Here is a 142,725-nt window from a genome sequence, read left to right on the forward strand (position 1 = left end):
CCAGTTGGTAGTCCGACCAACATCTGATTCTCCGTTGGTGGACATGCTGACATCTGTTCCTGATTCCCCGTCAGCGGTCTGTTAGACCTCTGTTCCTGTTCTCCCTGGGCTTCAGCAGCATACAGTAAGATTCAGCCTTCGCGGACCTTCCCTGCTCAGCCTCCTGAAAGACCCAGCCTCCATTCCTGGCTTCAGCGGCGGCCTCCAGCTCTGCTTCCTGTGTGGTCTCTCATTCGTCATCAGCCTTAAGCTTCGACTTCTAAGGAGGTCCAGTCTCGGCCTATCCGCTCAGCTACCCGGCTGTGCTCCAGATCGCCTTTGCCTGTTTGCTCAGCCACTGGGCCCTCACCCTGGGCACCTCTGCCCTCGGGTTGTGCCCCTGAGCACCCCCCTACAAAGCCCCTGCCCGATCCTTACTGTAAATAATGTATGAGGGTATGCACCACTAAAGCACAGTATCACCTCACACGGTAAGGTAGCTCCTCCTGCAGGATCCTGAAATCTTCTTTGGCTGATATTGTGCATTCACTGTGCATGTCCTCTTGTGTGTACTGCAATCAGATGACCACATAGAAAATTAGAAAGGCACCCAGTAGAGAACATACCTCCAGACCCAGAATTATGGGTGAGCCTCAGGGGGCCAGACAGTTTGTGGATGAAATGTGACGTTTGATAGTGGGGTGACCACAAGTCTTCAGCATACTTTGCCATTATTGTAAATAATAGTCTACATTGTTGGGTCACAATGTGATTATATCATAAATGTTGTCACTGTTGTTTTGCATTATTGCAGCCCTGGAATTAGTTTTTGTTGGTTTCAACCTCTCTATTATGCACAAGTAAATTATATTCAAAGATATAGAAAAAAATATGTATATCGAAGAATTTCTGGTTCTTTCTTCTGACATATACTTAAAGCTACAGTGTGTAATATTTAGAAGATCTTAATCGCAGAAACTGAATATATGGTCCATAACTATGTGTTCATATATGCATAATCACCAATGTTTTTTGTCAACTTTGAATGAGTAAAATATACAGTAGTTACACTAGGTGGACCCGACCTCTGTGTAAGTCTCCATGTTTGCTACGTTGTGTTGAATACAGTTGTTGCACAAAATGCTCCAGAATACGTCTCATCCGCGCTAAATTTTCTGCACTGCCGGAAACCAGAAATGGAATCAGTGGTGCGCCATTTTAAAGTGTCCCCTGTCCGGTGCTCTGTTGGTTGCAATTTGCACCTTTTCCACCAGATGCTGCCAGAAAATTACAAAAATTACACACTAGGGCTTTAATTAGAGTCAATAAAAATGAAAATTGAAAATAGTCAGTGGGTGCAAATTTCTGTCAAAATCGTTCACTAATGATCTTAAATCATTTGCAATACCTCCAACAAAACGTTCCATATCATTAACTGGTACCAAGGATCAACAACTTTCCTTTAGGTAAGCGGCTAATATCGAGCTAAAGGCAGCTCTGTGTACTGGCCAAGTCAAGACAGAAGATTCGATGATCACACCGCTGTAACAAATCATTGGCCGCTGCAGTGCCTTTTCCATCCATTTGTTTATGTATTTGTACTGATGTCAATTCTCTGTCCTTCATCATATCTAGAAAACCAACAAGGCAACACAACCTATTCAACGCGTGAAGTTTTGGGGGAGGGAAAAAAAAAAAAAAAAAAAAAAAAAAAAAAATCCTCCCGCTTTCACATCCGTGTACGGGATTGACGTCACGGATTCTCCCAATGACCAAATAAGGAATAAGTGACATTAAGGTGAAGTCGAGCGCACGGGGTCGTTTCGTGGAGGAGAAGAAGGAGAAGAAGAAGAAGAAGAAGAAGAGAAGAAGAGAAGAAGAACGCTCCAGGTGTGCGCACCGTGGACGCACGGGGGTGATCTCAGAGATCTGTGTGTGTGTGTGTGTGAGAGAGAGAGAGAGAGAGAGAGAGAACTTGCTGAAGTTCCTTGAAGAGGAAGCAGTCCCGCCCTCAGCAGCAGCAGCAGTCTGGAGGCCCAGGACACAAGGAGCCCGACTCAACCTCCGAGCGCGTCTTTGCGTCCCGGCTGTGTTTGTGCGTAAAGGAGCTGCTCGTTGAAGGAGTCTCGCTCCGCCTGGACGGCTCCGGCTCCGGCTCCGGCTCCGTCGGACTCCTCTGCCGTGCGGCTCGGGTGGCCAGTGGCTGGTGGTGGGCGGCGGAGCGCGGACTGAGGCCCAGCCCGAGGCCAGAATGAGCGCAGAAGAGGAGAGGTTCAAACTGGTGGTGGTGGGAGGAGGAGGGGTGGGCAAGAGCGCCCTGACCATCCAGTTCATCCAGGTACGGACTTCGGCACAGATGTGTGTTATAACGGGCTCGATCCAGCGGTTACTAGTGCTTCACAAAGCAGGAAAAGACCTGCCATGTTATTTTTAAAAAGCCCTCTCTGAGGCTGAGGACTGATCGCTCAACTTATTGAGTGAATCTGCTTTCTTATGAGCAAGTGTTATTAAGAATTCTGATGAGAACAATCCAGTCTTTAATTGTACATGTGGATCCATGTTCACTTTGCAGTGGTCATACAGACCGTAGAAGGGATCTACTAATGGCATTTAAGAGTTGAAAAGACAAAGCAAGTGTGGGGAGGACTTTCACAACCTGGCAACCCAAATAGTTGTTCTTATTAATGTTTTATTTTTATTTTTAAAGGATGGATAAACCATTTATCAGTGATTCGTAAGACCATTAGTGACAACATCTGAAGCTCTTAAATCTTTCCTATTCTGCCACATCCTCCCTGTGCACGATCAAAGACGCTCGCAGTGGATGGTCCTTCACAGTGACCGTCCGAGGTTGCGTTGCAGGGCTGTAACTACACAGGAACAGATTTGGCCAAAGGGAGCAGGCAGACACGATGGTCATTGTGGTGGATAACTAAGTCAGTGAGGTTTAAAGGTGACATTATGCAAAAATCTCTTTTTCAGTTGTTTGTGCAGATTAATGTGCGTATCTGTGGAGACTGCCAGCCCACAAACTGTGAAAGAAAAGACCTTTTTGTTTTTTTGTGAGCTTGCTAAACCCTACAGCCTGGCTCTGAACAACTGGTTCAGATTTCTCTTCCACTGTGATGTCACAGTTGGACTCTTTTGGGCTAACCCCAATCTGAGAATCTCCACTTAACTGGTGACAGGGCATGACATTTCCTACACATTTTTTGAAATCGGTTGACCAATCACAACAGACTGGGCCAGCTGGCCAATCAGAGCAGACTGGGGTTTATCGGGAGGTGGGGCTAAAAGAAATCCAGGCGTTTTAGACAGGGGGTGAGCTGCAGGAATGGGCAGTGTGAGAACACTGATGCCTTTTCTGAACATTAAAGCATGTAAACCTTTTTAAGTGGTAACACAAATAAAAAGTATGAATCTGAATATGAGCATAATATGTCACCTTTAACCTCTTGGTGATGACAGACCCGGATTAACAACCTAGGGAGCCCCAGGGTGACTACAGTTGAAGACCCAACCAAAACTTGACAAATGCCACACAAGCCCTCACACTTATGGTTAAATCTGAATGCAACTTACATCCCAATGCAACACGTCATGCCGCCAAATATATATATATATTTTTTTTTTCATTGGCTGGTGCCCAGGGCATTTGGCCGATTCTATATGGATTATGGATATATGGATCATCCGGGGATGGGTGATGACCAAGTTGAGGACTCTTGGTCATCACTCTTGGAGTCCTCAACTCTTGGGCAACAAGTAGTGGCTGTGCTGCATTTACTTCTACAGATGGCCGTTTGAAAAAAATGCTTCCTCTGAGTGCTGTATAACGAAGTCGTCATGTCATCATCTTTCATTGTTTTACTCATTGATCACAAATCTCAAATACTCTCTTTTTTCTGCTGGCCACAGTTTGGAATGTTATTCTTTCTCCCCTCCAGGCAGCCATTGCTTTAGAAAGCCTCTGCCAGGTTATATTTACAGCAGATGCAAGTTAACATTAGTCAAAATGTGTTTTTCATGAAGGAATTAAGAATGAAAGCTGGAAAACCCACTGAGTTGACTCTTGTCAAGCCAGGCCTCAGTTTTGGAAACTGTACTTAGGCTTAAGTTTGGTTACAGGCAGTGCTGGAGTACTCCAGTGATCCATCACCAAAGTAAAAGTAACTAGGTCACACAGTCAGTAACATCTGCAAAGTTACTATAGTAACTGTAGCTGTGTAGTGTATTTTAGTGTATACAAGTATACAAGTACAGTCCCGCATACTTAAGTTCAGTTTGTGAATAAATATACCTATGTTCTACTGGTGACTGGTACATATCTGGAAACAAATCGACGTTAGTGGAGCATTCACATTTGTAGCACTGATGAATGGAAGCACCACACGTTTTTTTTCTTTTCAAGCATTAGAATCGAACGGCCACCCTTCAGTAGACTAGGCCAACTATTTGTTTGAAAGACCTGTGAGACAAAGCACTGGTCCACTGTCGACTGAAGCTTGTCATTTAATGCAAACTTGTGTCCCACAGTCCTACTTTGTGTCCGATTACGATCCCACCATCGAAGACTCCTACACCAAGATCTGCACCGTGGATGGAAAAGAGACCCGGCTGGACAGTAAGGCTCCGTCACACTGGACATGAATTCACACTTCACACAGTTTGAGGGAGTGATTGCAGGGTGCGTGGAGATTCTTTGTTGGAAAGCAGTTGCACTGTGCTGTGATATGACACATGCTGGCTTCTCTCTCTGGAGGCTTCATCGCCTTGTAACGACTTGTACTTGAACAGCATTGCAGCGGCGGGCCAGGCTGCATGGTGTTGCACCACTCTGCCGTTTCACCACACAGTGATATGTGAATCATCAGATAACCCATTCCGAGATTACCTGCACTGTATGTTTGTCTGTGTTGGTTTATAGCTCTGTAGGTCTGATTCGGGTTGTGGGATTTTCTCTTCTCTCTGCTCGACTTCACCAACATTACTGTAGACCAAATGATATAGTTGGGAGAGGTTTAAGCTTCTTTTGTCCACAGAAAATGTAGCTAGTCACTTTCTCCCAAAACCACTTAGATTTGATAAGACTGTGATATTAGGAACTCTTGTTATACAGTATGTTACGCTGTGTGTGTGTGTGTGGGTGTGTGTGTGGGTGTGTGTTGGGCAATGTGTACACAGATGTTGTGTGAGTGCTGTGGGTGGGTTGAAGGAGTGGGACCAGCATATGTCATGACGCACCACAGCTCTCACTGGCTCTGTGGAGTCCTCAACAGGAACTGTTTGCACTTCAACAACCAACAGGAAGTGTTGTTAAACTACTAAACTACCTTTGTTTGCGAAGATATGTTTCTCTCAGATTGGACTCTCCTGTCTTACAATAACACATGGGAGGACCAACTTACTACAGATGATTGTAGATGAACCCCTGTGCTCTGCCCACTCATACAGCACCGTACAGAACTACATGTCAACACTGTTCAGTGTTTCATATATACCTTATTCCTCATTCCTGTATAAAAGATTGTGGTTGAAACGTGATTTGTGAAACTAAACCCTCATGAGCCCTAACCCCCCCCCCCCTCCAAAAACTAGTACAGCTAGGGGAAACACAGCGGTTGTCTTGTTGTTCTTATATCCAGTTATATATTTACACATACTGCCATTAATATAACTTGGAAAAATGACCTTGTCAGGAAAATGCTGTTAGTGTTTTTTTTGACTGCATCAATGTATGTTCAATACAGTACATCTGTTTGTGTGTGTTTGTGTTTGTGTCAGTCTTGGATACAGCAGGTCAGGAGGAGTTTGGGGCAATGAGGGAGCAGTACATGCGCTCAGGAGAAGGCTTCTTACTGGTGTTTGCACTCAACGACAGGGGCAGGTAATGTGTGTGTGTGTGTGTGTGTGTGTGTGCGCGCGCGCGTGTGTGTGTGTGCGTGCGTGTGTTTGAACTAACTTGTACTTCTCTCTTTGTGAGGACCTGTTTGACTATTAGATCTACATTATGGATTGTGGGTTAGTGTTCAAGGGTTTAAGACTTTGTTTTAGGGTTATGGTTATGTGAGGTTATGTAAGATCTTAGTGCTGCATTTGATACCAATGATCACAAGATTCTATTACAGAGACAAGAACACATTATTGGGATTAAAGGAACAGCCCTAGAATGGTCAAAGTCTTTCTTATCAGAGATATTTCAGTTTCTGAACGTGAACAACAAATCTTCCACAAGATTCTGTGCTGGGACCGATTCTTTTCACTTTATATATCCTTCTTTTAGGCAATATTGTAAGAAAACACCACATACATTTCCAGTGCTACGCTTATGATAACCAGTTGTATTTATCTATAAAGCCAGATGAAACTAATCAGGTAGACAAACTTCAGGACTGTTTTAAAGACATAAAGGGCTGGATGACTTATAATTTGTTACTTCTAAATTCAGACAAAACCGAGGTCATTGTATCTGATCATATAGTTACCTTGGATGGTATAACCTTGGCCTCCAGCTCCACTGTAAGAAACCTTTGAGCAGGACATGTCCTTTGACTCGCACATAAAACAAGTCTCTAGGACAGCCTTCTTTCACCTGCGCAATATCAAGAACATTAGAAACATCCTATCTCAAAAGGATGCTGAAAAAATAGTCCATGCATTTATCACTTTGTTCCCCAACAAGTCTGTGAAAAGCCTCCAGTTAATCCAAAATGCCGCAGCACGAGTTCTGACAGGAACTAGAAAAAGAGATCATATTTCTCCAGTGTTGGAATCTCTGCATTGGGTTCCTGTAAAATTCAGAATAGAATTCAAAATACTGCTCCTAACCTACAAAGCCCTTAATAATCAAGCTCCATCATATCTTACAGAGCTCATAGTTCCATATTATCCCAATAGATCACTTGACTACTTGTGGTTCAGAGTCTGTAAAAGTAGAATGGGAGGCGGAGCCTTCAGCCACCAGGCTCCTCTCCTCTGGAACCAGGAGGCAGACCACATCTCTCATTGTGGGAACTGTTGTGTTTCTCTGTAATAGAGTGAGGTCTCGACCTCACTCAGCAAAGTGCCTTGACATGATGTTTGCTGTGATTTGGCGCTATGCTAATGAGATTTAATTGAATTGGTTAGAATCAGGTTTACATTAGGGTTGGTGTTGCGGTTCAGTTTTTACTTGTAATGTTTTAGGTTAGGGGCTAGGTGATGCATTATGTCAATGATGTCCTCACAGCTGTAGAAATACAAGTGTGTGTTTATGTGTGTCAGAGAGAGAGAAATAGTGCGTGCGTGTGTGCGCGTTGACTAATTCCTTCCCTCCGTTTTCCCAACAGCTACCATGAGGTCCAGAAATTCCACACTCAGGTCCTGAGAGTGAAGGACCGAGACGACTTCCCCATTGTGCTGGTTGGAAACAAGGCCGACCTGGAACAGCAGAGAGTGGTGAGTCACACGCTCGTACATCTCTGTGTGTGTCCGTCGGCTGCTCTTGGAACGTAGCGGAGTTCAGGGACAGATGATAGACCACAACCAAGTGATGTACAGGTGGAAGCTCGGAGGATCTTACTGGAGGACAGACCTGGAAATCCTTTGTCGTTTTGTTCTGCAGATCTCCAGGGAGGACGCTCAGGCTTTTGCCAGCGACAACGGCATCCACTATATGGAGTCTTCCGCCAAGAATCGCTACAACGTGGATGAGTCCTTTTTGGAATTGGTTAAAATCATCAGGTACAATCCTTGTAAATATCTACTGTCCTTTAGTCCACTTAAAGCCCCAGTGTGTCATTTTTTTGTAATTTTCTGGCCACACACTGAGAAATGATGATACTTTTTCTATGATACACATTTCAGTTTACTATGTCCCCTCCAGTGGGCAATGCTCAAATTAGTTCATTGTCAGTACCAAGAATCTCTGCATGAATCAATGTTTGGATTCTCAACAGTGGATCAAGTGACGTGCAGAGGGAGGCACCACAGCCCCTGCAGCCAGCGACAAAGGTTGAGAAAGATTCATTCTTCATTCTCACTCTCTGTTTCTCCTCTTCTTCATCTGCAGGAGGTTCCAGGAGATGGAGAGTACTCCTCCTGCAGCGCACCACACGGGAAAACAGAAGAGTGGGGGCTGTCCCTGTGTCCTCCTCTAAGCTCCTCCTCTAAGCCTGTCCCTCTCACGTGTGTGTGTGTGTGTGTGTGTGTGTGTGTGTGTGTGAAAGGAGAGGGGAGATAACAAGGTGCAGCGTTATCTTTCCTCTCATTTGCACCTTTGCCAAAAGCAACTTTTGAATGAGTGTGCTCTATTATTTTTCATGAGAGGATCCTGTGTCATGAGCAGCAGCGTGAGTCTGGTGAGACACAGGAAGTCAGCACCGCGGTCGGCTCTGTACCTGTGACACGCCAGTCATAACGAGTTTACGGCACAGAGTCGGTGCGTACAAAGAGAAACATCAGGGCGTCGGCAGGTGTTGTAGAAATGACCAAACTGCTGTGTCCTGCAGGTACAGATGTCAGCAGGGACATCACGAGCACAAAATCTCACCGCACACACCAAGAGTTTATATCCAATACTCTGTCTCTAGTGTAAAAAAAAAATGTCTTAACATTTCAGCTTGCTCAGGAATTGAATAGAAGAGTCTTTATTGTCATTGTACACGTACAACGAAATCGGACGCAGACCTATCGGTGCAAAAACAGTTCAATAGATATAAAAGAGCCAGTCACTATAAAAAATATATTAAAGGAGACACAACATACCACACATACAAGACAGCCACTGCACGATACATCCATAAATTGCATATTCAAGAAGTGTTGAGTGCAGTCATGGCTTTTGGATAAAAAGTGTTTCTTAACGGTGTTTTTAATAGTCCTGAAGTGCGGGGAGCTGCAGAGAAGCACAGCAGGGCTGCCTTTTCTCAGACCGGACCCTCCCCACTCCATCATTCAATTCAATTCTATTAGTATAGCGCCGAATCACGACATACATTATCTCAAGGCACTTTACATAGTGAGGTCGATGTTACAATATTACAGGGAAAACCCAACAGACCCCACAATGAGCAGCACAAACTCAGTTGTGGGCGGTTATCTGTCTGGACCGGTTGGGGTGAGGAGAGAGATGGGGAAGAGAGGAGAGGTGGGAGGGAAGAGGGGAGGGGAGAGACGGTAGGAGAGAAGAGAGAGAGGGAGGACAGTCGTACAACCGGCGCTTTAATCTCTACCGGACTGATACTTATAATTACAAAAATAATACTGACACTTACAGATGCAATGATGTGGTTGTTATGTCATCCAACTGTTTGCAGTTGGATGGAGCAGCCTTCTTGAAGGTAGAGGGCAGACAGCGACAAGCTTCGTCGTGTACCTCCCTCTCTCCGACAGGAACAGGAACTGTCCCGACGTTCAGTAACAATAACGACTTCAGAATGAAGCCCACTCCCACGCTTTTAGGTGGCGTTTTTCATTTTTTTTAACTCTGATATTGCAACAATCCCAGTCAATACACACACTTGACAACCAAATGAGCATGAAACCATTTCGGACGCATTTGTCCTTTACCGTCTGTTTGTCAATATGACATGTTCATCTGTAGGGGGTGGCCTGCGTCTGCCGTTCGTTGCCTCCTCCCCCATTTGTCCACGCGTCCCCTCAACAACGCAGACTGTTGAGAACATCCTCCTCCAGCTGGATGAGGAGGAAAGAGGGTCCATGTGAGCGCCGCGTTATTTGTTCTGGTGATGGGTTGACATGCGTCCTGGTTCCGACGTCTTTTCTTTTCCCTGTGTTTTTTACTCGTCTCAAAGAGACGTGTGCATTTGCGATGTTTCTTTCGGCGACCACGGAGGCAACGCAGCCTGTACAGTGCTTCACGCTGAAGTTCATCATTGGCCTTGAGTACAGCCGTTTAACAGAATGATAACTGACGTGTCTTTAAAGAGGTCACACAATGACAGCCAAGCCGTCTTCGTCCACCAATGAGGGCGGTCATGTGAGATCCAAAGCTCAGTGTGTCGCGGGTCACACGCCATCGTGACATCTTCTTCTCTGCTCTTTATTTGCACAAATAGATGAAATCAAGAGGATGCACACCGAGAGAAAAGTCTTTATCAAGTGCACTTGAACAAGAAAGCGTGTAGTACTTTCCCATTTGTAATGCTTAGGACAGTTTGATTTCACTTTTACTTTTTTACTTTAATAATAATGCACATGTATACCTTTCAACCTGAAATACATTTCATCAGTTTAATATTTAATAAAAGCCAAATAAATCATTCAAACCTTGGTCTGAATCTTTTTTTTTTTTTCCCTCTTTGCATCTTTAATGTCTTTTTCAAATAGTTGTCGCTGATCCTGAATCCTCCTGTTGTGTCAGAAAATGTCTCTAACAAATTCCCTCTTTTAACAACTAACAGTTGCAGTCAAAACAGTTCATTTCTTGATAACGTCAGGTACATTCACATCATCGGAACAGTCTTTACATCTGTGAAGTTACAACGTCCATCACCACAAACTGCAGCCTCGGAGATGAATAGAGAGTGTTGTAGTGCTCCCAACACACACACACACACACACACACACACACACACACACACACACACACACACACACACCCCGTGAGCAGTGAGTAGGCAGAGAGAGCTTGTTCCTCCCTCCAGCTGGTATGCTGTCCAACAGGTTTGTGACTAGACGTTTCTCTCTGAGAAAGCAGCACAACACTTTTGTGTCCTGACGGTCTCGTCACACACCTCGGTTGTCTGTTGGGAGTCACGGCGGACGCCTTCATGTTTCTGAGCACATAGCCTGTTGACCTCCCGGAAACCGTGGACAGGCCGAGCGGACTGGGGTGCTGGACAGGTGAGTGTCAGGGGGCTCTCCTTCAGGCTGCTGGTTTTACTGCTCACAGGACCCTCGTGTTGCATTCCGTGGTCCTCTGACCCCCTGACCTTTTCTCTCACACCACCGTCCGATGGACAATATTCACTTTTACTCTCCCACAGAGGCTCTTCCTTGTTTTTCTCTTTCCTCGTAGCTGGTTGCTTCGATGACAGCCATGTCGGCCGCCTGGATCCCTGTGCTGTCCCTGCTGCAGCTGGCCCACTGTGCTGTCACCTCCAGGCACGCTCGAGGTACAGTCGACCACACCTCCGCTCTCACAGCTGAACAGAGCTCTCGTCTTTGTGTACGCTTGTATGCCTCTTTTCGTTCACACCTGGCATCACCCCGTGGCGTCAGACGCGTGCCTCACATTCATGAAATCTGATCATAGGACTCGAGAAGGAAAGGTGACCAGCAGGTCCTCTGTTGAAGCTGGAACACAGATGTAGCACGTCCCAAAAAGCCTTTCTCATAGCGACCGTCACAGGACGCAGTTCTTCCACCAACTCTCCATCCTCTGTGTGGTTGTTCGTGTACTCATCTCCTTACTTTCAGGATGAAAAATAGAAATAAGTTGTTCTCCCTCTCTTTGTGTCACACTAAAAGAGTAAAAGACAAAGACAATCTTTGTCTTTGGACTCATTTCAATCAGCGTGGTCCTTTCAAAACAGAAACACCTTTATTCCACCTTTTCTCTACTCTGGAAACAACTTCCAAATCGTACTCGTCCCATAACCCTTGAGATGATATATTTATTATACGTTTACCTCTCAATATTCTCAGTCAGTCCGACTGTAGCACTCAGCCCAAGTCCATCAGTCCCAACTGGGATTTCTTTGAAACGACTGTAGATTCAGTTTTTAATAATCTTTTAACATGTCCTCACACAGCTGGACTCATACGCCGAACAGGCGGAAATAGTGCATTTGTTTGGGAGTATTTTTTAGCTGTGGAGGAAGTTGGGGATTAAGTCAAGTACAGACTTACATCGATTTTATCCTCAAACAACAGTCCTGGGGGTTGTATGAACTCTGCGAGTGTCCCCCAGCAGAGCCCGTGTTGCTGGACGAGCAGTCGGCCGCCTCCTTCCTGTCCCGCTCGCTGCTCTACAACAACTGGGACTTTGAGCTGCTGGTGTCTGGCAACCTGGAGAGGGAGTGTTGGGAAGAGCTGTGCAACAAGGAGGAGGTCCGAGAGGTGTACGAGGACGACGCTCAAACGGTGATGTCTCTCTTCTGCAGGCGCACGTCCGACGTAGAACCCGACGGTCCATTTCACACGGATATCATGTCATATCATAGCACTTTTCTTGTCTTATGGAACACTCAGTGCACGTTACGGTACAAGACACATCCACCCATTTACGACTGTCAGAGCACCTGGGGGTCGAACCGCCGACCCTCTGGTTGGTGGACGACCGCCTCTACCTCCTCGGCCGCAGCCCTAAGGCGCGAGCTTCAGAAGTATTCAAAAACAATGTTTACTCAACGAGAAGGGAGTTATAATTTAAGGGGATTATTTCATTTCAAAACTGCAAAGGTGTGTACGAGTTTTTCTGTTTCTGTCTGTTGTGTGACATTGTGGACCAGCTTGAATGAAGAACTTCACGCATGTCCATAGTGTTCTATGTTTCTTCTTTTCAAAAGAAACTGCATGATTAAATTTTCTTTTCTTTTTCATTTTAGGCAAAGTTCTGGGCAGAATACGTCAACAGTCATGGTAATGCTCAAAGAATTAATATCATCCATGAATGGCTCGTTTAGAACAATATATTCTATATCGTTCATAATCATGTTTTTAGCATCTCAGAAATATTTCAAAACCACGATCTATTTCCGGAGACTTTCCGATATGACACGATCTCATTACATTTGTCTGTTGAAACAGCTTTTGTATCTGCCTCAGCCATATATCTATTGAGCAACTCCAAAGTGTTCTTCTAATAGCCACAACCCAGAGACGTGGTCGCATCACTGCTGTTTCAGCCTCTTCACACTGGCTCCCAATCTGTTTGCGGACTGGTTTTAAGATTTGACTGGTTTACTTTAAGGCTCCTTGTGGCCCGAAAGCTCTGGAATCATCTGAATTTTTGAACTATTCCATTTAATTCTGATGATTTCATGACTCATCTGTTGAATCTGCTTGGTTATCGGTCCACTGACCAATCACTGAGTGAAGTTAGTGTATCTTTGGTCATTTAGAAAATCCCCAAAATGTACTGTACTGTACTAGATGTAGTGATAAGTGACTGGCTGGTAGGAAAACAATTTAAGAAGCGGACTTTTGTTTGTTTTATTGTTTATTGTTGTTTTATGATGTCTGTGTTTGAAGAGCATACTACCGGATTGGACGTGTCGGGCCTGGGGGCCGGGGTCATAGCTGTCTTGGTGTGTGCCGTCATTGCCACTGTGCTGGGAATCTACTGCTACAAAGCCAAGAACAAAGATGGGCGGACGCCGGCCCAGTAAGTTCACCCACAAGTGGAACGTTATTCATCATCGAATGATATATTCGACCTTATTCTACCTTTTACTGTCGAAGTGGTATCGTAAGAAAACAGTCAGTGAACAACGGGACAATCCGCACCAGTTCATACCTCTTACTGTAGACAACTGAAGCCATAGTGTTGTCCCTCCGTTATAAGCCACTTTGGCCATACGTGTCAAATCAGTAAAGTAAAGTAAATTCATAATTTTTACATTTAAGACTTTATTGATTCTGTTGCTGAAATGAGAAGTTGTCATATCCTCAGTTAAGAAACATGCCACATTCTTCTATCCGATGAAATCCTCTATATTCAAAGTGATTCATCCGTTCAATATCACATTTCTTAAATTGCCTGAGAAACAAACATTTCACCTTTACAAAAAGCTTCTGTGCAGCTACTGGTTTTACTGGTTACATGACCATCGTTTTGCATTCCGTGCTCCTCTGAGAGTCTGATGAATCGTGATGTCTGACCCCCTGACCTTTTCTCTCACGCCACCGTCTGATAGACAATATTCACTTTTACACTCCACAATCTGTCCACATCCCCAAACACCCATGTTCACGTTAGACTGGATTTGCTCAACATGAACAACTGTATTGGTTCGTTGAATTCTTCTGCTGTGTGTGCTGCTCCAGAGCTCCAGTGAGGATGGCCGCCGACGGCCGCCCAGTCCCAGAGATGGTGCCACTTGCTGGGATCGCTGTTCCGGCTCTACCCAGCTACAATGAGGCTCTGAACCGCAGTGGTGTGCATGACGCTCCACCGCCACCTTATTCAGGGTAAGTGGAGACCTGAATCCAGGGCAGAAGAAAGATATGAGTGCGGAACTACATATGACGGAAGCGCCTGAATATTTGATTCCTTCCACTTGATCGTCATCTGCACAGCAAACACACATTTTTACACAACATGATATAAATGGCTGTAGCCCCTTCCTTTAGAATAAGCGAATAAACCCAACTCACCAACATTTAACCAACCAGTGATGCGAGGCTGGCTCCTTCTGAACTTATGGATGGTCATTCAGGATACCAACACATAACGAGAATAAATATATTCATATGAAACACAAAATCAGATTCTCAAACTTTCTGTTGTTGAGGTTGATTTTGCATTTCTCAGCTCATGTTTTCTTTTATCAGGTGTGTGTTGGATTCTGTGCATTGTGGTTCATGTGTGTGTCTTTTCTCTCGGCTCTTGTGGTTTGCAGGAGTTCACACTGCCTTCTTTTTAGAATTCACAGCAAACTTTGCAGTAGCTTATCTCATCTTTAGCCGAGCTGTCTCTTTTTGAAGCCTCTTCCCAGGAAAGAAAGCACAGATTGTTGGACGCTCATGCACTAACTAAGAACACTTCCTGTCTTTGACCACAGGGGGGCGCCATCAGAGCAGGCTGATCCCGGAGACGATGAATGAGAGGGGTTGACGGAGGCACAGCCTCTTCTTCTCGGTGATGGGAACTCGTGGTTTAACACGTTTATATATATATATATATATATATATATATATATATATATATATATGTGATGAAGTATTACAGTACAGTAGTGAGATATTACAGGATGAAATATTTGCTGCTCACTAGTCTGTCTCTACAGATGCGAAGAGGGCGGGGCTAGTGTTTGTGCTTTTACCTCACACCCAACTGCGTTACGTTTGCGGGGTATAAGGAAGAAAAAAAAATACAATTCATAGAGAATGATGGTTTCATACAATAAATCACGTTAAAAAAACAACCTGGCTCCAGTTATTTGATTCACCCACTGTAACTTCTCAGACCAGTATAGTGTAAGTGCGTGATGTGTGTAGGATGTGCGCACACACAACACTCCTAACATGCTGCAACCGCTGCATTGCAACGTGCGTGTGTGCGTGTGCGTGCTGTTATCACACTTGCAATAATGCAGCAGTGGCTGAGTTGCCAGGCCACCTCTTTCTTTCTACTGTCTTCCATGCATGACAAATGTGCATGTGTGTGTGTGAGTAAGTGCGTGAGAGAGAAGGAGGGAGAAGGAGGCGAGGACGGAGAGGATAAACGCCAGCCCAGTCATTCCTCTTAAAAAATGGCGTCTTTGCGCAAATGAGCGCAAATAGCGTCAGAGCGGAGGGAGTGCGCAGCGGTGGCGCGGCGGTTGGAGCCCGGGCCCTCTGCGGGTCCCTGTCCGGGTCCCTGTTCCGGTCCCTCTCCAGGTCCCTGTCCGGGTCTGTCGCCGCTGAGGACCGCGCAGCATCTGTTCCACAGCCCCGTCCGCTCCACAACGGAGACAATAGACAGTGAAATATATGTCGAGGAGAGGAGGGAGGAGGAGGTGCTCCTGGCTGCTGTGACCCCCCCCCCCAACACACACACACACACACACACACACACACACACACCCCGTTCCTCCCAGTCTTCAGGCTCGTCAAGGCGGAGGAATAAAACAGAAGCGAGTGAGCGAGAGAAGAAAACACATTCCTCCCTCCCCTCCCCCCTTAGCTACCCGGCCACCTCCAGTCAGCCCTTTCTCTCATGGAGAGGAACTACCCCGCGGCAGGCTTCGGAGACCTGGGGCCCGGGACGGGATGGACGTACGACAGATCGGGCAAGGCGAGGTAAGCTCCTGCGGCCACATCCTCCGGCGGCTGCACCGCGGTGCTGGAGGGGGGCGGCGGGGGGACAGGGGGGGGGGGGGGGGGGGGGGGGGGGGGGGACAGGGTCTCTAACAATGCCGCGTTCAGCCGGGCTGCAGGGTGCTGCCCTCCTGGCCACCGGTGCCAGGTAGAGCCCGCCGTATTGTCAGTGTGGTGGTGAGGGATGGATGGGGGGGGGGGGGGGTCCTCTGAAATGCGTGGAATGCGATGGAAGGTTAACAGTGATACCGAGGCGGAGGACCGGGGGGACACGGAGGGGGATGGGTTGCAAGAATCCGAGTCGGTTATTTCCAAAAATGACAAATGACACCTGGGTGCCCGCGCGTCATCGTCCCCGGAGCCCGCTGCAGATGTGACGGGGGACAGTCGCGGAATGCTCCGGTACTCGCTGTCTGGACGGGGGGGGGGGGGGACCGACCGACCCTGCACGAGACAAACACGAGAAAACACTACGGACCGGCGCAGCTCTCTTTACGCGCAGCTGTTCGGCGCAGCGGGTGAGACGAGGTGAGCGGCCGCAGACCCGCACGAGAGAACCCGCGGCGGGCGCGGGGAGCGAGGGCTGTCACACGCGGGCTTCCCCTGCGCATGACGTGGGCTTTAGGTTTCCTTCTCCCGGGCTCCGCCACAGAAGGAAGCTAACAGGCTACTTCCGGCCCCGAGCTCCCGGCCTGTCCTCCGGTGTGCTCAGGTGGGGGAACCTTTCCCTCAGCGTGCCCGGTGTCGTGCGTCGGGACGGCGAGCGGCCTCGAGCCGCGCCACTGTTAACTAGCTCGTATTAGTTTCTCTACAGGTCAGCGGTCGCCTTGACAACCACGTCAGCCATCTCTGGGAGCTTGGTCCTCCAGTCCGTCCTGGGCTCACCTGTCCATCCACAGCTCACCTGTCTGTCCTGGGTTCACCTGTCAGGTTCACCTGTCCGTCCTGGACTCACCTGTCCGTCCTGGGTTCAGCTGTCCGTCCTGGGCTCACCTGTCCGTCCTGGGCTCACCTGTCCGGTTCACCTGTCCGTCCTGGAATCACCTGTCCGTCCTGGGCTCACCTGTCCGTCCTGGGTTCATTCGTCCGGTTCACCTGTCCGTCCTGGGCTCACCTGTCCGTCCTGGGTTCATTCGTCCGGTTCACCTGTCCGTCCTGGACTCACCTGTCCGTCCTGGGTTCATTCGTCCGGTTCACCTGTCCATCCTGGGTTCAGCTGTCCGTCCTGGGCTCACCTGTCCGTCCTGGGTTCATTCGTCCGGTTCACCTGTCCGTCCTGGGCTCACCGTCCTGGGTTCACCTGTCTGGTTCACCTGTCCGTCCTGGGCTCACCTGTCCGTCCTGGGTTCATTCGTCCGGTTCACCTGTCCGTCCTGGGCTCACCGTCCTGGGTTCACCTGTCTGGTTCACCTGTCCGTTCAGACAGCCGCTCAGAGGCCGAACGCCTTCCCAATGTGCAGCTGGAGTTGGACTGACTTTTGCAGTTTGTCCATTAATGCAGATTATCAGCACGTGGTCACTGTGTGAACCATGTTCTGTTTCCGCTGTCTGGACATGAGGATACTGAATATGGTTCTAGAGCTTGATGAAGACAACCTCGAAGCAGTAAACACAGAAGGCTGGTGCCGACAGAATGATGTTATACTTGACAAAAGTTTCAAGTGGCTTAGGAGGGAACGACAGGAGGAGAGTAAGGATTTTCATGGACGATTCTAGGATCAGAGCTTTAGGGGTAATGTGCACCCAATGTAAAAAAAAGATTTTCAAACAATTTTGGACTATCAAGATACACATACAGACGGTAACACCTTGCGTGTAATATCAGTGTCTCCCATTCAGTTTTGAGAGGCTATGGGGGGTGGACATCAGACCCTTTAGTGGGGTCCGGGGCATGCCCCCCCCCCCCCACACAAGAAAAAAATTTACATTTTAAAGTTAAATCCATCAATCTGGTGAACTTTGATAGCAATTTGGCTTTGGGGCACTTCGTATGTAGCACCCCTAAAAATCAGGCTAAACACGCCCCTGATAAGATTCCTGACCCAACATTAAATCCAAGTTTGTCTTTCTCATTTAATCACATACATGTTTATTCTCCCAAGCTCTCTATATATTGTGTGCCAGTCCTCCCTATTAGTATGCATAAAGTCCCTATACATCTTTGAGCTAGAGGGACTTCTTTATTGGCCTGACCTCAGTATTATATATTATATTATACATCAAAATTGTCATTTTAAAAATACACTGAAAATTTGGAGAAAGACGATTTACAGGTGATAGATGTAACAGAATAATATATATTTTTTTCCCTTGGAAAACTTCAAGATAGAGTGTAACAACCAATGATCAATGACATTAAATTTTTTGGGACAACATGTTGATATTTAATTTCAGTCATGCTGTCAGTGGGAAATGGTACAGTCGATCTGCCACAGTAGCTCCAACATGACATGTACTTGCAGCATGGCAGGATGTCCATACACTTAAATTGCATCCAATGGGCACGTCTTTGCCAAAGGATTGGAATTGGCATATCAACATATAGTTGAGGTGTTCCATAACAACTTGCCAGATGACTCAGTGATTAATAAAGAGAAGAGACTTTATAAAGAAAAACCTTTATTGTTCAAGGGTGAGGTTGTGAACTTTATCATATACCTTGTATCGTCTTGTTCTGCTCGTCGCCTCTCAAAATTTTTACCTAGCTTTTTCTTTAGGAGCAGAATTTTTGGTCTCCAAGTGTTGTAACTTTGACTTTGTAGCCTTATTTGATTGCATTTTACCACACACGTAGGGGGTTGGAGCATTAGCTTCCCCAGTAGTGACGAGTCCTTATTTTGTGTTGAAGGCTGTTTTTGTTTTGGCCATCTTTATGGTCTTCATCTTAGGATGCCTTTTTTTTCAGCAGCTCCAATTTGCACATATTTCAAATCATGATAAATAACATCCAACGGCAGCTATGTGCTTTACTTACACAGAGTATATAGAGTACACATGTACACATGTCAACATCCAAAAATAAACATTTCGGTCTGGTTTTAGTTAATATTTAGCAAATCAATGCGCTCGGGGCACCTGCTGCATCCGGTGCGCCATGTCTCAAAGGGAGGTGACTGTGTCATCCGCATAACAGTGATAGGACACTCTTTTACGCTATGCTTTTTCATAATGTGATAATAAAATACAGCTTAACTCCATTACTTGTGTTACAACATGCAAGACGGGGGTAAGGGATAAACAATGATCCAACAAAAGAAACTGAAAAGCTTCTTCTTTCTAGTAAGGATGTGAACCATTTGATTGCCTAAGTAATGTGGTGGTCTTCTGTATCAAAGGCTGCTGACATCTTTAATGTTACACAGTCTTAAATATCAGCAGACAGCAGTAAGTCATTTGTGACCAGTGTTGAGAAACCAGACTGAAAACATCAGAAATATTGTTATTTATAACTGACAGAATGGGGGGGGGGGACCCATACTCTCAATTACCCCTTCTAGGAACAGGGAAGGATGAGGGTCAGGACAGTAGGAGGACAGTTTTCAAGTTCAGTTTGGTGGTGGGGCAGGAAGATTTTTTGTTTGGGTAGTTGTGTGCTTCGGAGAAGCAACCACTAGGGCACCACTGGTCTGGTTGAAAAGAATCCTTGATTGGTGGCTGTGTTTCGCTATCAGGTCTGCTAAATATCTTTTATCCCCTAGCTATATCAGACTTAACCTCTTGAAAAAAATCCGTCAGGGAATATTTTTAAATCTCATGTGATACTTGAATTTTATCCGTCTTCCACTTTTTTTTTTGCCCTTCTACAGCCTTATACGTATTCTGTTGGTGTCATCAAACCATGACTGAGACTTGACTTGTGGTTGCATATTCTGTGTCGAGGATGGTTTGATAGGAGGAATTAAAGACCTCACCTGATCTTTTGGATCTGGAAGGGGAGAATTCAATTACATTTTTATTTGTGTAGTGCCAAATCACAACATTACATTATCTCAGGGCACTTTACATAAAGTAGAGTAAAGTTTTTGGTTTTATTAACCAAATTATGATTGAAATAACAGCCAGCACACACAGACACACGAGACGCCAGATAAATTAAAGGATACATAACTGCTAGTGCAAAAGATGTAACAGTAAGGAGAGGAGAGTCTTGTATTGGAATGTGTGTATGTCAGTAAAAGTATGATGTGGATGCTCTAAACAGTTGCTTGAACAAACTAAGCTGTATGGCCAACAGGCTGACCTGTCCCGTGTACGACACATGACTGTTGTAAATTAGGGTCTTTACAAAAGTCAAACCTAATAATGTGTGTTCTCAGCCTCGTGTATGGGAGCTCCAGGTCCTCCCACCCGGATTCAGAGCTGTTCCACAGGCAAGCCTATGGCACCCCTCACCCCCTCCAGGGCTATGCAGCGAACCACCACCCAGGAAGCTCCAGACAGGCCGGGGCCTGGGGTCCTGCTGGACGCACACTTGGTAAGGATTCATTGGATGGTATATCTGTAAAAAATGTAACCTTCTATATTTCATACAGTCCATAAGTGATTTTGTCAGACTCTCAAATTTAAGCATATTTATGTTTCAATCAGATGTGTTTATTTCCACAGTGCGGCTTTGAGATTTACAATTTTTACCTGATTAGGGCTAAAGAGACAATCTAAAGCTTATATTGATCAGAAAATTATTACTTATATTAAGTCATGTCTTGAAGAAGCCTCAATAAAGTCAGAAAATTACATCAGGCATAGATTAATGCAGGCCCTGTGATAGGCTGGCGACCTGTCCAGGGTGAACCCCGCCTCTCGCCCAATGTCAGCTGGGATTGGCTCCAGCCCCCCCGCGACCCTTAAATGGATAAAGGGGTAGACGATGGATGGATGGATAAATTAATCCATTTTTTAATTATGTTAATCCTCTAAATAAACTCTAAAGCTTATATAGATAGGAAATAATTTATGTTCATCTGGTATGAAATATTTCATTATTACACCAGTTAAAAGTAAAAAAAAAAGTTGAAATGCATTAACTTTTTCAACAAATAAGATTAGAGACATGATCTATAGCCTACTCAGTTTAATCAATCATTTGTCATTGTGGTATATAAATAATGTCATAATGACATCATTATGAAATGGCATTATTACAAAATATTGAAGTTAGGTTTTGGTCGGGTGAAAGGAAACAAGATTATTGAGGTACATGCACACAGTATGCTTATGTCTTTCTGCCTGGCATCTACCGAGTTTATGCTATATTTTGCTTGCCTGCCGAGGACCGTAAACACCAGTGACAGCAGGGCAAAGAGCGGTGCACACAGCTCTATAATGAAGCAATGGCACAAAAAACGTAAAGATCTTTTAAGTATGATATCCCACCAAAACTGTAAGGATACAATAAGGTTATGAAAACGGATTTGGAAAAATCTCTCCAAACCCAGAGGGCTTATTGAAGAACACATAAAATATGTGTTATGCTGGCTCAGGAGGAGGAGAGGGTCATCCACTAACCAGAAAATGGGGTTTGATGCCTGCTTTCCCTGTCTGCATTCCGATGTGTCCGTGGGCAAGAAACTAAACCCCAAATTCCCTCTGCAAGCTGCGCCGGCAGTGCATGCATGTGACAGAAAAAGCACTGTATGAATATGCGTGTGTAAATGCGTGAATGTGACTTATAAAGTGCTATAAATACAGTTTAACCCATAGTCCTACAATTCACACTGCTTGTCAGGACAAAAACCAGGAACTCTCTATATATCTCTATGTTGACTATGATGAAATTGTTGTGAAGCATAGAGGTATGAAACAAATTTGATTCAATTGATTTGAGCAACAATGACACAGTGAGCACAGCTTGTGCTCTTGCAGTGTTTCCAGGTGGACCTTTTTGCATTTTCTCCAATAAGCCCAACAGTTGGTTGAAGTGGATACAAATGGAGTATAGTTTGATTACTTATATCATATTTTATTTTTATGTCATATTTTTCGAACAGCTATGATAATTACAGTGTTGTATTTTGAAAATGATTTACCCATAATGATGAAGAGAGAAAAGCCCCAGTCCAGATAGGACAATAATAATAATAACTCGTACAGAGAAGCAGGATCAAAATTAATTTACTCAAAAGGAGGATGGTGGTTTCTCTGGGTCTGTATTTATATAGCACTCTTCTAGTGGTATTGAGCTCAAGGTGCTTTACAGCACAATTAATACAGCGCTGCTATTTACCGCACTTTTTTCTTTCACATCCATACACCGCCGGAAGAGTCGCCAAAGGCAATTTAGGATAGTGTCTTGCCCAAGGAGAGATCTGCATGCAGACTGAGGGAAGCTGGGATCGAACCGGCAACCTTCGTGGTTGGTGAACAACTGACTTGACCGGATTTTATTTTACAACACAGTTAAAGTTTCTACTTAGACTTTCTGACTCTGTTATATGCCTCAATAAAAAAAATTACAATAAAAAGAGATAAAACGTTTTAATTGTATAGTTTTACAGAATGCAGCGGCCCGGTTGGTCTTCAACAGACCAAAATTCTCCTACATTACTCCGCGCCTTCTCACCCTGCACTGGCTTCCAGTGGTGGCTTGAATCTGATTCAAGGCACTGGTACAAGCCTACCGTGCTGCGCACGTCTCAGGCCCTTCCTACATCCAGAATGTGGTCAAACCTTACACCCCAGCCCCTCCACTTTGCTCTGCTACTGCCAAACGGCTTGCTACTCCCTGACTCAGCTAAATCTTGTCTGTTTTCTGTCCTCTTTCATCAATGGTGGAATGAGCTCCCCATTTACATTGGGACAGCATAAACCCTTCAGTGCTTCCGTCGCAGACTGAAAACTCACCTGTTCACACTACACACTCACCTGTTCAGACTTTACCTTAGCCCTTGAATTTATTTAGAAAAAAATAAAATAAAAATAAAAGAAATCTAAAATGAGCAATTGAAGCTGTTTTTGCCTGTTTGATAAATGTTTATGCACTCTTTTGAATTGTTGCACACATTTTTGGGGTAATATCTTCATCGTTTAATGCACTTATCATAAGCAATGAATGTAATGTAATGTATTAGGGACGATATGATCATAATACGATTTATGTTAATTAAGTGAAGGTTGTGGTTTTTTGCTAGGCCTGTCAGGGCTGTTTGATGCCAGCCTCCACCATGCCAGCCCCTCCGGTCCTGACCCGTCCGTCATGAATCTAATTTCAGCTCTGGAGTCCCGGGGTCCACAGCATGCCCCCTCTGCTTCTTCCCTCCTCTCCCAGTTTCGCACTCCCTCTTGGCAGTCCGGTGAGTGTCAGCCTGAGTGGTGAATGTTGCACTTTAGTAAAGAACAAACTAATTTGTTGAAATACCATTATTTCTAAGTAATATTTACTAATTTAATTCTGCAAACGAGCAAGTGTTTCACAAGATAGCATTTATTTCATTCAAGTTTTTAGTCTTAAACTGGTCCTTTTTATTACATGACTTTGTAAATTTATTAAATTTGAGTAGTGACCAACAATGTCCATGTAATGTTGTTTCCCTTAGCAATGCATACATCAGCCCCACCGGAGCTCTTTATTTCAGGGGCACTCCCAGGTTCCAGCTCCTTCCCCTCTTCCTCGGCCCTTTCTGCATACCAGCATCCAGGCTCCTTCTCTGGACGATCTTTCACTCCCTCACTATCCCTGCAGGATGTGCCTACATTTAGCCCAACTTCCAATGGCTTGCTATCCCCCCATGATCCCCTGCTGCACATCAAAACACCCTCTCAATCCAGCCTGGGCTATGATCGCTTGCTATCTTCGCAGAGTGCCACCTACCGGGGCTCCCAGGATTCCCTTGCCTCTACCCAGACACAAGCCCCTGCCTCCTCATCCAATTGCCACCTGCCCCATCCTCAGTTCAACTTGTTATCCTCTCAGCTCCACAACCAGTCATCCCAGCTCTATAATGCGTCCATGCACTCCTCCACACCAGCTCTGCCACCCGAAGCCCCATCTCAGCCCCCTTCTCCTCCAGAGAGGGCAGTTTCCCGGCAGGACAGTGTGATCAAGCATTACCAACGTTCATCCCCTGCCCACCCCACAACGCTCCCCCTGCAGCAATATGTCAGCTGTGGTGGTTCTAGCTACCAGCAGATAGCCAGCCATCACCGGCATGCTGGAGTGTCATGCAGTCCCCAGGGGGAGCAGAGCCCATCCTCTGACCCAAAACCTTCATCACGGATGGAATCCCACACATATCGACCTATCATCCAAACTCCTTATACATCCTCATCCTCCAGCTCCTCGGCACCTTCCTCAACTGGCACCAAAGGAGCCAAAAATTCCAGCTCCAGTAGTGGCTACTCCTCTTCAGGTTCAGTATCATCCTCCTCTCGTACCCCACACACTCCACCATCTGCCTCCTCCACTTCTTCTTCATCCTCCTCTAGCACCAAGGCAAGCACTGCCTCCTTGTCTGCTCCCTCTCGTCAGCAACCCCCACCTCAGTCAGTCCCAGCACCACCACCTCTACCAGTGGTGTCCTCCACTCTTGTTCAACAGTCAACACAAAAACAATGCCTCTCCTCGTATGGCTCTCCATCTGTGGCCAACACTAGCGCAGGCCTACCAGACCAGACCCCTCCTCAGCAACATGCCCAGTCCTACTCTCCCAACCAGCCTCCATCTGCACACATTGCCCAGTCTTATGGAGGCTTCAACTCACCTCATGCCCAGGACCTGAGCTCTGGGACAGGTGGAACTGGAGGGAAGGCCTTCACTGGTATAGGCACAGGAGGACACTCGTTTTCTGCAGAGATACTCTTTGGGGATTCAAGCTTTGGCTCAGCTTCTCTCAGAAGAGCAGGCAGTCCGCCCCTAAGGTATGGGAGTGCAGGAGAATCAGCAGGAACTGGACCTGTATCGGGAGCTCCAGCACTTGGTAGTGGACTTGGATCTGTACGATCAGGGAGTGGGACTGCTAATGTTGTCACTGGAAACAGCAGCTCTTACCACCTGCCTGAGTCTAGTCCCTCACCCTCCATCAGTTCTACTATCAGTCGCCCTGGATTGAACTCTCCTGCTGCTGATCACCCTGCACGGTCCCCTGGAAGCACAGGGGCCAACAAATATTTGTCCTCCATCCTATCCCCTGCTTTTATGTCCTCACCACAAGGTTTCCATGACACAGGGCGAGCGCAGAGCAAGTCCTACCATGCATCACCACCCAAGCCAAAAACAGAGACAAATGTCCTGGGAGTTCGGCAATCTCAAGATGAGGATGATGATGATGATGACGATGATTTCCTCATCCATCACTTACTTAATGCCCAGGGAAGTACTTCCCATCCTTCCCAGCATCATCCATCATCTCAGCAACTCCCCCAGCCTCTCCCAGAGGCTAGAGATGGGGAAGGCAAGGGGATGGCCTTTGGCATTAACAAGATCTCAGAAGAGCGTTACCATCTTCAGAGTGTCATTCGTACCAATAACACTACCAACAGTTCAGGTCCCGGAACAACAACTGTTGACGCAGCAAGTGGCTTAAACAGTCAGTTGGAAATATCACAGAAGAAACGGCAGCAAACCAAGTCAGAGTTAACCATATCAAAGTCCACTGCTGGAGGGATAGGAGAGGTTACTGACTCTCTTTCTAACTCACATACTACCCACTCTCATCAACAACAGCATGACTCCATGGGCTCTGTAAACCATTATGGAAGAGGGGACCCCTACACACAGCAAACACACTCCCAGCATTCTCATCACACTTCACATGTGTCCCCACACACACAACACCCTCAGCATTCACAAATCCCCCAGCACACTCAACACACACAGCATACTCAACATTCTCAGCATAGTCATCCCCATTCCCACTCACACAGCCAGCCGCACATGGAGCTGAAGAAGATTTCAGATGCAAATGATAATGCATACTTGTGTAACACAACAGATGTTCAGCAGACTCGACAAAGCCAGGTCCCTCTCTCTCTGATGGATTCACCCCCCGATCAAACTGAGATGCTGCAATCTGTGCTCTCCCATACTACCCACAACAAGATGGATCCCCAGCAAGCCCCTCGACAGCAACATCCTTTAAGACAGCAGGCCATGATGGGGTCAGCTTTAGGAGTAGGGCCTGCTGGAGTGGAATCCCATTCACAGAACCAGTCCTCACAGTTGCAACTCCAACTCCAGACCCAGGGTATAGATTCCCACTATAGCATTGGAGCCCAGCCAAGAGATCAAACCCAAGCGAGTCAGACCTCAGTGTCTCCGTTAGACATGCTAGATCAATCTCTTTCTCAGGCGAAAAGCAGAGACAATGGAGGAGCTCTGGAAAGAATTGGGGTGACGGTTACTGGAGGGGAGGGAGTTACTGGCGACATACATAGACAGCAGCACAGACATACACCTCACCACCTTCCCCAACAACCAGCCTCAGATCTCCATGACTTCCTCTCTGAACCGGATTTGGGCTTGTCCACATCGTCACACCTGCATCACCTCAACCAGCCTCAGGCTCATGCCCACCCCCATGGCCACCACCAACAGCAAGCACATGCTCACCATCAGCTGTCACACTCTCAGTTAGCCCACCCACACTCCCACCGGATGGCAGCAAATATGGGGACTACCCAGCAACAGCAACAGTCCCAAAGGAGAGCGCCTGAGACCCAGCTGTCACACTCCCAGTTAGATCAGCTCAAACAGCACCAGTTTGAAACAGTGAACCCAGAGTGTAAAGTAAGACACAATCAAGCTCAGCAGCAGAGGTTTGCTCCTCTGACACCTGTCTGCTTTCCAGACTCTCTCTTAAATGATGAAGACCGCTCTTTCTTTCCGGAGATGGAGGACATGTTTTGTTCAACTGATTACAAGTCAAGCTGTGTTTCTGGGGCAGGACAGGCTGCCCAAGAAAGCCTTACACAGGGCCATAGACATGGGCAAGAGGGTATAGATGCCTTAAAAACAGGAGGTGCTGGAGAGGGCTATGATATGGTTGGTCATCATAGTGATCAAGGATATGGGCAGTACAGCCACAACGTTCCAGAAACAGGAAATGGCAATCTGCACTTAGACCATGACTCTATGAAGACCCATGAGCTTCCCTCTACTGTGAATACTGACCAGCTTGGCCTCATCCACTCCCAAACTCCCACTATTGGATTGAACTCAGCAGTTCAAGGGGATAGCACGGTGAACAAGATGATGGGAGTGGGTAGAAATTCAAGCACTGCTGGTCTGACATCACCTATCTTCTGTTCTACTCGACCCAAGAAACTCCTGAAGACCAGCTCATTTCACTTGCTCAAACAACGGCGCGAGCCACAACCTCAAACAAAGAAAAACTATGCGCAGGAGTATGAATTTGAGGATGATGAGGATAAAGCTGATGTTCCAGCTGATATTCGCCTCAACAGTCGACGCCTTCCTGACCTGCTACCTGATTTGGTTTCCAGTTGTCGGAAGGCTGGTGGGGCTCCAAGAGTTGGTGGACTCAGTCCACTAATGAGTGACTTGGACTTCTGCCACCCCACCAGCTACTCTGCCCTTGGAAACCCTCCACAACTCCTTCCCCACGATGGCCCCAAGAAAAGAGGCAGGAAACCAACAAAACCAAAACGTGAAGGCCCTCCTCGCCCACGAGGTAGACCACGTATACGTCCACTTCCAGAACCTCCTTACTGTAAGGGGCTGATGGGATCAGTGGCAGGAGAAAGTAAGCGGGGTCGTGGGCGTGGTCGAGGGAGAGGCAAGCGGGAAGAAGGGCTTGTAGAAATGCACCCAGATATAAAAACACAAAGCCTCCCATATCATCAGCAGCAGTATCAACAGTTCAGCCAACAGCAGCATCTCCAACAGAATCCACACCAACATCAGAGACAGCAGGAAGACCACCACCAAGCACTGCAACAGCCACAACAACATCACCTGCATCTCCAGCAGCAACATGTGTCCTGTCCTCAACACCAACCGCATCATCATCAACATCAACATCAACCATCCCAGCAGTGTCACCAGGATCCAGTCAGACCTATCAAGGTAATAGGTGACAAAAGAGGAGATAAAGATATGTCAGGTTTTTTATGTAATTTTTTCTGGTTAACTTGACTTTTAGCTCTGAACTAAGATAACACAACCCAAGAGATTGTTGTTGTCTTTCAAAATGTTTCTCTCCAACTGAAGCTTTACAACCTTTTTAGTAGGCCACAGATTGTGTCTCAATGTTTAACAATTGGCAGCATGCTTAATCGACTATTACAATGGAAATTACTTGTTCAGAGAAAGAATGTGGCTACAGTGGCATACTTTTTGATTCACAGTTGGTCATTTTTCAGATTTGTGCACTAATTTCATGTTGCAATGAAGCCAAAACTGACTTCCTAATCATTCAGTAATGAGGGCAGCTTCGAGTTACAACATGCATGTTTGGTAATTCATGGAATTATAATCTATGATATAAAGTGACTCATTGATGTCTTTATATATATATTTATACATACCATGTGGACCACCGATAACAGCTTAGGTTACCATTAGGCCCTGTTCACAGCTGCTATAAACATTTGTCTTCGGTGATCCGAAGCACCCAAGACCACGTACTATAAAACAGGATTTGCAGTGATCAAGATTATTTAAGTTTTAACGCTGTGTTTACTGTTCTACTAAGCTGGTTCACTTCTTACCGGGGTGAGTCGACATGGGAACCTGCTCCAGAGACGGTTAAGTTCGTAATAACAGATCAAGGCAGCCCACCTACTGAACTACTATCACTGCAGCTCAGAAAAATATGAGGAGACTGTGTGACGATAAAGATTGATCAAAACTAAATGCTATATCTTTTATTAGAAAAATGATCCACACACAATCCCATTTCCCATGATTATGAATGAACAATTCAGTCTGATTGACCTCATCAGACATCAATTGCTTCTCTCATCCCCTCTCTACTTTAGCAGCAGAAACAGTCTGACATTACTTCAGCTTCTGCTCATAATAGTTAGATCATCATCAGACATCCATCCATCCATTATCTATATCGCCTTATCCTTTAAGGGTTCGCGAGGGGGCTGGAGTCGATTCCCAGCTGACATTGGGTGAGAGGCCTACACCAATGCATTGTAGGACCAACATATAGAGACAAACAACCATTCACTCTCACTTATGAGTGACCACTTGTGATCGGATCTGACGTCCTTGCAAAATGTCCCAGATATGGCTGCTGGTGATGTAATCTGGACCCAGAGTCTGTGCAGTAGTGGTTGTGTAAGGTTCGGCAAAGCAGTGTATTTAAAAAATTGGTAAATAAAAACAGAATTACAGTCTTTGAATGTAAATTATAAAATCTATCTAAAGTAATCCATCCAGGGAAACACAACAAACAGGAGGTAAGGCTGAACCAAACAGGAGATATAACAGGAGTGCAAAACGGAGCAGGAGACATCACCAGGGCACAACACAATGCAGAACACATTGCAAGCAAAAATTGAACAGAAAGGACGAACTGACACAGAGGACTGGGAGCACAAAGACTAAATTCACAAGGGAGGCAGGGATGATTGAACATAGGTGGAATACAAGGAAAGGGACAGGTGCAGACGATTACAAGGGCAGGAAACGGGACAAAGGCAGGAAGAAATCCTATGAGGGAAGTAACTACAACACAAGGAAGTCACTTAACAGAAAAGTGAAATGACCTGCATGAAATAGTTCATGAAATCACAAGACCAAAGATGGTCAAAAAGTTCACAAAAGTCAAAAATATAGCTAAAAGTCCTCAAAGAAATCCCCCAAAGAAAGTATTTTTCCAAGTGATCGTTTTCAACTGTGTCCTTGGGCGCTTTCACTCTTGTGATCATCAGATCACCCGAGATGGATGTTAATCACAATTCTGACAGGGCCTCGTATACTGTGATATATTTCTGTGAAACCAGCCTCTGAGGGGTTTTTAGGGCCTTAGGCTACAGTAATTCCACTTAAACAAATGTTGCATGCGCCATGCGGAAATTGCTGTTGACTGTCCCGTCTGTCACTCAGATCAAACTGCCCAGTCCCTCCGAATCCTTGTTGAGGACAGACTCTCTGTCGAGCACCGAGCCAGTTCTGTCTGATGGATCGGTGGGGTCGGCACCGTCTCTGGGCCTGAGCCCGAGATCCTGCGCCACCACTGATATCAGCAGAAATGAGCTGAACCAGGTGAAAGACAAGATGATGAAGCATCAGCAGAAAGCTGGAGAGGTAAAGAACACACACGAGAAGCTTCACAGAAAACTGTGGCAGTAGAAATACCTACAGTATAACCTATTTTATCCACTCTTAGCTCACTGTGTCAAACCAATGTGGAATGAGCTTGTCTAATTTCTAAGTATGATTTTTTGGGTCATCATTTCAATACAGTATTAAAATTTGAAAGTATGAAAGCGTGATGATTTTACCATGCAACTTTGAATGTACTGACATTGTACAATATGTGACCAAAGCTGAGGGTATTCTCATCTCCTCTGTCAAATTATACACTGACATTCAGCTCAGGGAAAATACAAAATGACAAATATCTTCTATCTATCTGGTATAAAGCAAAACTTTTGGAACCTGGAATTTGTGCAACGTAACCCATAGTATTTGCTTTAGCAATATTTATCAGCTGAAATTGAATTTCCTTTAAAAAAAGGTTTTGATTCATGTTTCTCAGAACCAGTTAGAGGGGAAAAAAAATCTTATTTTTTTCGGTCATGATAAGTATTTAAGGGGCAGTAAGCGATTCTAAAGCAAGATAGGTTGTGTAAGAATCAGCTAATATTTCCTCACCCCAGTTTAAAAAACGGGGGTTTCGGTGCAGCACAGGCTCCGTAGATCGAAAAAAACAAACTGGTGCGGATCGCACCACACAACACTGTGTGCACTTTGTTAACATCACTCGTCGACACGTTGAGAGACGTGCTGGCGGCTGGAGCTGCTTCTCTGTGGTTTTGGCCTCTTGGTTAGTGTGTCGGACTTCCACGGCCCGGCCAGAGCAGGAAAAACACAACAACAACAAAGAGAGAAACAGGATCTCTCCAAAATCGCTTACTGCCCCTTTTACTACTTTGGAATCATGCGGTACCATTTGGGCTGCTCATGTCTTACTTTTTGTTGAGGTCTGTCTCTGTGGAGGACCTGCGCATGACAGCTTCAACTTTGTATTTCATCTTAGAGGATCACACCAGCCACAATGGTCGTCATCATGTTGATGTTCTGACCCACTCGTACTCATTATTCATTCGGACATTGTTGACGGGCATCGCAGCTGGTGTGCTGGAATGTGTTAGAGTGGAGGGGAATGGTTGAAACCGAGTGCATTGATCTGTGACTTGAAATGAATGAAGGCTAGGGGCACAAAGTGGGGATCAATGGCCCCTTCCCTACTACCTACCCCCCATACTTAGTACGCTTGCTTTGGTTGCTCCTGCTCCACACACACACACACACACTCACATGCACACACACAAGGTAAAAGCAATACCAGACCTGCTGTCCTTGCTGTTAAAGAAAGCTAGTTGCCTCGGCAACAGTGAAACACACTGTGTCTGCAGTCAACACTTTGACAGTGAAGGGGAAATTTTACATTTTCTTTCCAAGTTCAGTCCAGTTGAAGCAAAGATGAATTGTTGTTTCGGTTCAAACACAGAAATGCTCTTGACCGACAGAGTCAGTCACAAAACCTCAAAATCTACCAGAGTCTCACCAGATCAATTTAATTCAATTTTATTTATAGAGCTACAAACCACAACATACTTTATTTTTAATACTGACCGATAGTGAGGTGGAGACCTTACAGGGTCTCCACGTGTGTATAGTGTGGTTTGAAGGAGTCAAATTGGGAAGGGGACTCATTGAACAGAATATTGGTTTTAATGATTTTGATGAAGATTCATTTTTCTGTTTATTTCGATTTGTGAGACAATGCCCACAAAGGGCCACAGTTTCTTACATTGTTCTGTCGAATACATGTAGGCACACACTACACTTAATTTGTTTTTATCAGGGTCAAACTCCCTTTTTTACATTACAATAAGAGGGAAGGACGACAATAAAAACGATTGGCACAACAACATCAAATTGTGAATATGTTCCTGGTTGTATGCAACCTCCACCATGAACTCTTCAAGATAATTAGCATCTATGAACATTTAAAAAAAAGAATTGCCTCACGTTATCGTTCATGTACCTGACCTTTACCGAATGGATTTTTGATGCTTACACAGATGGTGTGGAAGAAAGACGTGGACGATCCACTGAGTCCTGAAGCCTGGGCCGCTGTTCAGAAACCCTCCAGTTCAGTGAGTTGTTTCACACCCTCTACAGTAATGAGCAAAATCAGGTGATTCTATTTAAGTCATACCTCTTTTATTCAACCCTACTCCACCTTCTTAACACCCCGGATGCCTACAGTCACTTAGAGTCACTACAGCCAATATTTGTGTTACAATTAGGACATTTTGCCCCGGTACAAGTGGAACAAAAACACTCAGCCAGATTTTTGTGGTTGGGGTTTGAAGAGAAGGAGGTTATAGTTGACTTGACAGGCAGCTCCCTCTGACTGACAAAAGCGAGAGGAGAGCGATGGCTGTTACCAGGGCAGCTGTTGCCACGGTTACTACATTTTGTCAGCGCAGGACTCTTGCTGCCACCTGCTGTCTGTTTTGCTTTATTACCTATAGCCTAGTTGTCAGGCCCTGAATTCACCGAATAGCTTTAAGTGACATTTAGAGCTGGGCTTCTCGCAAATGTAAGATTAAGAATGTTCTGAACATTCCAAAATAGAGCTGTCGCTGAATTTATTTGCTTATTTCACTTTTCATGCATCTTTGTTGCCTGTGCTTGTAGTAATGTCTCCATAGCAACAAAATCCATCACATTTCCAAGATCCAGCTTCTGAATCTGGAACTGATGTCTTGTGTCTGTTCTTTTTCCCTATTTTCTGACATTTAAACTAAGTGATTATTTAGTTAATTGAGAAGTTAAAATTGATTAATTGTCGATGTGAGTAAGTGTAACTTACAGCCTGAAAAATATGATGTCTTTGTTTCATTCTAATGGAGTAATATATGGGTCTTTACATTCCAAGTCACCTTGGGCCTCCCAGTTCACACCATGGATTTTCTTGAAAAAATAAATGTGAAAACGTGTATCAAAGTCATGGGACCTTGTAAAATCTACGTAAAGTGGACCTCTGGGTCTAGCTCCCAGTAGTAGGAGATAGAGGATAGTCCATTCATTGGATGTGCGTTGGTTCAATCCCTGGCTCCTCCAGCCCATGTGTCCTGTAGTGTACAGAGCTTTAAGTGGTTGTTATGACTAGAATAGTGTAATATAAATGCAATAGTATAAATGTACAATTTTTTAGTTCTGAATTCTTGAGGTTTGGCCCTTGGAGTTAAATGTAACAATTTCTCTGATTCTATTTATGTGCATTATGAGCATTGCATTGGGTTTGAATGTGTACGGAACACCCAAGAAACATGTTGGATGATTTGTGACATATAATGCAAAAAGTTATTATTTGATAATTTTACGGTTACCTATACATTTTCTTAAATCTTTAATTTTAAATTTTTCGCAACTATCAACCATAACAATCATTGATATCATCTGAATATTAGCACTTTCCCATTTAAAAAAGTTTCAAGGAAATCTAAATAATCCTTCTTGGGAAAGAAATACAGTCCTAATATCTTAAAAGTAGTGTTTCAGCTATGAAGCCATATTTATCAAGATCTGTGGCATTCAATTGTTTTACAGAACTTAAAAAACAAGTGATTTGTTAGAGCTTTATTAATACTACACAGAATCAACATTTGGTGAAGGCTTAGAATTGCAGAAATGATAATAAATAACTAAAAAGGTAGTGGGAATAGAGCTAAAAGGTTTTTGCAAGATCCCATGAAGTTTTCATCCAATGCGTAAACATGGTGAAAGACACCTGTGCGTTTCTGAGATAGCAAATTAATATAATCACCCCAAATAATTCTCACCCCAACCGGTCGAGGCAGATGTTTCACCCACATCTGAGTCTGGTTCTGATAGAAATGTCTTCCGGTTGAATGGAAGTTTTTTCTCTCTCCGCTGCTCATTGTGATAATGCATGTTGTGATTAGCACTATAAAAAATTTAATTGAATTTAATTAATGCCCAGCAGCATTGAAATTAAAAGACCGTCACTGAAGTTAAGAAGAAACGGTTCAATACGAAAATGGCCTAAAAGAATATTCCATGACTTCATTCACCCGGAGAAAATAGTGAATTTTAGGTAGATGATCTAAAAATAGATTCATGGCAAGTCACTTACCAATAAAGCAGCCATCTTCATGTGCGCTCGCCTGGCCGTCTCACAACGACATTAGTCAAGTTAATACATTTGGAATCATATTATAATTCGAATTGTAGAGTTGAACAGAATAATGTAAATCTAATTATGAGGTTTAATTTATATAGTTTTTTGTAATTGCTTCAAAGTGATTTAAATATACAATCTTTTAATGAAAAACTTGATTGGACTAACAGCAGACTCATTTCACTTGACTCCCACGACTTGTCTGGACCACTTGTAGATTGTGTTTGAACCTGAAAGAAAATTCTAAATATGAGAAAATAGGTGAATGTACAGTCCACAGAAGGGTTCTTGTAAAATCCTGAAGGCGCCTCTCATAGTGAGTGAGAACTTGTTCTCTTCCCCGCAGGTCTATTGAACATTTCAGCATCTTTGAACTCATTGTTTTTGGTTTAATCATCTGCATTTGAATGGCTTTGGTTCAGTCTCACCGCTCTCGTCGACCTTGTTGTTGTTTTAAACTGGCACAATCACTGGACACCCAGCATCACACAGCAGACAGACACAGTTAGAGATTAGAAATAGAACCAGATCTTTTTCTCAGGGGTTGGCGAAGACCAAACCAGACCAAAAAGCAGATCAATTCATTTATCATCATCCATCCATTCATTCATAGTTTGTGTCAGCTGGATTCAGGAGAACTTAATAAAGTGAGCTATGGTAACAGCTTGCTCTGCTGTCAAAATGAAATCAGTTCACGCTACTTTAAAGACAGAAAAGTGTTGTTGAATGAATCTTGCTGTGTACACTACGGCATGAAGCACTCATCAGTGATGAGATTCTGCTCTTTCGCAGGCGGATGAGAAGGCTTTTGACTTCAAACCTGGCTTCATGGCCTCTTTTTTGGACTTCCTGAAGACAGGCAAAAAACAGCCTGGCCTTGACTCGGGGCATGATGGAGGTGCGATGGAACCCCTAAACCCCTGCTCGTCCATGAAGGGAGGGATCATGCCCTTATCCCCACCACCTCCTCCCTTACCGCAGACTCCTCCACAGCAGCCTCCAGGAACATTCAGTGAGGACGGGCAGGGCGAGGGGGAGGACCTGGCTCTCAGCGGCTGCCCGAGTCCCTGCAAGCCTCTGGATGAGGAGCTGAAAAGGAACCTGGAGACACTGCCCTCCTTCTCCTCTGATGAAGAGGACTCAGTGAGTAAGAACCAGGACCTGCAGAAGAGCATCTCATCTGCCATCTCTGCCCTGTATGACACCCCACATTCTCTGGCTGCTGTGATGGCGACTGCCATGATCAAGGACCCACCCACTCTGTCCCCGCCTACCCCACAGGGGCCATCGCTCAGCCCCCCTCCCCCTGCCATACCTCCCCTCATCCCCAGCATGGAGAACGGAAAATATGAGGCACTCACGTTCACTCAGCACCACACAGAGGAAGAGCAAAACTTGGTCTCCCCACCGTCAAATAGAGATAAAGCAGAGGAGGGGGAGCCTGAGCAAGGAGGACAGGAGGAAGAGGATGAGGAGGGAGGAGAGCAGACTGAAGACAATGAAGAAATAATGACAGATCCACAGAATCTGCTGCTCGGAGTCCTGGAGGAGCAGGACGATGTGGAAGATGAGAGAATGTCTGAAATGCAGATTTTGGAGGTCCCTAAAGTTGAAGGTAACGTACCTCTTCAAGATAACATTGTGTCCATCTCATGGCCTTCATCAGCAAATGAAGTCACTCACTTTTCACAGAGTTTGTTCACCTGTCATATTGTTACCTAACGGTAGAACCTGAGTCATGTAATGGGTGGTAGCAGCATATCTCTGGTCCCTTGTGTCAGATGTGAACTGCTGATTTGAACCCGTCATCCCTGCTGATGCGCTACTTTAACCCATTTCTCACTATTCAACATACTATTTTCACCGGCTGAGCACCAGTGGGTCTCTTGTCAGGGCATTGTGGGAAAGCAGCAGCCCGAAGTTGAGGGGGGATTGAAAGCTACTTTGACCTTAAATGTTCCCCTTATGTCAAATGACATCTGATGACAACTACTCGTTTCACTGATGTGAACCATGAGAAAGCTTTGGAGGACTGCACCTCGATTTAATATTGGTCAAATGAAATCGGTCCATTTGAAGACTGGTGAAGGGTTGTGTTGTTGTTGCTGCCTGAGGTAGATTTGGGGTGGTCCTGCACAAAAGGGCTGGTGGACGTGAGCCTGTTCTTCTGTGACTGACTTTTTAATCACTAGCAACACAACAAAGAGTGTATTTTTTAAAGAAAATGTTATCTTGTGTGCATTCCAAAGTACTTGAGGTGTTTTATGGTGCGTTTTCACATTCTGTATCATCTGCTGGCTTGGTAATGCTACTGAAGCTCAGAGAAAAGACTAACATCAACTAGTGATCTTTTTGGTATTTACTTTACCGAGTATGGAATGTGTATACAGAGACAGTCACAAATAGGGCACGGATCATTGAGGGTGATGAGAGGCATCCCCTCGCCTCCTCATTTAAACTGCTCCCATTTGGAAGACATTATTGCCCCCCCCCCCATTTACAATAATCAGATCGAAAGTGTCCTTTATCCCACAAGGGATAAACATGCACAAAAAGATGTCCAGCTGGTCTGGAACAAATGTCTACGTCTGGTATTCCAGAGCTTCTTCAAGGTGCAATGTAAGTGTAAGTGTTAATTATGTCTGTTTTGTTATGAGGGTTTGTGGGTAATGCTTCAAGCTGATTTTCCTATGGGGACAAACAAAGTATCCATGTATCTATCTATTTCTCTCTCCCTCTCTGCACGGCATGCTGGGAGAGTGAGTGGTTGTGAGAGTGTGAGCAGATGAATGAGGGAGAAGACGTTAACTTTTTAATGTGCTTCTTCCTTCTCGTTGATAGGTAAGAGTTTTCATTCCTAGATTTATGTATCTGGGCTGTAAAATAAGTGTTTTTGGACCGTGAACCATGGCGTCCCTCCCTGGGGAGGCTTCGCCTCCATGGTTGATCAGACACGGGGTCAGAGTAGTGGCTGACACTCGGTTCACCGTGGAACAGGTTCCCTTTGCTGTAGAAGAACAAATCAAATCAGCCTGATTGACCTCCAAAGCATTCAACGGTGCAGCGGCTGTTGCATCATCAACAGCAGCTCTGGAGTGAAACAGCATCTGTGTTGCTTCTTAGGGTTATGAACCTAAAGTTTGATAAATATCTGTTTCTTCAGGATCTAAATGGCATGGACTTCACGACTTCAGCTTTTTATCAGTCTGTGCTCTTTGCTTGGGGAACAGTTTAAAACAGCAAGAGAGACGACACCCAGCTTTATGGCAGTGTGAAGGAGGAGCCTCTGTTCTATAATCCACTGATACGCTGCAGGATGCTCAGCTCTGCCCGTGTACGAAGGTCCCTCATCAGGGCTGGACTCACCAAGATAGACTCTCTAAGATCAAGAGGACTATGGAGAACGGCCGTCATCTTGAGTCAAGAGACTGGTTTCGAATCTGTGCTTCTAATGGAGAAACTGTTGGAGGAGGTGATCGGTGCACTTCCTGGTTGTTTCAAAAGGGCACAAGGGGCGGAGTCTGGAGAAGACCTACCTGTGAGGTGCCCAAATACCAAAGAAGGCCTTGTATGCGGTCGCTGTCACGCTTGTCAACAGAGCGTCACTAGGTGGTGTCCAGGAGTCTAGGTGGTTGGGTGTGTTGGCACAGTCCTTTCTCCCCAGCTTTGGCTCAGCTGCTCCCGACTGACTCGTCTGTTCTCGCTGCTGCTCAGAAATCTCAGTGATCAGCTGTTTGTGTTTGGTCCCAGATACTCAGCATCACAACTTCCACAAATCGGCTGGGTTAACTTCCTGATTGGACAGGCGAAGATGAGCATCTGGCTCAGTAGAAGGAACAAGATGAAAGGCTCAGGTTCTTCAGCTGCTCTCCTCGTGTTCAGAGGTCTGGTAGCTGCTCGGCTCAAAATTGAATTGACATATTTTAAGATGATTTCTAACTTAGAAAGAGTTTGTTTCAGTTCGGGGATGTGAAGACGTCTGATGCTCATTCAGTCCCTCGTTCTTCATTTTGGAATCATGGTTGTATGCAATGATTATTATGTGTTGCTGTTTTCAAAAAAATTCTTAACGTAATTGATATATATGAAAGGACTCACTAAAAGGTCAAAGGTCTCTCTCTCAGTGAAGCTCCTGGCCAACAGGTGCAAGGACGCAGCTTGCTATTCTATTTTTTTGGGTCCCCACATCTTGTTTCATGCAAGACACAAAACTTGGAATGTGATCTGAGAGTAATTTCCTGTGTCCTTAAAAACCCGTAGTAAATAACTTTCTCATTTCCTCCCCCGCCCTGTTTTTCAGATTCTCCATCTGAACCTGTGCTTGCTCCTGTGCTTCCATCACCATCACCATCCATCTCCCCTTCGCCACCAAACTACTCTTCACCCCCACTCCATCCTCCCCTGTGTCTCTCAGTACCCTCCCCTCTGCTTATCCAGCAGGATGAGAAGGAAGCGAGTCCAACTTCTCCTTATTATGAGCAGCAGCAGCAGCAGCAGCAGCAGCAGCAGCAGCAGCAGTATCCCTCCTACCAACCAGCTCCAGCTGCAGGCACCTCTCCACCCCCTTCCACATCCCCTCCTGCCATTCTGCCCTCACCCCTTTCCAACCTCCCCCTGGGTCAGTCAATTCCCCCTCCGTCTACAACTCCTCCCCCGTCGTCCTCTGATCAGGACCAGGAACCTGAAGCTGGGCCGCCTTCCCCGTCCTCACCTTCCTCTTCCTCACCCTCGTCAATGTCCTCTCCGCCACCATCACCTCCGACCCCGGAAGAGGTTCCACCGTCTCAGCGTCTCACCTCTCTCCACCTGGCAAAGAAGCAGACTGACGCCGCAATTGCTGGGGAGAGTGAAGAGGAGGACAGCCAGAGTGGAGGCGAAGGGATCTTCCGCGAACGGGATGAGTTTGTGGTTCGAACTGAGGACATCGGCACTCTTAAGGTGAGAATCCACAGCTCCAAGATGTTATTTACACTTAATAAATATGTGGCATTAATGATATAAATGGTGTTTTGTGTTAACAGATGGCCTTGCAGACAGGCCGGGAGCCCCCGCCCATCTGGAGGGTACAGAAAGCCTTGCTCCAGAAATTCAGCCCAGAGATAAAAGATGGTCAAAGGCAGTTTTGTGCAACCAGTAATGTGAGCAGACATAGATTTTATTTTGGACTAAATCCATTCAATACTACAGCACCATGTGTTCAAAGCAAATCAGTGATATCAGACAAGGTACAAACCAGGGCTCTTTGGCCCAAACGCATTTGATCAATGATCGTAGAATCCATATTATGAACCTGTATCCTTTCCTTAATCAAGATGTACATTAGACGTGTCCGCTAACGAATAGTTATGGTACGTAGTGTATATACAACCACAGAGTCCCTGGTTTGATGCTACCCATGCTATTTCAACAGCATTCATTTCCCTCACCGCTGTACTTCATTTTAGTCCCTTACTTTTTCAAACAATGAATTGATTTAATCATTTCATTCATCGTGTGTCTGAGTGGTGGTCAGTAAATCTGAGAATTTCTGTTTCATGAGAGAAGAAAAGAAAACCCTTGGAAGAGAGTGAAACTATAGGCCATTTGAAACATCACAGTATAATATTTAGGACATGTACGAGTGCACAGTTTGACTGCTGTTTAATATAATGTATAGATTTTTGTAATATTGAATAATACTCTTTGCATTAATGTAATTGGTGTTTTTATGTTCTCTTCCCTCAGTACCTGGGTTACTTTGGTGATGCCAAGATGCGCTACCAGCGTTTGTATGTTAAGTTCTTGGAGAACATCAACAAAAAAGACTATGTCAGAGTGTGCTCCCGGAAGCCGTGGCACAGAGCCGGTCTGACTCTGAGGTACGTCTTGGAATTGAATTGAATTCTTTTGCTGTCAGATCTTTGTGATCGTCTCTCAGAAGTGCCTTGCATAAAGATGAACTGATATGGATTGGAAAGGGATACCAGACTCACTCTGTATCTTTCTCATTTAACTAACTGACTGACAGGCGGCAGGCACAGCCAAAACAGCCGCCCGCCCTTCTCAGCCAAACCCCGCCCCGGGTGGAGAGAGACGACAGAGACAAGGAGAGACAGAAAGAGAGAGAGCTGAGGGAGCTGAGAGGCAGAGGAAAGGAAAGAAGAGAAGGGGAGCATAGGGATCATAATGAGAGAGAGGGAAGAGAGAAAGAGAGGGAGAATAGAGCAATACACAAAGAGATGGAACTGGATAAGGAGAGGGTGAGTGAAAAGGAGAAACAGGATAGTGAGAGACAGGACAGAGAAGGAAAAGAAAAGGAGAGAAAAGAGAGAGAACAGAAAGAGAAGGAGATAGAACAGAAAGAGAGGGAGAGACAAGAGAAGGAGATCGAACAGAAAGAGAGGGAGAGACAAGAGAGAGAAGAGAAAGAGAAGGAGATCGAACAGAAAGAGAGGGAGAGACAAGAGAGAGAAGAGAAAGAGAAGGAGATCGAACAGAAAGAGAGGGAGAGACAAGAGAGAGAAGAGAAAGAGAAGGAGAGACAGGAAAGAGAACAGAAAGAGAGGGAGAGACAAGAGAGAGAAGAGAAAGAGAAGGAGAGACAGGAAAGAGAACAGAAAGAGAGGGAGAGACAAGAGAGAGAAGAGAAAGCGAGGGAGAGACAAGAGAAAGTACAGAAAGAGAGGGAGAGAAAGGAGAGAGAGCGAAAAGAAAGGGAGAGACAGGAGGAAGAACGAAAAGAAAAGGAGAGAGAGCGAAAAGAAAAGGAGAGACAGGAGAGAGAAACTAAAGAAAAAGAAAAAAAGGAGAGGGAGCAAAGTGAAAGGGAGAGACGGGCGAGGGAGAGAAGAGATAAAGAGACAGGAAAGAAAGAGCGGAGAGAGCAGAAAGAGCAGGCGGAGAGCGTAAAGGAAAGGGAGCCGAGAGAAAAGGAGGGAGGAGTGAGGGAGAAAGAGAAGGAAAAACAAGGGGATCTGGAGAGAGAGGGGGGGAAGAGAGATGGTTCGGTGGCGTTTGAGAGAAGAGAAGAGAAGAGGGCCAAGACTTCGAGGGACAAGGCAGAGCCTCCTCTGAAGAAGAGGAAGAAGTGGCTGAAGGAGGGGCCGTCCTCCCCCTCCGAGTCGGACTCCTCTCCACCAAGTGATGAAGAAGGTCAGCAGTCCTTCTTCACAAGACATGGCCGACTCTCTGGCAGCGGCGTCAGGCCCTCAGTGCAGCTTCCTTGTGTTTCAGGGCCCGTGCGAGGCGGAGTGAACAGTCGGGCAATGCGGGAGATGTTCAGGAGCTATGTGGAGATGCTGGTGAGCACAGCACTTGATCCGGACATGATCCAAGCACTGGAGGACACTGATGGTGAGCAAACACGTGGTGAACAGATTGGCACTGTAGAGCAATTCACGAATCGAACACGGCTGGACAAACGGCAAACAGCGTTGGTAAGAAGCTTCACGACACCCCTGACAACGACGCTGCTGCCTTGAGGTGTTTCCTCAAGGGATCATCATCACCGAGTCAGTTGGCGTCACTCCCTTTCCAGTGACATCCCACACGGCCTGATTGGTCGGGGACCATGTGGTCTGTAACGTCGCTCAACAGTGACACAGCCAGAATGAATTATCTATAACCACCTAATAAGATGATATTTTTTAGAGAGAGAGTATGGGGACAAAGGGCCGCAATGTGGAACTGAACCTGAAGGTTGAAGGTTGATACCTCACAATATTACAGAGAAACCCAACAGTTGCCACAATAAGCAGCACTTGGCGACTGTGGAGAAAAAAACCCTCTCTTTTAACAGGAAAAAGACTCAGACCCAGTTGTGGGCCGAACATCTGCAGAGAGGAGATAAATACGGTAGAGAGGTGGAAAGAGAGCAGATGTATAACGTGTATAAAGTGTTTTATAACCGCACAGCCGCTTGTCTGTCTCTGTATGTTGGCCCTATGATTGGCTGGCAACCTCACCTGCCTCTTGCCCAATGGTTGCCTCGGTTGGGATTGGCTCCAGCCAATGGATGGATGTTATGCACAATAACTATCACACTTTCCCACTGAATACCTGGGATGGCCTCAGGTCGTTGGTCTAATGTCATGTTATGACCTTGTTATGTCCGAAGGTGGCAGTAATGTGCCGTGAATTCACCAACAATTAGCATTGGGGAGTAAGGAGCCATTCTGGCTCATAAAGCAATTGGAGCTGAAAAGGAAACAAGCCATTACGTTCGCTCACTGCTCTTTAAAACCTTTTTCCAGACCAGCAACAAATATGAAACCTTTCTGAAACAACATTATACCATTTCTGAATTAAAGTTAGTCAGTAGATCATCTACAGAGTCAGACATCTGACCTGCTCAAAAAGAGCACCTGTGTGGTCCTTTATGAATCTCTTTCTTTCAGTCATAGATATGTTCTGAATGTGTGTGGACCTTGATGGTTGTGGAAACATGTAGACCCCCTTTGCGATGACAGGGTCCAGGGTATGACGAGAGTGAGTTGGCCCTTGTACATGTTGTGTTAGACTGAAGGTATCAAGTCAGTGCATTTAGTTCCTTAGCATAACTGTTTTCTGGATTATTTACATGTAGGTTGAAATCCCCTGATACAATAAGAAAGTCAAAATCTGTACAAATTACCGACAACAGTTCGCCTAGCTCATCAAGGAAAACCTTAATGAAAACTCAATGAGAGCACATAGGTGTTCAAACGATACAAAGTCACCAAATGCTCGGAAAGGATTCTTTAAATAGTCTTCTGTCTGTTCTGGTAGCAGCAATTCATTTTGGGGGAGCTGATTTAATGAGGGTATTAACCCTGCTTGCTTGGTCCAACCATGTTTCATTTAAAAGCAAAAAAACAAGTTTACAGCATGTGTGCAAATATGATCATTAATTAAAAGACTTGTTTAGGAGAGATCGCATGTTCAGAAGAGCTGGCTTTACAGTCAGTTACAGTATGTAACATGTAACAGATTAGATTGGTTGACCCCAGGCTAGTTTCAATGTACATTATAAAAAATGGTCGTGCAGTCACACCATCCAGGATTCTTTCTGCCAGATCAGAGACCATATCTCTGGGGAAACAGAGTCCTTTGGTGTCTTTCCTCCACGTGCTTTCACATCTTTAACAGCAGCGTCAGCCACAATCAAAGTTTGAGGCCCAGTTGTTGGCATTCCCCGTGGCCTCTCACCTTCAGAGTCACTTCTGGTTCTTACCCTGCTGTGTGACCATCCACAGAGTCCATTTACCTCCACATTTACCTCCACATTCACTTCTAGCCGGTGAATTTTTGTTTCCAGCACTGCAGTCTTCTGAAGAAGTTTGTGGTAGTCAGCCGTTGTGAAGGGAGGCATCTTGTTGCTGGTGTAGTCCGACTAATACTCAAACACGTATTAGTCGGGGACCTCTCGGTTCATTTTCGATTTCCAAGAGGCGTTCCCAACGGACGCAGACTAATCATGTGACTGTTGATAGACGAACACTCAAAAAGTAAGACAGTTTAAAAAATATAATGGTAGCCTTCTGTTTCTTTCAGAAAGAAAATTAAGTATTATAAAGTATTTTAAACAGTATCCAGCACCTGCTTTCCATAGATTTAGTAGCGAAAGGCAAGCATAGCAACGACAAAAACGACAAAAAATAATGCAAAGCGTGCACTCAGAAGGAAGCAGTCTTAGAGACCACTCAAAGTGCTTTACAGCACAAGTCACATTCACCCATTCACACACATTCATACAGCGCTGCTATTTTCTTTGCATTAAGGCACATTTTATACGCTGCCGGAGGAGCTGGAGGAGGCAGTTTGGGGTTAAGAGTCTTGCCCAATTAAGGACACTTCGGCCTATAGGGGATGCCGACTCTCCCTCCTGAGCCACAGATGTCTCTTGTGAGGGAGTTCCACAATCTTCATATCTTGTTTATAAGTGAGTGAAGTGGTTAGATGAAGAGGTGGAGGTGACACGCATTTCCCGCAGTGAGTTAAGGCATTATTAATGTAGGAAAACCGTTCAAGATGCCAATACTTTGGAATGGAAAACCGTGGTTAATGATATTTGTAGGTCTCTCACAATAAAAGCTTTGATTAAAATGTAAGATTTAAATGAATGTTGTACTACTTTCACTCCTCAGATGAATTGTATCTCCCACCCATGAGGAAAATTGATAGTCTGCTCAGTGAACAGAAGAAGAGGTTGTTGAGGAGAGTCAACATGAGTGCTCAGCATCAGGTAAGCCTGCACTTCCTTTTACATTGTTTTACAGGCATTTGGCAAACCAGTCAATTAAACCTGACTGTCTGTTGATGTGGGTTTACAAGAAATACCTGGGTCTAGAGGCTTGAAGACTCCGGAGACTCCGGTTAAATCAGCAAATGAATGTTCTTTGCAACAATCCTTTTCCTATTCCTGTGAGTTCAAGCTAAACCTGGCCTGCATCTCAAGGCTTTGACTTCATTCTGCTTTCCTTTCTCCAGGAGGCTTTGCAGATATTCCCCAAAATGACAGCAGACCCGCTGGAATCTGGAGCTATTAAAGTTCATCTTGGTGGGGAGGGCTACAACCGCAAAACTCTCAACCGGGCCAGGAAGAGTATTCCAAGGCAACAGGTCAGAAATGGCATATCTACAACAAAACACTGTGTACTCGACTCGACCAAGCGTGACTATCATAAAATACAACATGGTTTGTACAAATTTTACATATAGATAAACAAGACATGCAAGACAAAAAAAACGGATAAAACGAAAATGCATTCATCAATAGCATATCAAACAAACAAAGACTCAAGTACAGTTGCTCCATCGCCAACTTTAGGCAAGGCTATGTGCCTGTGAAGCCCCTTTCACACTGGACAAAAAATCCAATAGCACCCACTTGCAACATTTGTGAATTCAGTCCCTAAGGAAATGACACTGCAGAAGTCATATGGTATATGACATCTGATGCTTATTTCCCCCCTTTTTCTGGGACATTGCTATATCAAAAGATCATTATCACAGGCGTATTTCCTGTGGCCAGGAAGTAGGGCAATGCCCATGACTCATAATTGGCGTGTAAATATGCTCAGACCAGGACTCTTATCAAACATGTGAGATTTGGAAAAGGTCTGACCACGTGGAGTGGAGTTACAACAGATTCTTTTCTTATTCACAGTTAAGGGGCGTTGTTCGGCGACCCCCTTAGCTGTGGCATAATGAACATATATCTGAAGTGAAATATTGCTTTCATAAAACGGTTACAAGTATGTCAAAATTAGTAATAGACACAATACAATTTACATTTTTTAATTTCGTCAAACAAGCCTTTTTTTTAACAAATACAAAAAAGTAGTCCCTCCTGGCTGCCTGCACAGAAATTCTCATTCATCCAGGTCATAGTTATGCACGAGGGTGTTGAATCAGGAGCAAGTGGACTTGTTTGTAGTTTGTTGAAGATGTTTCACCTTCATCCATCTTCTTCTTCAGTTCTAACCTCTATGGTTCTAACTAAGTTGTGGTGAATCCCGGGTGTTTAACCTCTGTGGGCTGTGGACTGTGTTAATGCTCCAGACTGTTTGAACGAATGTCGGTGAAACTCTTGTAACGAGAGACGTTAGAGTCGTTGGAGTCACTTTGTCCACACAGGTTTTGTGATCACAAGAATTTAAGTTGTTTTTAAGTCTCCTGGGAAGAGATGAAAAGATGAAGAGATGGAAGGACATGCAGCATTGTAAGTGGGAGAAAGACGGTGTCTCAGGCCTCCTCCTAGATAGATAGATAGATAGATAGATAGTTACTTTATTTAGCCCAAGCTGGGGAATTCCACTGTAACAGCAGCACGTTTCACACAGCACACAAAATATACACAATATCTACACAAACAATGTAAAAATATACGAAGTGCAAAAATATAGAGAATAAGAATAATAAATATTAAGAATTTACATGAATATTAATAGTGGAAATAGTGCAGTCGTACAATCAGTTACCAGTAGTGTGCATGGTAAAATGAAGGTGCAAATGTGTTAGATTAAACAGTCCAGAGTTTTTCTGTCTGACAGAGGTGAGGTATTATAAAGTCTAAGGAAAGATTTCCTGTAGCGGTTCTTTTGACAGCAAAGCTGAATCAGTCTATTGGAGAAGGATGGTCCGGGTTATCCATGATGGATAACAGTTTGTTCATAGTCCTCCTCTCCACCACAGCTTCAAACGCATCCATCTTGCAGCCTATCTTGCCTATCTCCTCTGTTGAGGGATGGTTTCTCTATTTTATGGCTTCCCTCACTCCTCTTTCAAACCATCTATCTTCCCTGTCCAGAATATGTACGTCTGTGTCTGCAAAGGAGTGGCCCTCCTCCTGCCCTGAGGAGCTGGCTCTCCATGCATTTGTTTGGTGGTTGCTTAGTTCCTCCAATGTACATGTCGGCACATTCCTCGCTGCACTGGACTGCAAGTACTCAGTAGCTTTTCTGCGTGTGTGGTGTGCGGTCTTTGGGGCGAAGCAGTCTCAATGTGTTACTGCAGTGGTTCCCAAATGTTCGTATTGATCGGATAGGGTCATCCCTACTTTTACCAACTTCTCATCTTTAATGTCTTCTATACACCCTGGCCAAGTTTCAGGTGGATTTGAGCAGCCCCCTCGGATGAATTCTTTAGAGTAGTCATCACAACATATGTCGTCTCAAGGCCCTTTACATAGTGAGGTCGAGACCTCAGAATATTATATATATTATAGGTTCTTTATTTGTGTCGTTTGCCTCAGCCCAAAGTTTGACTTTTTTGGGTTTGATAAATATGGGCCCTGTGTTGGGTGAGCAGGGAGAGGCGGACTGCTGTTATGTGCAATAGTTTGAGCAGCGCAAATTGGATTCCATTCACCTCCATTGAACTGAGGCAGAGGCAGGAATCTCTGACACTGAAGAGCAGTAAAATGTAGATAAGACACATTCCCTCTGCGAACTTCAGCTGATATTCTTAGTAATGTTGTAGAAATGTCACAAAGCGTCTATTATTTTTGTTTAAATACCCTTCACAGTGTCCATTTTTGTTTAAGAGTTGCTTTAATCATTTTAAGTGTAAAGTGTGAACGCACATGGGGCAAATCCCCATTTACATAATGTTGGAATAAAATCCCTTCAAGCTTTTTTTGTCTCTCCATTTTCAGGATCTGAAGCTTTCAATAGAAATATGCAGGGTCTACAGTCTGTATCATTCCCTTCACCACTACAAGTATCACACCTTCCTGCATTGTAAGAAAGAGGTAAGGATGGCTTCATCAAGGCTGGAACGTTTGGTAGTTTTTTGAAGTTAATGCATTGCTCCAAATAAAAAAATTACCAACATGGTAAATAAATGTACGCAAATAAATAAAACAATTATCAGCAGATGAACGAGCTACTGAACATGTAGGTGTGGCGGTGGCCACTTCTACCCCAATTGTACTTAAGCCTTCACTTTAATGACCATACCACCACATAAAAAGTGTTGCTTATGTAGAGCATTCAATTGTGGAAAAAACACCGTAATGCATTGCACTAGTGCCATTTTGCGTACTGTCCTTTCTCCAGACGGACAGCATTGAGCAGGCAGCGGAGGACCCTGGCCAAGAGGAGGTGGTGCAGCAGTGCATGGCTAACCAGGGCTGGCTGGAGAGTCTCTTTAACTCCTTCATGGAGCTGCTGAACCTCAGCACCAAGGCCTGAAGGAGGACCCCAGATTCACAAATCTGACGGGGGCATCCAGAGTTTGGGAAACAAACCAATCCCAGAAGGTTCCAGCAAGAACAGGAGGGGCTTGAGTGTTTTAAGTGTCTGTTTTATTATGGAAGATGGGAGGTCGTGAACAATGTGAATATGATGGATTTTTCTCAATAGTCAAAGAAAGGGACCACAAGTTTATTTGGTCAGCACTACAGAAGAGATTTTTGTCAAGACCAACAGACCACACACACACACACACACACACACACACACACACACACACACACACACACGATGTATGTATTGATAACTTATGGTTTGTATGATTTATACAAGGACAATTTTTTTAAATGACTATCCTAAGATAGGATTGTTTGCTGTTATTTTTAAAAAAGAAATGCTTTAAAGGGCACACATAAAATGGCACACCTGCATTTCTTTTTCTTCTAAAAGAACAACAGAGATAAACTAGAGCTAAGTGAGACGGACTATGTGATAGTCTCTTGTTTCTACTTGCCTCAGTGAAAAAGTAATTGAGACTGAGGTAATGTATATACATCTGTGATTGTATGTCTGTTCTTCAAAAGACAATGAGAGAGATTCCATGCCTGTAAAGATGAGGAGCAACAAAATAAAGCACTACTTTCTCAACGTAAGTGCGGGGTCAAATGATCCAAAAGTGTAAATGTCAGTGTTAAATGTGAGTCATTTTTATCTGTTTGTTGTTTATTGATATGCTTATTATTTGACCTCCCTGAGGATATTCTTACAGAGCAATTTTGTTGTTTTGATGTGTAGATATTGTACAGTTACTTCATTCTCTAGTTCCCTGTTGCTCTTCTGTACATGCAATTCCTGTATTTGACATTATGAAATAAAACTGTCAAATGACAAATGTGATGATAAACAACCTCGTGCTAAAGTCATTTCATTTAAGTATGAGAATGCATGAGCAAGAGGATGTGAGCTGATACAGAGACACTGTACAAAAGACCCAAAGCAAGCAGGTTAATCCTTATCCTTTCAGTTTCTGGTAATATCAGTAATGTCATGAGTGTAGGGGAGAGTAAAAAAGGATAAGTCAAAAACAATGTCAAAACGAAGAGCTGGTGTCTCCGGGGTGGTGCGTGGTGGTCTCAGGCCTCCTCCTAGATAGATAGATAGTTACTTTATTTAGTTTCTGGTAGTCTCTGGGGTGGTGCGTGGTGATTTGGGAGAAGAACCAGCCCAGAGTTGGCAGCCATCTTAAATCCTTGTGAGCCAAGCTGAATAGGTGGGCCACATCTCCTGACAACCCTGAGCCCTGGCTCCGCCTGCAGGCACTCTGGAACACAGTGAAAACCACACACATCCGCACCTGGATGGTGTTTGCGGCACTGTGAGAATCGCTTTCTTTGATTTCTCCAGTGCTTTCAACACCATCCAGCCACTGCTACTGGGTGACAAGCTGCGGTTGATGGGTGTCGACCCGTCCACTGTCTCCTGGATCACTAACTACCTGACAGGCAGGCCACAGTTTGTACGACTGGGCAGTGTTCTGTCTGACATGGTGGTGAGTGGTACAGGAGCTCCACTGGGGACTGTGCTGTCTCCTTTCCTGTACACCATATACACTACTGACTTTAAGTACAACTCTGAGTTGTGCCACTTGCAGAAGTTTTCTGATGACTCTGCAGTAGTTTTGTGTATAAGTGATGGACAGGATGGAGAGTACAGATCACTGGTGGACAGGTTTGAGGAGTGGGAGGGAGCAAATCACCTGCTGCTGAATGTAGACAAGAGCAGAGAGATGGTGATCGACTTCAGGAGGAAGAGAACAGCTTCACAGCCCCGTTTCATTCTGGGGGAGAAGTTCACACAAAACCCAAGGTTCAGCAGCGTTTTTTTACCAGCATATTCTCCTTTCCTGAACCCCATTGAGGAGTTTTTTTCGACATGGCGGTGGAAGGTCTATGACAGGGACCCCTACATCCGTGTTCACCTCCTCCAGGCCATGGAGGAGGCCTGTTTGGATGTAACTGTTGAGGCTTGCCAGGGGTGAATCAGGCATTCAAGGGTTTTCCCCCGCTGCCTGGCTAGGGCTAAAATGGCTTTGCCATTGTGTTTTCTGATTTGCAGTTGTGTTTTTTGATTTGCCATCTTGTTTTTTGACTTCCATCTTGTTTTTTGATTTGCCGTTGTGTTTTCTGTTTTGCGGTGATGTGATTTTTGATTTGCCTTTGGGTTTTTTGATTTGCACAAAGTTAGTGACATGTATTTTACTGTAAATACATGGAGGGCAGAGAGAAAGAGTCAGAGAGTGAGATGTGCTCAGTGCAGTCTAGGCCTATTGCAGCATAACTAAGAGATGGTTCAGGACTCACCTGAGCAGCTCTAACTATAAACTTTCTCAAAAAGGAAAGTTTTAAGGTCTAACTTTAAATGTAGAGAGTGTTTCTGCGTCCCGAACACAAACTAGGAGCTGGTTCCAGAGGAGAGAAGCCTGGTGGCTGAAGGCTCTGTCTCCCATTCTACTCTTACAGACTCTAGGAAACACGAGTAGTCCGGCTACCAGCCGGATCTGGCTCCAGGTCTCTCTCACAAGAAAGACATCCTGTAATTAGACAACTTGGAGGGTGATGATGACACTTTGGACATCCTCATATCAGACAACGAAGAGTAAGATCAATTTTCATCGCACATCCGGCTGCAAAGCCCGGTTCTTTCACTGCTGTCATGGATGTTCACAGGAGGAGCACGCCTGTTTCTCCTCTCCCCACGGGCCTGCTTGACTTGTGCAAACATGCAGCAGAAAAGCTGGACCTCCCCTGGCCTGCATTCATACCGGAGACTTCCACATCCCATTACAATGGAAAAGGTTGTCCCTGGCTAAGAGCATGTCAAAGAGATTTCTACCCGTCTTCCCAAAGCTGTGAATTGAGGTGGTTAGTCTGTGGAAAGACCACCTGTATAGGAGCACTGTGAAGAAATAGAGAGCCTGGGTCTCTTCCCAATGCCAGTAGAACCACTGGTGACGATAAACCTGCATCTGCCCATAGTGTCATCTGACACTAAAGGGCAGCGTCAGGCAGACACTGCCCTTTAAGTCCAATTGGTTTCGGTCAGCCCTGACCAGGAACAAAAACGGCAGCACTTTTGGCCAGAGCTCTTGATGTCCTCTCGCTTCTCACCACACACTAAGCAGAGATAGGTGAGGAGTACAAGAAGACACAGTACTCACCTGCACTGGAGGAAATACTGGTCATCTCCGACTTATGTCTCCATGTCCAGCGCTGCACAGTCCAGGCCTTGGGATGCTGTGGCTCAGCCTCGCTAACCTGTCCAGTAAAGAAAATGTTGATATCCTCAACATGCCTCTTGTCTCAGAAGGTATTTTTGCTTTGCTCCATGCAGCATTGGAGTGAGGCCAAGTAGAAGGAGGATGAGGCGCTCGAGCTCTGTCTGGGCCCAGGTTCCCCCTACACATGCGCAGCAGAAACCTTCACACAGGTGGCCGCAGATCAAAATCCTGAAGCAGCCAAAACCTCCACCAGCTCTGTCCCCCTCCCCCAGGCAGGACACCAGACTCGGCTGGCCCAGGAAAACTCGATTCAGCCAGTCTCAACTGTCAGACTTCAGACTTGGAAAAAGAAGGGAGCAGCTTAAGAGCTGTCTTCTTTGCCAGTGTCGCTGCCAGTCATGTGGGTTTTGGGGGGTTGGCAGATCTGCCGAAGTATTGAGTTGTCAGGAGGTTTCAATAGTGGGGTAGCAAAAGTGTCCTCGCTTGTGAATTCCATGTCCAATAATGACGGATGTGCTTTGTCCTTTCTTTACTTCTTCCACAATCGTAATGCTCCTGTTGTCCTGCAGAGGGCAACGCCATGCCTGGGTGTGCATTTCCCAGCTTAGAAAAGAAAGAGATTGCAGTTGGTCTTCATGGCCACCAACGGGACATTTTCCAAACAGATGAAGAAGTACTCAGACCCGCTGTGTCCAACTTTTTTCGGCCACATCGAAATTTAATGCCGCACTAAGTTTTCATGGGTTTCCGACCTGTCCAGACCCGAGAAGACGATGGCCAGTAAACATACGTCAGGATCATTTCTCCGTCACCTCTCACACGAAGGTCTGCAGTGGACACTTCGTTACAAATCAGCTAACGAAACAGTGCCATAGTTGAATCGGACCGGACACAGTTGATCAGTACTGAGTAGAATCCCAGAAATGGTTTTCCAAGTAGCCCATTAGTTAAGGAGTTGGAAGTACATCATTTGGTCGTTGTTTAACCCCACTGGGTTGAACTGGTTTTAAATTGTGTGTGTGGTGTGCTCTGGTGGAGTGTGTAGGACGCCTGCGATGTATGTATTCCCCTCTTTGAGGGCTTTGCTTTCGGGTTCAACCTATGCTGTGCTCAGCGTGGACCGAGATCCACCTTTTGCAGTTGTACCCGTTTGGAGAGACGTCCCGGGGCAGCTCAAAGAGGTCACCTCAGTACAGCCAATAGCACTGGTGAGAAATGTATGTTGTTTGTCATAAATGTGCATGCAATTAATGTGAAAATGGTCTTTACAGAGGGAACAAATAGACTAATAAGAGATACATGTGAATGTGCATGTGTGTGTGTTCTCCTAAGGAATGTAAACTGAAGCTGATCTCAGTTTTCTTTTTAACCCAGTAACGTCCAGTCTGGGATTTCAGATGAGTGGGAAAAAATATGATAAGTTTATGGAAAAATTATGAAAGTAAAGAACTTAAGAAAAAGTACTAATGCAGTGAATAAAAAATAAATAAAAACAAAAAACAACCACGCAGATACTAGTGAAGTTTATACAAGTGTTGGAAAAGAAACAGATGATAATAAAAAGATAAGGATGATTAATTGATTTGGTCACTGTGACAAATATATTAATGTAATGCATATGACTATTGATATAGAAGCTGAAGGCAGCATAAAACCATCTCTCTGCAACTGGGTGTGGGACTTCTTGACAAACAGGCCACCATCTGTTAAGATCCATGGCGTCTCATCTTCCACCATCACTCTCACCACCGGTTCCCCACAGGGATGTGTCCTGAGACCCCTGCTGTACACTCTCCTCACATCCCATTGCCCTGCGTGGTACCCGAGCAATTGGTTGGACGGGCAGGAGGTGGAAGGACTTGTGGACTGCCTTCCTTGGAGGACATATATGTCCGCAGGTGCTGAAGCAGAGCACCGTGTGTCATGGAGGATCCCACCCACCCAGGCACACAAACTGTTCACCTCCCAGTACTCATCATTCAATTGAAGTTGTCAGGCACAGGATGCACAGCACCGTCAAGTAGAGGGTCTACTGTATGAGGGTGTGAGTTACCTGAGTGCAGTGTGCTGCAGAGAAGGTCCAGTCAGTCTTACTTCATGTCAGCGACAAATTGAGCAGATGCAGACGAGAGACCAAAAAATGGTGCTTTAGGATCATTATTAGGATCATTAGGAGTGATTATGTACATGTACTGTAGCTGTGAAAGAGAACATCACAGAGACAGAGAGGGACCCAAAGTTTCTGGAACAAAGAGACGACAAAGTGGGGACATGTGAGACAGGCTGGGCTTCAGAGGCTGTGGGCCGGAGGAGGAGCAAGGGGGACGGGCAACAGCACACACATCTGGAAACAATTGAGGAGCGAGGGGGGGAGTGAGACCGAGGGGCTAGGGGGGAAGAGTCCTGTTAACAAAAGGGAACAAAACGAAGGGTGAACGTCCATGAAGCCAGGTTCAGAATCGAGGATGGAGACAACTGGGAGAAGGCAGGCGGACACAGTCTACCAGTGACGAATAATACAAGAGGAAGAGAAAAGCCTGGCTGTCTCAGGGACCAACCCCAAGGAGATCTGAAAACCACACAATCCCAGGGGGTGAAGGAGGCTGGAGTTCTGAAGAGGAACGTGGCAGAGACAAGATCTTAAAAAAAACTGAAACTAAGGTAAACGGTTGCTGTTGCAACTACACCGACACCGAATCTCCACTTTGATGACGTGCTATGTTCAAAACTCAGCTCGCATACATTCAAAACGAGCAATAGTTTCCCCATGAACGCCATCTGCGTATCTCATTACATACAAGGCTATCAAAAAGTCTAGTTCTCGTGCTTTTTATGCATTTTTCGAAACAAAAAAAGACAGGGCATTAAAAGGGTAAAGGATTTTCCTGGTGAGAGAAGGGGCAGCAAATACTAAAATGTAACGTTAATGTTTGAAAAGTTGCTGAATATGATAAATATGAAATATGATATAAAGGACTGTGGAGCCTTGGCAGTGGCAGTCGCTCCATACATTATTTCTTTTCTTTCTCTCAGAATGCTCTCCCTCATTTACAATCATACATGAGGGCAACTTTGACATCAGAGTTTGTTTAATCACAACTTTATTGTAATATCAGCTTTGGTTTCATTACACTTCAGCAGTGATTTTTTTAAATACTTGAATCCTTGAATCTAATCTTATTACATTGGGAAGGTGGGGGTGTGTTAAGGCATGTTTCTATGTTCTTTGCTCTTTAAAAAAGAGGGTCACATCCACTCAGTTTGATGACTAGTTCTCTTTGTATCATCTTCACTGGAAACAGGAAGTCAGTACTTTTTTCCTCAGCAATTCCTTTTCCTTTCTGCTCCCATACACAATGATGACCCTTCACAACTTCTTTTGAATCTTCATGGTTTTGTAAGGTGAACCTTACTTAAACGAGTAAGTGGAATGTGTGATTGTTTGGTCAACTCAAATGGCAAATAACATTTTGCTCTTGATTTTCAAAGACACTTTTTTCTCAGTTTGCACGAATACTTGCTAAACGAATTAATCAATTGTCAGCCTCAACGGCTGAAAAAGACTTTCTTTGAAGTGTCACGGGAAATTCTATGTAAAAATTACGAAAAACTGAAGAGAAAGTAGTGTTTCATTAATCACTGTGGTAACGTGGTGATGTTACTTGTCATGTCCACTAACTATTCATGTACGAGTAGATCGTAGGAACATGTACTTACATCTGAAGGACGACACACAAAACTATTCCACTTGTATTACTACTATCGAGTCGGTACCACATCCATGATGTAGTTCATTCTTAGGTGTTACTGCCTTCATATGAAATGTCCATGCTTCCAAAATGTACTCGATGGTCTTATGACTAATAACCTCATTAGATTTTGATTGAACTGATCATTGTTCTTGATCTGAATTATTTCTTCCATCAGAATTATACTTTGCTGGTAAAAAGATGTGTGCTCTGAGCGCCACAGGTTTGCTGTAGGTCATGGGAAATGCCTTCAGCGGTATAATAAGGTTTACTGAGGAGGGAAGGGAGCTTCCTTCCTGTCAGCAGTTTGACTTCCTGTTTGGGGTCAGTAGTTGGTGTGAGGCCACACAGTCCAGAGACGAATCAGACTTCCACTGTGAAAATGTACACACGGTGTATTGACAGTATAAGGATTTTTAAAAGTCTGCCTGACATCCACACACTTCTTCCCGTGCTAAAAGACATTGTCAAGTTTCTTCAGCCGTGCTCTGTCAGTAGCCTGTTGATCAATTTCCACCAGAGTGTCTCATTTTGGGGCCAGAGGTAAACACAGACGTGAGGCCCTCCACATCCTTTGTCCTCCACTATTTCGGTCTTTAGTAAGACCCACTCGTAACGGCTTCTCTCCGAGCCTGACCCTCTCTTCACCATCACTGACACAGCATGTCCAGACGTCTGGGAGGAAAAAGAACAAAACAAAACATATACAAATAATATATATATTATATTCAATTCAGTTCAGTTCAATGTATCAGCATAGTGCCAATTTACAACATATATTATCTCAAGGCACTTTACATAGTGAGGTCGTGACCTCACAATATGACAGAGCAAACCCAACAGTTCCCACAATGAGCAGCACTTGATGACTGTATATATAGAATAGGGCTGCAACTAACGATTATTTTCATAATCGATTAATCTGTAGATTATTTTCTCGATTAATTGATTAGTTGTTTGGTCCATTAAATGTCATCAAATTGCGAAAAGAATTAAGATTATGTTTCCCAAACTCCAAGATTATGTTTTGTTTTGTCCCCACACCAAAGATATTTAGTTTACTGTCATAGAGGAGCAAAGAAACCAGAAAATATTCACATTTAAGAAGCTGAAATCAGAGAATTTATACTTTTTTTTCCCTCATAAAAACGACTTGATTGATTATCAAAATAGTTGAAAACGAATCAATTAACTGATTAACTGTTGCAGCTCTGGTGGAGAATAAAAACTCCCATTTAACAGGAAGAACTTTCTAGCAGAACCACTCATTTGGGTGAATCATCTGCCTGGACCGGTTGGGGTGAGGGAGAGAAATGGGGGAGAGAGGAGAGGTCTGTACTCTCTGCTGTGCATCATCTCAGGACTGGCTAAATTATCGATTTTAAAAACGAGGAAGACCCGCCTGAGGGGCTCAGGGGTCAGAGGACGTGGTGACGGGGCTGCAGGCTGGTTCTCGCCTTTTCTTTTGTTTTCTTTCTTTTTCTTCTTTTACATTGATTTATGTTGTAATTATTGATAACAACGAACCTTGTGTTTTGTTAAAATAAATCTCTATCTCTCGGTCACTGCAGATGGCCTCACACAACCGAGTCCGGTTCCGCTGGATCCGAACTTTCTTCCTGTTAAAAGAGAGGGGTTTTGTTTCTCCACAGTCGCCAAGTGCTGCTCATTGTGGGAACTGTTGGGTTTCTCTGTGATGTCCTGAGGTCTCGACCTCACCGTGCCTCTCAAGTGCCTTGAGATAATGTATGTTGTGATTTGGCGCTATCTATATATGTTTTTGATCTTCTGTTTCCCTCTTTCTTTTGCAGAATGTCTGTGTCTCAGAGGTGTTTGAGCTGTGTCAAATATTTGATGTTTGTGTTTAACCTCATCTTCTGGGTTAGTATTTTTGCAAGTCAACCCCACATTATTATTGTCATATGTGCTTATTCGGATAACATTCCTAAAAACGTAACACAATTTTAGATGTTCTCCCATATGGGAATTCATATCTTTTTCTAATACGATGTTGCATTTTGACACTGGTTTAACTCTATCCCCCCTGGAAAGCTAGGAGGATGCGGCTTGTTTGGAGTTGGAGTCTGGCTGTCCTTCACACAGGCAGAGTTTTCCTCTCTGCCCCTGTCCTTTCCATCCCTCTCAGCGGCCAATCTGCTGCTGGTCGCTGGTGGCATTACCATGGTCACTGGCTTCCTGGGTTGTCTTGGAGCGCTCAAGGAGCAGCGCTGCCTGCTGTTCATGGTGAGATGTCTACATGACAGCTTTCAGTTTTCTCCCCTTTTCTGGTAAAATCCCTGGGGTATTTCATGGATTTATACTGTTGGCGATTGAATATTAAGCAAAGAGTAGAGAGATGGTAGGGAATGAGGAAACAGAGATGAGGAATAATCTCATCTCATCAGCAAAGGTCAGACAAAGGTTTTCTAATCTGAGTGAAAACAAAAATCAACATAGTTTTTTCAGTCCTGCTCTTCTCTGTTCTGCAGTTCTTTGGGATCCTTCTGCTCCTGGTCCTGACAGAGATGACCCTAGTGTTGGTTATACACATGTTCCATGACAAGGTGAGCTCATTGTCTAAAAAGGTTTTACTAACACATGTTCCAGCGCAATGTAGACAGCAAAAATTCTCAAGCCCTGCTATTAGTAAGAGTCATATAGTTTAAGCAATGACATAAATAAGATTAAGATATGAGATCAATGAATGATTGAGACAGTGGTTAATGTCAAAATTAGAAAAGAACTTTCAAATTGGAATTCAGCATCACATTACATTCAGGAATGACCCACTAATAGATTTGACAAATGTTTGGTTTGTTATAAGTGCGGTGCATCAAAAATGAAAAGCACTGCAGGGGTGATGCATACCCGGCATGCACGCTATACCCCAATCAGGTAATGCTTACCTTTTTATATCCAACTAAGGCCTTACCATCAGAGCCGGCCCTAGGCTTTATGGGGCCCTGAGCAGAATTTGATTTGGGGCCCCCCACCCACAGCCACCCTACTGCTGTCAATGCTTGACCATTCGCACACCTTCTGTAAACCTAACACACCCATTATCAATTGAATTATTTGTAGCTGTGTTGCTTACATTATACCAATGTCAGCCTTTATGCTTCTATTGTTTTTAATCTTAAAAGTAGCCAACTCACTGGTCGAGTGTTAAATTTGCACTTATATTCAAAGTGATACAGTACTGAGTGGAATCTAGTGGCCAGGGGGCCCTAACCAGCCGTTTAGTTCGCTTATGCCTTTGGCCGGCCCTGCTTACCATAATGACATCATAATGATGTCATTTAGACCAAATGATGATGAATAATTGGTTAAATAAGCTAAAGATCGTGTCATTTTGTGACGTCATAGTGATGTCATAAAATTACATAATTCCTAACATAGTATCATAAATAACTTTTTTCGTCCTATAGGATGCAAAGATACCTGGATAAATGTGCCTTTGAACCATGCCTGACATCATTTTCTGACTTAATTTAGACATGAAATATAGTCCATGTACCATTTGCGTTCCATGTACCAGTTTGGATTAGGCTGCAGTCTCCGCAACGAATCACGGATGGACGATTAATTGTGTCTTTCCACCCTGCTCTCTGTCTTAGCTGGATTCCAAAGCACAAGGTGAATTAAAGGAAGGAATGAAGATTTATAAATCAGATCCTGGACTAAAAACATCCTGGGACAACGTCCAGAAAATGGTGAGCACTCTAAGCAAACATTGCATGGCTTCTGTAAATGTACGTTTATATGAAGACAACAAAATGGCAATGAACTCTCAGATGTCGTCATCAAATCTTTATGACAAAGAAATGTAATTAAGGCTTGATATTTGGCAGTTTAATCATAAACTTAATTATGAATAAATATAAATAAAAAACCCAAACCCAACAACCAAATATATAAAACTTCCTTTAAGTATAAATGTACATCAATTCTGCAATGTTTATTCTGCAAAATAAACGTTTTCATATTTTCACATATCAGCAAACATAATTGCCCATACTGATATGTCTGTGAAAGGCTCATATTGGAAATATACTGTATGTCCACAAGAGTTGATCACATTTTTAAATTCACAGTTTCTTATCAACCTTGTGAGATTACTAGACAAGTCTCAAACAAACTGGATTTTCCGCTGCACCTTGTTCAAAACGGGCCTGTTTTGTCTCCCATTGAAATGTCTCTGACGATTGTTAGAACATCACCCTATTGAACATGTCTATGGCGTCAGATGACCACCTTTCATATGACAGCGTTGCCTATAGTTGAGCTAGTCCCTCAGTCGACTTTGATGGCCCGTTTTGTCAACCGGTACAATGTGTGGAGGTGTTAATTCTGTTGATGTGCTGTTGTTGTCAAAACTCAGTGGTAGACATGTTGCGAGGCAGGTTTCTCGTCAACGCTCAATGGGATGAATCAGAGCTGTGTAATGAGAGTCGCGACAACGGAAGTCCAAAATGTTTGCACGTCACGTGACTCATGGTGACTTCAGACAGTTCCCGGAAGTTCCCAGGAGCAAATTCAATTTGAATCCATTATTCAGATATAAACTTCAGATTTTTGATAATTAGTAGTTAATAAATGTAGCGATTTACAATAAAGCAGACCGACATGCCTATGTAGTTAGTCAATACGAGTTTTTAAAGTAAAATCCTTTTTTTCCTAAATGCTTTAATGCATATGTTGATTTGATTCAGATGTGCAAGCAGTTTTTTGTAGTCCATCTTCAGAAATTTGTAGTTTCACCACAGGCGACGCACGTCAATAACATCCGCCGTCGCGTGATGACGTAGTTTAGTGAAAGTCGAGTCGGATTCTCCAAACAGCGCTGTCGGCTTTTCCTAAGTCCTATCAGTCCTCCTTTACACCTTTCCTCATGACGTTTTCCACCGAGGTGAAGGAATAGTAGATAGGAAAGACAATTCGACCTCACCCACTGTCTCCTTACCGTACAAGCACCTGACTTATCGAGTACTGCCACCTGGTGGAGATTCAGATACATTCTACATTTCAACCTCTCTCCTACGACAAGTAAACTTTTAAATTCTAATACAGAACAGTAAAAAAAAAAGCATTGGAAAAGCACCTTGAGTCAGTATACCATCAGTCAGTGGCTGTGACTACCACACTATAGTGACTGTCGGGAGTATGAAAAAGTGATGTCAGTGTGTACCTCTTACCCAAACAACCAGTTTTCCCTCTTACTGGTCAATGGTGTACGTACGTTATGTAAAGAAATGGTAATGTTAAAGCATCCCTGCAACCTCGGGTCACTAAACACACACCAGACAACAGCTGCTCACCAGTAACAGTCAACTCAAAGCTACAGTGTGTAATATTTAGAAGAACGTATTCACAGAAATTCAATATATTGTCCATAACTGTGTGTTCATATATGTATAATCACCTGCAACAAAGAACCAATGTTTTTTCTTTAACTTTGAATAAGTTCAATATAGTTACGTGAGGTGGACCCGACCTCTGTGTAAGCGGCCATGTTTGCTACGCCGTGTTGTGCTGCGTTCCGGTTCCACTGCGACTCGGGTGCACCACCCCGACATCCGGGGTCCGAGTTCCGCGGTAATATGGAACGCAACATTAGGTTTCAGAAAACGGTCCAGAATATGTCGCATTCGCGGCGAATTTCCAGCGCTGCTGGAAACCGGAAATGTAATTAGCGGCGCTCCACCATAAAGTGTCCCCTGCCGGGTCCTCAGTTGGTTGCGGTTTGCAACTTTACTACCAGATGTGGCTAGAAAAGTACAAGAATCACACACTGGGGCTTTAAATTACACACGCGCTTGTCATTCATTCTCTCCTGGCTGCTTCCTCTGGTTGACAGCTTCTTTCTGAAGGCAGCTTCTCCACACAGGCCTTTTAACCAGGGGAGCGAAGCGTCAAACTGAAGTCAGCTGTGTGCGAATCCCTCCCCGCTCGTGAGCCGCCTCCAGCCTCGCGCGTGCTGATGATCTCCTCTTTTGTATCCTCCTGTCTCTTCACAGTTCAAATGCTGCGGAGTGACAAACAAAACGGACTGGTATGATGTGCTGAACGGCACGCTGCCCTCGTCGTGCTGCTCTGTTGGGATGGACCAGTGTGTTGACGGATGGAGTGAGGTTGGTTTATTGCTCCGGCTGCAATCTTTTTGTTTTTCTGCTACTTGACATTCGGACTTTGCCACCACGGCTTTTGAGGATATCTCCAGGATGCTGTAAATCTTTCAAAGTCATGGCCATTTTTTTTTGTCCTCGACTCTTTCTTGAGATCTTGGGTCAGTGCAACAGGGAAATAGTGGTACTGATAGGGCAAGGAACGCTGGCAGTCAGGCGATTAGAGAGGCTAAAGCATGTTTTCTGGAGGTAAAGCAGCTGAACTGCTGCTTATAATCTGTGATAGCACTACAGTGAGAACAGCTAGGGGAATCATTTTACCCTTCAATGTTTGACTGTCCTCCATTTTGTCTTCCACATGAGTTTAGCTTCCCTGACAGCTCATCACTGCTGAACTCTTCTGGAATTAACTTGAGCACAATGTTCTTTTTGCTTGACATGCAGTATATCCTACCAAAATTGTAATGATTAACTGGAGTTGTGTTCCCTTACGGTATTCTGTGAACATTATCATGCAGATGTTTGTGCTTGCCAGTCACAGCTGGATGGGAGCCGTAAGTCGTAGAGACAACCTCAGTGGGTCGACCCATCATCCTGCACTTCATCTGTTCTCATATTTTTATTATTAGTATTCTGGCATACTTCTTCTTCTCTGTGTGAGCTTCCTCACTCCCTGCCCCTGTTCCCTCATGTTCTCTCTGTCTCTGTTTGACCCGACAGCCGTGCTATCAGAAGGCCAGGCAGTGGCTTCTCACCAACATCCCCTCAGTCCTGGTGTTTGGAGTCTGTATTGGCGTCGTGCAGGTACTTCTCACTCGCTTATATTCTATTTTAACAGTTTTCTACATGTGGACGTAGTCAGTTGAGAACCTTTTATTTCGGCTTGTAGTGTTTGTTTCCCCATCTGGCTCATAACACCTCAGACACAGCGGATGATCACGTGACCTGTGGTGTAAAGCATTATGGGTAGCCTATGAGACAAATAAATTGCTATATCAATGCAGTCCATTGTGTCCTGAGTGCAGTTACATCCTGATGACAGAAGGGATGTGTCCTCCTCAGTATTTTTAGTTTAGAGTTTCAGTTCAATTTCTTGACATAAGAGGAGCGGTATCCGCTGACCTTCAACGTACAAGATCCAGATGGGAGAAGTTCTGAGCTGAGAAACATTTTTCATGCCTGTGTGCTCCCTGTGTGCTTCACAGCCAGTGATTCCCGGATCATACAGGGCTGGTGGAGGTTGTATGGGTTGAGTGCAGCCGAAGGGGAAGCCTGCAGACACAACGCAGGGATTTAAGAGCCCATCTAGTCCCCCGCATTTTGTAAATGTACATGTAAATGTCATAGTTGTCGTTTGCAGATAATTCTCCAAAAAAAGTCACTGGTGACCAAATACAATGCAGTATCAGACTTTGCAGTAAAGACAGAAGTTGTAGTTTAAATAGCATAGAAACAATGTTATCAAAAACTTTCAGGCCATTTTCAATAAAAAATGTATATTATAAATATTGGGTTAGTGTAAATCTGCAATTTCGGCTTTTTTGGTAGAAAATATGATGATCAATTTAACCCCAATTTATCTGTATGCATTTTTATTTTTGAAAGAAAGTCTCACTTCACGGAGTGTATCTCCGTGCACAGTAAACCCTGCTTGATGGTGATGTTAGGGAGTGCAGTCTCACACTGATTTTAGTAATTGTATTTCGTTACACCAAAACTCTCTGATCCCCAATTGTGTGGGTAAATGACTATACGTGTTCTTCTCTCATCAGATCTTGGCCCTGGTGTTCTCCATGCTGATGTACTGTCAAATTCTTTGTGCAGAGAAGAACCTGGACTGACTGCAGACCAGCTGTTCACTGGCCTGTGGCGGAAAGGCTTATTTCGCAAATTCTCCAGGTGCTCAATTTCGGGTTCCAAACACTCTGTAGGATTCCCCCCAAAAAAAACCAGCAGTGACAGACCGAGGGAAGAGGATATGAATATGAATATATCATGCTGAGGTTTTTATTCTATCTGTTACTACCTTCGAACCAGCAGTTCCATCACCTTGATGCACTGCTCATGCTGAGTCACCTGAGGGGAAGCACAAGGCCCCATCTTCCTCTTTAACAACATGTAACATGACACATATCTGCCTGTCCTTATTTTACATTAATTCTTTGTGTTTATGCTTTTCCACAGATATGAAATAATAGTCTGTGTGTGTGTGTGTGTGTCATGAAACAGTGAGTGGCACATTTAATCATTATTATTTGGATTTCATTAAGGAGCGTGTTAGGTCATATACTAGGATGGTTTTTTTGGGGGGGCCACTCTCAAACTAAACAAAACATACAGAGGAAGAGGCAAAACCCCAAGAAAGAATAGAAAATATTTTTATGTAGCACTAAGTTCACTTTTTCATAATTTCCAGCCTTGTATCTTGTGCACTTTGAGCGTGTCTGCTTCAGTAACTTTTACGCGGCTGTTACTTCCATCTGTTTTATCTAACCATCGTTCTTCATTGTCCTTATTTAACCACATGAGTTCATCCAACCTTCCCTTCTTTCACTGGATGGCTCAAGAGTGAGATACAACATGAGCATTGCATTATAGACGCGTGACAATGTTGTGTGCATGTTGTCGCGCGGCACTGCATAGGGTCGACGCTCCCCGCGGCAGAATGGATCCGTGGACTGATGTCCGAGGCTCTTCTCGTGACAATGAACTCGCTGGTTCCCCACTAGTTGGTCTCAGAAACTAAACCACTCCAGGAAAGAGGGTTGACGGTTCATTGTCGGTCAGCGACCATCGCGAGTTCCGACCATTCTCCCCCCTCTTGGACTTGTCTGTGACCAGCTCCAAACGGACACAACCCACCTGACTCCTGACATTTGGCATCAAATTCAGCTGAAAAGACCAAAAGACAGCAGTGAATTGATTCTACTTGATGAGGACCGTGGCCACAGACTGATGCAGCTCGTTTCTCTGTGCCACGAGCACAATCTGACGACTGTAAAGAAGGATACTGACTGACATGTCAACGCAAGCCCTGCAGTTAAAGGGGCAGTAAGCCATTTTTAATCCAATACAATTTTTGTAAAATTCAGCAAATATTGCCTCACGGCCCACTAGCTGTCGGTTCTGTGTGTGCGCCGAGGAAATACATTTTTTTGGACATAAAAAACCGGAGCAAACTTTCCCTCGACAGACTCAGGGGTCTTTGGCCTCCTGGTTAGTGCGTCGTCTCCCATATCCGAGGCCCGGTCTAAGAAAATCAACAACAAACTTATCTTTCTCCAACATCGCTTACTGCCCCTTTAATTGTAACCCCCCCCCCCCCCCCCCCCCCCTGCAACAGCAATAATCTGTCGGCTACAGTTCTGCGTTTGCTGCGTTTGCTTTGCTGATGATCGGCTGAACTAAATAAACCTGCTCGTTACAACACAGGATGCGGGGCTCAGTCGGTTTGTTTTCACACAATAAAGTAATGGCAAAGTGATTGATCTGATCGTGGATGCACTACAAACACATGTTAGATCAATTCATTGTTTTAGATTGTAAAAAGGTTGATGACTGCTAGCCTCATGCTTAAGGATCCCTGAAGGAATAAAAGAACAATTGTGTCTTTGTAGAAAGAGCAGCTAAATGTCAAACTTGGAATTTTTTTTTTTCAGGATTTGATATGATGCGTGTTCCATGCTTAATATTGCTGATTATTTTTCTCCTTGGACAGGCGGAGAGCAACGTAGACACCACTTGTTATGGGCAAATTCAGGTCTGGCTGATCCAAGGTGATTGTAATGACTGACCATTTATTTTTATTCAGGATGAAACTTCCAAGTTTTAAACCAGAAAAATCTCAAAATACTCCCAGGTAGCCGTGCCCACAGGAGGGAGAGGAGGAGGAGGAGGGTGAGAGAAAGCTCCCAGGATCCTTCACCACCACCTGTTTGTGAAAAACATGCACCGGCACACGCGGCTATGCACGCTCGTGGTGGCACAGCTAAAAGTCTCCTGCGGCCCAAAAAGCGTTTTCCCCGTAGATCACTGTTGTAAAAGACTCGTCTCTAAAACTGTTAACAGGACATCCCCAGCCTGTGACAACATCTTGAATGCCAGGAGACAGACCTGGCTGGTTTAGTTGGGTTAGTTTGGGGTTATCAACCTGGAAACGGTCTCCGATAGGTTGGCTTGTGAAAACAGAGCGTGACAACTTTTACAATCTGAATCAAGACTTCGTAAGGTGAACTGACCCTGAAAAAATCACCAGTTACATCAGACAAAGGTCATTTTTTAAAGATGCGTTTATGTAAAAAAAAGAATATAAAGTAGAACAGAGACTTACAGACCTTAAAAAAATTACAAATTTTAAAGAAACATACAAATTATTCTCAAGACTGTATACGCCATGTTATCTATGTCATATACTGTCATACAGTCAGTACGGTGAGTCAGACTCCTTATAGATAACGTCATTATAAATAACTTATAACAGTGCAGACCTCAATGTCTCATAGTAATAGAATGCAAGATGCCTTCATAATAAATACCTTGTAAAGACACAACCGTTCATGTACAGACACTCAAGTATATTCCAATAATAATAATAATAATGTTACCACGTAAAATGGCTTAACAACAACCCACATTCAGGAGGTCAGGTGTGGCTGATATTTTTCATATCCAGAGAGAGGTTTTAGGTTGAGCACCACATGACTTATCATGGGAAAAGTTATTCAACAGAGTGAACAAGTACATCTTAATAAAGATAAATGCTGCTTTTATCAGAATGCCAGTCCCCCCCACTTCATTAAAATCATTTTTTGAGACTGGTTATATCTTGTTTCCCTCCCAGCCCCATTTGCTCTTATGTGCTGTAAATAAGAAGGCATTGCATTTATGAGCTGATGCTCTTCTCTCTTTTACCGATATGTCAAAGTCAAACTGTAAGAACAATAAAACACTGGACAGGGAAAAAAGTTCCCCATACTGGAATGAAGCCAAGCAGAGATTTGCATCTGGTTGAGAAATGATAAAGAGAGTCCATATTCTCATCACATTCCTTTGTGCCAACTGTTCCTGACTGCCACTTCTGTAAGAACATCCTCTGACAGTAAACATCAAATATATAGAAAATACTATAAAATACACAGTTATTAACTTTAGAAAGAAAAATATGTAGACAGTTTACAGTAGTGTAGGTCTGTATCAGTGACAGATTATGTTCATCAGGGGATTTGAGTTTTGGTGGCAGGGAGTTCCTTTGTTTTACATCAGACAATAGACGTAATTCCTTAAAACAATATTTTTTACAATCAATTTATCAGATGATGATGTAATCGAGCAGTGAGATGTCAACAACAACAAAGAGAGAGACGAGCTTTCTCCAAAATGGCTTACTGCCCCTTGGACACAAACAGCACTCCCCAAGAAAAGTTCCACATGTCAACTTAAAAGGTGATGACATGTCAGTGCTTGTTCACGGATGAAAACTCAGATTGTTTCGGATTTTAACAATGAAAACTAAAGGTGGCAGTGTTAATGCACAGGAGGCTGCTAAGCGATTATATTCCTGTCACCGCACTGGCAACTGGTGCAACATCTAGGTGCCGGGAGGATGAAACTGACTCGTTTAAAACTTGTGTTTTAGGTGGAACAGTCTACTCCCTCCCGAGGCCAGGGGAGAGTGGGAGGAGCAGTGAGGAGTGACATGTTCATTTGGAAAATGGAAGGGTTCAGAGAGCTTGGCTCAATCCCATTTCACCCCTTGCCCCTACCCCTTAGCCCTACCCCTTGGTTTTGCACGTTCACCTGTAGTGGTAGGGGTTTCTGAATTCCCTTTAGGGGCTGAGGCGGAGGGCTAGAAGGCCCTCCAAACGGAGATTTCCCAGAGCCACACTCCAAACGGGGGGCTGTGAGATATGCCTTGCGGATCACGGGCAAGTCGGGTGAAAAAATGTCCAAGGTCACCAAAGAAACTCACGAATTTCTATTATCTCCGTTAATAATTGACGACAACCTTTGTTTGTCGTTTCAATGTATTATAGAGCTTTTCTTCATAAAAACCACTCCAAAAATTGCTAGTCGCAAAAATAAATCGGTAGTCGCAAAAACAAAAACGGTAGTCGCAAAAAAACACTAGTCGCAAAAAAACCTGCTAGTCGCAAAGCAGCGTTAGGCATTAAATTAGTGCCACAACTAACATGATGGGCTGTTCCGTCATTTTAGACCACAGGGTATTTTCAGTGGGATTCACCTGTCCTGTCATGCCCAACATACTAACTGCAACAGCATCTTCGCAACGATATCTCCATCATTCCAGACATTTTGAATCTCCAGTAAAAACACGTTGCGTCTGCCTGAGTAAAGCCATAGGCGACTACGGATGACGTATCTCGTTCGAAGGGTTGTCCCATTTGGTAGAGGGTTGATTTTCAACCCCAAGGGGAAGGGGCAAGGGGTAGGGGTAAAAACTCATAGACTTCTATAGAAACTGACTTTTTGCAACCAGTGTAGTTGCCCTCTGCTGGTCATTCCATAGAATACAGGTTTTAGCTTCACTTTTCGGAACCGGTGACTGCGTCTAGTATAGTCTATGTTTGGTTTTGAATATTACAATGTAACATTTTCTTTAAACAAGTTTTTTTTAAAAACCCTCAGTAACTTTTGTAAAACCACTTCAGCAATCTGCTTCAGTCTCAGTTAAATCACTGACAGAATTAGAGAGTCAAGTGCTACCAAAACTCAAAGGCCATGCCGTCTCTCACTCTCAAACTGAGTGACGAGTCTTTTGATAAAAATCTATATTAGTCAGTAACAACTAATAACTTCTTCTTCTTCTGGCCATATGAAATCAGTAACTTGTGAAAAAGCTGCTTCCTGGTCAAGGATCATCATGAATCAAAGGGGCCTTTAGAAGCTTCTCAGATGAGTCCAGTGACGGAGCAGAGTGAGCTTCATCCGAAGTGTCTTCACTTCGATGTGATGATCCAGAGTTCAGCGTTGACCAGCGGAATAAAACACCTGGCAGCTCTCAGAACTCAGTCGTACTCTAGAGGCTCCTCGAAATCGACATTCTCCTGGAAAATAAACACATAAATGATCAATTATGGTAAAATCATGGACATATACGTTTGGGCATTTGTATATATACAATATTTGCCCATCTCAAACAAACTTGCTATTTCAACTCCGGTAAGATAAATAAATAAAATGTTGGTTGTTATAATGACGGCTGAAAGACGAGGATACTCGATCTGGCAACCCACAAATTGATGTTTGGTGATGGGCAGTGGCGATTATGAACAGAAAGCATTCATAGTTTAAAGGTTTCAGATTTCACAAAATTAAAAAACTTTCTGCCTTTCTGTGTGGAGTTTACATGTTCTTTTTTGTTTGCTGGCTTCGTCCCACAGTCCATACACAGGTTAGGATGGTATGTTTGTCTCAATATGTCAACCCTGTGATAGACAGGCGTCTTCAGCTGGGATTGATAGGAGATGACATTGTCCCCAATTCAATATTATTCAATTTTATTACTATAGCACTAAATCCCAACATACATTATCTCAAGGCACTTTACATAGTGAGGTCAAGACCTCACAAGAGAGGTACACACACAGAGAAACACAATGAGCAGCAAAAAAACCGTCCCTTTTAACAGGGAGACATTTTTAGGAGAACCGGACAGAGTTGTGGGCAGAACATCTGCCTCGACCGGTTGGGGGGGCAGCTGGTATAGCTTGCCACTGACTTTGGTTCGATTCCTGGTCAGGACTTGGCTAAAAAATCCAGTGTGGGCCCTGAAGCAAGGCCCCTAATGTTACCTGCCTGCGTCTGATATGTAACCGATTATTGTAAATCGCTTTTGACAAAAGTGTCAGCAAAATGTAATGTAATGAGGAGAGAAATGGGGGAGAGCCCTAATGTCATCTTCCAAATTCAAGAACCAAATCCTGGAAAATTAAACAGAGAATGGATGAGATTGACCAGTTGATGGCTAAATGTCCTCCGTCTGAAAAAACATTAAAAATAAAAATTTGGTTGTGGGTGCTAAAACTCAAAGGCGGCTGGTATTTCAAAGTCCTTAAAGACAAGGGAACAGATAAAAGAAACTAAGAGAAATTATATCATATATACAGTATATATTCAATCACTCACCCATCCTCCGTGACTCTTTACCCAGGGGGCAAAGGTCTCCATGTAGCACTCTGCATAGCCCTGCATGCGCATGGTTCCAGTGGCTGTCACTATCCGCCGTGATACCTCCATGGTGATGGCCATGCGTTGCAGCGTCGGACTAGCCGATGGCGGCAGGGGGTCCGCAGACACCTGGCTACTGCTGACGGCGTCGAGAAGATTGGCAAACGATGCATAAGAGAGACGAGCGAAGCTGGAGCGCAGGAAGGGGTCTGACTGGATCTGTAGAAAGAAACATTTGACACATTTATTGAACATCAGTTTGTGCAGCTATCCCGTGAAGGTGCAGCTCAATGGACAGCAGCAGCAAACAATCTGAACTTACTGTAGGTGCAGAGCTACTCACGGACAGTGATAACAGTGATTCTGTCGAATATTTTCACGATTAATCGGTTAATCTGTCGAATATTTTCACGATTGATCGATTAGTTGTTTGGTCCATAAAATGTCATAAAATGGTGAAATATGTAAATGGTGTTTCCCAAAACTCCAGATAATGTTTTGTTTTGTCCTCACACCAAAGACATTAAGTTTAATGTCATAGAGGAGCAAAGAAACCAGAAAATATTAATATTTAAGAAGGTGAAATCAGAGAATTTTGACAAAACTACTTGAAAAAAAAAAAGAACTAACTATTTTTTAAAATTCATAAGCAGGCACACATTTTAGTTTAGGTTAGGGCTAGAAAGATAATTGATTGGGTCAGCCCAGTGTCAGTATAGAAAATTAACCAATGGGCTGCTGTCCCCGCTTCATTGAGTTAAATTAAATCAAACCATATTGGCCACAAGGGGCGTCGGCAAACCGGAGAGATCAACAAGCATCAATATCTTTTTGTATAAAACATTGCAGCGCAACTCTATGTCACTTCTCAACACAAAGAGCTGCCAATGATTAACAAATGAACGATAGTGCAGCTTTCCACGCCTTATGTTGAACCACTGCCTACCTTGTTGTTGATAGAATCGGCCTCCAAAGAGAGCAGCTGAACAAGCTGCTGCACCACCGCCTCTTTGTCGTACACTGCTGAAAAAAGAAGCAACAACTTTACAGTCACTGACAGTTGTGTACAGCTCCTAAGTTTGTGTCTTTACTCTTTAGGCCAGTCGCAGGTTGAAAATAGCCGTGTAAAAAAAACTAAAAAACACTTCCTGATATCAGTCCGTGGCGGCACCTGTGAAATATGAAAAACATAACTGGTAGTCCAGTTTGGGTTAGAATATATTTATCTTTTCCGGCCCCAGGCCCCTCCTCAATACTTTGTTTGCGTCAAGTCATCAAGTGCAGGCAGGAATAAAGTTGGTCATTCTAGTTAGACTGTGATGGTCATCTTTCAGTCTGGTTGATCCATATCCAACATTCATAACATGCAGTACTTTTGTTTTATTCTGTGTTAGCTAGTTACTTTGCTGTTAGTATTTTCCACATTAATAAAGATAAGATAATCCTTTATTCGTCCCACAGCGGGGACATTTGGGTGTTACAGCACCAGAGTGGATAGCAAAATATGACAGAGCAAGCGATAGGTATGTACAAAATATAAAATATGTATACTATATACAGAGCAGGAACAATAATTGCACATGGAGAATGACTATTGCCCGGTTGGTAATAAATGCAAACTTTTGAAATGAAATAAAAATAATAATAATTCCAGTGAATTATTCTACATAGGTTGAGTCCTGTGTGTGTGTGTGTGTGTGTGTGTGTGTGTGTGTGTGTGTGTGTGTGTGTGTGTGTGTTGTTGGGTGGGGGGTTGTACCTGGTGAAACCTGGGCTGTAGGACTCGGTTTCTTTATACTGGTGGACCTCTGCGCAATCTTCTCCAGCTTCTCTGCTACCTCATTATAGAAGTCAAGAGGGTGGTCTGTCCAAAAATTAACCACAACATTGTCAGAATTTTTTTTTGCATTCTAAACAAACAAATTATCGACCACAGCTAAAGCTAAACCTGGTTAGTGTATTATGTATTGTAGTAACGGAGGGGCTTACTTGGAGAGATGATGGGCTCGGTAGGTCCTGGTCCTTGGTTGACTGGCGTACTCGGCCTATTGGGATAGGATCCATGCCCCTCTTTGTCCTTCTCTTTCTCTAACTTCAACCTGAAGAACTTTGAGATCTTTTTCTTGATCTTATTTTGCTTCAGCTTCTTCTGCTGTTTCTTCTCATTTTCATCATCTTCTGATGCAGAGGAGGGGGAGACAACATCGTCCTGTGGGAACATGCAGCATCCTCAGCATCGAGGATGTGGTGATTCTGATGTAGGTGTGATGTAAACATTTTGCATACACTGATCAGCTTTGATTTCTGCATTATATTTGCGATTTGTTTACCAAACTGATCTCTTCCTAGTTATCTGGAGATATTGTCAGCCCCTGTAATATCATATTGATATCTTTGAGTATTAGTCTCTTTGCCTCACTGTCCGAGAGAAGTTGTCTGACCTACACGACTGGGTTACTGTGCAAAACATGCACTGGACCTCAACGTCACATGCGCGACACCTGCCACCTCTGTGCCAGCGGAGTGCGTCTTCTCCGCAGCGAGACTGATCATAAACAGAATGCGTTCTCGCCTTTCCCCCGAACACGCTGACATGCGCGTTTTTCTGAGCAATTCATTTTAGGTTTTTAGAAAAACAGTGTTTCCAAATTGTATTCACTGTGTAAAGTTGAGCCTCAGCTTTGTTTGTTTTTTACCGTTACAGGCCTACAGTGTTTGTTCAATGTTAAGTCAAGCAAAGTATAACCCGAGAATTTGATTACGTTTTTGTAAGGAAAAAAAGGTTTGAAAAATAAATCCTTAAAGGATAACTGTGACTGTTCCTGCAGAAAGATGCGTTGCGTTCTAAAAATAGATTTAGAAAAATGCGTACTCGATTGGCCCCTGAGGAATTGATGCAATCCCTCGATCTTGGAATTTACTACTCGTGCCCATCCCTAGTATGTAGCGAAACTCCTCCAGCTGGCCCTTCCAGACAGCACATGGAAAGCCAGGGAGGTTGACATGGTAATTTGGGCAGTCTTTAGCCGCTGCTCTCCCTGCCTCACCTTCCATGAAGGCTCATGGATGGGTAGGGTTGTGTGCTCTCTCTACCTCAGACAGGTTAGGTTGCGTGGTATTGTTGTTTTGGGGGGTCTTTAGCTGCTGCTCCCCCTGCCTGATGTTCCATGAAGGCTCATGGAATGGTACGGAAGGTGTGCTCTCCCTACCTCAGGCTTTCCATGTATGCATATGGAAGGGCAGGGAGGTCCAAGAACAGAGCCATTCCACCAAATATAACTGACAGTGATTATTGAAATTAACTAATTTTGGCCAGTGGTCCTGACTTAACTAGCCTGGCGTAGCCAGACTAATACTCAAACACGTATTAGTCTGGGACCTTTCTGTTAATTTTCGATTTCCAGGAGGCATTACCAACTGACGCAGACGAATCATGTGACGTTTGTTGAGCGACGCGAAAATGTCTGTGATGATGATTCCACAATGTCTGTGAACCAGTGTTGTCGTTTTTGTGGGAGAAATTTGAAAATATCAGGTACTTTTAGTGAAATGCTCGTTCATCAGCTGTAGCCATCTTGGTTGTTTACAAAAGTTGCTTCCCTCCGCGTCAAGCTATAAACCCCGCCAATTATCAGATAATCAGTTGTGATCAGACCGGCAAGTTATCTGCGGGGAGATATCACTTCCCAACCCGGATCCCAACCGTTTTATGGCAGGGCAAATTTAAATGAGCTCCCAGAATTTATCTGGGTCCCAGGCTATGACTTAACAGCAATTTAATTTAAACCAACAAGCAAAATGTGACTTGTTCTTCTTGGTACACATTGCGAAAGAAAAATAATACTTCCTTACATCTATTTGGTCTCTGAGGTTTGATGATCTTGCTTTCCTGTCACGGTCCAGTGAGCCTTTCTGGTCTTTAGTAGTGCGACGTGTGGTGTTCCGACGAGGCAGCTGCTTTATTAAGTCTTTGAAGCCAATCTTCTTCTCATCGGCAGAGCTGGCATCTTCAGCCTGAGAAGCCAACCCATCCTTTGCTTTTGTTTGTGGCTTGGCACTAGCACTATGGGACAAAAAAAAATCAAAGTATAATGAAAACCAGGTTCAAAGGCTGTCATATTCAAGTAAAGCCGAAAAGCAACTGATAGTCACCACCTCAATCATTTTGTGACTCTCCTTTGACAACTGTACTGTGCAATGTGGGCATTAAAATGCTTAACAGACATAAAACCTGTATGTTCACACCGCCGAGTTAATTGAATTATGAATTGACTTCAATTAAAAATCATTTGATTCGTGCTTTGGATTTTGCAGTCAGATCCTTGAATGGCTGAATATTCTTGATGTTTGCTCTATAGCTGATGTACACACCAACAATGTTTTGTTATTTGTCTCCATCTTCAAAGAGGTAGTAGGCAAGGTTGCCCATTTACCCTCTTTTCATCACAACATTGACTGAACTTCATCATTAAGAATGTGGATCCATCATATGCTGTTTAGAGTTACAGCTAAAAAGAAATATATATGGAAGAATAAGACAGAGAAAATATCAAATGTTGCTGGGACTAGACATTAGCAGCACTCTGGTAAATGGAGATTAGTGTATAATTAAGAACAGTAAGAGCACAAACAAGCACAAACAGAATATAATCACGAGTCCAGAGAAGTGATTTACATTACCTGTACTTGTCGTGGTCTATGTAGGTACCTCCGACTCTACCAGGCCTCTCTTTCATCGGGGTAGAAAGGGTCCGATGGAGAAAAGCTTTTAGGACTAGATGAGTCTCAGCCTTGATCTCCATCAAAGAGATGGAGGAGACGGAGGAGACAGAGGAGCGGCAGCCCCCAGATTCTGACATCACTAAAATAAGGATGAGACAGAAAGGCAGTTTACTAAAAAATATTTTTAATATTCTATATTATATAAGTGCGGGCCAACCTCAGAAGTGTAAGTATAGTATGCTTTACTATCATTAGATCAGCAACTGTGCAGAGACCTAGAGTGCAACAAGTCACATGTCCTGTGTCAAAATTCTGAGCTACGGCATTCAGTATGTCGTATACACTGTTTTTACCTGTACTTTTACTGTTGGTGAAGATAGAAATGGTCCCTGTGTGACACAGTGAGAAGCAGCAGGACTGAGGGACAGTTGCAGCTCAGTAAAGTTAGTTGGCATCAATCATGATGCCCAGAGTTCAGTGCGAGTGAGGAGGAACTGAGCTGCATATTAATGTCTGTCTGGGATCACATTAGTTCAATCTTACAAAGACTGAGTTGAAGATGTTTGACCCATATGGTTGACTGCAGCACAGTTTCACTGAAAGGTCTGAGACTTTTTGGAGTATTATTAGTAGATTACTTTGAGCAATGGTCTCACTCTTGGGGACCTTGGATGTGAAGGGTAATAATGAGACGGGACCTGTAGTTCTCAACAGGAGATGCTCTTATGGTTGGCCTTTTGGGTCTAAAGCAAGAGAAGCTTTTGTCATGTGCGCGTGATTGTGGGCATAATGGTGGGTGAGACCATGGCTTGAATCCACTAAAAAATTGCCAGTACATATGTGCAAACAATTGGTTGTTGTAAAACTGCTTGTATGGTCCTTTAAATGTGTCTTGCAGGGAAAATTGCAGGACAATTTTTAGGTGCTACATTATATCAAAGTGAAAGCAGAAGAAACACACAAACAAACACCTGGAAAATCCAGTCTGTTCACATTCCCGCTCTGTGTAGATCTGACAGAGAGATCAGCGACAACACTTTGATTACACGAAGCCGAACTCAACGTTTAGGACTAGGCCATATTTTTATAGTTCCAATTGTATATTCATACTATTAAATATCATATTCTACACAGGTGCAGACCAAAATATGGTTAAAATAAATTGTAAAAAAAAAAATAATAATAATAATAATTGTCCAACAATCCGATTGGCTGGGTGTTTAGATGAATGAAGTCCGTAGAGCTGGTTCAGTAGAGAACAGTCCACTGGGGACACGGACTGTCACAACCACAGTTTAAGACTGAGTTTACCCACACGAGGACATGAGCAGTCGAACGAGTGAGGTGGAAGTGAAAGGCCACGGGAGGGAGGGACCGACCGACCGACCCGGGACGGGACGGGACGGGAGCGAAACTTCAGTGACCAGGAAATGCGACCGTGGCTACTGAAGACGGACGGAAGCCGCGGAGGCCCAGGCCCAAAGTTGTGCCTCTCTCAGTCCGCTTTCTGGAACAGGAAGTGAGGGACAAACTTCACCTACCTGCGAGCGTGAGGAGTCGGCTGGTTCACTCGATGTTTCACGTCTTCTTTCTCGCCCCGGTGGTGGTGGTATAAAAGTGTGTGTATATGTGTGTGTGTGTGTGTTGGGAAGGAGGGAGAGGGGAGGGGCCTCGCTGCGGAATGGGGCGGGGCCTTGGAGCTCGACTACAGTGCTGTTCGCCACTCTTCCTGTGTGAACTGATGATTACTGTCATTGCTGTTCGACCCTAAGTGAAAAAGAACACAAATAAATCAAATCTAGGAATAAACATCAATGACTTCCATTAAATAGCTTTTAAAGTGCAGCCACAGAGAGTTCTAAAGTTTTAAACAGAACAGGGACACGTTTAAAAACAGAGCAACAGCGACTTCAACACACAATAAATCTAGCAATTAATAATGTAAGAGTGTTGCAAGCTTAATGGTGTCAACACAGGTTTGGACATACCTATGCATAACTGTGGCTCAGGAGTTAGCGTTGTTCGTCCGCCAACCTTCGTCCAACCCAGCTTTCCGCCAGTGGGCATGCCGATATGTCCTTGGGCAAGACACTTAACCCTAAATTGCCTCTGGCTGCTCCAGCGTATGAATGATAGAATAAAAAAGTGAATGTGTGTGAATGGGTGAATGTGAGTTGTCCTGTAAAGCATTTTGAGTGGTCTATATGACTAGAAAAGCGCCATTTAAATGCAGTCCATTTACCATAACTTGAATATGTTGTTAAATCTTAATATCTTGTTTACAAATAGTAACGGTTACAGAAATGTTAAGTTCTTGTTCAGGTATCAGATATTCCAAATTAGTGGCTGTTAACATAACAAGTAGGACATAGAGAAGTGACCCACGTCGCTTCCAATAACAATTTTTTTTTTTTTTAGACTCTTAACGTAAAAATTCCTTTAGTCTGCATCTTTCACAGTAACAGTATAAATATAGTTCACAACGTTGTTTTACTTGTGCGACTTTCTGTCTGCAAGCGGTGTCAGCAAAGCGTCGCTAACACTTCCTGTCAGTAACAGTTCCACCTCGTCGTCGCTCCGAGAAAAGAAAATCCCTGCTCTGACTTTTCATCATCGCTGATCCTCGTTCTTCGTATTTTCTGTAACTAGGCAATCAGCTGTAGAGTAGACAACGTACTTCCGGTGTACGTGAATGATCACGTGACATGTGTTTCCATGTGTTTCAGTGTGGCAGGAGATTATTACTGATACGGAGCTTGTTAAAATCCCAAGACTCCACCCTACCTGCAGACAGCCACTCTTAGTTTGACCACACCCCTAAGACTATAAACCCCGCCCTTCTTTTTCCCTCCAAACATGTCGGGCAGAACAAATGGATCAACGGATGTGAGTTCAAATGGACTTTTCACCTTTAAAATGTTTATTTAGTAAGATATGGCTTATATTATTTGAATGTAAACATTGTTTTCTGTTTGATTAGGCTAGACTCCAGAGTTTAATCATGAGAATAGAGAGAAAATATGCAATGCCATATTGTGGATGCATTTATAATGTAAGTCTCAAACAACTTACTTTAGTATTATTTGCTTGAAATGATTTAGATTTGTAATTTTTTCCTTTTTATTATTCCTTTTGTATAGAAAAAATCCAATCACTTGTTAGCACCTCAACCTACCTTTGAGCAAAATAAACAATTGGAACGTCTCCTGGCTCCTGTGTTTAAATGTGCACCACATTAGATGTTCTCTGAACCAACACCACCACCGACAATGTAGTTTCTTTCCGAGCTAAAACGCTCGACTGGACAGGTCTTTTTGGTAACGCCATTTTGAAATGAAAACAATCCATACGATGTAGCCCCAGGAGCCCTGCAGATGAAAACTGGAACCAACTTTTTGTGCAGTAGTGTTCCTCCAGTTAGTCCCGACCTTTCAAACATAGTCTTCTGGAGTGAAATCTACAGCTTTCCTCTGATCATTTGAGTTTTTGCAAAGTCAATGAAATCATTATTTTATAATTTGTTTTGTTTTGTTTTCACATAATTCCTGGTGTTGCTATAGCACCAAGCTACCCCCTGGCGCCGCCCATGGACAAGCGCCTGACACCGTGACGACAGAACTCCATCTGCCTATTTGTGGAGGAGGAGGAGGAGGAGGAGGGCAGCAAGTGAAGGATTGAGCACACAATGCCTTCTCTACTGACAAACGTTGCCCAGTGCCTAACACAGCAATGACTTACTCTCTACTTTCAGTTTGAAAACTGAAAACACACAAACACAAACTTACACACACACACACACACACACACAAACGCTGTGAGACAGTTTTCATAGTTTTTTTTGTTTGTTTTTTTAATTTTGTTTTTTAATTTCTCAGTTTGGTGTCGAGCTGAAACAGGGCGACATCTCGGATTTCAGACTTGGTGGAGTTATGTCCTCCTAGATCACCCTTCTTGTGAAATTATTTGAGTCTTGTGTATTATGAAGGGTCAGTAGTTACTGATGAAAAACATCTAATGAAGTTTTGTTACTGCACATGGAGCTGAAGTTACATTTGAAACATGACAAAATAGGCAGTTTTTTGGTCGGAAAGATTTAATACCTATGGATTTTAAATGTCAGCTCTGTCACGGCTCGGCTGTGTAGTTGGTGGGCTCCAGCACCTCTTTGCTCCCTCTTTGGTGTGAATGTCCTTGTGTGTATCTTCTGTGTGCATGTCGTATGTGTGTGTGTGTGCGTAATTACTAAGGAGCAGCTCCTCACAAACAGTCCTGCAAACGCGCTGAACTTTCAGTGCTGCTGGAAACCAGGAAGAGGAATCAGCGGCGCGCGACAAAGTGTATCTGTCCGTTGACAGCACTTTCAGAAGCTAGAGTTCGGGGAAATTGAGGATAATATGTCACGGTTCAAGGTGTGACCTGGACCTGGGCGCGGCCTTGTCTCAGGGCACCGGGCTGGTGGATGCACCTGGTAGTGAGCAACTCAAGACACTGCTATTAAAGTTGAGGCTGGACATGCGTTCGATGCAAGATCCTTCTACCTGTTATGGTATTGTACACGTCCTGAATCCTGTTCTATTTGAAGTGCTCTTGTCAATCACGTTTTCTGTCCAGCATCGATTTATTTTATGAACCCGTGTCGGCCTCAGCCAGGCCTTAGAGCCCTCCTCCACAAGGCCAGGCCTGCCGGTCTCAACCTGCCTCGCAGCTGCTCACCTGCCTCACAACTCCTCTATGCACTAGTTGCCCCTTTGTGGTTGCATTAAAAACCACTTAATACTGCTTCCTTGTCCGTGTTCTTGCTTCTGGAGGCCAAAAAACTAGAACTTACCGTAAGGATCTGGCCACAAACATGGACTGTGCAGACCCGGATTAAGGAAAGCACTCGCCGCACAAGGGATCGTAGTTCGTAGTTGGGTCGCTCAGTGATTCATATCAACAATCAAATGGATGCTTTGACCTCTCGTTTTTAGACCCCCCAGCTGGAAACACTGCTCAGCCACCCACTGACCCACCCCTTTTTTTGTAATTCTCTATCCTCATTCACCAGTTGTTTTTGGGTTACCTTGCCTTAAATTACAAAATCCATGCCTACATTGGTCTACATCAGGCCTATTCAACTAGCGGGCCGGATACCTCCCTTTTGGATTTTCCTGTGGCCTGCAAGAGGCTGCCGGTCTTTGTAAACCCAACGGGACTACACCTGGTCCACACCTGCCATTTGCTCCGTGTAGCGTTGCACACATAGGCTAGATATCCTGAGCCAGTTGGTGGCGGTAATGCACCATTATGCCTCCACTCATGTCTACTTGTTGATTTGGATGCAATTTTTTGGCACCTCTGTATCCAGCCTTCTGACCATAGCGTTCTTACTTTTTTGTAGCATATGTTTATGTCCATAAATAGACAGGCTGCTGTCTGGAAGAGATTACATATGAATTAAAGTGAAAGGAAAGGCGAAACATGTGACTCGTTTATTCCCTGTAGTATTGTAAGATGTCTTTGTAGCCATTAAGTATTGTGTGTGGCCCACGGACCCTCAGTGATTTTCCTATTTGGCCCACTTGCTTTTGAGGTTTAATTGGCCTGGTCTACAGGCTCTGTGGTGAGTTGGAACCCGTTTTGATCTTTCCAATGTCTCCATTCATCAATCATTTAAAATATATCAACAGTTTGAGCACAGTAAATGATAAATAAATCTAAAATTAGTAAATACGAAATAAATGTTAAAATCATGAACACGCACACATTTACTTAGTGGAAAGTTGTTTCAAATATAAGTTTACATTTTGTATAGTTGGTTTGATTTGTATTTGTACTTTTTGCAGTCGCCCAGGAGATGGTGGTATTGTAACACCCCTGGAACATCTGGCCGATGATATACTCATAAAATAAGGAAGGACACTATTTTCATCACTTTATATGAAGTTGGCAACATTTAGGGTAAAAAAAGGAAATGCATCATGTACAAGAAGGGGATGAGCAGACTCTACTTCCTGAGGAAGCTGAGATCCTTCAACGTGTGCAGCAGGATGTCGGAGATGTTCTACCAGTCCGTTGTGGCCAGCGTACTGTTCTTCACTGTGGTCTGCTGGGGGAGCAGCATCGGAGCCAGCGACACCCACAGACCTAACTAACTGATTACGAAAGCTGGTTCTGTAATAGGCTGCAGACCTTTACAGGCTGGAGACTTTTGAAGCTGTGGTGGAGAGGAGGACACTGAACAAACCTGTATCTATCATGGATAAACCCTGACCGTCCTCTCCACCTCACACAGACAGCAGAGCTCCTTCTCCAAAAGACTCATTCTGCTTCACTGTCACAAGGATGGTGAAAGGAAATCTTTTCCTGCCACAAGACATAAGACGCTACAACACCTCACCTCTGGCTGACAGAGACGCTCTGGACTCTGTTTAAAACACTAAACCCGCCACATTTGCACTTTCATGTCCCCAGGTTCCTATGCACATTTCTGGCCACTGATTGCACATACTGCACTATTTCCTGTTATTTCTTTATATTTTTTTTCCTTATCCTTATATGTTTTTGCATATTTGTATATATTTACACTTTTTTGGTATATATTATATATTTTGTAAGGTGTGTTGTGTGATACCTGCTTCTGTAACACTGGAATGTCCCAGCTTGGGAACAATAAAGTATCTATGAATAAAATATTAGAAAATCAAATTAGTCGGCATGGTGGTGCACCCCCCAAGTTGTGTAGAAAATAGATGGATAAAAATCAAACAAAAAAAATAAATTTTATGTAATTCGTAAATGATCAGAAAAATTCGAAGCATTTTCTGAATACGGTAAAATCTTGTATAGCAAGCCAAACCATTCTTGAAGATGTGAATAGGGTTAATGTGATGGATGGCAGCTTAAACCTACAACTATAATCAGCAAACTACACAACATTACACACGGCGTTGCTATAGTGACCGTGCTGCAATGGGATTTGCTGATGGCCAGGAGTAGCTTGTAGATGATTTGACTTCTCTGTTGGCCTTTTTTAGCTGTGGCACTTTCTATTTAGGCCGTCCCAGGTAAGAGGGGCTGGCTGCTGTATGCGAGTGCCATAGACTGTAGTCTCATGACACAGCTGATCCCCTCACCCACCCTGGATTACAGGAACTAGTTTTCCTGAACCTCTCAGGATCTTGAGATGATCGAAGGAGGTTTACTCACTGACATCTGATTTTTCCCTCGAAAGGTCTGAGATCATTTGTCTCAAAGAAGGTCAATAGTGCCTTGATATCAAATGTTGGGGTCATCCTGATCCAGCTGTAAAGAGGGATTTGGGTCTGATGAGGTATTAATTATTCCCTTATTTATCTCAAAATATGTATTTTAATCATGTAAAAATGGGTTAGGGTTAGTCCACTAAAGCTGATGAAAATAGACATATGCTAACCTATTCATATATGATTAAAACCATGTAATACAGTAATATTGTATAGCATATATACAATAATACCATGTGTATAATCTCATGTCAGATCAGCCTGTTCATGTGCAGACGTCATAATGCATGTGAACAGTCATTTATGTCTGAGGTGGAAATCCAGCTTGTGCACATGCACAGAGGTTCACAGAGGCGGAGGTCTGGGCACTGACGCCTTTAGCCAAGTGACTCTAACAGTGCTTGTGTCCATCTTTTTGCATAAAACAGATTTCATCTCCATCCCACTGAGTTTTCATGTATTAGAGCCCTACTGTTAGATTTACAGAAAAAGGCACCAGAGAAGGTTTCAAGATATCAGTTTTATTTGGCATTTGATTACAAAATGAGGGCAGACGTAGACATACAATTCAGAGATAATTAAAGTGAATATAGTGTGGCATAGAGTGAAACAAAGTGCACATGTTCAGTTTTATGTATAATATTACAGCCTGTCGATGGGTACAGGAATATACAGTGAGTCTGCTCTGAGTGACCTGAGGCGATGACCTGAAGGGAACCATTCAGACAGGTGGTCGGGGTGAGCCTGCTGCACCAGCCTCGCTTTGTCAGCCTGCTCTTATGCGCCAGACTCAAACCGAGCAACACATCAAATGTATGTTTTATAATTTACAAAGCTTGCTTCAACTGTTGACTTCAACTGCCCTACAATTTTTACTGAATTTGAGTTACGACCCTATAACCATGTGGAATCACATGCATTTAAACTTGGTATCTGTTTATTTCAGTTAAAGTGCATCAAACTATTTGCAATTAAAGTTCCTTCGATGGAGCTCAGTGGTGGAACTCAGTTCCACCACTGAGCTCCATCGTGGTGGAAAATGCAATGTCACGTTCAAACAAGTATGAAGAGACACCCCATCGCATTGCCGCCTTTCAAAAACCCACACGTGCGTGACAGAAAATTAAAAGGTTCTCCTATGCAACACTGATGTTCATTTTATTTGCGGAAGAAAACCTAACAGCAAAAAAAACATTGAGATGATCAAGCACATAACAGCAACAGTCCTTAGCACAGCCCCCCCCAAACCTGTCCAGCGCCACTTTGGTTCAAGACACTGGTACAAGGATTGGGAGTGACCAGACTAAAACGGAATGACGGAGGCAAAACTGCAAAAACATCTCCACCCTAACAAGTTGTTAGACCATCCTGAAAACATATTCTTTTGTAAAAAACTGCGAAAAATGGTGTCAGCGCCTTCAAAGACAAATCAATGCACTACATTCAAACTAGTGACATTAGTTTCAATAGGTTACTGTCGAGACATTTTAAAACTGATTAAAAGGCAAATGACTAGAATTACCAGTTAATGTCTTTGATTCTTGTTTGAACAACTAACATCAAAAACGAGACACAAACAATGTAAAACATGACGCACATGCAGTTCCAGCACTTCCCGTGAGAACTAAGTTGAGTACTCTGTCGGTGTTGTTGTGTGCGTGCTTACCTCCTGCAGCACAGAGCCATTTCCTCCCAGGGCCGTGCAGCGTCTGCTCTCGTCAGCGCTGCTTCATCTATATTTGGGGCCGTCTCTGCACCGACCCTTCCTGCCTTCTGCCCTCCGCCTCATCTTTAGCCTATCCATATTCTGATCACTCTATCTAAAATCACTATTCATTAGAGCCGGGAGCCAATGGGGATCGAGGCGGCTGGGTGAGGCACTTCCTCTGTGACAGGAAACCAACAACAAATACACAGAGACCACAAGCAGGGGGAGGGGGTTAATTTGAAAGGAAGAGATGAAGACATGCAGATGTTTGATGACTCTTAAGTAGGGTTGTAGGGGTCAGGAAAAAGATCAAGACCAAGTATCTCTGTGTCTGTTGTTTAAAGTGGGCCCTGACTGCTCAGGGGCTACCGATCACTGATGGAGCTAAGCTTTTCTTTCGTCTTCTCAGGTCCCTGACAATTGAACAGATATCAGACACACGAGCACACCAACTCGCTGATGGGTTCACACCTTTTTCCACTTGGATTAACCTGCCCAGAGAGATTTTGAGTCATACCCTAACCCCTAATCCTAACCCTAAATTAGGCAAATCACACAACAGCATTGGTGAGAGTGAAACGGAAGGGGTAGGTCCGTATCGGACACTGATCCTCTTCCTGATTGGTTCCACTGTATTGGTAGTAAAGGGAAAGGGTACTGTGTAAAGAGAAACATATAAAGATTGGAGCTAAAATATATATTGCCCTCACTGCGTTATCACTCCGTTATGTTTGTGATAGTCATGCCATAATAACTAAAGTTAGTTAACTAAAATAAAGTAAAATTAGTTTCAAGTGATTTACTGTTGTGTTGTGTGATTTGCTGGCGTGTTGTGTGAATTGCAGTTGTGTTGTGTGATTTACTGTTGTGTTGTGTGATTTACTGTTATGTTGTGTGATTTACTGTTGTGTTGTGTGATTTACTGTTGTGTTATGTGATTTACTGTTGTGTTGTGTGATTTACTGTTGTGTTGTGTGATTTACTGTTGTGTTGTGTGATTTACTGTTGTGTTGTGTGATTTACTGTTGTGTTATGTGATTTACTGTTGTGTTGTGTGATTTGCTGTTGTGTTGTGTGAGTTGCTGTTGTGTTATGTGATTTGCTGTTGTGTTGTGTGAGTTGCTGTTGTGTTATGTGATTTACTGTTGTGTTGTGTGATTTACTGTTGTGTTGTGTGATTTACTGTTGTGTTATGTGATTTACTGTTGTGTTGTGTGAGTTGCTGTTGTGTTGTGTGATTTACTGTTGTGTTGTGTGATTTGCTGTTGTGTTATGTGATTTACTGTTGTGTTGTGTGATTTACTGTTGTGTTGTGTGATTTACTGTTGTGTTATGTGATTTACTGTTGTGTTGTGTGAGTTGCTGTTGTGTTGTGTGATTTACTGTTGTGTTGTGTGATTTGCTGTTGTGTTATGTGATTTACTGTTGTGTTGTGTGATTTACTGTTGTGTTGTGTGATTTACTGTTGTGTTGTGTGATTTACTGTTGTGTTATGTGATTTACTGTTGTGTTGTGTGAGTTGCTGTTGTGTTGTGTGATTTACTGTTGTGTTGTGTCAGTTGCTGTTGTGTTATGTGATTTACTGTTGTGTTGTGTGATTTACTGTTGGGGCTGCTGTGGCTCAGGACGTAGAGCCGTTTGTCCACCAACCTGAAGGTTGGCAGTTCGATCCCACCTCTCGCCAGTACACATGCCGTTGTGTCCTTGGGCCAGACACTTAACCCTAACTTGCCTCTGACGGCTCTTCTGACAGTGCATGAATGAGTATGAATGTGACAGGAAAATGCGTGGTAAATAGCAGCGCTGTATGAATGTGTGTGAATGGGTGAATGTGAATTTCCTGTAAAGCACTTTGAGTGGTCTATATGACTAGAAAAGCGCTATATAAATACAGTCCATTTACTGTTGTGTTGTGTGAGTTGCTGTTGTGTTTTGTGATTTCCTGTCGTGTTGTGTGAATTGCTGTCCCCCTGATAAAAAACCTGTCTTGCTTTGAGGTATTTCTCTGTAAGGTTTGAGCTTTTCTCTTCTAAATGATGAACAGTATGTGCAGAGTTGGACTCTTGAAGGCTGTTTTCACTGTCATCTGCTGTCTGTCATCTGGGGGATAGTTTCTTTTGTTCTCCTAAATCTGAGTTGAAGACATAGACCTATGTGCAGGATGTGTAACCCCGTGCAGCTCCACGGGAGTAGCTATGGGGGTGACGATCCTTGCTCAAGGGCAGCAGTCAGATAGTAATGACATAGAAGGAAACCTTCTATTTTTTCAGAGAACCTTTCAGGGAAGACACCAGATTTGATGAATCTGACTGAAAGAAAAAAAATTCTAGTCAATCTGCTATATGAAGAAGCTGGATGTACATAGTTGCTGATTTCCACATCCAGCCATCACAGAGCATGATCATTCATCTGGGGCCTACACTATGTTCAGCATACCCAGAATATGTTTTCGTCACCTGGCATAACTAAACCTAACATCGGTCATCCCGATAACCTGTACTAAGCTGCTTATCAAATCTCTCTGTTAACCCTCATGTGGAAAAGAGTTGTTAATTACAGTTATAAAGTTATTAATATGATACGAGTAAAAGTGAAACTCTACAAAGTGAAATGTAAATATGATGAAATAACCAGAACAGTAAGGAACCACTCAAAACTATTTTTGATATTTAAAGTCTACCGAATAATATACAGTAAATAATCACAGGGATTTTATCTTTTTATCAATGGAGTGAATATATTTGTCCCTTTTGTACCAAAGATGATCAAACTATTACAAACGGAGGCAGAGGAAATCTCAGACTTTTTCTGCTGCTAAAGCAGAGAGGAGTGGACAGAAGTAGTTCATTCATGATGAGGTCAATCACACTGTATTGTTCATTCATAGTGATGAAAAATACTGAAAAGTGTATGGATCATTTTTCTATTAAAAGATATAGTATTTAGTTTGTATTGCTATTTATCGCCATGCAGTCTCTTCATGTTATTCCGAGCTGCAGTGATAGGTAAAGGATGAATAAGTGAATTCTGACGAAGCTCTAAAATTAATGAGTCTATGTATTTATTAAGTGTGATTGGGAACCTAACTAACTTTTACCGCAGTTGTGATCAATCATGATTGGAGCAAAAAAGTCAAATGACACATAATAAAATAGGTGTATGTGTAATATTTTCTGAAATATTGAAAATATATTTAAAAAATGTCTTTCCTCACACTGTCAAAGAAACAAGAGCTCAACAGGCTGCATCATGTATCATGATTCAGTTGTCCTGAATCGACATGAGGTTATTATATTTCACTAGTTAATACCAATGAACGTGATTATTGCTGAAGACATAAAGAATGTGCCACAGGCACCAGGATGGTAAGTGATGGTGAGCTGGTGGGCAGGGTGCTGATGGGATGATAGCGATAGGCCCATATTCAAAGAGGGCAGATAAGGAAAAGTGACCTCGATAACAGCAGGGTGGGGAGTCCATGGGGGGATAGTTGTTTAGAGAAGAGGTTTAGTCTGCCGTACAATCTGCCACAGCGTGCTTTCTCATAATTAACTCCTTGCAGTCGCCATGGCAAAGCAACGACCTGAAGACATCTGACCGTATATGGTCTGTAAGTGCAGGGTCAACAGCAACGTGTTTGTAGCTCTGTGCAGGAGGATCTGACTCTTCCCTAATTGTGCTTATCGTGATTATATTTTTCTGTTTGTTTGCTCCTATTGATTTTGTTGACAAAGCACTCACTGTCATGTAAGAAAATGCATGCTACAGAAATATATATATATATATATATATATATATATATATATATATATATATATATATATATATATATTCATTTATCTTAAAAAGTGGATAACCAACTGTCACCTCCATGCAGCGTGTTAATCCTTTTTTTTTTGGCCAGCAACATTGTGCATTTGCTAGATTGAGTTTTATCTGAAATGGGTGTAGGGATTTGCTGACAGGAAATCCACGGTCACATAGGCAGGAAATGCGGCAGTTCAGAAAAAGAAAAAACAAGATGAGAGGAGGGGAACACCCTTTTTTTTCCTCAGGTGTTTTATAGTTTATGATACCTCTGTTTTCTGTATTTGACATCATTGTTGTTGGTTGTGTTGTTCTCGGTTTTTATCTACTGCTTTTTTTTCCGGGAAAGCACTTTTTTACCTTGTTAAGAAAAGTGCTATGGAAATAAAGTTTATTATTATAAGTTTATAAGTGTGTAAAACAGAGAAAAAATCCTTGTAAATGTTCTAATCCTGAATTTGTCCACACAATAATTCAACGCCTAATTCCGGTAGGTAGAGTTGGTCAGGTAATCAAACTCATGCAGCTATCATGATCAGTGTACGTTAAGGAATAGTGGCATTAGAATGTTCCAGTGGATACGTTATGAAAAACTGTGCTGTTATATATAACCTTGGTTGAAGGTAGTGCTTTGCAATAGTCTTATAGATTCCTCTTGTCTTAACTTTTTCTTTTTTTTCTCCCTCTTTGACTGTGACCCACACTGGGGTTATATTGTGGAGGCTGTTCTTGTTTCTGTCTGTTCCAATGCACTGTGCATGACATAGTTTTAATAAACTGGGAGGAAAAAAATCAGTACTGTACTAAGGAAATAGAAATCAATTGCTGGATCATCTGTCGAGGTGTTGTTCCATCCACCATGGTTACTGCAACGACCAGTGGCGCCATCAAGTAGGGGTCCGGGGGGGGGGGGGGGGGGGGTTCCCCCCATGAAATCATTGGTTTATTATTATAATAGTTAAATAGTATAGTGAGGTCTAAGTACAATAATATATAAAAATAAATGCAGCCAGCCTGGAAGCTTGTATTTGATATATACAAGAGCAGCAGAATTATACTAAATTCTGCTTTTATCTGATATTTTACATTGGGTACTCTCATTTAAATCAATAAGTTTATTTTTTATTAAGGTTAAAAAGTATAGTTAGGTTTAAGTGTCACAGGTTTGAAGGAGCAGGACCCAAATAAAGGTTAGAAGGAAAAAAAGAGTATTTAATAACTAAGGTAACAAAAAACAGACTTAAATAAACAAAATCCAACTCTCCAAAATATACTATAACGGCATAATAGAATTCCTGAAATTCAGTTATGGCTTTTGGTTTAGTTGTGCCAGCCCGACATTTTCAGTGGCCCCATCTGGCCCCCCCTGAGAAAATATTCTGCGGGCGCCACTGGCTTCGACCGATAGCTCAAGTACACTTCCTAAAATAGACAGTTGGTGGCGATGTTGGTCCGTATGTTGCCATTCGCCATTGAAAGAAGAAAAATAGCTCGACTGCGCCTGCGCACTCTACGTGCCGTAAACCGTTTTTACTGCAGTGCGCATGCGTGACTCGGGTCCAGAGCGTCCAGAGCTTTCGGAACGTCTCGAACTCTCTTCTCTCCCGCAGGTAACAAAGAACTTCTGACGTTTTCACAGTTTGACATGTGGCTCGTGTCCGCCAGTGTCTGTCCTCGTCCCCTGGAGCCCGTGTGTGTGTGTGTGTGTGTGTGTGTGTGTGTGTGTGTGTGTGCTCACGGCTAGCGGGTATTTGTTAGCAACTTTAGCCCGTTAGCATCAAGCACTCGCAGCGACACTAACGGCGACATGTTTCCCTCAGGATCAGCTGATCGCCTGAGAACAAATCTGAGGCAACGATGACCCGCCACGGAAAGAACTGCACGGCCGGAGCGGTGTACACGTACCACGAGAAGAAGAAGGACACAGGTGAGAGTCACAGGGGAGTAAACCCCGCACACAGTGAAACACATCACACAGCTTCACTAACACAATCCCAGAGGGGGAAATCAAATTGAAGACCTTTGGAAAGTTCCAATACTGAAAGATGAAATGATTTGCCACGCAATGCTGAAGACAGCTGGAGTGCAGTAGAAATGCATTGCTTTGTAGCTGAACAGCTGAAATATAGAATCTGAAACAGGAAGTGAATGGCTCAATCGACTCAAAAGCATTGCTTTGAAAAAAACATGATGCTGAAAAGTCCAACTGGATGTGTGGAGCTCAAATGCATCACCCTGAATCCTTTCACTTGAAAAGTGATATACTGACAGAGCTGAAAGTATAAATATGTCTTGAAGAAATTGTTAATATCACAGATAATTGGGTGTGCGTGTGTGTGCGCGCCAGACTCTCCTGCCACCACTCAAATGATATATACACTCTGTGTGTGTGTGTGTGTGTGTGTGTGTGTGAGAAGTGAACGATGTTGGAGCAACAACTCGCTGAACAGTAGTCTTGTGACACGTTTAAAAGGGGAAACAAAGTCTCCAGCTTTCCAAGGAGGGGCGGAATACATTTTAATAAGTAAAAAATATATTAATAGTATTAACAAGAATAGTGACAGCAGGAATGTCCTAAAAAAAGCTGAACCTGGTTTCTATAACGCAAAGTCGTTAGTCACAGGAACACTCTGGTTCTATATTTAAAAGACTGATGGCACCTTTCACACCAAAGGCCCCGTGTTTGGTCGAACTTTTCTGTTTGGTCCGAAACCTAAAGTGCAGGTGTGAAAGGTGCCTTGGACCAAAAGAGGTGGTCTCGGTCTGGATCGAACTGAACCATGGTTCAGGTCTTCAGCAGTGTGACATTTTTGGGGGGGATGGTTAAGACTTTCGGACCAATTAATGGAAGTCTAGCTGTCATTGAAGGAGAAAAAGAAGTATAAATTAGATGTTGTGAACTAAGATCATGTGAGCATATCCTGTGTGTCTTCCTCCTCAGCGGCCTCTGGTTATGGGACTCAGAGCATTCGATTAGGCAAAGATGCGATCAAAGACTTTGACTGCTGCTGCCTGTCCCTGCAGCCCTGTCACGATCCTGTCATCACGTACGTGTCTCTCTCAAACACAGTGTATAACTTCTTCATGTGACTGCATACATCAACATGGCATCATGTCTTGTGTCCTTTGCCGTCCTCAGTCCACATGGATACTTGTACGACAAACAGGCCATTCTTGAATACATTCTCCATCAGAAGACAGAAACTGCAAAGAAAATGAAGGTAAGGCTTGCTTGTCAGACTGTGTCTACGCTACACGCTGGTGTGTCCAGTTGGTTTGAGTTGAGCGCTCTGTCCACAGTGAAACACCCGAACAACATAAAAACTAGTGCTGTCAAAATTAAAGGCGTTAATCTTTGCGTTAACTGTGAAATATTTTACGTGTTAAAATCATTTAACGCCAGTGACGCATTTTGTTTACTCCCTGTGGCGGCTGACCTGTGTCACGATGTGTGCCACAACAGCGTTAGCCATTAGCCATCCTTGCTAAGGATTGATGCAGACAAGGAAGGAGTTTAATGCCTCGGACACACTACACGATGTTCAAAGTGGTCAGATCTCTGTACCGTTCACACTACACGACGTGCTGTGTTGTAATCGCAGACTCTAAGTCGTTGTGCTGTTCACACTACGTGACTCATCACACACTACACGATCCTTCAGCAGGAGAAATGTCTCCAAAGTATGAAAACATATGCGAGAAGTGACACGGGAAATATGCGATACACGCGAAACAGGAATTGTTTGTCACTTACGCGATGGACATCAGAAAGACACTGTTCAATTTATTGCAGAAAACTTTTATGTTGAAAGAAACTTGAAGTAGTTTGAGCGGACGCTCTCTGTGTCGTGCGGACGGAGAGAAACCCCTAACCCGCATTAAAGCAGCTTTAGGTTACGCTCGTCATCTGTTCCAGTGAAAACGCACAACACGACAAATTTTTGATTTGTGAAACCTAACCCTAACCCTACACCCCCCAAACCAGTAAACATAGGGGAAACACTGCTGCATATATTCTGCTTGATGATTTTTTTCAGAAACATGGAAAAGGCAATATGGAAATGTGTGTGAAGAGTGTTGTTGTGCTACAGTTAGATATCTGGGCACGTCGGCGAGGCCTCGGTGAGTCACTTTGGTCTTGATGGTCTTATTGGAAATCTGTATTTCACAGGAGAGAATCTTTAGTTAAAGAGATGCTATTTAACAATAGTATTTGAATTTAAACCTTCTTTTATGTATATCCATTAATACAAACTTCAGTCTTAAGAACAAAAAAATGATTAATTGTGATTAATCACAGCAAATTGTGCGATTATGTTTTTAATCGATTGACAGCACTAATAAAAACAGTTGAATGTCTTCTTCAAACTCCTCAGTTAACAGAAACTGTGTTACAGCGACATCTGGTGACGAGACAGACAGACAACTGGCTAATAATATCTTTAATTCATATCTGTGTTGACTCCGTCCACACTGAAACACCAACCTTTCCAGAACAGCCTTCAGATTTACACTCTGAAGGCTGTTCTGGAAAAGCAAAAGATTTTTGTTGAGAACGACAGAGGGAGAGAAGGAGATGCATTTTTTAAACTTATGTTTTTCATGTGTCTGAAGCATGACGCCTGTGCTTTTACAGAATATGATATATCTTTGTGTTGTGTTTTCCCAGAAGCAAAAATGATGATTCATTTTTGCCGTCTCTGTTGTGTTTTCCTCCTCTAACTGCAGCTGTATGAGAAGCAGAAAAAGGCGCAGAAGAGCAGCAGCCAGCTCGAGTCTAAGTCGGAGGAAAGGGAGCGGGTGGAGAGGTTCAAAACGAGGGAGAACAGCATTGTGTCCAAACCCATCAACCCATTCATATCTGGTACGTGTCCGTGGGCTTTGTCTATCTCACTGTACCAACCACGTGGCCACAAGGACATGGATTGTCTTGAAAAAGCAAATTGTGTTGGGGTAAAAAACAAAAGAATCAAACAACATACGCTCACATTAACACTTTCAGGAGTTATGAGCTCTGTAAGATATGATGGGGCCTGATTATTAAGGGCTTTGTAGTTGAGAAGCAGGTTTTTGAGTTCTCTTCTGAATTTTACATGAAGCCAATGCAGAGATGCTAACACTGGAGAAATATTGGGGCATCTTAACAGTAATGAATTACAGTAGTCCGGTCTAGATGTGACAAATGGATGGACTAGTTTTTCAGCATCCTTTTGAGATAGGATGTTTCTAATGTTCTTGATATTGCGCAGGTGAAAGAAGGCTGTCCTAGAGACTTGTTTTATGTGCGAGTCAAAGGACATGTCCTGCTCAAATGTTACTCCAAGGCTCGTCACAGTGTTATTATTATATTGTCAATACAAGAACCAGTCTGACACAGCTTAAGACAGCAGTTACAAAATTGTCCCTCTAAAGCAGGGGTGGGGAATCTCCGGCCTCAAGGCTGTATACGGCCCGAGAGGCCGTTTGATCCGGCCCGAGAGGCAATACATTAATACACCCCCCCAAAAAATAAACTCAGGAAAAATAATTTAAAGAGAGCAATTAATTCCCCCCGAGAAAAAACGGGTGAATGTCTGTCTTACCGGGCCATGGTCAGAGTCATTGAGTACAACACAAGCGTAACTGTCATCACGGAACATGGCGACTAGATAAGAAAAGTTGATGCAGAATGTCGTTCTTTCCACCATAAATGGACAAATGATAACTTCTTTACCGACGTGAAAGGTAAGCCCGTTTGCCTGGTTTGTGGGGGTGCGTCTGGCCAGAGAAAGAGCCCCGAAACAGCCCACTCGTGTCTTAGATCCGAAAATTAAGTAAGCCAAATTCTACATGTTATCAGTTAATCATTAAAGGAACTGAGAATTATTGGAGAATTAGTTAGATGCTGAAGACAATCTTAAAACGCGATGATTCTCTGGCTCTTGGTTAATAAAGTGCATATTTTTTTCCCCTGTGATTTTATAAGTGCTATGTACAATAAAGTTTATTATTATACTGGAAAAAAAGCTTCGTAGTGAGTGAGATAATAATAATAACTTAATTTTTTTAGATGTCACCCTTTTGAGAGCGTCAAACCAATAAGAAACAATAAGATGGATCAAATTCAAATTGGCCACAAACATGAAACAATGGGTCGTGATCTTGATGTTATTTCAATTAAGTTAAAAAAAAGCCTTAAAAATACATCGTGAGCTGCATGTTTTAAATATTTCAACAGAGGTTATGTGTTCAATAATTTAGTACGGCCCCCGAGGGATGGTCTTAAAATCAAAATGGCCCTTGATTGGAAAAAGGTTCCCCAGCCCTGCTCTTAAGTGCCTTGAGATAATGTAGGTTATGATTTGGTGCTATACAAATGAAATTGATTTGAATTGTTACCCTGTGCCCAGGTACGGTGGAGAAGAGAAAGACCAGCAATAGTTGTATATTAGCACGGTCACACTGGTTGTAATGATCAAATCTCTCACTTTCTAAAAGCACTAAAACATGATGCTCTCTGGAGCGTCTACATTTCTCATGCTTCCAGTTGTATTATTATTATTATTTCTATTAACAATTGGTCGAAGGTAAATTCATTTGCAGTAGAAACGTAACAGATTTCACCCCCCAGGACAGGACAACGGCGGTGAGACGGGCAGGACAGACGGCAGCTCCACAGCGGAATCCTCTGCCGCGCCCTCAGCGTCCACCTCCAGCCAGAGCCTTCCCAGTTTCTGGATCCCCACTCTGACACCGGAGGCCAAGCCCACTCTGCTCAAGAAACCAGTGAGTGGTTCATCCCTGAAATGTCCCATTTATCTTTTCAGGAACCAAATTCATAGAACATTCTGGAGCACTGAGTGTAGACTTGTGATCTCATGGCAATTTAACTGATTACTTATTACTAAGAATGACTTTATTCACCTCAAGGTTATGGGCCTAACTCTGTCGCACACTGTGGTTGTAGTTTTTGGGTTGATGTCACCGTATTTCTCTTTGTTTAGTTTATCTGTGTGGTTCATGTTGACACTGTTGAGGAGGTAGGGGGCAGGTTGACCCAGGATCGGTAGACGGCCTTCGACTACTGCATCAAAGTCACATGTGGAATGTAATGTGCAGTCATTGATTCACTCTCTCTCCTCCCCTAATTTCCCTAATGTGTCTCTTAGAGCAAGGCCGTGCTGTGTCCCATGTCAGGACGACCCATTAAGATGAACGAGCTGATCGCGGTGCACTTCACGCCGCTGGACCCGAGCCTGGACCGAGTGGCCTTGCTCACCCGCCAGGTTGGTTGTGTCAACACCCTCTGGATCAGTGTTCGGTGTAAACAGCGCTCACTGCTTGCACCCTGGCCTGACACAGCTTGGTCATGCTAACGTGCAGCGATGTGATTCCTGCGAAATCATCTGGAATTCAAAATTCCCCAGCCTAAAAATGTGACCTACAAAAAATGTAATTTTGGTCCGACAGCTTGAGCTAAACTTGCTGATGAAGACGACTGTCGCCGTCCAAAGTAAAGGTCCAATGGGAGGATACAAAGAGTTAATCATAGAGATTTACAGCGGTTTCTCAGAAAAAAACAGTTGTATGGAATTAATACTTTTAGTGACATAAGTAAAATTGAATGAGTTTTACTGTGAGACACAGAGATTCCTCCTGACCAGGTCCCTACTCAAACCTCTAACTTTGCTCAGCTTCTCAGTCACATCCGAGTATATAACGACATCACGCTCAAGTATTTCACCCCGCCTTGTGTCTTCAGGACCGGTACGTGTGCGCAGTAACCAGAGACGTCCTGGCCAACAGTGTCCCCTGCGCCGTCCTGCGACCCTCGTGAGTGCCGACATGTCCGCCCCGACTCTGACCTTCACACACCGAGTGTTTTCCGTGTGTTACACACTCTTCTCTGTGCAGGGGGACTGTGGTGACTCAGGAGTGTGTGGAGAAGTTGATCAAGAAGGACATGACCGATCCTGTGACCGGAGACCAGCTCTCTGACAGAGACATCATACCACTGCAGAGGGTATGTGTTGCACCTCTATCAGCTTCTGTTCTGGCGAACAGTTACAAAGTCGCTCTGTGTACATTGGATTTAACGGCCTCATATCATGTCACCTCATAAACATTAGGGTTCCTACGCAGTATGGCAAAGTATGGGATTTGGTTTTAATAATTTCCAGGTATATGGTTTGGGGAAAAATATTTTTGTTTCCAGACTGAAGTCTTAACAGATGTGAATCCAAAGATTTGGGAATATTAACAATCTGCCTCAATCTCTGTAGTCTAGTGAATCATTTTCCCACAGTCAGTGATAAACATCGCCATAGCAACACACTCTCTTTACCTGCTACTGTCACCACTGTATCTACAGACCCGTAGTTCACATATGAATGTGAGAGGTGGAAGGATAAGTAGTTCCTATCAACCGGGCGTTATTTAGATGATCCTGGTGACAGACACTTACTTTGTACTGTTGTTTCCCCTGTTGATGATAAAATACACATTTACCAAAAATTACTGAGTTTAAATATCAATATTTTAATATGAGAATCAGTCCTAGAGCAGGTAACATCAGAATTGGAAGTGTCAATGTTTTAATATCAATCTGCACAACACAATCAACTTTCCGGAAAAACCATGACTCACACAGGCAAAATGTAAAATGTAAAACAGTTGGATTTTTAAATGATTTAATTACATAATAATATTTCCTTAATATACATCTAGCAATTTGTACACAAATATCAAATATCGAAGAAGGAAATTTGAGTCTGGAAAAGAAAATGTGTAGGAACCCTGAATCATGCTGGCAACCATGCAGCTGACTGTAGTGACAAAGGAGCTATTGATGGATTATTATCCTACAGTTAATTTACAGGATTAACTGATGTTTTCAGTTGACCTTGTGTTTGTGCTCCAATGTGAATTTGGTGCTGACTGCTTGTCACGTGTTCTGTCAGGGTGGAACCGGCTTCGCTGCATCTGGCGTTGCTCTCAAGGCCAAAGAGGCTCGTCCCGTGATGATGGTGTGAGACGGCCGAGGGACCTGCACTGTTCTGTACATTCTCGTTGTGATCCACACACTGATGACTTTTTGTTCTTTATTCTTTCTGAAGCTTACTTGTTTTTTTTTTATTTAACCAGAGTAAAATGAATAGTCTCTATTATGTGAAACACAGTTCTCCCTTAAATTAGATTTTGATTGTGTGGATTGTGCCTTCAACGACTGTCCATACTAGACAGAATCATTCAGTTAAGGCACCAGTCTAATGGACTGATCTGTCATAGACTCATCCACTGCAAAATGCGCGCGCACGTGTTTAGTTGTGAGGACATTTAAGTCGGTCCTCAGAACGTCGCAGGGCTCTTTTGAGGGTAAGAATTGGGTTCATGTTGGGTTGAGCTCAGGGTTTGCATCGTGTCAACTATGATATAAAATGTGTGTTTTTTCTGTTAGGGTTAGGCTGCATTAAATGTTGATGTCACGGTATTTAAATGATATTGACTGCAATCAACGTTTTTCTGCAACTTTATTTTGATATGTCAGTTCAAGGGGTTTTTACATAAAACATACAGAAACCATCATGGCCGTTTTCATCATTTGTTGTACATGAGCTGCATATCTGCGCCTCTGTGTTCGTCTTGTCTGTCTCTTTTAAGTGACAAATCTGAAAACGCCATGAGAAACATTCTTCCTCTTGTGTTGTGGGAAACGTTTCACAGTTCATCGTGCTCGTCCACGCTCATGCCCCCGTAGTCGGTGATGGTGCTGCTCTTGATGTAGTCTACCTTGTCCAGTAGCTCAGAAAGAGACAGGCGGCCGTCCTGATGAGCAGAGCATAGGATGGACATAAATACAACAGCTTTTATTCTACGTATCATCAGACAGGCCAGAGAGAATCACTGCTCTGATTATGTGACCTGAAGCTCCTGTTGTTACTGAGGAGCACCCAGTCAGGTTCCCTGTTCCCACTGGTACATTTAATAACCCTGAAGTAAGTACAATGCACCAATCATCTATACGGACCAAGACGTGTGATTGCATGTAGCACCTGATTGTCATGTCCTTATTTTTATTTATTTTGATCAAACAGAGTGGTCAACATACAACTCAAATGCAGTATCACAGTAACTGTCAGATCTTAGTCCCATCCCCTATCCAACCCCCCCACACCCCTCATGAACCTAGTAGCCAGATATACAGTAGTTGGAAAATGGAAACATTTAACACATAAACCCAAAATAAAATAAATTAGGGCTGCCACTAACGATTATTTTCATAATCGATTTGTCGGTCGATTATTTTCTCGATTAATGGATTAGTTGTTTCGTTGATATAATTTTATTTCCCGAAAAATGTGTTTCCCAAATCCCCAAATGATGTTTTGTTTTGTCCCCACCAAAGATATTTAGTTTACTGTCACAGAGGAGCAAAGAATATTCACATTTAAGAAGCTGAAATCAGAGAATTGTGACCTTTTTTCCCATAAAAACTACTTGAACTGATTAATCGATTATCAAAATAGTTGGCGATTAATTTAGTCGTCGATTACTAATCGATTAATTGTTGCAGCGCTAAAATAAATACAGAAACAAGAACCGATTCATCTCTAAAAGACGAGGTTTAGTGGATGTTGACACCCAGGATGCGGCGCCAGATTGCTGGGACTCCTGGTTGTGTGCGAGTGAAACATGCACCAAACGGTGACAATGAGAATACCATTTATCGGAGGAACCTCTGAGCTCATCAAGCACTTCCATTCAAACCAGCCGCCGGAAAACCTTTTGATCGCGTCGCTGTCGTGTGCCTGTGGAATACTGAGCCTCTTGACCTTGAGGACACGGCCCCTGAGACCTCAGAACTGGTGTCATCAGCAACAGTGTCACACCCGTGTTTCAAAGTAAGAACCTCATATAAGATTGGAGATTCATCCCGTCCTTTCTGCTGTTTCTCCCAGAGTTTCCCTTCAGGACCTCATTAGTCCGGTGGGCAGTCTGAAACCTCCTCTAGCCCTGTCCACGACCCACATCCCTGCTGAAAGGTGAACTTGGCTCTACCGCCTCATGCCTGGTCTCCATCATTTGTAGATCCCTGCAATGTGGTTGACCCATCTATTCCCGATTACTACAGGCACCCATCTAAATTACATTTCATTTCAAAGATTTTAGAGAAATGTTCTAGACAGCTGTCTGCACACAACATATTTGACATATTCCAAATCAGAAGCATTCCACTGAAGCCATTCTTCTTAGTCTCTTTATTTTCTGGATTCTCTTCTTCAGTGGAGCTGAAGATAGTCGACAGTATGTTTTAAGCCTGGTGTCACTTACAAGTCGTCTATATTGTTGACTGCTATAAAAGACTGGATGGCCAATCCTTTTCTTCATCTTAACCAGTATGGAGGACCTCAAGGGACATAGAAACTGAAATAGAGCATTTGTCTTTATTTAATAGAGGAGAAGGTGGTAGAGGTCCTCCATACTTCAAGTTCCTCTACCACCTTCTCCTTCCCACAATCCATGTCATATGATAGGCCAGGTGTGAGCCAATCAGGAAGCTTGTTCCCATGCTAATTGGCATTGTTTTACCCAACCAACACAAGGCCCCCAAGTGTCACAGAATGACTTTCCAAATGGAATTCCGAATTGGATAAGGAAAATTAGCAAGGAAATGGATTTGAAAATGACAAGAGGAATTGCCCTTTTGCCCTATTAAAAGCTGTATTCTTAATTCGGTTTGTGAATTTAATTATTTATTTCTGCTTTTAAAAACATAATTTTTAAAATGATCTTATTTATTTAGGAAATCATTAATGTATTTCTAAATCATGTATTTAAATGCTATTTTAAAGTCTCATTGGGAAAATATTTTTAGACTTCCTCCATTTAATAATGGATTAATATAAGATAGGATAATATATACCTTAATTCTTCCCACAATGGGGAAATTTGGGCATTACAGCAGCAAAATGGACAGAAGAATATAGAAAGAAATTTTAAAAAGCAATAGGTATGTACAAAATATAATATTAAATATAAAAAATAAAAAATACTATCACGGCCAATCTGACACCTCTGATGTTGACGTGCATCTGTCGTGGTGAAACTACACATTTCTGAAGATGGACTACAAAAACATCTACCAAGGTTGGAATTGAAATAAAAACAATAATCTAGGCTACGAAACTGAAAGGAAAAGGTTGTCACAATGAGAAGGTTTGCTCTCGCTCCTGACCACTCATATTGATCCACATTACCACCTTGTGACATCAGATGTAAATGATTCATATGTAACAGTAACTTACATGATGACCTGGCTCATATTCATACTCTTCTTCTTCTTTGTCTTCTTCAGATTGAATCGTTGACGTTCGTGCATGGCGCGTCACGTTAGAGAACGCAATGAATTGTGGGGCGTCTATATCTCCTTACTCTCACATAGGAAGCTCCAGTGTACCCTATGCTAAAGGAGATAGGAAAGGACATGTACAAATTCAATTGGCTTAGGAAGTTTCCTAAATCTTGACGTGACACAGAAGTATTTGATCAGCAGCCATGGTGAGAGCTGTTCGGATTCTGAATGACAAGAAGAGGAGCTTCCATGCTTCCTATCTTATCTCCTTCAGCATAGGAAAGGGGAAAATGCTGTCCCACAATTCATCACGGCAGCATCATCAAACAAAAAACCCAAATAAAAGTCCTTACGTGATAGTTTGAGCTCCAAATCATCAGCATGAATATAGATTATTCTCCGTCACATCTGTCCAGTCAGGAGTGTTGTTGAACAAGCATATCAAACTTAGAGTTCACAATAATAGATACAGGTATAAAAGTCATTTCAACCCCCGATTTTGAATATAATTGCAGTCCACAGCTAAAAATAAAAAGGTATGTATGTAGTTGTAGAGTAGTTAGTGCAAAATAAACACTACACTGGTAGAAAAAAGATTTTATTCAAAAGGCAAGCCCTGAAAAAATGTCAGTAACAGCTTTAGGTCTCCAAAACCCCCTGGTGTCCTCTCGTCCAGCTGAGTTTCATACACACTGACAGCACATCATGTCTACATGCTTTCTGACCTGTGTTGCCACGCGTGTCTCAGATACAAAAACAACCTCCAGTACACGCTGGACAACGTGTGACCTATGAGGACAGACGTCTCAGTAACGGACATGTGACCTACACAAAGAAGGAGCGCTTCAGGCCTCAGTATGATCTGTACTCACATACACAGTATGTGATTGCATGCTTTGAGCCCGTGTCTGTCTGTGTGCATGTGTGGATGTGAACTCCAATCCAAGTTACAAAGGCCCCCCCCCGCCCCCCCACAACCCCCGTCATCAAAAGTTACAATAGTATTAAAATAAAACCCCAAAAATGAGCTCCCTTTTGGAGTGTGAAGGCTCATCAAAGTTCATCGTGCCTCTTCGTTAAATCCTCCCCGTAATTGGTCGCCTGGCTGCCCACAAACATGTTCCAGTTGGCCAGAATCTCCTTCTTGGTTATTTTCTCGTCCTGTTATTTGGTTCATTGATTGGAGATTGAGAGGAGGAGGAGGAGGAGGAGGAGGAGGAAGGGGAAACAGGAGGCGATGAAACACAGGAGTAAGACAAAGCGAGAGAGAAGCTGGTTAATAATTAAACCAAGTTAACCCCAATTATATCCCCCATGTTCACCGATATATACTTGTAATGACAGTCAGTCTGACGTAACTCTCTGAGCCTGCAGCAGTATGATTAAAGATGCACTATATGCATAGTACGGTCATTGTCCTGTTCATGGGTTTACTGCGTCACCTTTTGTTCTGTGACGTGTGCGACTTGTTTGCTGCAGTTTCTTTTTCAGCCGCCTCAAGTTGCAAATTACAAACCACAGTGAGACTAAAATCACAAGACTCGTGAAACTTGGCTCTGGCACATTCTCAAAACAGAGCGAATACAGGCTAAAGGAGACGTCACAGGGCTGTTGAATGGGGGCTCGTGACATTTAGCGAGCTACCTGATAAGCTGCCAACTCACTGTAGATATACTGTACATTGGTAATCTTGAGCTCACATATAACCCCTAACCCTACAATATCACAATGGTACTGCGTCGATTAAATGTATTTTTCACCTGCACGCTGTTATTCACAAAGGAGAGTCTTCACTCCATCCCTGCTATTCTTTTTAACATGGGAGTCAGCCTCAAAACTATTCTGGTATCTGGTTTTGAGAAACGAGATTTGTGGTTCAGTTTCAATGTGTGTGTGTGTGTGTGTGTGTGTGTGTGTGTGTGTGTGTGTGTGTGTGTGTGTGTGTGTGTGTGTGTGTGTGTGTGTGTGTGTGTGTGTGTGTGTGTGTGTGTGTGTGTGTGTGTGTGTGTGTGTGCGTGCGTGTGCGTGTGCGTAAGGCCTGAGCGGGTGGCGGGCCTACCTTGTCCGTGTCCGTCTCGTGGATTAAGTGTTTGGCTTCATTGTCGGCGTGGTCAATCTCTCCTGGCAAAATCCAGTTGGCCACCTCACCGGCATCCAGGTAGCCGTCCTGCACAACCACAACACACACACAGTGCATCAGAGGAGGGGACCAACCATAAGAACACGTCCGAGACCCAAATCCACTTAACGCACAGAAGATAGATGTAACAATGGTTTGCAGTCCATTCGAAACACGTCATTGTTTACAGGAAAGAAAGCACAGATCAACCTTTCAACTGTATTCACACCTGAATGATTCCTCTTCATTGTTTTAAGAACAGATGTGAGAGGCTTCTTCTTCTCACCTGGCAGAATTCGAGAAAGTCATGTTGCCGAGTCGAGAAACGATTAATGAATAGCAGTGCCGCTTTTACCTTGTTGGCATCTCTGAAATCTGAGAACTGTTTCCGCTCCGTCTGGACCCAGTCAGGCTCACTCTCGCCATCCTCCTGAGTGTACATGTCGCCTGTGGAGCAGCAGGACACACATTTTTTAGGAACGTTGCCTCCTGGTTAAGGAGTGGAGTAGCTGGTCTGAGACCAAACAGTCACCTACCAATGTACTCATATAGGTTGATCTTGCCATCGCCATTCTTATCAATGTCTTCCACAGTCTCCTGGATAAGAAAATGGTGTCGTCATTTTCAGTTATTCTCTTAGGTTTCTAAACAGTGAAAGCTCTTGAGGAGCAGGGGCAGTAATCTGAAATGGCATGAGCACATAACATGCTGCAAGAGAAACACACTTTAACAAGACAATCAGACATGGCAGACTCCACCCACAAAACACTGCGGGGCTGTGACCTTGACATCAGACCTTTAAAGGTCATCAAAGAGCAACCACACTTTAAAAAAGGGCTTTGGTTCCACATGCGTTCTTACCGCAAGTGTCCTTGGGCCAGATTCTGAACCCAAACTGCCCAAATGAGTGATGGACAAATCAGTCTGTGTGTGCAGGTGAATGTCAACTGTACTATGAAGCACTCTGAGTGCTACAGTATATAAATCCAGTCCATTAACAATCCATCTACCACTGACATTCGTAGGACATAAACGACAGTTGGTCGTACCTGCACCACCAGGTCCTTCATGTAGTCGAACTCCTCCGGGTGGAGGAAGGCAGTGAACTCCTCCCGCGTGGCAATACCGTCCCCGTCCCGGTCGGCTGTCTTGAAGCGCCTCTCGTCCCGTCTCAGCATGGACCTGTAGGTGTCCTTGTCTTCAACATCATCAAACTCCTCATCTGGAAACACAAAAAGTTTTCTTCATATATTCCAGGGTGGTCGGAGTCATCGCTGCAAACTATTCTACTATTGAATATTCATGATAATCCATGACAACTGAGCCATTTACTGATGAAGATCATGCCATATTAGGGAAAAAGCTCCAGAACAACTAATAAATGGAACTTGAAGTGACACTGTTGTGCTACGATGTTACTCATCTTTCAGTCTAAGTTCAGTCTTGACCTCCTGACACTAAGTCAACTCAAGACACGTGCAGGTTCCATTAGAGTAGAGTAAGGCCATGGGGTGTGGCTGAAAGCCCCCAGAAAGGCAAGTAAGTGGATCTTTGAGATGATGTTATTTACTGGGCAAGACAGGTATACAATGCCAGGACAGGCTCAACCCATCCTGAACTGGATAAGAATAATAATAATGATTAATAATAATTACCCAGATAGTATCCATAGGTGGTGTTTTTGTACTCCTCCCAGCCGATCTTGCCATCTTGATTCTTGTCATATTCGTTCCAGTGCTTGTTCACGTTCTCCTCGATGTACCTCCTCTGCCGGTGTTTGATCCAGTAGTGCAGCTCGCCGTGGCTGACGTAGCCGTCCTTGTCGGTGTCGATGCGGTCCACGATCTTCCTGCGGAGAGCGACGGGCTCGGGGTTATGGTAAGTCAAGAGTCTGATGGTACTTCAAAATATTTCAGTCAATACCACGAAGCTTTAGACCGGTCCAGAGCAGAGTGCAGCCTTTACCATTCTTTAACAATGTCTGCATTTGACTATCTCAAAACCTCCACTTATTAAAGTCAAATGATCTGCTCCCTCCATGCTTTTGGAATTTGAAGCCAAAATCTGTACCTAAACAAACCCTGTCTTCAGTATAAAACACCCTGATGAATGAATAAAAACATGTAATGCAGCAGTGACAGTTGTAAAGAGTGCGCTGAAGGTCAGCTGAACCTACGCCAATCTGTCTTTGCTCTCGTCGGAGGTCAGCTGGTCAAAGGTCTTGGCCTCCTCCTTGCCCAGAAAGGCCTCGTGGTCATACTGGAAGCCCTGCGCGTCGTTGTGGTCGTGGTCGCTCAGGTCGGCATGGTGATGGACGCGCTTCTCCTTCGCGGGGACCGCAAGGGCAACGGCAGCCAGGACGCAGAGGGACGCGAGTGACTTGAGCAGCATCATGACGGACTGGAGAGGAGACAGAGAATACACTCAGACATCAAGTGAAATTGCAGGTCAGTTTTGCATCAAAAGAGCCGACTGAACGACAGCACTCCCCAAAGGGTCGGGGGGGGGGGGGGTCGAAACTGAATCAGTACATGCTCAGAGGTGGCTTCTGGGCATCCCTGCGCCTGACAACACAAGTCACCCAGATCCCACCCCCACGGAGGGGTGGGGGTGGGAGATACAGACCCTGGTTCGGGAAAGATTCACCAATAAAATGCTCATGATGGGAATTCCCCCCCAGCATTCATCTGTACCATGACCGTGTCATCTGCGGACTTACACGAGTCGCACCATTAAAAACCCCGACTCTTTCACTGTGGATGTAAAAGCAGAGGGGCAAACAGCACTGTCCTGGAGGATCCACCTGGACATCAGCCCACTGTCCTGGAGGATCCACCTGGACATCAGCCCACTGTCCTGGAGGATCCACCTGGACTTGTCCTGGAGGATCCACCTGGACATCAGCCCACTGTCCTGGAGGATCCACCTGGACGTCAGCCCACTGTCCTGGACATCAGCCCACTGTCCTGGAGGATCCACCTGGACATCAGCCCACTGTCCTGGAGGATCCACCTGGACGTCAGCCCACTGTCCTGGACATCAGCCCACTGTCCTGGAGGATCTACCTGGACTTGTCACGGAGGATCCACCTGGACGTCAGCCCACTGTCCTGGAGGATCCACCTGGACGTCAGCCCACTGTCCTGGAGGATCCACCTGGACATCAGCCCACTGTCCTGGAGGATCCACCTGGACGTCAGCCCACTGTCCTGGACATCAGCCCACTGTCCTGGAGGATCCACCTGGACGTCAGCCCACTGTCCTGGAGGATCCACCTGGACGTCAGCCCACTGTCCTGGAGGATCCACCTGGACGTCAGCCCACTGTCCTGGAGGATCCACCTGGACGTCAGCCCACTGTCCTGGAGGATCCACCTGGACATCAGCCCACTGTCCTGGACATCAGTCCACTGCCGAGGCATGGCTCAGCACATCCACCATCTCCCTCAAATCCATCCAAAGACAATAATAACTTACTGCAGTGATAAGAAAGCGTGTAGGGGACACGGACTCACCAGCCTGCAGCAGCCTCTCCCGTCACCTCCCTCCGGGTGTGAGCAGCGGATCTCGCTACGTTGGCACTCGGGACTTTTAAATACCACCGTCGGGGAGGCGGGTCTTCCTTTTCCGGACACCCAATCACGAGCGCCCCCAGGGTGTTTCCGACCAATGCGAGGCGGGACGCAGCGGTGAAGTCCCCGTTCATTGGCTGCCCACCGCCACGTTGACACGCAAACGCATGAGAATCTCTTTTTTTCTTTTTCCCCCTTTTTTTTTCTCTTTTTTCCCTCTTTCTGAACGACGTGCAGGCTGATCTCAAGTTGCGTCACACTGACAGACTGAGGTGACGTCACACTCTCAACATCTCTGCAAGATCAACTTTTAGAGAGAGATGTTTTCCTTTTTTCTTTTTTTTAAATCTCATTCTGCTGCCACAGCAGAAAAAATAAAAAAGGGATCAGTTCGTGGAAACTTATTTTTCAGAACATGAAACATCATGTTCTAAATCCTTATTCGAGGAGTAGGGGATGGCTCATTTACAGGATGTGAGGGCTTCTACGGTGGATGATGAGCTTTATTAAAGTTGGAAAGATATTCACACACTCAGACCCACTCGGGTCGATGAGTGACAAACGAACACAAGCATCAGGCTGTCAGGCTCTCTCTCAGGCCTCCTGCACAAAAGGCTTTTGCCCAAAAATATACATAAAACATTGCTATAAAAATACTTCTATGAATAAAATATGTACACCAAAATAATGTGTGCCCTCACAGTAGTAACACATGTATTTGAAACTTAAATTAAACATAAAACAGGAATATTGAAGGTGTCTAAGACTCCAATTTAGATGAAAATTGAAAAGAATTTCCTCACCTTTTATATATGGCTTACTTCCATGTTATTAAACTATGCAGTCCTCTAAAAGTACATGAGACAAATTTCGTTTATCCTCCCTCTTCCAAAGTAAACACCAACACTTTATTACATAGTGCAACATGTCACGATCTAAAATATGTTTTCCTGAACAAACATTGAACAACGGTCTCTGTTCGAACATGCTTTTTTTTTAAAACTGGTGACAGACATGTTGTCCATGTCACAGTCCATGTCTCTCTGAAGGCGTAGACAACCTTCCAGCCCTAGAATATCTGTGTTCCTCTGAGGGTCCGAGCCATACTGGACCAGGAGAGGGGCTTGGGACGGCCTCCATTGAGGGAGCCTACTGCAGCAGTTGTCTCGGGAACACGTGTCGGCGCTGGTTCCTCCTCTCTGCAGACCCGAGTCGGCACGGCGACCCTGAGGGCAACCCTGTTGCGCTGGTAGAGGGAGCCGTCGACGTCCACCAAGTGAGACCTCTGAGCGACCCTGGAGACCTTCCACAGGTGGTCACCGTCACGCATGGCCCTTACAACCTTGACAGGCAGATTCCGCCTTGCTGTTTGCTTTTGGGTGCCTTGGAGAGGGAGTCCCATGCTCAAACTCCCATTCAGAGGCAAAACGAATGCACTGCGACGCAATTTGTGGGACATTGTCTGTGCAAACTGCGCCTTGCATCGCTTGATGACTGACTCAGATAATTAAGGGAATTAAATCTGAATAACGGTGGACTATAAGCCGATAGTCTTTCTGCCTGTGGCTGAGAGATCCTGGTGGGCAGTTCACGCAAGAGCATGTTCTCCCTTTGCTGTTTGTGACGGACTCGTTGCAGTCCTTTATTTCTGCCTGAAATATTCAAAATGTGTCTTGCGTTAGAATCGCTTGGTAAGACAATCACAGAATGGTAAGACAATTCTGCGGCTAAGAACTGTATGTCATAGGGAGGGATGATATTTCAGTATTTCTTCGAATTTCTTTCGTTTTCATTGAAATTATTGCAAATTAGCATATTACAGAAAACATGCAGCTGGAGGCCTTGGAGGTATTAAAGACTTCAAGGTGGTGATTAGCCATCTACAGGCATCATCCTTTAACAAACAATACAGGACACTAACCTTACTAAGTTAGTTAAAACGTCATTTATTCATCACAGACAGAATGTTTGATAGACAACAGTTAAAGCCATCTAAAATGATTACATCAATAATCATCTATCTCAGATCACAAGTGCAAAAAAGTCATGTCAAAAAATATTACAGAAAGTCATCACAGACGAGCCATGTCGTCATGGTCACCACCGTACACCCTACTCACTTCATTACATCTGGATCAACACGAGACTAACTGACCATGTGAACTATGTTTAACACATATTTACATTGGGCTTACTGGATGACATGGATGTTAAAGATGTCAAGTTAACAAACCTAATTTATTTATAGAGCAAATTTATATGTAAAGATTTAAATATATTCATATATATATATGTGTATTTGATCGTAAAGAAATGATGTGGTTACACTTAATAAACCGCTACACATTCCCTAGATTGTGACATGCGAGGGTCTCGAGTGTTCAACAGAATCAGCAGAACTTCCGCTTGAGCAGATGGTAAATAATGATATTTTGTGCTGTAAATTTATTTAAAAAATGTATGTAGTACAGCTTTGTATCAGCCGGGATCTACTGGCCTATTTGATGCCTATGCTTCCTGGTCACACTGAGGCAAGTCTGGGTCTGTCTCAGCCACTGCATGGAAACATTCCTACAAGGTGAGTGTTGTTCTCATTAGACAAATTAACCAACCATTTAGAAATCGTCCTTGCAGGCTTCTCTCGTGTGGAATAGAAAAATAAACTTAATGTCACTTCTCAGAATTAGTTTTTGAATCGTGGAATGAGCTCACTGTTGCTCTGTCGTGGCTTTTGGGGGTAAACTTAAACATCAAAAGTAGGGTTTGGGGGTTAGTGCTATAGGCAAACCCCTAAAGTAGTCATTATTTTCCAGAAATAAATGCGGCAACTGATATGAAGCTCTCGTTCAAGAGTAAAATACATTAGTTTAGTTGATTTAAGGTGACCGGTGGCTCCTGTCGTCTGGGGGGGGGGGGGGCACATTAAGTTACATGCAGGCACTAAATCATCTATGACATTTTCATGGTCAATTTAAGATTCACATTTTCTGGGCTACAACATTTCAGGCTGAAAGGTCATGAACAGTCATAGAATCAAACGAGGGGCATTTCTACTGGGCAACATTACATGACATGCAGGACGGCATCTCAGCCAGGTCACCGCTGCCTGCCTCCGTCACAGTCGACCTGTGGTCTGGCGGCGGGAGGAAGCACGTGAGCACTAAAAGAAGCTGTACGCAAGAATTCGTTCTGGGCCTATAATTAGGTCCATTTGAAGTCGCCATCTTATTTACACGTGTCTAATGATGTGTGCTACCTGCAAAAGGAACAGACCCACGACAAAGCCTGGCTGGTGACCTCTGAACCTCAGCCATCTCCGATTTATTCAGCGGTTCGACAAGGACGATTTAATTTTCGGGTTGGGGGGAAAAATCGGAGCAAGTCAGAGCTTGCTGGCCAGATGAGGAGAGGGGGGCGTCGTCTCTCTGTGTCAGAACTGGACAAATGTCACCAAGAGACAAGAATGGACGAGATGAATGGAGCTTTACGGAGAGTTTTAAGATGACTCATGGGAATGCATCTTAAATCAACATATTCCGTGAAGAACATCGACTGCTCCCAGCAACATTTTGGGGGAAGTGTCGTTTTGTGATCTCCCAGCAAGAAGCAGGGGAGAAATAATTTTTTGACTCCTGCATTCAGCACAGACTTTGGAACTAGCCGAAAATGTTGGACATTTCCCTCCCCTAAGTTAAGCAGAATAATAAAGTAAGAAATGTGATTTGCTGGCGTTACGGACAATCAGCTATGACTTCATCCAGACGGGTACATAAAAGAACATGAATCCAGATGAGAGAGATTCTGGACTTTTTATGGCCGCACATGTGAGAAGACAACTCCATTATGTTTTTGGGGTAAGAAGATGGAGACTGGCCAGTCTGAACTGGCACTGGGTCTTGAATCAATGGTTATATGGGTTATCTGCCAGAGGCATTGGGTGGATTGTGCTTATCATTACATGGGCTTTCTTCTGGATTTAACTCAGGCTTAGCAGGTCAGTCACGTTCCCCCCGGGCTCAGGGTTTACTTGTGCTGGGCCAGCACGTCGTTGAAGACGTTGAGGAAGATATGCACATGGTACTCCTTGAAAACCAGCGCTGGACGGAAACGGATGGATCGGTCCCCACACCCTCCCAGGAGGACACCTGTCAACGACAAACGCTGTCACTCCATGTGCCGGACACTTCAGTGACCTCCACCTTCACAGGTATGTTAGTGGTCAGTTCACATCACACACTTTTCTAGTCTTATCTAGTCTGACCGCTCAAAGCGATTTTCATTTATTGCCGTAAGAGCCGCCAGAGGCAATTAATGGTTAAGTGTCTTGCCCAAGGACACATCAGCGTGCTGACTGGGGGAAGCTGGGTTCAAACCACCGTCCTTCGGGGTTGGTGAGCGACCGTCTATATCTCGTGAGCCACAGCCGCCCCGATGCCCAGAGTCTGATATATTCCGACTTTGACCTTGTGCAATACAAGAGTATTTATTCCGTTAAAATAACTCGACAACACATTGACTTATTTTCACCAAACCTGGTGGGACTATTACTTAGGTTGGTATATCTGATATATGATTAAACTTTGAAGCTGAGTGGTCAAGGTCAGGAAAAATATTGTTAAAAAAAAAAATGATCACAGCAAATAACATCAAATATTCAAAGCTTATTTTGATCAGAAAGAGAGGCCAGCAACAGTGTAATAATGCATTGACTTTTGCAAACAATAAGATTAGAGACATGATCTACAGCTCATTTGACCAATCTTTGGTCATCGTGTGGTATGAATGACATTATTCTTCTGTTTAATCTTAAATTATATAAGATTGAATCCTCCAGGGTTTATCATTTGTAAAGATAACATTACCAAACACAACATTAACATGTTTGTATGACCACAGGCCTTAATTGTTTTTTAGCCCAAAAAACAAAGAGTAAATATGATTGACCATCTGAGTCATCTATCACAAAACACCAGCTTAGTTTTCACCTGCCATATAATTTAATTCTGAAATCAGCCTTCTATCACTTAAAGATATTACCAGAGCCAGAGACCTGTTCCAGTCATGACCTGACCTTGTTTGTAGCACATTGGACTACTGTAATGAAGAAAAAGCAAACACATTCCACCCGTTTCAAAATCCCCTCCAGAACCCGCGTCCCTTAGCTTTTGATAATCAGCCGTACACTAGTCGGGCTACAGTACACCACAGGAAGAAAAGGGCATCGGCTCAGGTCATGCTCATTATATTGCGAGTGTATTCTCCACAACACGACGGTACACACTCCACTTACCTGAACCGCCGTGCTCGCTCAACAGCGAACGCACGTCAAACCCCAGAAATAAGAAAGACGGACCGACCTTTGTCTCTGGCTTTGAGCAAGAGGCTGTTGCGAGTGGCGTCGTCACAGATATCGATGGCGCAGAAGGTCCCCTGCCCCCGAGCGCGGCTCAGTATGCTCGGGTATCGAGTCTGTGGATCACACGCATTTAGGTCATGATCACACACATTTAGGTAATATTCACACCAAGCATGAGCAAAGTAAACTACAGTATGACGTAACTAAATCAACACTGCCATATCTGACCTCAGAGGGTTAGGGATGGGTACTGATTTTCTCAATACTGCTACTCTCATCAATTATTCTCTTTGGTCTGGTATTTTTGTTGATAGTCGTGGTGGTTCTCTTTATGACTGTCCATGAAAAATTATAAATCCAGGACATAATTTAAAATGATCCTTTATACAACTAAATATTGTTCTTGACATTAAAGGTCCCATCATTGTCACCTGTCTGATGTTTTATTTGAAGTTTCGATATCCTTAAGAAGATATATTTGGGGTTTTTTAGCACCAAAAAACATCTTAATATGGTTTTATAGCTCTTTTTAAGGAGCTCTGCAAAGAAACATGTCAATGTTGGCCAGTCTAATTCATGTTATGAGCCTTCGTTCTGATTGGCCTGATTTTCTGAGTGACGCACGGCCAGGCCAACCACCTCCTCCCCGACTGGTGTCGGCGTTTTGACACTTTTACGGTACTTACAGACCCTAGAACATATTTATTATGAAAAAAGCTAGGAAATCTAAATTTTGACAATATGGGCCCTTCAAGTATTTTGTGCAATACTAATTTACTATATGTCCAATTTCAGTGTATTACATGTGAAGTCCTGTAACATAGATTATGTTTTATTTCCTTGCGTTTACATGGCATGTTTACTTATTCATTACTTTTACTCATGTGTCTATTTTTGCAGCCCCCTTTGATGCTGTAAACAAGGCAACTTTCCTTGTAGTGCGATTAATCAAGGATGATATTATCTGATTGTATTCTATATACAGTTCATATTACATTACTCAAGTGTCAATGATAGTTATACTTATCCGAAACTGGTCACTTTTTGGTAAAATCTGGGCAAACTGCACTTTACACATAGGCATACTGACGCATACAGGCACAATACCTGAAGATCATAAAGACCGTTGAGCAGGGCTTTCCCAGAACGGGTCACCTCCTCCAGAAGGCTCTCTCTGCGAATCACATTGAGAACCTCACTCAGGAACAAGTTCTTTGAGGGGTCCCCCATCCATGTGTTAAAGATGCGGTATGCCTGAAAAAAGAAATGGAAACGCAAAAACCATGAGAATGACTTTATAAACATCTTTTAAAAGAAACTTCAATCTTCAAATCTTTCACCACATTTCAAGTGTTGGACTTGGGCTGACCATTGGGCCCAAAACATCTGATTGACCATCACTAAGAAACAATACTGATGAGTGGACCACTACTGTACGTGGAGGTTGCTACTGCCTTGCCTCAGCACGTTCCAGTCCCCCAGAAGACATATTAGATCTTCTTGACCCTGTGCTCAGTGACTATAGGACCAGACCACACCTGGCACAAACTTGAATCCATAGAATTGTGTTTGTCGTGTCCAACCGATTCCTACCTGTTTATCTATCCGTCATGGGTGTGGTACTATAGCAATTTGACTAAACTTAGACAGCTAAAGTCTGAGATAATATCAAACCCCTCAAAGGATACATGTATCCGACATACAGAGCCAGACGCAACAACTGTAGATGACAGATATATGATGAAAAAAAACAATGTGTCTCACTGACTAAAAGTGTATTATTTGATATGATAATCCCACTTTTTCTTTACAGATTCACAAACAGCACAGATCTCTTCATGATTGTGGTGACAGGGGCAGAATAAAAACTTGTTGAGCACCTGGACCAGATGTTCGACAGGGTAGGGTGATATATCACAGCAATATCTAGAGAATTGTTTGTGCTTTCATTGAATGAACATTCTGTTCCCAAACTATGGAAACAATATCATTCCTGTGTGTAAGATGCCTACAGCAACAGAGTGATGATTACATTTAAAGAGTCTTACAAACCAAATGCAACAACAGTGTTAATTTAAAAGGATTTTCAGTGGAACCATGTTTGCTGTTGCTATCTGTATTATGCAAGTTGTATTTTATTTAATATTAACTGTATGTTGTGTTTTAAACCCACAGATGAAGATGATTATAAAAAGATGGATATTATTGTCATGGGGTACAGAGGACATTCCAGCCTCTATACGAGCTGCCAACAGGGCTTTGGGTTCTTTTTCTTACTTCTGTAAAATGTATTTGGTAAGAATTCCATTGTAATAAAAACATTTAAAGACTTAACAAACCTTATCGGCCTGTAATTCTGTCTTGTGGTAGTAGCCGCCAGTCTGGAGCTTCTTGCTGAAGGAGACGATGTCAGCAGGATCGTCCATACCCCAGTGCTCATGGGCCCAGAACTTCCCAGTGGCGCCCCCCCCAGTCTGGACTTCATCCACGTGGAAAGCACAGCCTTGCTGCGGAAATTAAAAGTTACAGACTGAGAAATGGAAGTGATCAAGTTCGATAGATCTATATCACTCTTCTAAAAATCACTGTAAATCATGGCGTCAAGGGGTTTATTGCTTTAAAAAAAAAAAACTGGTACTACATAAACCTGGCACAGAAGTCTAAAGGCCTGCATTCAGAGGCAGAGTCTGACCAGAAGACACAAGATTCTCAAAGCAGCAAAACTTTTCAAAAAGGTGGCACCACAACGAGGCCGAAAGGGTATATAAAGGTTGTACAGTAGTCTGTTTAGTAAGTAAGGGTATATACAGTTTCACATTTCAAACATTGTTCTGCCTCTTTCAAAAGAGATATTTTAGAGTTGTATTCCTTGGTGCAGTTTACTCGGTTGATCACTGGTTTACAGGCCTTAAATTACATTACAGAATACTAACCTATCAGATACAAAAAAAAAATACAAAAAAGTTTTCTATTTTTGGTTCAAAATACTCACTCCCTTCAGGCTATTTTTGGATTGTTGTGGGATAAATTGGGATGCATGTTGCAATGTTTCTAGATGTGTTTTTGCACTGACATTGCAGGTGCAAGTAAAAATTGCAAAGTGAAATTTTTTGTTTTTGTATAAATCTTCACAATGTGTTCAAACATTTTTGTGACTTTCAATTCCTAAACATTTTTCCACACATACGGTTCTTGTCACGTAAACAGACAAACACTATCACTCTATCACCTCTATCACTTTCTGATTCATACTTCAACATGTTACCACTAATCATGCATAGTTAATCTAACTCACCTTGATTCTTGCATGTGGTGCAAAACAATTTTCAATTCGATTTATTATCTTAAGGCACTTTACATAGTGAGGTTGAGACTTTACAATATGACAGAGAAACACAACAGATGATCCCACAGTGAGCAGCTCTGAGATTGTGGAGAAAAAAATCTATTCCTTTTTAACAGGAAGTTATCTCTAACAGAACGTTCTCCTCACGTCTGCATCTTTCACACAAGAAACACAAGAAGCGGGTTTGCTGACGAACACGTGGAGGGCTCCGCGTTTTGTGCGGGGTACTGGTATGATTGGCGAAACTCACAAAAGACTTTGATGAGTGGTCAAATTTGCCGTAAAAGTTGTGGAGAACGGACACAAACGCAAGGTCACAAAAAAAATCTGCACTGAGAACAATTCGCTTGTTTTACTTGGGTGAGAGTGTCCGAGGCTCTAACCAATGTCTGCGTCCTCATTTACAATGACCAACTGAGGATGGTTAAACTGTTCCCGGGACGTCCCTGACCTGGATATTCCTGGGGTGTGCAGCTCTTTTAGCTGAACGTGAACACATGGTCGCGATCTAGGAGCATCCTGTCAAAATAAATTTCACAATTCAATTCAATCGGCTTTTTTGCTCTCTTCGTAACAATGGGATATGATAACAATATGATATCAGAATAAATACATAAAACTGCATAATATAAATATTGAGAATCATAATTATAAACCCCCCTCAACTCAGTCTTTTTAAGGTTGAACTGATGTGATCTCCAGAGGGACATTAAATCTGAAACCTAACTTTACTGAGCTGCAGAAGGTTTCTCCTTGATCAGCTGTGGTTTGGGTTGTACCTAGAGCTGCAACAGTTATTTGATTGATTGATTAGTAATCGATGACTAAATTATTTATTTTGAGTAGTTTTAAAGTAGTTTTTATGAAAAAAAAAGGAAACAATTCTCTGATTTCAGCTTCTTAAATGTTAATATTTTCTGGTTTCTTTGCTCCTCTGTGACAGTAAACTGAATACTTTTGGTGTGCGGACAAAACAAAAACATCAACTTGTGGTTGAGCCAAACAGCTAATCGATTAATCGAGAAAATAATCGACAGATTAATCGATAATAAAAATGATCTTTAGTTGCAGTCCTTTGTACATTATTTTTAACAAGTGTCCAACAAAGGATTACATGTAATGGAAATGTAACTATTATAATCTATCACTCAGCTCAGGTGTGTACTGAACCATCTCTTAGACCCCGTTTTCACCTGGCAGTAACATCAGGACGCATTGAGATCGGATCTCAAAAAGCACATTTGGAGGATGTTTAAGCTGCATGTGTCCACATTCTAATAGCAGAGAGAACTGTTATGTGCCTCTTGGCCACATTAGGGACCGCCTACTCAACTGACGCCCTCTGCGTGAGCGGAAAGGAAACAGAATTGGACAGATCACGCATGTGATCCGTGAATTAATTGCTTTTTTTTTTTTTTTACGCATTTGGTCTTCTGCAAATGGAAAAATGATGTACATGTTGATTTACATACAGAGCGGGGAAGCGAAATCAGATCACAAGTGGTCACTGAAGACGCATGTGGAGACACATTCTGCTGCAGGTGAGAACAGACGAACTGAGAGCTGTCCACACTCAGGTCGGATGTTAATGTCAGGTGAAAACGTGGCCCAAGTCATGATGCTTTCGGCCGAGACTGCTGGGGGAACTCCCATCATGTACCTCTCTCTCGCTCCGCCCCCATGTTTTTACATTCCATGTCACTAACTCTGTGGTTTCTCTCTCCCCTAGTGCTGAAATCTCTGACTCCAGAGCTGCAGGATCCAAACCTGTTATTATTATTAATATTATTAACAATGTCATTGTATCTATTAGTGGCAGTATTATCACTGTGATCATAAGAATTTGTCTGATAGAGCTTAAAGCAACTGTTATACAACTGCTCTCTCTCTCTCCTCTCTCCTCCGTTTCTCTCCTCTCACCAACTGACTTCTTTTTGAGATTTCTTCCTGTTTTTTTCTCCACAGTCTCAGTGCTGATTATTGTGGGAACTGTTGTGTTTCTCTGTAATATTGTGAGGTCTTGACCTCACTGTGTAAAGTGTCTTGAGATAATGTATGTTGTGATTTGGCGCTATACAAATAAATTTGAATTGAACCAGTATACCTTTCAAATTAATGCGACTGAGAAAGAGCAAAAAACACCAAGTCGTCCTTTAAAAGGACCGTTGTCCATAGTGGTGACTGGTACTGTACCTTGCTGGCAATGTTGCGGAGGCTCTTGAAGAAGTTTGAAGAGGCGTGGTTATCTCCACCCTCAGCTTGGATTGGTTCAACGACAATCCCTGCCACGGGCATCCCCTTCTGCCTCCACTTCACGATCAGATCCTCCACCTAGTCACACACACACACACACACACACACACACACACACACACACACACACACACACACACACACACACACACACACACACAAACACACTGAATCTTACTGATTTACACAGGGTTTCTACAAAGGGTGAAGACAATTTCTGATTAACAAACTTCAATTCATTCTACTAGACATGTTCCCACGCATGCACGTACAAACACACACGCACGTTTGTCTCTGTATAGTTGTCAGGACCTCCATTGACATAATGCATTCCCTAGCCCCTTACCTTAACCATCACAACTAAATGCCTAACCAACACCCAAACCTAAACCCAATTCTAACCCTCACCCTAAAACCAAGTCTTAACCATCAAACAGCCCCTTGAAGTTGTGAGGACTGGCCTTAATTTCCTCACAACGTCAAATTGTCCTCACAGCGATGGTGTAAAGCCAAAATTGGTGCTTCAACTATAGAAAGACATGCGCACACGCACACCCACAGCCTACCTCCTCCAGACAACGAGCCTCTTCCTGGGCATTCTCCTTGGTGAACTCCTCCAACGGGTACTGCAGTCTCGGGAACGGGGCAATCGGCCAATCAAACGACGGCACGTCCAGCTTGTGAATGGCTTTTGAGTGTGTCGTTGCCAAAGCACCTGAAAAAAACAACAACACACAAGCATTGAGTTAGCTATAAGTCTACTACGTCGGGTGCCTCAGGTATCTATTAATATCTTTTAATAATGTACTGTATCTTCATCTCTTTTCATAACATCTATATCTAATAGATCTTTTGTATCTTTGCTCTGTGCCAATCCCTCCATGTCCTGACAGGCTTTTAATGAGAAACCTCTGTGGAGGAAGTGTGGAGTTGTATTCACAGTAGATTACCCCCAATAGGAAAGATGGCCGAGAGGAAGTGACTGGAACCAATCGGGGGGGAGGACGGGCGGCTGTGGCTCAGGATATGGAGCACAAGTGTCCTTGGGCAAGACACTTAACCCTAAATTGCCCCTGAGAGCTGTGCCGGCAGTGTATGATGATGTGTGATAGAAAAAGCGCTACTTTGGACCTCTGACCGTGCATTATTTTTGTTGAATAAATTTGAGGGGTGAATTGTCGTATCAGATTGGACTTTTCCAAACCTTAACGTCAGTGTGTCTGGTCACCAAAATGACAAAAAGGATGAAACCCACAGGGTCACAAACATACAGCCGACCATGCAGTTGTGCTTTTTTATCATGTTAAATTGTTTTATTCTCATTTAACTACTTGTCTGGTGTTATTTCTTCTTTGTTAAGCACTTTGTAACATTTTTAAGAAAAGTGCTAATTAAATTCATTATTATTATATTGTCAACAACATCTAGGCCTTTTCACACGTTTCAAAAATGTGTAATAATGCTCTGTATTTCTCTCATGCTATTTTCCATTAGTGCTGGCGCAGTCACTTCCACGCTGTATGCAAAGACAAAGAGAAATGTGAGGCCAGTGAGCACGACTGCACCATTTACATGGTGTGTGATGCAAATCAGAGCTTTCACACCCAGATCACACTTTTCCTTCCTAACCAGATCCCATTCAATGGAAGAAATGAGACTTTCCATCTTCCAGTGTTCTGCATCTGGTCAGACATGATGGGTTGAGCTCACATAATACTGTCACTCAGGTGCTGGAGAGGAGCTCCGACGGGAAACTCTTCTGATCTGATCTAACCACTGGAGAGCAGCAGTAATTTGTGTACATGTTAAGTGTGTCACATACCAATGGTTCTTCCATGGAAACCTCCCATGAAAGATAAAATACTGAGGTCTGGGCAGCCTGGGGACTGAGGCAGAGAGACAGACAGATGATCACACAGAAGAAGGGAGAGGAAGGTGCGAAAGCTACTCAAAATATGATGATAGGCACACCTTGTTTATCATACAAGAGCTGAGGTCTTCTTCAGACGCCGTGTTGTGGCCTCGTTCCTTGTTCTACAGCAAAAAGTACAACAAACAGTCACAACCTCACATGGAAATGAAGTGAATCGACATTTGGTTATTGAGATAATACTCAAGTTGTAATTCAAGCATTCCCTTAATTATTTCTGTTGTTCCATGTATAAAACAGAATACAGTCAAAATGTTAAAGGATTGGAACCACATGTTTTCTGTGTTGTCTTTCTAATTAGACTCAAATTGATTACAATTAGTGTCCAGAAATCAGTTTCTTCACAGAACGTCAGAGGACACTAATAACGGGACAGAAGTGAACAGAAGATGATTTCTCATGAACATTCCGTGCGGCAGGTCCAACAGATGCCAGAAGTCAAGTTTCCGAACATGAGACATTATCGAGGCTGCGTGAGGAAACTGGTTTACTATTCATGAGCGACACTGCGTGATTCTGCAGGTCTTCGAAGACTTTCTAAGAAAACAGTAATTAGTTCATCTTTTTACATCTTTCACACGCAGGGCCCCCTACTGGTGGGAGGCATATTTTTTTTAACACTGTCATGAAATACAAGTGGCAGTTTGAGACAACGGTACACAACGGTTGACAGGCCGACCAAAAAGGAACCAGCAACCTCAAAGGGCCACAAGTTGGCACCTGAGGATTTTAGCCTCAGTATATGTATACGTTTTGTACCATCACAATGATTTTGCAGCCTTCATTTGAAGGTAAAAATATTGTGTTGCTTGAGGAGATGTGCCGCAAACACTGCCCCCCCCCCCCCCCCCCCCCCCCCTGGGTTTTAGCACCCTGATAACCAGCCCGCCAAGCCCAAAGTCCTGAGATGAGCTTCGGTTGCCGGACTATGCGTGTCCGCACAGCGAATCACAGAAAATATATCAAAAAGAACTTGTCAACTGAGTCATGAAATGCTCTTATATAATCTCTGTTTTATCTCCTCTTTCCACACTGTGAATAATAAATGTGTATCATAATCTTAATAATAACTGATACACTACCTAATTCATTCTAATGATTATTTTGGCATAGAATTATTCCTTGGCATTAGCGACCCCTCCTCACACGGGCCCACAGAATACTACTGTGAGCTGGACGCTGTGTGCAGAGTTGGCTCAACATCCACCTGGTTTCATGAAGGCAAAGTCGGTGTTTCAGCTGCAATGAAGCCGTTACGCACCCATGATCAACCGGATTACATTGTTTTGATTGATTTTTGATTGATCTTGTAGGCAATGTTTTTCATAACATTTGCTTTGTTACTGTTCAGGTGTGTGGCATAAATACACGTTTGAATAATCCTTTTTTCCTACCACACATTGCATGGGAGCTATTTCAGGAGTCACAATTTTTCAGATTAAAAGATCTGTAGATCAAAATAAAGCTCTGTAGCCTAAGCAAACCTTTTCTCTTTTACTTTGTCGACAAAATTGCTAAATGAGGAAGTGATTTCGATGAATGATGCTGCCATGATGGAGACAAGCAACCGTGGCACCTTGGTGTGTCAGTCGATATTATTACTGTTGGCAGGCAGAGTTGGCCCACGGGCCGCCTGTTGCCGACCACTGGTCTAGAGCATGTTAACCAAACTACAGTTAATGCTCACTGAAGGTGTACTCACTTACCCTGTACCAGATGAACATCGCTTTGTAGGCATTCTCATTGGAGCAAGAGCCACAGGCCATGGTCTGAACACGGCTCATTCCACTGGGAGCCACCTGAGAGCAGGGAAGACAAGAGGAGAGAGGGGAACACTTCATTACTTTTAGTAAATATGGCGTCTCATTCCACTGTTATGCAGATGACACTCAAATGTACCTGCCTTTGAAACGGAGAGACGCGGACTCTTTTGAAGCCACTGTCAGACTGTCTGACGGACATCAGAGTCTGGACGTCCCTGAACTTTTTAAACCTTTTAAACCTGTGATGCTGAATCACAGAATGTGGATGTGATAATGGACAGTGATTTTAAATTGGACAAACAGATTAGGTGAGCACATCTCCCCCACACTGGCCTCCCTTCACTGGCTCCCTGTACGTTTTAGGATTGATTTGAAGGTTTGCCGACAAGTCACGAAATGGGCTAGCTCCAACGTATCCGTGTGACCTCTTACAACCCCACGTCCCATCAAGGTCACTCAGACCCAGTTGCTTCTGGTCGTCCACAGGTCAAAGGTTGAAGCAAAGGGGAGAATTTGCTTTTTTGCGGTTTTAGCCCCCAAACTCTGGAACGAGTTGCCTCTGCACGTTAGACTGGCCCCTACACTTCCCGTCTTCAAATCCCGTCGTTTTACTCCTTGGCTTTTAACTCACGATTGGTCTTCCCTGTCTTCTGTCTGTAAAACTGTGTGTGTGTGTGTGTGTGTGTGTGTCTGTGTGCGTGTGTGTGTGCGTGTATAAGACTAACGGAGAGAAGACTTTCGTTGAGTTTGTCTGGAAAGTTCTCAGGTGGCAGGATTCCCAGAGCAGGTCTGTTCACAAATGCACTCTGAGGGAAAGAAAAACACAAGAAGCCGTTCATCAAACTATTCTCCATCAGCCTCACTGGGAGCGTGTGCATGATCAAAACAAACAAACGCTCCAAAAATGTGTCATGTAACGCTAGTCAGTGAAAAACCAGGTGGCCATCTCAGATAAATGTAGTAATGATCAAATTTTTTTCAGTTCCCATGTTATTAAATTATATTCCCATGTGTTCCATTTGATTACACCATTTACACCCCAGCCCATTATTCTTCTGAGGACTTACCAGATTGTTGGGATCGGTCATCAGCTTGAGGAGAGCAGGGTGGTTGTAGCCTAATGGAGGCAGAAAGAAGTGGGGAAAGGTGGAAGAAGAGAAAATGTGTAACTGACACTGTGAGCCACATCATGCTTATTATTTCTTGTTGAATATACTATGAAAACTAAGGATGTTTTTGTTATTATTATTGGTTGTAGAAATAATAATAATAATAATAAGTTACAGTATTTCTATAGCATCAATTCTGAATAGAAGAGAATACAAGGTATTCATTTTCTCTAAAGATATCAGGAAATAATTGTTGAATAAAAACATTTAAGGATAAGGGGATGGTTAAGGTTAGGGTGAAGTCATGGCTTCACTACAGCGGTGTCATCAACAACAGGGCTCAAGTGATTGACCGCTAAGCATCATGTAAATCAGAACCATCAGCTACTCATCAGTTATGACTCGCATTAGCTTTGCATTTCCCCTGAGTTGAAGAACAGTAGACGGCGGATTAACAGCTGTCCATTCCTTTTGTTTCTTCTGGAGAAACAACACTTTGACAACACCTTTATCTTCCCTCCTATTTTGGATGGGTGGGGAAGCAGTGGTGTGGATGTTTGTGTGTAGAGGTGTGCTGCTTGGCATTTTGGCTCATAATTCTCCCTTCTCATGTAAGTATTATGGACATTAGACTTTTGGGAAAGTATTACCACAGTTGTAAATGATGAAATGACACAAATAACCTTAACCTCCACAGAAAGACAATAAAAGCTGTACAGCAATCCGGTTTTGGAATCATATTCCCTTGAAAAATAAAATAAAAAATAAATAGAAATGCATCTGATTTAAATGTTTTCGTTTCTCTCGTCATTAGGTTGGACGACCGCCCCCTCCCACCCGTTCAGACCTCCTGGGGATGGGTCCGAGGCAGGACCTGTGCAGTCAGGTTAAGCTCATTTAACAACAGTCCAGCCCCAAAAACGACAACAAGCCAATGACTGTATCTACTGAGATAAATCCAGAAATAGTGTTAGTAGTGTCTCACTCACAGTGTGAGTGAGAGGGCAAAATCATTTGAATGCTGCATGGCAAATTTCTAGTCCACAAACCCTTGGGGACCATCACAGTGACAAACAGGATATGTTCTATTTTAATATTCCCACTTGCATGTTATACATTTTATACACCATCCACTTTGTCTGTAAAAATGTTATGGTTCTGAAATAACTTCCTTGTGCCGGGAATTAAATTAGGGACAGATCAGTAACCCTTCTGTGCTTTGTTTGTGTTTAGGACGTATTCCTCTGACATATGCATATCTTGCACTTCTCTCCTTCAGTCATGTGCACTGTAACAAGCGTCACACTCACAAATAGATGGAGGGGAAGTGACACATTCAGTTTTTGACTTTGATCTACTAAAATTCTCAGAATTGATGTATATCACTTTTGTGTAAAAAAACAAATGTGTAGAAAAGTGAAGAAACAGTGAGCATTAACAAAGAACATACAAAACTGTGAGTAAACTGAATAACCTGGTATCATTTCTTTCTGTTACACTTGCCAGTTGCCAGGCCCTTTTAACTACTGAATTAATGAAGTGAACGGGTTCCTGGCTACAGCGAAAGCCCTTCTGTCGGAGAGGCCCGGGGGCTGGAGCGGAAACCACTGACTCATAAAAGAATGTAGGGGTTTGTCTTTGGGTGTCTGAAAATCTATCTATGGAGACTATTAGAGCATTCTTCAAACCTTAACATTTGTCCTTTAACTCTTTTATCATGAAACATCTTACATTTGATGGTAACGGCACGGGATGCTATGAGAGGTGTACTAAATATGCTGATTTATGTGTTATTCAGAATCCATAAAACATACCGTAACAAAATTGATTGCCCCATGCTAACAATCAACAGGAGTAGCTACTCTGAGTATTACATTTTAATTCTCAGATTAACACTGGATCACTCAGACAACATCTAGAACAACATCTCCAGCTGGTGGCAACACGTCGGTATCTGGATCTAGATCAAGATAGGGAGCATGTGATGACTACAGAAGAGTATAAGGGCCAGGGATAATACAAATGTATTTCACATTTCGAGAATAAAGTCGTACACATTGTTATACATTAACAATGTAACAGTTTGCAACGGCCACATGCTACTGACAAGCTTTTGGGATCTTTGAATTTGTTTGTACGTGTTGTGTGTCGAGGTCATGTCGGTTTTGAACCAGTGCATGCTGGGCTGAACTTTCTCCATATAAAACTCAGCATGTAAAATAGGAAGAGAAAACTATGAATTCTGACCAGCAGCGGCACTATGAGCGGAGTGTGTTGGGTCCATTGCTTTTCACTTAAAATGACAGTTGTGCCACACACAGCTCCGACCACATCAAGTCGGCTGATGTCACAGCAGCTGTGGGCTGCGGCTCTGCCCCAGAGAGGGTTCATAATACCAAGAGTTTATACCACAAGAAACCAAAGCAGGTCACACAACACCACCTCCACAGCTAAGACGGCCCGACAGTGTCTCGACTCCAGGCATCCCTCCCCCTCTCACCACGTTCTACAGGCCACTATACATAGAGCAGCATTTTTGACTGAAAAGCCTAGTGGTGGGCGGTGAGACCAGGGGAACAGACCATTGGCTGCCCCCCTGCCATCCATTCAGGACACTGACAAAAAGCGCTGCACCAACGGGGCCCACCCCTTCAAAGGAAAGCTCACATCAACATCATCTAGGCCAGAACCCCCAGTTTACTCCACAAAGGTTGGTCGGGTTCTGTACGTCCCCATGCAGAGAGCTGCAGACTGATGCCAGAGAAAATATAATCCACGCTATAGCAAATTTCTATCCTTTAAGAACTGAACACTCGGATCTTTACCAAATTTCAAACATTTCAGTCTTGGGAATGGCGCAACCTACTGGGTCAACACCTTACTTTGAAATTTTCTCCTAGCAGGTAGAGCAGAGCAGCTTCATTCAGATCTGATCAGAATAAGACCGTGACGATGCTCCAGAGTTCAGCTTTGGATTGTACAAGAGATGTCATGGCGACGCATTCATTCGCCATGAAACAGGAAGCTGCAATTCGAGGGGCCCGGCATGCCTGAAAACTCCCAGAATTTGGCACACAGTTCAGAAGGTGTGTGTGTGTGGGGGGGGGGGGGTCGATCTTCATCGATCTTCTCAAAGAAAAGAATAAAAGAGTACAATTAATTGAGAATGTGCAAAGAAAATATTATGGGAGGAGAGGCAAGCAATGTGACAATATATAGAGTGAGATTATAGACGTTGGCAAATATTAATATCTTTGAATGTAATTACAGGTCAAATCAATGAGCAAGAATTTTGGACTGTTCTGATTTGAATTATTCAGGTTGTTACTCAATCCCTCCCTGACATTCATGCCTAGTTAATTCACCCCAAAACACTTTCCAAGTTCATTTTAAAATTTGAAAATGTAACAATATCCCAGTATGTATCAATGCTGCAATATAAAACAACATGACTCCCACAATCCAGGTTGCCGTGGATGTTTGGATGATTTGTTACTGACCAATCGGAATGGAGGAGATCTGAGTGTAGATATCCAGCATGCGGTTGCCATCCACGTCCACCAGGTAGTTTCCCCTGCTTTCCTCATAGTTACAGAAGAAGTTGACCGCACCAACATTCTGGAATAAAGTTAAAAAGAGTAGAATTTAATCCTCCTGTATTAACTCATCAGCAGATAGACAGACAGACAGACAGACAGACGCGGCAGGCAGGCAGGCAGGCGGGCACACACACACACACACACACACACACACACACACAACACAATGCACCTGCCTCTAGCCATGACTAGCAAATGTGGAACATCATCCACTGTCGACAAACTGTGTGTGTTTAACAAACGCTGATATTTTGTCCCGACTTTTAGACGTGTGGGCTCTGAGTCGTCAGCTTGTCCCTGCTCTGTCCCACTCTGTGTTTGTGTGTGCGTCCCCTAGGGCAGAACGATTCATTGTTTTTCAAATCAAAATCACGATTTTAAAACAGCGCGCCTTGCAAATTGCAAAAGGCTGCGATTTAGAATACGTCATAATGCAGCGCATCTGACCAGGCTTTATACTTTGCCCATGTACTTTATACTTTGCGCATCTGCGCTGAAAATTCAACGCAGATGCGACGTATTCTTGACCGCTTTGTTCAACCGTATCCAACACGACATAGCAAACATGGAGACTCACGCGGAGGTCGGGTCCACCTCATGGAACTATATTTAACTCATTCAGAGTTGAAAACATCGGTTCTTTGTTGCAGGTGATTAAACATATATGAGCACATAGTTAAGGACAATTTGTTCAATTTCTGTGAACAATTTCTTCTAAATATTCGCCGTGGCGGCCAAGTTTTTTAATCCAACCAATCATTCATCTCATCCAGTGCTTTGGTGACTCCAGTCTCCGCCCCCGTGCATGTCTGTGTTTTCCATTCATTGACTAGACTGGGGCAGTCAGTCATAGTCTAATTTGTTGCGCCATAGACTTATAACAAATTGAAAATATTTTTATACTTCTCAGAGCAACATAAAATATCTCTTAAGGTGCATTCTGCGCACTGATCCTCACATTGTACGTGCGCTCAGGCGGAGAGCCCTGCTGTGTTGTCAATAACCTTGGTGGCCGTTCTCAACATTATGTTTGGAGAGAGCTGTATGCTTCGTCTGCAGTGTTGCTGGTTGCACTTTTCTTTTTTAACTGCAAAAAGTGACCTGCAGTTAGGGGTGGGCGATCTGACGATCTTATTCTTAATTTGGCATATGATCTGATTTCCAGAGGAATCGGTCAGATCGCGGGGGAAGTTTCTGCAACGTTCTGGCGAACACGGATACCGTAATGACTGTGGCAGTTGCCACAAGTGCAACAAATGTTTTGCAACTGTCGCAACATTTGGTGAATGTAAAAGTGAAAGTATACTCTTCTTCTGCAGGTCCAAGTCAAAGACCGGATCTGTTTTTAAAAAAATACATTTCATTTTTATTTGTCTTTTTCTGACTTATATTAATGGTTGTGATCATCATACATATCTATACAAACAATGTGTTTATGATAAGATTCTTTACTGCAGCAAAAAATTGTTTACAAGAGCACAAAGCTCTTAAAGATCTAGCCTCCTAAATTGCTATCAAAGTTCACCAGATTGATGGATTTAACTTTAAAATGTACAAAATTTTGTTTGAATCCCGGTTCAAACCAACCCTTTCTGTTTGGAAGTTGCATGTTCTCCCCGTGTATGCGTGGGTTCTCTCCGGGTTCTCCGGCTTCCTCCCACAGTCCAAAGACATGCAGAATGGGGTTAGGTTCATTGAAGACTCTAAATTGACCGTAGGTGTGAATGTGAGAGTGAATGGTTGTTTGTCTCTGTATGTGGCCCTGTGATAGGCTGTTGACCTGTCGAGGGTGAACCCCGCCTCTCGCCCAATGTCGGCTGGGATTGGCTCCAGCCCCCCCGTGACCCTTAAATGGATAAATCGATAGACGATGGATGGATGGATGGAGTGTACAAAATTTTCTTCCAGGGTCTGACGTCCACCGCCCCTAGTCTCTCAAGATTCTCTGTGAAAGACTGCATGCATTACGGAATACAGTTAGTTAACAGCACTTGGCTATATTAGTAGTGGTGGTAATTAATGTGCTTACCTATGTTTTTTCTAAGGAAAAGAAAAACAAAAACATCCCCCCCATCACATGCCCCCCACACCACGCCACTTGATCCACAGGAAACACTGCACTGTAGCTTTAAGCCTTTTTTTTCACAAGATGGTCTGTATCATCACTGATCCTCATCTAAGTGTGATTATATTGAAACACACAATACCCATGTGAGATAAGGCCTGCAGCAGTATGTGGTGTTTACCAATGAATCTGATTAATTCATTATTTATAAATCAAAAACAGCAACAAAAACATGATGAACTACCCAGTGTTATGAATGAACGCAGTGCTTTGCTTCAGTTCTTCCACTTGACACTTGGGGCTAGATAGTGACACAAAGTATGATCATGTGCAAAACAATTTTTGGAATGTGCAAAAACATTTTTGAAACAGGATTCAGCACATATTTGTCAATGTACACATATATCAATTGTGTAAAAACAAACCCCTAGAAGGCTGCAGATTTCTACACAAGCTCTGTGTGACAGTGCCACTGTACAGTATGTGGAACACCATTAACGCTCCAGGGTTTATTTAACTAGTTCACTGAGTTAATATAATTGGAGACCTCATCTGGCCACACATTCATACGCACAGGCCTTGTTGTAGCCTTTATTGTGTAGAACACAATCCCAGCTTGCGATGTAGCCTCTATGTCTGACTCAACACATTATCATAATGGTTCTCCTAACACTGGTTTCAAGCACAGGTTGTTTTACGACATTTACATACTCATGGTTATTTGAGGGAACACACACTGTAGCCAACAACTGAACCACATTCTGGACCACATCCTGGACCAGTCTGTTCACTGAATCCCCTACCAAACTGCCTCTCAACATGTCTACTACTGAGTCTGACAACAACAGCACATCAACTTCAGAAATATCTCCTCACCCTGTACTGGTCGGGTTAAGATGCGCCGACAAAGTCGATTGTGGGACTACCTCACCAACAGCGCTGATGCTAACCAGCCGACATAATGAAACTGTGTTTTACAAGGAAGGACAAATTTCAAACCTCGGCAATCCCTCAGTAAGGGACCTCCTCTACGAGTACTTAACATCACAGCTTAGCGGATAAGCTAGCTGGCTAGCAAGGGGGTGATGGGCGAGCATGCAGTCAGCTCCCAGGGCCAACAGAGCCTAAGTGAGAGATAAGACTGCTGAGAACTGCATGCTCCTCACAGGAATGCGCACACATGCACATGAAGCTATGACAAGGTGTGTCTGCCAGTGAGGCCATTGACATGGCAGGATTTCTCCCCGTGCTGCTGATGAAGAGGGAGAAAAAGTCAGAGACAGCAAGGGAGGTAGCGAGAGGAAGCGAGAGCAAGCAAAAGAGCGAGCTAGACAAAGAGCGCTGCACACAGCTTTACAATAAAGCAATGGCACAAAACACAATGTTAAAGAACGTATATGTTTTTAGGATTATGTAAAAAGACTTTGGTTCATTGTGAAACTGTGGCAGGACAAATAAGACTATGGCGGGCTGCCACAGTCTAGGCAATTAATGGGAAACTGGTTTCAATAATAAGTATCGTGATGCTACACTTGGTATCAGTATCAAAGTCAAGATTTGTGTATTGTAACAAAACTACAACCATCCATCAAACTCCCAGTGAGACAGGGCACAATCAAACCACCAGGGATTAAAAACTGTATCCCTTACACTACTTGTAAAATTTAACCGACGTGACACTGAATGATGCGTCGCGATCACATGCTATTTATGATCAATTTATTCAATCAATGTGGTAAGACAGACATATTTAAAAACAGTAATCTTAGCTCACCTGGATTTCCCCAAGTTGTTTTGTCAGCTCCTACAGATTGAAAAAAGGAGATTCTGACATTAATGAGATTAGAGATTCTCAGTAATACATTGTTTATGGTTTTTAATCACAGTGTGTGTGTGTATGCTTGCGTATGTGTTTTACTTGTGATCGTGGCCCAGGAACTGAGGTTTTCATGGAGGGTCCATCATACTCAAACTCCATCTGCGTCTTTGGTGCTGCTTTGCTGACATATCTGCACCCTGGTGGAGAAAAGATAGGAAAGAATAACAAACTAAAATTGCACTCCGATGCTAAATCATGCCCTCTTGGATATTCAATATGTGCTACATTGATAAAATGCTTGAGTGTTATGCAGGAATAATTAGAGCCAGACAGATAAATTGAAGGGCCGATAATATCGGCGGATATGAGCCTTTCACAGACATATAGGTATCTACGCTTACGTTTATTGATATGAAATCTTTTATTGTACAGAATTAACAGTGCAGAAAAAATGTGCATTATGTTAACATTTTACATAAAATAAATGATGTTTATTTTATTAACTCAAGTTATATATGTTTGGTTGTATTTGTGCTTGCTTTTTATTTATAGTTATTTATGATAAAGTTTATGGTTAGACGAACATATCAAGCCTTAATTATTTTCTTTGTCATAAAGGTTTGATAACGACATCTTCGGAATCATTGACTGATTAATAACGGCCAAATGTACTGGTACCGGAAATATTGTACTCCCTAATATTGATATCGGCATCGGCCCCCAAAAATCCCTTTGGGTCGGTGTCTAGTAATAATGCTACTGTAAAATTAGATTACAAAACCTGATGAGCAGGATATATTTAATTTGTGGGCAAATGTTGGGTGTAGCTATTAATCTCAACGCTGTAGAAAAACATTTGTGATTATGCCTGGAAGCATTATTATACAGGTTCTAACAGGTTCTCCTTTGTACTCAACAGAGGGAAGGAGATCATTCAGCATGAACTCAATCCACAAGCAGCAACGAGCTGGTTACTTGCTTGAGAAAGCTGAACAAAGTCACTTCAGTTTCCCTTTTGAGGTTTAATGAAGGAATTGAATTTGGATTTGGGTGGCTCGAAATTTGTGTGGAAGCAGAGGTCAGAAGGTTTTGACTACTACATCTAATGTTGTCTAAATTACTGAAATTAATATACAGCTTCTCTCCTCACATAAGCTGCTTTCAGACATGCACTGAATTCCAGACATTTTCCTAAACTTTTCCGTGGGGGCTGTATGTAAGAGGACAGTCCGAGCCACAGAGTGAAACATGGACCGAGTTAAACGGTCAAAAGTCTGCCTGTACTTTAACAGAGAAAGCGACAACAAGGCAAAGTCCAGTAAATACTGGACGTTTATTAAATGCGAGTTAAACGGTCAAAAGTCTGCCTGTACTTTGACAGAGAAAGCGACAACAAGGCAAAGTCCAGTAAATACTGGACGTTTATCAAATGCGAGTTAAACGGTCAAATGTCTGGCTGAAATTTAACAGAGAAAGCGACAATTTTTAAGCCGATTGGCTTATTTTGCCGTGATCATTACTCAGCCGGACTTCTCTACCAACACCGGTAGTCAAGCATTTAACTGGCCAAACGTCAGTTGACTTTTATTTTGAAGGAACGTAGCACGTTACAGCCCTGCTAAGGTATTAAAGAAAGGCATTCATTCGTCTATGTTGAATTTGAACTATTCCTAATCCTGAGTTACAATTATTAATACTAATTTGTTTTATACATGTTATGTTTTATAATTTGATTCAATAAAAGAAAGAAAAGTTTCAAGAATGTTTGTGTACGCTGTGAATTATAGTTTAACGGCGGAAAAAAAAACGGAATCTGCAAAAAAAGGTATCGGCAGGTTAGATTCTACAAAATCGGGATTGGCCAAAAAGAATTGCATCAGTGCACCCCTAGTCAGATGTTGTGCACTGATGCACGTTAGTATCACATTTAGCCTTATTGTTGCTTTGATGGACTTATTTTCCTTGAATGTGTAATGTAGATAGTATTGAATTTGAATTGTAGATTAATAGATGAACTTTATTGATCCCAAACTGGGAAATTCCGGTGATACACCTTACAAAATATTTAAAAAATATACATAAGAAATACAAATGTAAAAATATAAGAACTGCGGAACTATACAAGTACATAATATTTGTGCAAGTGTGTAATCAGTTACCAGTAATGTGCATAAGAAGATGACATTCAGGTGAAAATGTGCTGGATTTGTGTTAAACACAGACTCCAGGGTGACTCTGTCAGACAGAGGTGAGGTGTTGTACAGTCTAATGACTTGTGGCAGGAAAGATTTCCGATAATAACCAAAATTGATAAATGTTTAATGGACTGTATTTATATAACGCTTTTCTAGTCATATAGACCACTCAAAGTGCTTTACAGGAAAGTCACATTCAGCCATTCACACACATTCATACAGCGCTGCTATTTACCACGCATTTTTCCGTCACATTCATACACATTCATGCACTGTCGGAAGAGCCGTCAGAGGCAAGTTAGGGTTAAGTGTCTTGCCCAAGGACGGCGGCATGTGTACTGGCGGGATCGAACCGCAAACCTTCGGGTTGGTGGACGAACGACTCTACGTCCTGAGTCACAGCCGCCCGGAAGGCTGCCATTTAACAACCCATTGACCCAAATTTCCTTAGATTATGATTTTTTATTGATTTCTGGTGATTTTAATATCCACATAGATTTACCGCGCATGTTTCTGTCACATTCATACACATTCATACACTGTCGGAAGAGTCGTCAGGCAATTTAGGGTTAAGTGTCTTGCCCAAGGACACAACGGCATGTGTACTGGCGGAAGCTGGGATCAAACCGCCAACCTTTGGGTTGGTGGACGAAAGACTCTATGTCCAGAGTGCGGGAGGTGATAAGCGAGAGAATGGTAGATTTAGATCGATTTTACTGTTTAAAAGAACATTTGCCATGGAACGTTATGACAGGCATTCGAGGAGAGAAAGAGAGAGGCAAGCTTAGCACACGGGAGATTCTCCATTCGGTGGCATCTTTTTCAAAGGCGGTTATAAACAAATGTATATCGAATGATGAAGCTAATTTTTCATACTGTGAAATCAGGATACTGCTGCAATCGTACAGGTCTACTAATTGGTTTATGTGAAGCTGTAGATGTGACTAAAACCGACTGGCCTATTGATGATTGACAGGAGAGGGGACCTTTGAGACATCACCCAGTGACCAGTTTCAAAGACACATGTACTGTATCAGTAACCACGTCTTACGTGAAGTCAGTCAAACATTGACATGAATACAGATAGCAATGTTCCTCTAATTTCACAGACAAATGGTTTCATCATCAAATATCAAGACTTCATATTCACAGATGGTATTTAAGTGAAAATTGAGCAATTGACATTAAAAATTAAATTTTAAATCCATTGCAACACACAGAGACATTCATTTAAAAACCGTACAGGCTGAGTGGTTATCAAAGAGCTTGATTTACCTGCAGGACTGAGCCACAGATTTTTCTGCAGGGAGAGAGCAAGCTGACGGCTGATCAAGGCGGACGCCATGACAAAACTGTCAACGGACAGGATAAAGCACAAGATGGAGGAAGAGCGCGCTCTCGGGGTCTAACTTCACCAGGTCACCTACAGGAAGAGAGAGGGACAGAAACAGAGAAACCAATCAGCTGCTGTTACGTACACTAAATGTAGTCATTTCTATTGATCTGTCTGGCCGCTTTAAACTAGCCCTACCCTACCCCCCGCAGAGTTCGAGTCAAGTCACCTTCACCGTCAATTTCTGCAATATTTTCCACACAAACATAGAAATTGAAAATCTGTTTCTCTCGTACCCACGGTGCAATAGGTACAAAAAAAATAAGATAAGGAATATATACAATAAATAAATTCTAAATAGTGCAAAAGTAAAAGTAAGGCAAACCCAAACGATAAAAAAACCTAAAGGAATAGAAAATGTGCAATAGAAAGGAAATACTGTACAGTGTGTGAAATTTACAGTGAGTGAAATGAATAGTGAGTTTATAATCAATTACTCATCACACATTACTCATTGAAATGTAACTAATATTGTTTACCAATTACTCAGGAACCAAAGAAATGCATCACATGAAATACATGACTTTACTTTCTTTACTCAGCAGTAATGAGTAAGAATAAGATTTGGAGTCGTTTGAAGACGATGATCTCATCACAATCAGACAACATGTATCAGCAAAATGTCCGTTCACCACACTCGCTCCCTCAGCCTGGACATACGTGAGAGATTAAGGCATGAAGCTGGGACTGTGTTACACAAGTCATTGAAATAAAACTACTGGTTGTGGGTTTTAAAAATGTAGACACTTTGGTGTACAGCTATGGTAATATGATTTTATGACAAAAGAAGGAATGTAAGAAAACTGGCAAGAGTGAGGCAGAGAGAACTCTCTCCTCTATACGTGCTTATGTAATACTGGCAGCAGGAACAGGAAAATTCCAGCTTTCTGCTTTCACACAGAAGAGGAAACCTTTGTCCCACACACACACACACACACACACACACACACACACACACACACACACACACACACACACACACACACACACACACACACACACACACACACACACACACACACACACAGACACACACAGACACGGTTTCTTGGCAACACCTCGTGAACTGGATCAAACTGGTTTAGAGTATGGGAGTTACACAAGACTCCATCCTCATATGCCCAGGAGGGGAGGGGTGGGCTATGTGAGGGGACAGCTGAAGGGACACAGCGAGTCTGAACTGGGATCTATGGATATATGCTCAAGAAATCATGCGTACTGTGCTACACTTGACCAAGGACTCTGATATGCACCTGATACTGTGTCGGAGGTGTCAGTGGTCCCAACCACGAATGCCACAATTCATACTGAAGCAAAGTTTTTTTTACCCTTTTTTAAAAACTAATTAAGCCACCAAATTTTTCCGCCGTGTGCAATCATTAATCCATCCAACACTCAAGTCTTGATGGTAAATGATCTTTGAAATGTTAACGTTGTCTGGCTTATGCTCCAAAAAAAAGACGATCTAACCATTTAACTTCATATATTTTGTCTTAACATCGCAAAAGAGTTTATAGTCATTCTCAGTGTTTCCCATAGGTTTGTGAGAGACTATGGGGGGGTGACTTCAGACCCCTCTAGGGGGGTCTGGGGTCATGCTCCCTCAGAAGAATTTTTTAACATTTGAAAGTTAAATCCATCAATCTGGTGAACTTTGATAGCAATTTATGAGGCTAGATCTATGAAGAACTTTATGCTGTTGTAGACAATTGTGTGCTGTAGAGACACTGACACACACCCCCCCCCCCACATTCAACTACAAAAGGTGGAAAAGTAGCTTCTTTTGAAAAGACAAAAACAACAACAGCACATAACGATTTACTAAATTTACCAATTAATTAAAGTTAACATAAATATTGAACTTGGTACCTGCAGGAATTTTCAGGAAACGTAGCAATTTGTATAAAATTATGAACAGATTATTTCCTGAGGATGTTGCAATATACCAGGTGATTTTCCCTCATATTTTTAAGACCATGATTCTGTCTGTATTAGGATTTTCATTTCATTTCCTCTATCGTACATGTGTTTTGTGTTCTTCAAAGAAATGAAGTAAATGTTGTGCTTGTGTGTTGTTTAGGGACCAAGAAAGTGCACTGTTGAATTTGGACACTACGTTCAGCATTGATACATTTTGAATAAACAGCTGATCCGCGCTGTGTGGCAGTGGCAGCTGGGATTCGTCAACGTCAGATACGTTGTCAATACAACAACGGCGTGTTCAGGATTCTGAACTGAACTTTGATCAAACAGGTGAACAGCTGTTTGTGCAGCAGCGACTAACGCTGCAAAAACACAACTCTGTATTGACTTTGTATGTAATCTTTTTTCGCGCAAAATAATTGTGTTGCGTTCGGTGTGAACACGAGTCTATGGCGCAACAAATTAGACTATGGCGGGCCGCTAATGTATGGGAAACCCTGATTCTGACAAGCGACAGTTGAAAGGTCCGTCACTATCAGAGATAACAGCAACACATTTGAGACAGACTGCTGCACAGTTAAAAGGCCTACTGTACTTTCTCACATCCACACAACTTTGTCCAGTCCCTGCATGAAGTCACTGCATGCTGGATTGTCGGTTTTGGAGAGTTCAAAATATAGTTGGACACAGCATGGGGGTAGGGGTTTACCAAACCTTTAAAGCAACCAAATATTGACAAGCAGTACTGGTAGCTTAAGTGACTGAAAACAGCCGAGGGTAAAAGAAATACTCAAGGCCGCATTGGTGGGGGGCTGTTGTTCAGAGAGCCAGTGAGGCAGAGACCTTGTTCAGACCTGGTATTGACATCCCTCCCGACCGATCCACTCACAAGCGGTCAGCTCAGTTTCAGGTGGGAACTCACCCAAGATGCAATGAGGACACATTTGACATCCGATCACCACATTTGGATGAGGTCTAGGGCAACATGTGGCCCCATTCTTTAAGCAGTGTGAGCACAAATGTATCCTGAAACACTGACGGACTGGCTACCCAGCTGATGTCCTGCTAGTTTCCCACTGGATGTCATTTTACCACAATATTAACACTGGCTGCCACATTTTGATTTTCTATTCATTTATTTTCAAATGAGTAAAATCTTACGTACGTTGTGAAGCTGCATACTGAATTTTTTTTGCATTGAAATTTACTAATCTGAATGTCCTGCATGTAAATTCAACACTTATTTAAATAACTGGTTTTCACTTGTGTTTTTCAATGTTAAAAAAAATTCCATTCAGTTAGTTGACAGTTAGCCTAAGCAAGCTGAGCGGTAAGGTTGTGGCCTGGCGAAGGATGGAAAAGTTCCTGAAGCAAAAAAAACAACGACGGTGGCGACGTTACTATTTCACCTAAAAATGTTAAATGTGTGCGTAGGTACAAACCCGACTTCATTAAATATGTTTTTGTCGACGGAGTTGACGACGCAGAGCCCAAAGCCCGATGTGTGGAGTGTGGCTTGACGCCCTCAAATGAGGCGTAGAATAGAGAAGATTGGACAAAATAATTTGTGGTCTTTTTTAATGGGCCCTGTCCTGTTACAAGTATGAATAGGTGGGCCCTGAAGTAGAAAGGGTTGAGAACCTAAATGTAAAAGTTAGGCGCACCAGTGCAGCAAGATTGTGTTTATTTTTGTTAGGGTTAAAAGGTTAATCTATTAATTTATATGCATAAATTATATCCAGTATGATTTTAGATGTAATTTATTTTTTGATTCGCTATTAACCTCTGCTGTGTCTCGCACTGTCGCAAAATATAAAATCAGTGCCACGTTTTAACATGAAGTATATGAATGAGGGAACAACTTCAATCTTTTTTTTCCCCAAAACATTTTATTGCTGGAAACATATGGTATGGCAGATACCGAGGGTTCAGTGTTTCCATTTTTTCATAACAAACAAGCAAACAGTTTTATAATGCAGTACTTTGACTATAAAACTTGTGGCGTGCTGCCCTTTGAAGGACACACCACCTTATGCTGCCTCCTCGTTGTGTGTCTGTTGATCTGAGACTGACTCACGCATTCATCTTTTTTTTTGGTTCCATGGTCAGATTGTATAAGATATGATCCAACATAAACACTGCTCAAAGGTACAATGTCGCCTCCTTTTTGCTTGAAACTGTACTAGGACTGTCATATCTGCTGTCCTGTCCTGTGGCAATCCGAAATTGCATTGATAAAAAAAAAGGCTGTTGTGTAACCACAGCTGCAGTTTGGTTATTGAACACTGGAGCTGCTAAACTCACCATCATGGAGAGGCGTTTGATCGACAAAATAATATATGTGTCAGAGACAAAGAGGTGAATATCTCTGACAACTAACTGTTCTTAGCGTGACGTAGACAGACGGGTCCTGGCAGATTGATAAAGACCTTCCTGGCAGGCAGTCACGTCCTTGCAGATAAGCAGACACCAAATTCAACTTTTTCTGAAGGGTGCCCAGGGACCCTACATTGTCATCTCTCTCCCCGCCTCGCTTTGGGGGCGTGTCGCCCTAAGATTGCACAGCGCTCCGAAGCAGCAGCGGCAATCGTTTTGCAAAATGAACACAGAGGAAACCAAAGCCTGCGGAGAATAAATGTTATCTTGAAGCAGATGATAACGCCACGGTCTGTGAGCTGGGCCTGCGACACAGAAGCAGAGGAGAGGGTTGAGACGGCGTGACGGGCCATGTCGACAAACACGCATGTAAACGCGACGCCGATCATCCAGGTCACTGGAAGCGATCGAGCTCGAGCTCGCGTATCAGTACGGTGAGTCGATGAACGTGATCATCGTGACCGGCCTTCAGCCGTCAGTGTGTGAGACACACTGGGCTGCAGGATAACATTTAAGCCCTCGAAGGATCCGAGCGACTTCTGCCATGGTCAGAAAATGGGTCAGAGCGTGTGTAACGCCGCAGCTCGTGTCGTTCTCTGCACCATCGGAAAACAGATTGGAGGACAAGGATCCAGACACACCTACACCATCTATAATGAGAATGCATTGCAGCAGGGTTAAGTCAATGTATGTATGCATGTATGCATTTTGATGGAACATGTTTCTTTTTGTCTATTGTAGTATTAGTACAATATACAATGACAGATGCCCCGTGCGCCATGATGCATCCCATGTTGGGGGACATCAGGAATCAGGAGAAAAAAAACCTCTTTCAAACCAAGTGTTGCATAGCCCAAAGAACTGTGCAATTATCTATTGAGTCATTGTTTCGATATCACGTCCTGCAGTGCTGTGTTTTTATAATGTCATGGGCTAATATCCCCCATTATAACGAGTCACGGTGAGAAGAAGTTTGCTAATTCGGGGGACGACGAGACGACACTGTGGGGTAACTGGCAACTTTGTGAGGCCGAGCCGTGTGTGGACAAAGACATGGACATGAAGTCATGTCATCGAGCGATCGACGGCGCCGTTTCTCTGCTGCTGCTCCGAATGTCGCCGCACACTCGGGGCTCGTTCGACTCGGGGAGACTCGGGTCCCCGCCGATCCGAACCGATCTGGTTCCAGCTGGATCTCACTGGTCCGAGTCGCACCGAGTCGGACCCAGCGCACCGCCGAGGCTGCGGATCGACACGGTGAATCACTAATGAGCAGACAGAACGACAACACGCACCGACGGGGTACGACAGGCTGCTCTTCCCGACACGGACGCTGCGGACCGCGGCGCATCCCGCTGCGGACGACCGACGCCACCGCGAGCACGAAGCTGGCCGACACCAGTGACGCGCCCGGCGACGCCCAGAGGACACTCACCGACGATGCGGCGTTGGGCTGCAGCCGGGCTGTGGGCGAGGGCGGTCGGGCTGTCTGTCTCCGGTCGGCGGGGGTCGGCGGGTCTGTGGCTCGGTCCGGTCCGTGGCGGCGCTGTCAGTCTCTGCGGGAGGAGGGGCTGGCCCCGCCCCCTCGCCTCCGCCCCGCCCCCTCTGTTGTCAACACGCGGGATGTTTTTCCGCACGTCCGTGCACAGATCCTCACGCACAACAGATGAGAATTCAGTTGTTATTAGTAGAGCACCAAAGGACAACATGCATTATCCCGAGGCACTTTACATAATGAGCTGGATACATTATTATCATTATTATTATTAATGATAATAATATTCATAATCATAATCCTATAGAGAAACTCGACATCTCCCACTATGAACCAAACTCTTAACGACAGTGGAGGAGAGAAAAAAAACTGTGGGGGGGGGGGGGGGCAGTTGTGTAACCATTTCCTCTTAGACTGGTTCATGTAAGGAAAAGAATAATTTGTGATACCTCACAGATGTCATTTTGTCATCAACAGCAGCAACGGCAGCGTCGCCAGTCAATCAGGGCGGTGTCGATAGTATTAATGCCTATCAGACAGATGGGCAATGAATCGATCGCGACTAAAAACACCAAGCTCTGCGCTTGTTTGTCGCCAGGATTATGCAAAAACTACTGAACAGTGTGATGTCAGTTTATCAGTTATGGCTATCAATTACAGATATTTATATCAAGCAATAACTTTTAATAGCAAAGCCACCTTGCGGCACCATTCTTCAAAAGGAAGACAAAATAAGATGTATACCTTTATTGATGCCCCCATAGGAAAAAATGTAAAGGTTGTTTCCTTTCATAATTTTATAATATTCAGCCTATCAGAGAACAGGAAAGAGCCATGTCAGCAAAGATGGTATCTTGACAGCAGGAGTTGCATTGATGAACGCATCAGAGTCTGTTTTAATCGAGGTTTAACACAGGCAGAGATTGCATTGTATTGAGTATTTGCATCAAGATGTGGTTGACGGGGGTTTCTTTGTAGTCCATCTTCGGAAATTTGTAGTTTCACCATGGCCTACGGGTGCGGTCAAACTGTCCGTCCTATCTACTATTCCTTGACCTCAGTGGAAAACGTTTTCCACTGAGGTCAAGGAATAGTAGACTGGAAGAAAATTTCTACCGCACCCCCATGTGTGGCAGGAGGTGTTGCAGTGTGCGTGACGCTCTCTCAGGGTTCGGTTTCCGCTTTAAAGCTGTGACTCTCTTCTGTCTAATCACCGCCAGATTGTAAAGTGGAGCACGCTGAAATAAACAGCAACATTTCCCCACATTTGTAAACTTGCGATATTTACTTTTCTTGTAAAAATAAAACGTCAGCTGTGATTGGCTGTAGCCAATCACAGCTGACATTGGGCGAGAGGCGGGGTTCACCCTGGACAGGTCGCCAGCCTATCGCAGGGCAACATACAGAGACAAACAACCATTCACTCTCACATTCACACCTACGGTCAATTTAGAGTTCGTTTGGAGGAGAAATGAAAGTAGCGAGAGTCTGAGTCCCACTGTTGCAGAGGGGACCACCGAAAAACAAGCATTTCAAAATGTGGCGAAAAAGACGTTTTTCGGTGGTCCCCTCTGCTACAGCGGACGCTACTTTCACTTCTCCTCCAATTTTCCGTTAAATCTCGGATTTCTGCTCCACTACAATCGAACTCGTTTTTGGTCTCTTTGCTCCCGAAGGTCCCTGCCACTGCAGCCTGGAACTCAGCCTAAGCGCCACTGCCGATCTCGGCCTTCTGGCTCCAGGACCTCTTCCTGCCTGATCGACAACTGATTCACAGATCAACATCCCCTTCCTCCGGGATTTCCATTAAAACTCTCTAAAATCTGTTCATATAATCTACACATTTATGCCTTGCTGTTCAGTCAGCAGCAGCTCGTGTACAGTAGGCTACCATGCATTGGATTCAGTCAGGTGTGGTCAAATGAGCCAGATACTCCCTTTTTCGAGTTCTCTATAATTATCCTTTATCTCGAGAAAACAACAGTTGTTTACTTTGTTATCACATAGGGAAATCATTAAATCAAATTTCGAATTAAAGACACGCACAGCCCGAATTGGATAGAAACAGAATCTAAGGCAAATGAGATCAAAAGAAATACTATGCAAACAACAAACACTAAATACAATTCAAATACTCTATTCAATAATGTGCAGTGTCGCTTTAAACAAAAATTCATTGATAGTGCAGTTGAGATTTGGATTGGAGTCTTTAGACTGTTGGTGCCGTGACGTTGTGCAAGTGTAATGGCTGACGGCAAAAATCCTTTGAGACTCGTCGATGGATGAGTCTGAGCACAATCTCAATGTCCCCCCTAACCCCTGAGCCCTAACCCCTGAGCCCTAACCCCTAACCCCTGAGCCCTGAGCCCTAACCCCTAACCCCTGAGCCCTAACCCCTAACCCCTGAGCCCTAACCCCTGAGCCCTAACCACTAACCCGTGAGCCCTAAACCCTGAGCCCTGAGCCCTAACCCCTGAGCCCTAACCCCTAACCCCTGAGCCCTGAGCCCTAACCCCTGAGCCCTAACCCCTAACCTCTGAGCCCTAACCCCTAACCCCTGAGCCCTAACCCCTAACCCCTAACCTCTGAGCCCTAACCCCTGAGCCCTGAGCCCTAACCCCTAACCCCTGAGCCCTGAGCCCTAACCCCTAACACTTGAGCCCTGAGCCCTAACCCCTAACCCCTGAGCCCTGAGCCCTAACCCCTAACACTTGAGCCCTGAGCCCTAACCCCTGAGCCCTGAGCCATAACCCCTAACACCTGAGCCATAACCCCTAACCCCTGAGCCCTGAGCCATAACCCCTAACCCCTGAGCCCTGAGCCCTAACCCCTAACCCCTGAGCCCTGAGCCCTAACCCCTGAGCCCTGAGCCATAACCCCTAACCCCTGAGCCATAACCCCTAACCCCTGAGCCCTGAGCCCTGAAACTTCACAGACTATGGTGACGTCACCTGGTAAGTGATCGAGTGGGCGAGTCTGTAAGGGCCTGAAATGGTATAAGTAGGAATGGGACAGCACCTTACCTTCACCATGCAAAAACTTCACATCACCTTGACGACACAAAAACGTTGTGGCTGACTTTTTATTTTCCATATTTTACTTTCTTCATGGCCTTGAGAACAAAATACCCAAGATTCTGAGTTCTGCTTCTGGGTCCTAAACTTATGGCTACACAACAGAAATGGGAGGAAGTACACTTAACAACTATAAATGAAATGTATCCTTCAACTGAATTTGTTTAAAAGAAGATTCAAAGTTGATGTTGAAAATGTCACCTATGTCACCAGGTCATTGGAAGATTTATTTTCCTTTAAAAATATACAATTAGGATTAATTTTAAATAACAAAACATTTGAATTTTAATTAATAACATCATCATCATCACTGCTAATTATTACATACATAAAAGTCTATAAAATCATCCCCATTGTGGACTAAAAAAATATCCATGCCATAAAACGTAATATACTTATATTGTATTTTACTACCTGAACAGTTTAAAGTCAATAATTCTTTTCTCAAGTCTTCATCTTAAACTTTTTCATATTTCTGTCGCAGGTATGATTGTTTGTCTTTACATAACAATGGTTTGACTTGCATTCTGTAAGCAATGTCAATGTATTTAGTTTTTTGTATTACTTACATTTAAATAAAGTTTAAAAAAATATATATTTCTTCACGGCCAAGGCACTTGAGGAACCGACTGGATCTGAACATTGTTCCGGGGTCTTGCCTTACAGAGTGGACGATAGGTAATTTGCAAATAATTTATTTAATTTATTTTTTTCCCCTGTTTTTCCAGTTTGGTGCTTGTTTACCTTTTTTCACATTTCAGGCTTTCCCCCTGGTAAGTCCGTGTTTCACATCCCAACACTATGAACTGTGGGTAACATGCTGACTTTTCTCCACACTAGTTCCATCCCCTCCACAGAGCTGGCCTTCCTAATCAGCTTCTTCAGTTTGTTATTAATTATCAGAATTAATTAAGTAAAGAAATTATATTCTATATTTATTATTCTTTTTTAATTTTATTATTGTCAGTGATTAAATACAACGGTTTCACAACAATTTCCCATTACAGTTGAAAATTCCTGATATGAATACACAATGTGGCAGTTATAAATTTGATGAAATAATTAAAAATGCGTCAATAGAAGAGTGCAGACCTGGGAGCAGACAGCAGGCATTTGATAATACCAAGAGAATTCTTTGTGATGCTCTATGGATGCTAGTCAGGTGGGGTACTTTTACAGAAGGATGACTTTTGCATTGCTAGATTTCAACTGGCATCAATTGAATTATTCATAGTCATCGAAAGAGAAGCTTTAGCTTTGATTCTGTCACCACAGCAGTTTGAAGTTGATGTGGGTGTGGGAAGGTGTGTGTCCTGTCTTATGTTGCAGGTTCGTGGTTGGTTGGAGCTGGAAGCCATCAGGGAAGTGGAGGCAGCTGTCCACTGCCTCTCAGCTAGGGTAGAAAATATCTGCTCATCCCAGGATTCCTTTGAGCTCCCTTCTCTCTGCACCACACTTGTTTGAGATTTGGTTTTTGAATTTGTTAGTTTAACATTCCTTTTTGTTGGTCTGGTTCTAGTCTTGCCTGTCCTTGTTAGTTGAACTTGCTATTTTTGTTATATTGTCTGAAAATTCCTTTTTTTAAATAAATGATCATTGTTTTAGTTAAACCATCGCGCGTCCTTCCTAATTTGCTATGGTCTTTACGGGCCATGACAATATACTTACCTTGCTTTCCGACTTCTGAGTTACATGTTTTTAATAGATTTATGTAGATTTCAAAATGATCTAAAATTTTGGTTTTACGCCATTTATGCAGTCCCTTTTCTTTCTCCTTATCAATTCATCTGTTACCCAAGGACTTTTGTTTTTATCAGACAACACTTTGGTTTCAATGGGAGCATTGACATCTAAAACAGATTGAGCAGTGTGATTTAAGACATCTAACATGCTGGTATAGCCTATTTGGTTCCACCGAGTGGGCCCTTAGGCAAGGCCCTTAATGCGACCCGCCTCGATGATGAAAAGCCTCTGGACAGTTTTGGTATAGATGACACTTACTTTAAGATTAAGATGTATTTCAAAGTCTAATATCAAGTGCTGACACAGCAAAAACATTGACTCCTTTAGACATAACTAAATCTAACCTATGACCCAGGTTGTGGGTGGGTCCAGTTAAATGCTGAGAAAAAGGGGGGTTGTAGGTTGCAGGTTGTTTAGCTCTCTAGTGTAGTAGTCTCCAGCGTTATCTATGTGGATAATAAAATCAACAGAAATCAATAAAAAATCATAATCTATGGAAA

General features: G+C 43.4%; 8 protein-coding genes across 11 annotated transcripts; 5 read left to right on the forward strand and 3 right to left on the reverse strand.

Moving 5' to 3' along the window:
• The first annotated feature begins 1,795 nt into the window (after positions 1–1,795).
• rras (RAS related) lies at positions 1,796–8,669 on the forward strand. Its single transcript, XM_035615044.2, has 6 exons — positions 1,796–2,317; positions 4,516–4,603; positions 5,764–5,866; positions 7,308–7,416; positions 7,583–7,701; positions 8,030–8,669. The coding sequence occupies exons 1-6, from the start codon at positions 2,231–2,233 to the stop codon at positions 8,115–8,117; spliced, it is 594 nt and encodes a 197-aa protein (XP_035470937.1). The 5' UTR covers positions 1,796–2,230; the 3' UTR covers positions 8,118–8,669.
• A 1,985-nt stretch (positions 8,670–10,654) lies between these two features.
• prrg2 (proline rich Gla (G-carboxyglutamic acid) 2) lies at positions 10,655–15,071 on the forward strand. Of its 2 annotated transcripts, none has more exons than XM_035615045.2 (7): positions 10,655–10,824; positions 11,000–11,096; positions 11,894–12,066; positions 12,531–12,564; positions 13,177–13,309; positions 13,972–14,115; positions 14,709–15,071. In XM_035615045.2, exons 2-7 carry the CDS (start codon positions 11,012–11,014, stop codon positions 14,749–14,751), a joined length of 612 nt encoding a protein of 203 aa, XP_035470938.1. In that variant the 5' UTR covers positions 10,655–10,824; positions 11,000–11,011; the 3' UTR covers positions 14,752–15,071. The 2 variants fall into 2 exon arrangements, with proteins under 2 accessions (XP_035470938.1, XP_035470939.1); XM_035615046.2 differs by having other exon boundaries at positions 10,658–10,824; positions 11,897–12,066.
• A 624-nt stretch (positions 15,072–15,695) lies between these two features.
• Positions 15,696–48,851, forward strand: prr12b (proline rich 12b). The gene is made up of 16 exons (XM_047328202.1): positions 15,696–15,927; positions 20,262–20,419; positions 23,073–23,234; positions 23,478–27,964; positions 29,960–30,160; positions 32,167–32,241; positions 35,088–35,910; positions 38,596–39,233; positions 39,317–39,433; positions 40,020–40,153; positions 40,303–41,426; positions 41,508–41,627; positions 44,399–44,496; positions 44,742–44,873; positions 47,410–47,505; positions 47,813–48,851. The coding sequence occupies exons 1-16, from the start codon at positions 15,845–15,847 to the stop codon at positions 47,945–47,947; spliced, it is 8,583 nt and encodes a 2,860-aa protein (XP_047184158.1). The 5' UTR covers positions 15,696–15,844; the 3' UTR covers positions 47,948–48,851.
• A 4,751-nt stretch (positions 48,852–53,602) lies between these two features.
• Positions 53,603–64,530, forward strand: tspan4b (tetraspanin 4b). The gene is made up of 8 exons (XM_035615360.2): positions 53,603–53,885; positions 56,785–56,854; positions 57,026–57,217; positions 57,463–57,537; positions 58,591–58,686; positions 60,991–61,104; positions 61,819–61,902; positions 62,871–64,530. The coding sequence occupies exons 2-8, from the start codon at positions 56,786–56,788 to the stop codon at positions 62,937–62,939; spliced, it is 699 nt and encodes a 232-aa protein (XP_035471253.1). The 5' UTR covers positions 53,603–53,885; position 56,785; the 3' UTR covers positions 62,940–64,530.
• An 839-nt stretch (positions 64,531–65,369) lies between these two features.
• On the reverse strand, positions 65,370–75,703 carry bcl2l12 (BCL2 like 12). Of its 2 annotated transcripts, none has more exons than XM_035615359.2 (8): positions 75,549–75,703; positions 73,966–74,146; positions 73,138–73,348; positions 71,275–71,494; positions 71,045–71,149; positions 70,232–70,305; positions 69,244–69,504; positions 65,370–68,162 (listed from the first exon to the last, which is right to left on the reverse strand). In XM_035615359.2, the coding sequence occupies exons 2-8, from the start codon at positions 74,142–74,144 to the stop codon at positions 68,124–68,126; spliced, it is 1,089 nt and encodes a 362-aa protein (XP_035471252.1). In that variant the 5' UTR covers positions 74,145–74,146; positions 75,549–75,703; the 3' UTR covers positions 65,370–68,123. The 2 variants fall into 2 exon arrangements, with proteins under 2 accessions (XP_035471252.1, XP_035471249.1); XM_035615356.2 differs by having other exon boundaries at positions 70,232–70,308.
• A 12,528-nt stretch (positions 75,704–88,231) lies between these two features.
• Positions 88,232–96,330, forward strand: LOC118288348 (nitric oxide synthase interacting protein). Its single transcript, XM_035614352.2, has 10 exons — positions 88,232–88,376; positions 88,587–88,693; positions 89,708–89,813; positions 89,906–89,987; positions 91,495–91,630; positions 93,377–93,531; positions 93,915–94,031; positions 94,508–94,578; positions 94,660–94,768; positions 95,706–96,330. The coding sequence occupies exons 2-10, from the start codon at positions 88,624–88,626 to the stop codon at positions 95,775–95,777; spliced, it is 918 nt and encodes a 305-aa protein (XP_035470245.1). The 5' UTR covers positions 88,232–88,376; positions 88,587–88,623; the 3' UTR covers positions 95,778–96,330.
• rcn3 (reticulocalbin 3, EF-hand calcium binding domain) lies at positions 96,259–104,863 on the reverse strand. Of its 2 annotated transcripts, none has more exons than XM_035614351.2 (8): positions 104,730–104,863; positions 103,393–103,616; positions 102,872–103,065; positions 102,266–102,438; positions 101,753–101,813; positions 101,572–101,663; positions 101,157–101,264; positions 96,259–96,570 (listed from the first exon to the last, which is right to left on the reverse strand). In XM_035614351.2, exons 2-8 carry the CDS (start codon positions 103,608–103,610, stop codon positions 96,463–96,465), a joined length of 954 nt encoding a protein of 317 aa, XP_035470244.1. In that variant the 5' UTR covers positions 103,611–103,616; positions 104,730–104,863; the 3' UTR covers positions 96,259–96,462. The 2 variants fall into 2 exon arrangements, with proteins under 2 accessions (XP_035470244.1, XP_035470243.1); XM_035614350.2 differs by lacking the exon at positions 96,259–96,570 and adding an exon at positions 99,680–100,258.
• Positions 104,864–106,712: 1,849 nt separating this feature from the next.
• On the reverse strand, positions 106,713–137,502 carry abat (4-aminobutyrate aminotransferase). The gene is made up of 16 exons (XM_035614348.2): positions 137,349–137,502; positions 131,497–131,644; positions 128,126–128,223; positions 127,982–128,011; positions 124,044–124,161; positions 120,502–120,551; positions 120,160–120,240; positions 119,378–119,470; positions 117,713–117,775; positions 117,564–117,627; positions 116,308–116,456; positions 115,682–115,819; positions 112,482–112,649; positions 111,250–111,396; positions 110,144–110,255; positions 106,713–108,931 (listed from the first exon to the last, which is right to left on the reverse strand). Exons 2-16 carry the CDS (start codon positions 131,564–131,566, stop codon positions 108,810–108,812), a joined length of 1,503 nt encoding a protein of 500 aa, XP_035470241.1. The 5' UTR covers positions 131,567–131,644; positions 137,349–137,502; the 3' UTR covers positions 106,713–108,809.
• Between the last annotated feature and the right edge of the window lie 5,223 nt (positions 137,503–142,725).

This window comes from Scophthalmus maximus, chromosome 17 (genome assembly GCF_022379125.1).
Source record: "Scophthalmus maximus strain ysfricsl-2021 chromosome 17, ASM2237912v1, whole genome shotgun sequence".
Lineage (NCBI taxonomy): Eukaryota > Metazoa > Chordata > Actinopteri > Pleuronectiformes > Scophthalmidae > Scophthalmus > Scophthalmus maximus.

Bases quoted from the DNA above. Each gene is read 5' to 3' on its own strand.
- abat (XM_035614348.2), bottom strand. From the start codon at position 131,566: ATGGCGTCCGCCTTGATCAGCCGTCAGCTTGCTCTCTCCCTGCAGAAA. The intron at 117,628-117,712 runs GTGTGCCTATCA...TCTCTGCCTCAG, and splicing joins GCTCTTGTATGATAAACAAG to TCCCCAGGCTGCCCAGACCT. The intron at 108,932-110,143 runs GTCGGTCCGTCT...TGTCGTTGACAG, and splicing joins GCTCAAAGCCAGAGACAAAG to GTGTCCTCCTGGGAGGGTGT.
- tspan4b (XM_035615360.2), top strand. From the start codon at position 56,786: ATGTCTGTGTCTCAGAGGTGTTTGAGCTGTGTCAAATATTTGATGTTT. The intron at 57,218-57,462 runs GTGAGATGTCTA...TCTGTTCTGCAG, and splicing joins AGCGCTGCCTGCTGTTCATG to TTCTTTGGGATCCTTCTGCT. The intron at 61,105-61,818 runs GTTGGTTTATTG...TTGACCCGACAG, and splicing joins GTGTTGACGGATGGAGTGAG to CCGTGCTATCAGAAGGCCAG.
- prrg2 (XM_035615045.2), top strand. From the start codon at position 11,012: ATGACAGCCATGTCGGCCGCCTGGATCCCTGTGCTGTCCCTGCTGCAG. The intron at 12,067-12,530 runs GTGATGTCTCTC...TTTTCATTTTAG, and splicing joins ACGAGGACGACGCTCAAACG to GCAAAGTTCTGGGCAGAATA. The intron at 12,565-13,176 runs GTAATGCTCAAA...CTGTGTTTGAAG, and splicing joins AGAATACGTCAACAGTCATG to AGCATACTACCGGATTGGAC.
- rcn3 (XM_035614351.2), bottom strand. From the start codon at position 103,610: ATGATGCTGCTCAAGTCACTCGCGTCCCTCTGCGTCCTGGCTGCCGTT. The intron at 101,814-102,265 runs GTACGACCAACT...TTTCTTATCCAG, and splicing joins TGAAGGACCTGGTGGTGCAG to GAGACTGTGGAAGACATTGA. The intron at 96,571-101,156 runs GTAGGCCCGCCA...TCTGCTCATCAG, and splicing joins ACGAGACGGACACGGACAAG to GACGGCCGCCTGTCTCTTTC.
- bcl2l12 (XM_035615356.2), bottom strand. From the start codon at position 74,144: ATGTCAGAATCTGGGGGCTGCCGCTCCTCTGTCTCCTCCGTCTCCTCC. The intron at 70,309-71,044 runs GTACAACCCCCC...TTCTTTTTTCAG, and splicing joins TACAGCCCAGGTTTCACCAG to CAGTGTACGACAAAGAGGCG. The intron at 69,505-70,231 runs GTAGGCAGTGGT...TTCTTTCTACAG, and splicing joins CCGATTCTATCAACAACAAG to ATCCAGTCAGACCCCTTCCT.
- prr12b (XM_047328202.1), top strand. From the start codon at position 15,845: ATGGAGAGGAACTACCCCGCGGCAGGCTTCGGAGACCTGGGGCCCGGG. The intron at 15,928-20,261 runs GTAAGCTCCTGC...GTGTGTTCTCAG, and splicing joins GACAGATCGGGCAAGGCGAG to CCTCGTGTATGGGAGCTCCA. The intron at 39,234-39,316 runs GTGAGAATCCAC...TTGTGTTAACAG, and splicing joins AGGACATCGGCACTCTTAAG to ATGGCCTTGCAGACAGGCCG.
- LOC118288348 (XM_035614352.2), top strand. From the start codon at position 88,624: ATGACCCGCCACGGAAAGAACTGCACGGCCGGAGCGGTGTACACGTAC. The intron at 88,694-89,707 runs GTGAGAGTCACA...CTTCCTCCTCAG, and splicing joins CGAGAAGAAGAAGGACACAG to CGGCCTCTGGTTATGGGACT. The intron at 89,988-91,494 runs GTAAGGCTTGCT...CTCTAACTGCAG, and splicing joins AAACTGCAAAGAAAATGAAG to CTGTATGAGAAGCAGAAAAA.
- rras (XM_035615044.2), top strand. From the start codon at position 2,231: ATGAGCGCAGAAGAGGAGAGGTTCAAACTGGTGGTGGTGGGAGGAGGA. The intron at 2,318-4,515 runs GTACGGACTTCG...TGTGTCCCACAG, and splicing joins TGACCATCCAGTTCATCCAG to TCCTACTTTGTGTCCGATTA. The intron at 5,867-7,307 runs GTAATGTGTGTG...TTTTCCCAACAG, and splicing joins GCACTCAACGACAGGGGCAG to CTACCATGAGGTCCAGAAAT.